Source organism: Aphidius gifuensis, linkage group LG6, assembly GCF_014905175.1.
Source record: "Aphidius gifuensis isolate YNYX2018 linkage group LG6, ASM1490517v1, whole genome shotgun sequence".
Classification (NCBI taxonomy): domain Eukaryota; kingdom Metazoa; phylum Arthropoda; class Insecta; order Hymenoptera; family Braconidae; genus Aphidius; species Aphidius gifuensis.
The window spans coordinates 1,106,550-1,250,728 of record NC_057793.1 but is presented as its reverse complement, the minus strand read 5'-3'; the positions used below and the strand labels follow the sequence as shown (position 1 = coordinate 1,250,728).

At 25.7% G+C, this 144,179-nt stretch overlaps 10 protein-coding genes and 1 pseudogene across 17 annotated transcripts; 2 read left to right on the top strand and 9 right to left on the bottom strand.

Annotated features, from left to right (window-relative positions):
* The first annotated feature begins 13,979 nt into the window (after nt 1–13,979).
* Nucleotides 13,980–15,913, top strand: LOC122859651. The gene is made up of 4 exons (XM_044163334.1): nt 13,980–14,120; nt 14,200–14,542; nt 14,620–14,734; nt 14,911–15,913. Exons 1-4 carry the CDS (start codon nt 13,980–13,982, stop codon nt 15,911–15,913), a joined length of 1,602 nt encoding a protein of 533 aa, XP_044019269.1.
* Nucleotides 15,914–17,274: 1,361 nt separating this feature from the next.
* On the top strand, nt 17,275–19,462 carry LOC122859650 (speckle-type POZ protein-like). Its single transcript, XM_044163333.1, has 3 exons — nt 17,275–17,532; nt 17,639–18,266; nt 18,472–19,462. The coding sequence occupies exons 1-3, from the start codon at nt 17,505–17,507 to the stop codon at nt 19,460–19,462; spliced, it is 1,647 nt and encodes a 548-aa protein (XP_044019268.1). The 5' UTR covers nt 17,275–17,504.
* Nucleotides 19,463–20,859: 1,397 nt separating this feature from the next.
* Nucleotides 20,860–21,693, bottom strand: LOC122859649 (putative ubiquitin carboxyl-terminal hydrolase 50). Its single transcript, XM_044163331.1, has 5 exons — nt 21,595–21,693; nt 21,402–21,515; nt 21,160–21,327; nt 20,952–21,065; nt 20,860–20,877 (listed from the first exon to the last, which is right to left on the bottom strand). Exons 1-5 carry the CDS (start codon nt 21,691–21,693, stop codon nt 20,860–20,862), a joined length of 513 nt encoding a protein of 170 aa, XP_044019266.1.
* Nucleotides 21,694–24,294: 2,601 nt separating this feature from the next.
* Nucleotides 24,295–26,739, bottom strand: LOC122859648 (insulin-like growth factor-binding protein complex acid labile subunit). Its single transcript, XM_044163330.1, has one exon. The coding sequence runs from the start codon at nt 26,737–26,739 to the stop codon at nt 24,295–24,297; it is 2,445 nt and encodes an 814-aa protein (XP_044019265.1).
* Nucleotides 26,740–31,478: 4,739 nt separating this feature from the next.
* On the bottom strand, nt 31,479–35,245 carry LOC122859647 (slit homolog 1 protein-like). The gene is made up of 3 exons (XM_044163329.1): nt 35,108–35,245; nt 33,899–34,933; nt 31,479–33,784 (listed from the first exon to the last, which is right to left on the bottom strand). Exons 2-3 carry the CDS (start codon nt 34,929–34,931, stop codon nt 31,479–31,481), a joined length of 3,339 nt encoding a protein of 1,112 aa, XP_044019264.1. The 5' UTR covers nt 34,932–34,933; nt 35,108–35,245.
* Nucleotides 35,246–38,483: 3,238 nt separating this feature from the next.
* On the bottom strand, nt 38,484–48,082 carry LOC122859646. Its single transcript, XM_044163328.1, has 8 exons — nt 47,626–48,082; nt 47,122–47,511; nt 43,957–46,938; nt 41,789–41,869; nt 41,507–41,710; nt 40,964–41,191; nt 40,267–40,721; nt 38,484–40,205 (listed from the first exon to the last, which is right to left on the bottom strand). Exons 1-8 carry the CDS (start codon nt 48,080–48,082, stop codon nt 38,544–38,546), a joined length of 6,459 nt encoding a protein of 2,152 aa, XP_044019263.1. The 3' UTR covers nt 38,484–38,543.
* An 11,348-nt stretch (nt 48,083–59,430) lies between these two features.
* Nucleotides 59,431–66,609, bottom strand: LOC122859645 (annotated as a pseudogene).
* A 7,785-nt stretch (nt 66,610–74,394) lies between these two features.
* Nucleotides 74,395–82,275, bottom strand: LOC122858662. 4 transcript variants are annotated; one of them, XM_044161713.1, is made up of 7 exons: nt 82,112–82,275; nt 77,958–78,204; nt 77,691–77,890; nt 77,409–77,612; nt 76,864–77,091; nt 76,168–76,622; nt 74,395–76,107 (listed from the first exon to the last, which is right to left on the bottom strand). In XM_044161713.1, exons 2-7 carry the CDS (start codon nt 78,107–78,109, stop codon nt 74,452–74,454), a joined length of 2,895 nt encoding a protein of 964 aa, XP_044017648.1. In that variant the 5' UTR covers nt 78,110–78,204; nt 82,112–82,275; the 3' UTR covers nt 74,395–74,451. The 4 variants fall into 4 exon arrangements, with proteins under 4 accessions (XP_044017648.1, XP_044017646.1, XP_044017647.1 ...); XM_044161711.1 differs by lacking the exon at nt 82,112–82,275 and adding an exon at nt 81,500–81,661; XM_044161712.1 differs by lacking the exon at nt 82,112–82,275 and adding an exon at nt 81,500–81,661 and having other exon boundaries at nt 76,168–76,532.
* Nucleotides 82,276–83,174: 899 nt separating this feature from the next.
* Nucleotides 83,175–83,513, bottom strand: LOC122859644 (39S ribosomal protein L55, mitochondrial). The gene has a single exon (XM_044163326.1). It carries the CDS (start codon nt 83,511–83,513, stop codon nt 83,175–83,177), a length of 339 nt encoding a protein of 112 aa, XP_044019261.1.
* A 1,463-nt stretch (nt 83,514–84,976) lies between these two features.
* Nucleotides 84,977–92,005, bottom strand: LOC122858699 (cystinosin homolog). Of its 5 annotated transcripts, none has more exons than XM_044161792.1 (9): nt 91,590–92,005; nt 88,386–88,440; nt 88,191–88,284; nt 87,781–87,957; nt 86,979–87,219; nt 86,794–86,913; nt 86,425–86,713; nt 86,249–86,351; nt 84,977–85,696 (listed from the first exon to the last, which is right to left on the bottom strand). In XM_044161792.1, exons 2-9 carry the CDS (start codon nt 88,420–88,422, stop codon nt 85,660–85,662), a joined length of 1,098 nt encoding a protein of 365 aa, XP_044017727.1. In that variant the 5' UTR covers nt 88,423–88,440; nt 91,590–92,005; the 3' UTR covers nt 84,977–85,659. The 5 variants fall into 5 exon arrangements, with proteins under 5 accessions (XP_044017727.1, XP_044017724.1, XP_044017726.1 ...); XM_044161789.1 differs by having other exon boundaries at nt 84,977–85,096; nt 91,590–91,849; XM_044161791.1 differs by lacking the exon at nt 91,590–92,005 and adding an exon at nt 88,916–88,934 and having other exon boundaries at nt 84,977–85,096.
* A 4,968-nt stretch (nt 92,006–96,973) lies between these two features.
* On the bottom strand, nt 96,974–131,998 carry LOC122858670. The gene is made up of 10 exons (XM_044161727.1): nt 131,849–131,998; nt 114,258–114,396; nt 113,068–113,132; nt 110,971–111,222; nt 109,840–110,157; nt 108,936–109,227; nt 108,467–108,612; nt 98,366–99,043; nt 97,632–97,877; nt 96,974–97,170 (listed from the first exon to the last, which is right to left on the bottom strand). The coding sequence occupies exons 1-10, from the start codon at nt 131,961–131,963 to the stop codon at nt 97,076–97,078; spliced, it is 2,346 nt and encodes a 781-aa protein (XP_044017662.1). The 5' UTR covers nt 131,964–131,998; the 3' UTR covers nt 96,974–97,075.
* Between the last annotated feature and the right edge of the window lie 12,181 nt (nt 131,999–144,179).

Genomic DNA, 144,179 nt, shown 5'->3' with positions numbered 1-144,179 from the left:
TATAATTTTTTTTTCTTTTATTCGATTTTCTATTAAAGAGATATATACTAAAACTAAAATTACTAGAGTATAAATCAGTATAACAAATAAATGGGATCAATTATTGTAGAGTTTGTTTTGTAAAGTCATCTCACGAATCATCGAAGTCCTGCTTGTTTTAATTATTTATTTACGTTATGTATATGACTTTTTTTTCTGCGGAGTGCAATCTCGTACCTCACACAAATATATTTATTACTAAAATGTGCACACAAATATGAATATTTATTTTACTGAAAGCATCACAAAGATATTTGTGCCCACAGTCTTATATAATACTTTTTTTTTTGCTTTTCTATTATTATTGACTAAGTGTTTTTTTTTTATTTTTGTCTAATTGTAAAACTTCAGTTTCGTGACAAAAACCACAAACAAACTATAATTGTCATTTCAAGAACGAAAAAGTTTAATTTATTTGTTTGATTATTTAAGCTTGCGCGTCGCGGGAGAGTGGGGGGGGGGGCGGTGCATGGTCCGCTTATCTGTATTATTGAGTATGAATCACTAAATGTTTACATGGTTTATGTTAGTATGTTTACATGTTGTTATATAGTTGTTATAATATTTTCAATATTATCGTTTTTAAACTTTATCATAAGAGGAAATCAGCTTTTTTTTTTTTTAATTGATTTGATTTCATTTTTTGCATGCAATAGACTTATTCAAATCAGTAGAAAAAACGACTAAAAAAAAGAAACTTCAACAGAAATAAAAAAAAAACATTTAAAAATAATTATTATACACCTCAATGTAAAGAGGGATGGATTAAAACGATGTATCAAAATGATAGAAAAAATATGTATAACTGCATTGAAAAAAATAAAAAACAAATACAGTGGGACGGAAATTGTTGTAAATAATAATAATAATGATAATAATAATAATAATAATAATAATCACTACAAGTAAATTTTTGACATTTTTCTTTTAATTCCTTATCCTTGTAAGTCATTTTTTTTAATTTTTATATTTTTAAACGTGTAATACATTATTTTATTCAATAAAATAGCGAAAAATAAAAATTTCATGTAAAAAAAATTTAAGCAGGTAATAATAATTGTATAGAAAAATTGTTTTAAACTTTAAAGTGTTCATAATTTTATATTTTCAAAAATTAAACAATTCTCTGGATATTTTTACTAGTAATTTATATTTTTTTGTGTCAGTAAGTTGAAAAAAAACTATTATTTATCTATTTATTGGAAATTTTCTAAACACATATTTTTTTTTCGTTTGTTGATGAACTATGCGACTAAATTTCTGACCACTTTTTTTATTATCTTTTTCTTTCAAGACCTTTTTTATTTTTTTTTTATTTCGAAAGATGTACCGCTATTTTCTTGCTACTTTCTTTTTCTTGCAAGTTATTATTTTTTTTTTTTTTTTCATTTTAAAATGTGCTGCATTTATATTTATTGAACAGAAAATAATTTAAACAAAACTTTAAACACCATGTAGGTGCAAAAAAATTATAGGACAAAAATTAAGTTTGATTCAGTAGCAAAAAATAAAAATTGAATGTAAAAAAAATTAATCAATGACAACGAAGAGAATTTATACTATGGAGAAGACAAAATATTGTAATAACCAGATATAAAAAAAATTTTTGTGTATTTAGAAAAAAATCTTAGGTATGTAATACATAGATAAAATATTGTTAAAGAATGACAAAATTTTTATGATAAATTATTTCAAAGTTTGAAGTATAGTATTATAAAAAGTTATATTATATGATAAAAGATTGTACGTACATTTTCTAATGTTTTATTCGACATGCTATTTTTTGCAGTATTTGCAGCAGATAATTATTATAATTATAATCTTGATTGTTTATTTTATTCAACTTGTTATTTCAAATTTCTTACTTGAAAGAGAAAAATTTATAAAAATATAAATAAAGCTTATTATTCAATTTTTTTTTAAACAAATGTAAAATTTTTTTAAAATAAACTGACAATAATATGTCTTTTCACCAATTCACCACCTTGTCAAGGGTGTATACCTTAAGTCCGCATGCCTTTCTTGGAAGGGGGTTTTTTGGCTTTTTTTATTTACTTTTTTTCACTTTTTAATTCTTTTTATTGCTTGGAATCTTTTTCATTATTTTTTCGTCATTTTAAAATGTAATTCCATATATTCACAACTAAGTTTTAAAATGCCTCATTACCAAGAAGCTGTAAAATTAATTTAATTTTCATACAATTTTGTATTATTAAAAAGATATATATTTAATGGAAAGTGTTATTCGGAATCTATTTATCGTAAATACAAAAAAGTAATAACAAAGAAAAATTCGACGTGTTCTATTTTGTTCAATGTCAAACGTTATTTTTTTGAATTTTTATTTTATTTCTATCAAATTAAACAACTATCACTTGACTTTAAAATATATTGTAAATTTTCTGTGTAACCTAGATTTTTCTACTGACTAATTAATATTTTTGCGTTACCTTTTTTATTTTTTTATTCTGCCTGTGTTTTTCACGATCATCCAATTTTTTAAAAAAATTTTTTTTAGTTAAAATAATGCTATTTATTAACAAACACAATGTAATAATTATTAATTACTTATTTTTTTTTGAAACTACAAAAATTGTTTAATAATATGATGGATTGACGACAAAATGTCTATTCACCAAACCGCCATCGTGTGAACTGTGAATGATAGAGATCACATACCGCATCTAAGGGTCTCAGTCTACCGTCTTCATGGTGGGGAGATTTTTCTTCAAAGGGGCGGAAATTCATTTTCTTTTATTTATTTTTTACGTGGCAATGAAATAAAAAAATATTCATATTTATTTACTTATTTCATTACGTAATTTGTTTATTAGTTATTTTATTTTTTAATCTCGTTGGATTCGAATTTGGGAAAAAATAAAAATAAAAATATAAAAAAATTCCTCTCCTTTGAAGAAAAATCTCCCCACTACGAAGACAGTAGACTGAGACGAGTGAAACCCTAAGTGAAGATGGTAAGTAATCTCCATCGACCATCATTCACCATTCACACGATTCACACTTTAGACGGTGGTGGTTTGGTGAATAGACATCTTGTCGTCAGTTCATCATATTAAAACAATTCGTGTAGTTTCAAAAAAAATTAAGTAATTAATTATCATTACATTGTGTTTGTTAATAAATAGCATTATTTTAATTGAATAAAATTTAAAAAAAAAGCAGTTTTATGATTGTGAAAAACACAGGCTAAATAAAAAAATTAAAAAGGTAACGCAAAAATATTAATTAATCAATAGAATAATATAAAGTCAAGTGGTATAGTTTGTTGAATTTGATAAAAATAAAATTAACAATAAAAAAAAAAAACATTAGACATTAAACAGAATAGAAAACGTTAAATTTTGTTGTTTTTTTTGTTTTTTTATTGACGATTAATGGATTTTAAATATAACTTTAAATTAAATATATTTTTTTATCAATACAGAATTGTATACAAAGCAAAATAAATTTTACAGCTTCTTAGCAATGAAGCATTTTACAATTTATTTGTGAAAAAGGTAATTTACATTTAAAAACGACGAAAAAAATTTAAAAAAAAGATACAAGGAAAAAAAATTAATTGCAGAAAAAGAATAGAGAAATAGACATATTGTATTATTTCAAGTAAAAAAATTCGAAGCATAAAGAATGAAACCAAAAATATAGAAATAATAATTATCAGCTGTAAATAATTAAAAAAAAATTTATTCAAGGTACTTGCAAATCTTTGGAATTGAGGATCGAAATTCGAGAAAAAAAGAAAACAACTACGAGACAACGGAATAAAAAAAAAAATAACTCATCCACTGAACCATCAATGAGTTGATAGGCTGAATAACGATTTGGTAAGTTTTATTGATTGTATTATAACATTTCCGTCATATTCTAAATTAAAAAATAATTTCCAATACTTTATTTATCATCAAATTCGTAATTTGTGTAATAATTATCATTTTTATCGGTATACAATTATTTGATTGGGCAAAAAATAATATTTATAATCATGGCAGGTTTTTTTTTTTACATTTTTGTCAATTTTATTTTTCTTTTTTATTTTTAAACTATACTCAGACTAGCATTTAGATTGAGACGTGTCATCAACTTTTTTTCCATAACCGTATAATGATGATAACAACCTTTGACTTTCATATAATCAATAATAAGAATTTTGATTGTTGTCAACAATATTTTATCTATCTCATAACCAAGATTTTTTTTTGAATACACAAAAATTCTTTTTATCTAGTTATATTAAATTTTTTTTTTCTGAACCATCAATTTTCTTTGTTGTCAAACTTACTAATAAAAATATTTGATTAATTAATAAATTTTTAACTTTATGAACATTCAAGTTTATACATTTTTACATTTATTATTAGCTGATTAATTTTTTTGTTACATTCAATTTTAATTTTTTGCTATATAGCATAAATAAATATATTTATTCGTATATGATATTTAAATGCTTTTTTAGAATTATTTTCTGTTCAATTTTTTACCGGCACTGAAATTATTCTCTTTTAAATTGTATTCAAAATATATAAATATTGCACATTTTGAAAAGAAAATAAAAAAAAATAACCTTCGAGAAAAAGAGAATAGTAAGAAAATTGCGGTACATCTTTCAAAATAAAAAAATTAAAAAAAAAATTTTGAAAGAAAAAGATAATAAAAAAAAAAAAAAAAATGGTTAGAAATTTTAGTCGTAGTTCATCAACAAATGGAAAAAAAACATGTGTTTTGAAAATTTCTAATAAAGAAATAAATAAATATATTTTTACATTTTATTGCCATGAAAAATATGAGGATATATAGAATAAAAAAAGGGACAGAGGGTCTCTGGTATACATGCTTGACACAGTGGTAACTCAGTGAACAGACATGTTATCAGTTAATTTTAATGCGATTTTCATATTTGTTTAAAAAAAAAATTTAATAAATAATAATAAGGTTTTTTTATATTTTTATAAATGAATTTATTTTAAATGAAAAATTCGAAAAAACAAGTAACATAAAATGAAAATTTAAGAATACAAATATAATAATTATCAGTTGTATAAAAAGTAAAAAAAAAGCACGAGACATAAAACTATATACAATGCGTACAATCTACAATGTAAAAAAATAATTGTATTGAGTAGATTTTTTTTCATTCAAGGTAGCTGCAGCAAATTATTGGAATTCAGAATCCAGATTTCAGAAAAAAAGAAAGCCACAACAAGACAACGAAATCCTGGTCACTGCTACTGATAAAAAAAAAAATAAATAACTTATATTCACGGGATTATCAATAAGGTTGATAGAATGGATAACGATTCGGTAAGTTTAATTAATAGTATTATTATTTCCGTGATTCTGTAATAAAAAAATTTCCAAGAATTTATTGAATCATCATCAAATCCATGATGAAATTAATTTGTTTGACTCATGATTATCATTTTTTTCGGTATATACAATGCTTTAATTAGGTAAGAAATAATATTTACAATTTTTGTCAATGTTATTTTTTCTTTTCATTTTCAAATCACTCTGACAAATAATGAGATTAACGAGTTTTTTCCAAAACTGTATAATGATGACAACTACTTTCAACTTTCATATAATGTATGATAATAGAGTTTTGATTTTTGTCGACAATATTTTATCTATATCGTAGCCAAGATTTTTTTATAAATACAAAAAAATTCTTGTTTTTTAGTTATTACAATATTTATTTATTACAATAATTTTGAAGTAAAGTTAAAAATAGGAAATGTTGGAGTTTGCTTAATTTTCTTTCATTAATCAATTTTTTAATATACAAATTATAATAATAGCTCAACTGCCCTGGTAGAAATCCTGTCTCATACATACGTAGGTTTTTAAGTTATATGGTACTTTCGTTTTTTTTTCCACTATTATTTTATAATTTTTTATTCTTTTTTAAATAATGAATATTAACATTTAGTTACCCATACTCAATAATACACATATGAACGGACCATGCACTGCCCCCCCCCTCTCCCTCAACGCGCAAGCTCAAATAATCGAACAAATAATTTAAACACTTTCGTTCTTGAAATAACTATTATAGTTCGTTTGTGGCTTTTGTCACGAAACTGAAGTGTTACATTAAAAAAAAAAAAAAAAAACACTTAGTCAATAATACTAGAACAGCAAAAAAAAATATAAATATATATATATAAAACTGTATGGGCACAAATATGTGATGCTATTAGTAAAATAAATATTCATATTCTTGTGCACATTCTAGTAATATATATATAGTATTATGACATACATGACAAATTAAATTCATTGATTTAATTTTTTTTATTATTTTTCAACTAACAATTACTAAAAATTTGTTACTTATGAAAAATTATTTAGATATTAATTTTTTTGATACACAGTTATCCATTATTTTGATGGAAAAATTTAATAGAAGTATATCGATTCATTTTTTTCTAAATAAGCAATGTTTTTTAGGGGAAGACAAATTATATATTTTTTAGAAATCTTTTATAAATTGAAGATTAAAAAAAGTCTTATAAATTTAAACTTTTTAACTTGAACTATAATGAATAAGCAATATTTTAAATTCATAATTATTCTAATTTTATGAATCTTTTTTATATTATTTTTTACAATAAGATTTTACATTTTCATAATTGAGATACTAAAATTTATATTTAATTCAAGTGGAAAAAAAAAAAAAATTTATTATTTTTTTAAATTTTATCAAGTGATGCAAGCATTCAAAATAAAAAAAAAGCCTGTAACTATAAATAAAAAAGCTTCAAACAAGAAATAAAATTTTATTCTTCCTGGTAAAATTTCAAAAAATAATTTCAATTAATTTCAAAAACATTCATCTCTTGAATAGCTGTTAATATATATACATATTTTCAATTGATACCCTCTTTATTATATTTTATCTTACATTCTTCTTAAACAAGAAGAAAGCGTGTTACATGTATATATATATATACCGATCTTCGGTTTTTTGTAAATAATTTTAATTATTAAAATATTATGAATGTATGGTGTACACACATGTGCATTGTAATGAAAATTTTATAATTTTATAAAATCTGTTTACATTTGAATAGTTTGTTGTTTAACGTCATATCTTTCCATACGATACACATGAAATAACATATGTATAATTCAGTCCCATTTTATGTTGAAAAACTATAAAATTTAGACCACAGACCCTAAAACTATAAATTTTCTCGAGAGATATATTAGTTTATTTTGTAATAAATAAATAAAATACGAAACAAGATATTATTATTATGAAAATTTAAAACGAAAAGTTGTAAATTAAATCCGAGTAGATAAAATATATATTTAAAAAAAAAACATTATATTCTCCAGCCAGGATCTAAAAAAAAAAAATTAACATTTAAACTTCATTTACAAAAAAAAATAAATAATAATAACTCTTTAAATGAAGATTAAGACTAAAGGTAACGTACTTGCGAATATACCTCTTCAAGGTCTGGATAGCACATAAATTGTAGAAAAATTTTTTTTTAAAGTTAAATTAGTTACGGTGACCAACGGTCACTATAACCACATCACAAAATTCGTAACAAACATTATATACTTTCTCGGCAAAAAGGTCTTTATTGAACATGCTTTTTATTTGAAAGAAAAGTCTTTTTCAAGTATTTGGAAAAAAAATAAATTTTTTCAGTTTTCATTCAAGTATATTATATTATTTGCACATCAAGTTTATTTCAATTATCTTACGACTATATCACGTAATAATGTAATCTTTACCTGATAACTTCATTTGAAAATTATTTTTTTTTCCTAAATTGCAAATATTAAATTATAAGATTGAATTATATGGGCGGTTCTTATAGAGGGAAAAATTTTTATGTGTAATTTTTATTTTTTTAATAACAATCCTAAATATTGCATTTAATAATAATACGACAAAAAAAAATTGAAAACGTAATTATTTCTTATGAAATATATTTTGTAAATTCTTTCGAAGTCTTATTTTATTTTTTGTCTCGGTAGATTAAAGTGAAAGAAAGTATTTACAAAAATAAACAAAGAAAATAGTAACCGTTGTGTTGCATCTATGAGAGTCTTTGAAAACCTATTGTCAATATTGTGAGAAAAATCTTTTGTATAAAATTAAAAAAAAAGAAGGAAAAATTAGATATCACCAACAGACAGTATACCCATATTTTTTATTTTTCATTTACAGCCGCAAGACACTTGCAAATAGCAATAAAAATGAAATAAATAAAAGCTTAGAGTTTCACTAACAAACAATTTATTTTAAAATCATAAACATGAAATAAATTTTTTTTCAAGTTGATTATTATTTATGAAAAAGTCTGAACTATATTTTTTACTCATATTAATTTATATGACTATAAATTAAAATATAAAATAAAAATATATTTGATAAATATATAAACATATAAATATAAATATATTATGAATGCATGCGTTATTAATTAGATTTATCGGTATTGCATCGTCAGATGGAGATTAATGAATAAATATTTTAAGTTGTGTATTGCGATAATATGATAAATTATATTATCATTAAGTGAAATAAATTGAAAATTCTAATAATTTAATAATATTAAACTTGAAAAAATAAAATTTCATTTATATTTATTTAAAAAAAAATAAGTCATCAATCAAACTGTGAACGTTTTTTTTTTTTTTTAATTTTTATTGCTTTTTACGGCTGTTTTACGGCCGTACATAAGGAAAATAAAATTCTACGAAAATGGCAGTTGGTAATGTCTACTTTTTTTTTTAATTTTCTTATTTTTTTTTTTTTTTTCATACAAAAGATTATTTCTCAAAATTTCGATAGTATAGAGCCTTCTGTATTTACCTAAATTTTTATCTATGCCGCAAAAAAAGTTTTCAGGGACTTGTAGCTGTATAGTATAACCGTTACTAATTTCTTCGTTTCCTTTTTTTTTTTCAAAAAAATAAAAATTTACAATTGAAAAAAAAAAAAATTTCAAGTAAATAATTTGATAATACAAGGACAAAAGTGGACTTGCAGGTTTTCATGTATTCATGAAACCATCCATTAAAATCTATGAATTTATTCTGCACTTAAATTTAGTTATTATTTTAAAAACACAAAAAAAAAATATCAGTTTACGCCAGGGGTGGCCATCGACCTTCAAAAATGATGAAAACATGTTTTCAGCCACTACTAAAAAAAAAATAAATCAAATAGTCTTAGCAGGGGTGAACTAATCGTGTGCTTAAATATCTGTTCGTTTATCTAATATTCATCAATTAATCATTTGATAAAAGTTTTAGTGTTTTTTTAATTTTAAATAATTTAGATGAGAAAAACAGACACAATTTTGGTATAATAGTAACTTATTGTGAACTTATACAAGTGTGATTGAAAAAATAAAAATTACAACGCTGTTGCATCGAATGTATAACGAGTTTTAAAATATGAAAATAATTAAATTAATTAAGTACATATTTAAAATTAAAAAAAAAAAATTTACAACCATGAGTCATGGTCCATGACACCAATATAAAAATAAAACCATGATAAAAATATAATTTTAGATGATCGAATAATTGAAACTAATTCCCCAATCAATTATTTTTCTATTATAAAAAGAGCGCTTGACCACTTTTTATTCGTGATGTGATTGGTCGACATTTTTCAGCATTTGTTTATAACTAATATTTTATTATTATCTCTCTCATATGAACACATTGCTACGTGTTGTTCTATGGTTGCTACGTTCGTTTAATTTTGGCAATTAATTTATTTGAGTCGTGTCATTCCTCGATCAAAAGCCATATTACAGCTTTTTATTAAGTTCTATATATTCATAAATTTTATATTGATTAATACAAAGTATAATATGTATTAATAAATTAATATTCAAATAAAAAAAAATTTAGTTACTACGTTTATCAAAAACGTCATCATATTTATTAATACTACTTAATTAAAATAATATATAGATATAAATATTGTATAAAATATGAATATTTATATAAATAAGTAAACATAAATAGAAAAAGTTAGTGTGTGGTTGCTACGTGTGATTGCTAATTATATTTTTTCATCAAATATAATAATACAATTTACTTTATAAAAAGCTGTAATCTTCTAATCTATAAATCTCTCATTAATTAAAAATTAAAAATAAATATAGGGGAAAGCGGGGCAAAATGGAACACTCAAAAAAATATTTTGACTTACATTTTTTTTCATTTTTTCGTCACTCTTTGATTAAAAAAGCCGGAAAAAAATAGATGCGATAAAAAAAAAAATTTTTAGAAAATTTTTTGAGCATTTTTTTTAAGAACAAAGAAAATTATTTTTTATATGTTTTTTTTTGTTCATCGAGAAAAATGGTGATAAATTAATTTAAAAGCAATTGTTCGTAATTATAAATGAAGAGAAATAAAAAAAAGTTAATTTTTGTGATTAATATCACATGTTATTAAACAATGATAAATAAATTTATAATAATAATTTTTTTTTTTAATTTTTAAAAATTATTTATGTTTTTGTTATTAATGAGAAAAACTAATCGGAAAATACTATTGTCACACATCAATTTATATTTTTTCCTTAAGTGTTCCATTTTGCCCCGCTTTCCCCTATATATATTTTTTTTTTTTATTATTTGGTGTTGTGTAGGTATACCGTTTTATTATTTTTATCATCACGGCTTAAATAGCTGTACAACTGTCAAGTGCCAAATAAATAATATTTTCACTATATGTTATTATTTTGAAGTAGATTTATTGTTAATTAATAATTTTTTTTTTTAATTAAACTTACAAAATTATTGGATTTTTTTTGTTTAGTAATTATTGAATTTAAATATAGAATTAAATAAATTAAAAATATTAGATATAATGTTTTGTAATTTCGATGAAAATATGTAATTTATTAGCAAATTAGTTGAAATTTTTTTATGTGTTATAGAAATTCAAGGGTATTGAATGTCCGTCGATTCTTCTTTTCATATCATTGATCAGTTTTTTTTAATCACAAAAACAATTATTGAGATTCCTTGTACATTTTTTTTTCTTTTCTACAGCAACAATACCTAGTTGAAAATACCGGATTGCATATACATAAATTTCATTTCTCTATAAATATCGCTGAGAAAAAAGATGATGTTTTTTTTATTCAATTCTTTTTTAACTTTAATGCACTTTTATTCTTGTGTTTTTTTTCTTAATTTTTAAACTCAATCAATAAAAGAAAGCTGGAAAAATGTAAATAAAGAAAACGAGACACATACGAATAGAATTTTCATGTAAACACGGAAAAAGTTAAAAAAAAAAAAAAGTAAGTTATACATTTAAATATTGCTTACTTTTTTAAAATATAAAAATAATTCATTAATATTTATAATCTCAACTTCATGTTCTATAGAAAACTATATGATTTATTATATTTCAAATAATATAACAATACCCAAATGTGTCTGAAATATTTGTCTAATTAATTGTATCATATATATTTCGCCATAATACCATTTAGATGGAAATATATATTTTTCTTTTGGAAATTTATTTTTTTACTCATATTAATACTCTTTAACATAACTGAAACATTGGCAAACGGCATATTTAATTGGGACTTAATTAATTAGCATCTTAAATGATTTTTTTTTTTCAATTCACCAATCACCAGTATTGTAAAAAAACATCGAAATAATCAATTATATTTCTTTTACCGATAAATTAAGAATTTACTAATCCAATAAATTTTTTTTTTTAATTTAAATCAAATAGTGAATTATTTTGATAGTTTTATGAAGCTATTATTTTATAAATCATAATACGGTGATATAAATTAATACACAAAGAGAATCTCATGGACGAAATTGAAGCCACTCTTATTTATATAAGCTTTTACACTTGAGTTATTGACAGAAGATAACGATATTGACAATAATAAATGGTGCAGCAAAGTTATTGATATGTGTATATAAAAAATGAAAAACAAGAATTACTTTAAGTTTATTATTAAATCAGTATTTAGTTATTCTACCAATATTTTATTTTTTTTTTCATTTTTTTATTTTTCATCATCTCACCTGCGACAATTTTTTAGTTGCATCTGGATACTCATTTTTTTTTTTATTTTCACTATTATGGTTACCGTTATCTTCAGCATTGTCTTTAATATTAATTGTCTTCTTATATTTAAATTTGCAATCCATTTTTTTTCTATACAGCAAAATTTTGTTCTTTATACCAATTGTTGTTTTTCATATATAAAACATATATTCATTGTTATTAAGAATAACTTATATTAAGAAATGTCTCTAAATATTTTATTAAATATAAAAAACAATATATTATCAATTTGAGTTGCTAGCATAACAATCTTCTCGATTAGTAAGTGGTACATTTCAATTATGTAATAAAAATGTTTGTCCGGTTTTATAATTTCTATGACGTGATTTCGTATCTTGACCACAAGTTACACCACATGGTCCGTACTCACCCCAATGAGTTTTTGTACAAGCTTCTATTTATCACAGAAATAAAATTTAATAACCAAAATTACTTCAATAATATATGATACATATCCACAAATTAACTGTTAAATATTAATATGCAACTACAAACGAACAGATAAATAAACAAGAAAAAAATAATTTTTTAAATTTGTTGCTTGTAAACCACTAACTATATATATATCTTATAATCTTATTATTTTGTTGCTATACAATGATATAAATTTATTTTAATTTAATTTTTAATTAAACTTTTAAAGTTCATCAAAGAAATATTAAACTTAAACTACCGATAATATATAATAACTTTTTAATTTATTTGTATTTTACAGTAATATAAAAATTCTAACTTTTAATTCTTAAAGTATTAAATGTTGTTTATAATCAGCGTTAATTGTAGTTCATTATACATTTATTAAACACAAACATAATTTAAAAAAAGCAAATTAATATGTGTTATGCAAGCAAACACTTTTTAGATTTTTTTAAATTTTATTATAGTTTTTTTTACCTGCGAATTGTTCTTGTGGCCTGCTGTCAACTCCGTCATTATAAGTTTTTAAATTTATTTCTTTTTTTAAAATTCCTTGTAATGAATAATTTATATCTTTAATTTAAAGGAAGACGTTGTAACACTGAAAGGAGAAAGATCTGGCTCCTGGGTATACTATTATCATGGACACCTTTATTTTTATCATCAAAAAAAAGCGAAGGAGCGAAAACCCACTGCTGAATATGAGCCTGGTCCTAATGGTACCTATCGTTTTGCCTTCTTGTAGGTGCAAAACTACTTTAACTAAAAATAAAAAAGGAATTGTCGTAAAAACTAACAATTTAAACAATAAATTACATTTACATAAGCCCTCAACTTATTACATTCAAAAATATGAGCTATACAAGAGATTGCGTAAGGAAGCGCTTGAAAGAGATGACTGCTCTCAAAAAGTTGTAGCTCTTGTCAAAGGAATGCCTGAGTAAGTTTTTTTTATTGATCTTTGTTTAACTGTAATATTTTTGTTGTTATATTTTGAAAAAAGTGTGCGATTTATTTGCGTATATTATTATTTTAGATTTAGAAATGTTTCCATAATGAGCTCTACGCTTAATTCTGTAGTTGATACAGAAAGAAAAAAATTAGATCGTGAATTGCAGTTCGACAATTGGGATAACTTTGAAATATCTTTAAGGAACTGTAGATTTACAAAAAATATTTTACTTGGTAAAGATGAAGTAGAAAATGAAAACAACAAGGCCTTTTTTTTTGGTACCGTAGATGGTCACAATCACTTGCAAGCTGCAAAAAATTTGCATTTTCAATTTCTACAAAATATTGGATCCGAGTTACATTTAAATATGTGCATTGTTTATGCAGTCAATGATGTAAATGTTATTCCTGCAATATTTGTTTTATTTAAAAGAAAGTCATATGAAATTTTCAAAAGAATCATGTATTATTTATTAAATTATTCACCTTGTCTATCAGCGATTGAAACAATAACAACCGAACTGGACGAGAATATTATAAAAGCAATAAGACGTTGTTTTCAGAGTGCAAAAATTCGGAGCACTCTTTTTTATTTTCAAAAAGTAAGTTCTCCACGATATAATTTTTTTTTAATTATTCTAAGCTCCTTGCATATTATTTAATTTTTTTAATTTACTTCAGGAAACAACAAGTAACTGGAAAAATTTAGGACTTCAATTTGATGAAGAGCATGTCCATGAAAATAAAATTCTGAAATATTGTTGGGCAGCACCATTAGCTGCTGAACACGATAACAAAGCAAATACTTTTAAAAATGTCATCGAAATTTTGTTGAGCCAAGCACAAGAATCCTTAGACTTGAATACAACAAAATTTGTAAATGATCTCGAATGCAAATGGTCCTCAAGGTTAAAATACGTGCTACCTTATTCAACTTACGAAATTCAGAATGACATTGAGGCTATTGAACGACAACTGGAATTGGATTTTTGTGATGAAACAATAAAAACATTAAAGATTTTAGGTAATTAATATAAAAATAATGACTTAAAATTTTTGTATAAAATAATTTCTATAGTAATAATAAATTTTTTTTTTCAGAAAAAATGATGAAAACAATCACAGGGTTTAAAATAAACAACAATATATATAAATTATTTAAAGCTAAAGACAAAAGAAATATCACTGATGCTGGGAAAAGACTGCGAGATGAAAGGTAATTTATTAAGAATACTATTATTTTTTCTAATAAATTTAAATTTATTTAAGAAACTAATTATAATTTGCTATTTTATTGTAAAAAATATATTAGAAATAATATATTTATAATTATGGTCAAATGAAAAACAATAACTTCCAAATAAATATATTTAATTTAATTTTTATTCGTAGGTGGTCTTTGGAGCAGTTTTTAGCCAATTGCTTGACAGGAGACTCCATCACCAGTCTTTATTATAAAATGGACATCGAGCCATCCATGTACAATGTCACTGCCGATATTAGGGATCTCGAAGACCCAAAGAATTCAAGTCCAGACATTCGGATGTCGGATCGTTACATGGATCTAAGCACCTGTAGTAATCCATCTCAAGGTCGAGAACATAAACGACAACGAAAAGAAAAACTGGATAATATCATTGATAACGTAGCAGCTGGAACATCAGACACAGATTCTACATTTTTCAAAAACATTTCACAAGCATCATCATCATCATCATCTATAACAACACCAACACTATCAACTACAATAACAACACCAAAAACAGCAGCACCAAATTCTATTAATCATATTGAACATAAAGTAACTGTCGAGTCTTCTTTAGATGAGTCTGCTGCTGATGATTTTGATGATACAATCTTTGAAAATAGTTTACCAGAATTTCCTACATCAAGATGTACATTAAAATCACCAACTACACTACCATCACCACCACAACAAATTATAACAGCAACAACAACAACAACACTACTACCACCACCAATAATAACACCAGCAGCAACAACAACAGCCAAAAAAATAGTACGAACAACTGGTTTCCCAATAAAATCTTTAAAAGTTAAATTTATCAAAACTAATGACCAGCAATGTAAAGTAAATAATAATGGTTTATTAGAGCCACAAGTATCTTCATTATCATCAACATCAAAGTTGCCATTAACACTTAATTTCAATAAAATTAATTCCTATAAAATAATACCCAACTTATCTACTAATTTAACAAACAAACATTTATTATTAACTCTTCCTAAAACTAATATTAAACAAACACAACCATCATCTGTTGCTCATAAATATATCAAAGAGATTGAAACACCTATAAACAAAAGACAAAGAAAACAAATTATCGTTTGCAGAAAAGAAGCTGCGGATAAAATGTTAGGTTTTGATAATTAACATCGTATGAATAATTTCATTTCATGTAAGCCTCTATGTATTTATGTTTGATATTAATTTTTTTTTTCATCATATTTTTTCACTCAATATTATATTAATAATGTTTAAATTAAATAATACTTTGATATTGTCTGCGTGTTATTTTTATTACATGGTGAAAAAAAAAAAATTTATAGTTATATTGATTTTTTTTTATCATTTTGTATTTTGTTTGTTACAAATTTTTCTTTTCATCATATTTTTTCACTCAATATTATATTAATAAAGCTCATATTTTATAATAAATCTTGATATTGTTTGTATTATTTTTATTTAATATTAAAAAAAAAAAAATTATATCAAAATGTTATGGCACAGCTTGACATGTACTTGTTTTTTGGGGTTGTTTTAAATATCGATTCGATATAATTCATATAATTTTTTTTTTAATTCATGCATTATTTGTTTCGCAAGTATTTTCATCATTATCATCTTCCGTTATTGAAAAAAAAAATATATAATAAAAAGTAATGAGTAATAAAAATATGATATTAGAAAAAAAAAAAAAATGAAAATAATATTGATTCTTTGTTTATCATTTTGTATTTTTTTTTATTAATAATTATTTTTTTACATCATATTTTTACTCTTAATATTAATAATGAAATTCGAATTAAATAATTTCTCTGGATATTGTTTGTGCTATTTTTATTTCATGAAAAAAAAAAATTACGATTATATTGATATTAAATCATCAAGTTTCATCATTAATTTTTTGTGCATACAGTTTGAGAAAATTTTAAGGTGCATAACATGTGTTAGAGTTTATTTTTTCAAGAGGCTCACGATTTGATAATAATAATTCTAATAATAATTTAATAATATCAAATAAAATTATTAAAAATAAAGAAAATGGATACGTAATAGACATCTATGTAATATTATATTAACTAAATACATACCTTCTTTACCGACCTAATACATGAAATATAAGCAATCGGTCATTATCGGAATACACTGGGTAAAGTTTTTTTAAATACAGTTTAAATAAGCATAATTTTTTATGTGTACAGTTTAGGTGAGTACAATTTTTTTTGTGTAGAGTTCACTAGAGGAGAATTCCACAGTGTATGGTATATTATGTGTAGAATTTTTTTCGTCCAAAAAAGAACACCCCAAGAAACAGCTTTTTCCTATAAAATTTTAGTCGGTATTACAGGGCGAAATCGCAAAAAAAAAAAAAATTTTTTATTAAAGGAATGCACCCCCGTACTTCCGTCTCACTTAAGGCGCTTCAATTGTACGGTCAATTGGAGAACTAAAAGTAATGCACCAATCGGTTTTTTTTCCATTACACGTAGTTCTCTAATTGACCGTGCGACAAAAGCGCCGAAAGTGAGACGGAACTGAGCCGAGACGAGTAGACGACCCATCGAACACAGCTACTCAACGACCAACGTGTTCATTGTGTTCACTTTTATTTTTGTGCTTATCAACGTTATTTTCCAATTTCTAGTTGACTCATACTGAGTCATCCAGTCCACAGCTTGCATCAGCTCCAACGTACTAAAAGTTGTTCATTTTGATTCCTGTGTTTTACTGATTAACAACGATGTCGACTGGCAAAAATAATAATTCTGGTAAGTGAATAAAATTATTACAACACGTGTATATTAATTTATAATTATTTAACATTGTAGAAAAAATAATATTAATATTACAATTAATTTGGTTAATTTATTTTAGATGAGTTTGATAAGACAGCTCAAAGTCTGTCTGCTACAAATGGTTTTAAATTTACATCAGGTCTTTTTTCTGGTGATTCAGCAAATGAAAAATCACGTTCTCAATGTATACCAAGTACGAAAGAATTCAATGAGAATTTATTTAATAGATCAAATGAATCGTTGGGTTTTATTGATCCAAATAAGCCAACAACAAGTACATTATTTAGTCAACCAGCATCGAGCACATCTGGTGAAAATAATAAAACATCACTGGGTAATCCAACACCAACACCAAGTATAACAGCTGGATTTGGTTCAGGAACAGCACAATCATTTAGCGAAACAGCAACAAGTCAAACATCATTTGGTAGTAATAATTTACAACCAGCAAGTACACCTTCATTTGGATCGGAAAAAAATGCAAATGGAAGTGTAACACCAATAATGCAACCGGCTAGTTTTGGTTGCGGTGTAAGTTTTAACTCATTTAATTGGAAGGCACCAACAGAACAACATCAACAACAACAACAACCAACGCAATTTGGACCAAGAAATAATGATAATTCAATTTCTAAGTTTTCGTATAATCCTTTATCCATTCCACAAACTAAAGCAGCTTTTGGAATAACATCTTTCAGTGATTCAAAGTAATAATTTATTTAATATATATCTATTTTATTTTTAAGTTTTTATCATTAATTTTTTTTAATTAATATTTATAAAATAATTTTTATTTTTTTATGTGTGTATAAATTAATTTATTGTTTTTATTAGTTTTTTTAGAAAAACCTTGAATGAAAAAGAAAATTTAACATCATGGTGTGTCACTGATACATTTGTTAAAAAAGATAGCTTCAAATGGACAATTAAAAATTTTGGATACCGAACAGAAACTCATGGTGAGTCAATTAAATCATCAATATTTACATCTGGACAAGGAAGTGAATGCGAGCATAAATGGCGTTTTGATATTTATCCAAATGGATATTATGATAGTAGTATGGATTTTGTTGGCCTGAAAATTAATTTGCTGGATGACAAACATCCAGATAACATTCAAGTCACCATAAAGATTTCAATTTTAAATTCTTTTGATTATCCAGTCCATACTGTTGGCGAAAACTCAATGACAAAAACAATTCCAGAAACAGGAATTATTTATTGTCCTAATTTTTTAAATAAACGAGAAATTACTAATAATTCTTCTTGTTTATTGTCAAATGACAACTTGAAAATACTTTTTGAAATTGGTACAATGATTGGAACTTCAACAAAATTAAAGAAAATAAGACAAGTATATTCACCAAAAGATCAACTACGTGATCAAATATTTGAATATTTTAATTCTGAAAAATTAAGTGATGTTGTTATTGAAGTTGATGGAACAGAAATTAAAGCCCACAAGTTAATGTTATCAACTCAAAGTCCAATATTTGCTGCAATGTTTGATGAAGAAATCAATAATAATCGTATTAAAATTGACGACATGAAGCTTGATGGTGCAAAACAATTGCTGGAATTTATTTATACAAATAAAAAACCAACAAGAATCAATGAATTTACAACTGAGCTGATAATTGCTGCACAAAAATATCAAATTGCTGGATTAAGAATTATGTGTGAAGAAATTTTGTTTGATTCATTATCAATTGACAATGCCATAAAAACTTTGCTTCTTGCACGCAAGCATGACATCAACGGGTTGAAAGATTTTGTTATTAAGTTTATCCAGACTAATGGAAGCATACTGAGATCAAATGAATTTAAGGATTTGGAAAAAGAACGTCCTGCTTTGGCTATTGAAGTATTTCGTGCAATTGCCATGGAAAAAACAGATGAATAATTATTCAACAATATCAAATTAAATGCCAATGTTTATTATTTAAAAAAATACAAAACAACTACCTCATTTTCAAGTCAAATTTAATGAAAAATAATGAATATGTAATTTAAATTTGAACGAGTCATCAATACTCAATAATAAATAATAAATATATTAAATTTTCAAATTGTTTAAGACAAAAAATATACTTGTTATTATTTTTTTTTATAAAAAAACATGTAGGCTGTTTTTCTATCATCTTTTTTTTGTAACAATTGTTTCATCAATTTTCTTGACAATACTGTCATTAAATTCATACCAGCTAAAATAAAAAAAAAAAAAAACATTTAAGGTACATTCTCAGCTACCTTCCGAATATAAGAATTTCTTGAAATTTATACAGTATGTAATTGAAATATTGATAAATCATTTCGTGAAATAATATATTATGTTACAGACTTATTTTTTTTATAATAATTAATTAAAGTTGGCTACTTTTAGAGAGGTTAAACATGGGCTCTTATGGGAGGGGATGTTTGAAATTTTTTTGATCATAACTAAATTACATTTCTAAATATAAGATTTTATTGAAAAACTGATAGATAATAGTAAAAATAATAAGGAATTTTTTAATACCTGGTTTATATGGGGTTAGAGAACTGATTTCGTTATTTTAATTAAAAATATGTGGTAAAAAGTTGTTTTTTTACTGATTTTCTAATGAAGAGCCATAATATTGAAAAAGCGGGAAAATTTAAACTTGCATAAAAGAAATGTGATTACAAAATAATGGAGCATCATAAATGCAAACATTAATGAAAATATTATTAAAAATGTTTTTATTAACTATATAAAATTGAGATTGATAATAAATATTAATATTAATTGGATATAAATAAAAAACTTTATACTGATACAAATCAGTGATGCATACTAACAAAAAAAAATTTTTGTGTGCAATATTGAAATGAATAAATATTATAGAATAATTGTTTTTATCAACATATAATTGGTTTTTATTGGAATATATTGCATAAGATTAATTAATAATGGAAAAAATAAATTGTTAACACAAAAAAAATGATCACGACAAGTTCAAACTTTTGGTTTTTTGGGGTTGGTAGGACAAAATCTCCAATGTAAAAAGCATAGGATTTTATTTAGGACACGCCCACAAAATCTAGCTGAAAATGTACCTTAAAATCATTCCATTTGAAATAAAAATTAGTTAATAATTAGTTTATAATAATAAAATTTACCTGTTGGTATCAGAATGAAATATATAGGAAAAATAATGACCAACTTTGAGTAATTGTTGTCCACTAGTATCTTCATGAACAATAACACCAACCAAGTCAAACTCTTCTTGCTGTTCCATTGAATCTTGTTGATGATCTTCATCATCATCATCCAAAAATTTATTCATCTTTAATCCTCTTGTTGGAAAATTAACATGACAATTATTTTTTGTTCCATCATTACAGAATCGCATCAGTTGAATAATCATCACTGGTGGAAGTTCAAGTGGTTCCAATATTATTGTACGACTTTGACTACCACAACCATCAACTGCACAATTTGTATTATCCAATGGTTGTTCCTCGAAATATTTCTTAAGACAATTCTAATATTTAAAAACAAAAACAACAGATATTTATTTAAATCAAAAAAAGTAAACATTCAATTTAATGATAAAAAAAAATGTCTGGACAACTAACAGCAAGTGAAATATCGTCTTCAGCTGGTAGAGGAGCCAATAAAATATATTCTGTTTTTCTAGAATCATTCTCATTGAGACAAGATCGACATAGAATTTTTTGTCTCACTGTCATTTCAAAAGTATCTTTGATAATCGAACGCTCTTCTGATAAAATTCCATCATTTTCCTTTAACAAAAAAACCAATAAAAATATTAATGTATACACAACATCATTTACAGATAATAAAATTATATATTTACCATTTTTAAATCATTATGAAGTTCATTGAATAATACTGTCAAAAATTCTTGTGAATCTTGTTGATCATCAACATTAAAATTTTTTTGAATTCCAACATGTTTTTTGAAAGCATCCTTAAAAACAAAACAAACAAAATTAATTGTTAATAATTAAAATATTAAATTTATAATTAATTTAACAAATTAAATATACCTTGAATGAACTAGGTGTAAATGCTGGTTGATTAATTTCATTTAATTTTTTCAACATTTTGATAAATTCACCAGCAACTGATTCTTTTTCGTATTTCATTTTTATTAAATGCTTTTTGAACTCATCAATCTTATCAAGACATTGAATTGCACAATTCATGTAGCATGTTTTACCACCAATATTAGCAAGACCTCTTAGCCCAGGTTCTTGTTGAATAGCTTCATCATTTTCATATGTTGATAAAATTAAATCTTCTGTTGGTAATATCAACTTTATTCAACTTTATTCAACTTTGTTTTTCTCTTTGGTTTTATTTTTGATCTAGTTCCTGGTTTAATGTTGTTGTTCTTTTTTTTAGTTGATATATTTATTCTATCAACATCTGGTAGTATTTGAGAATCAGTTAGCTCATCATGAAGATTATTACGAATTTGATTGAAGTTTGTATTGGTCAATGGAAATTGTAATGATGTTTCACCTGGAGTTGTTGTTTGTTGACCTTGGTTATTTAATTGTAATTGACTTGCATCTATGTTATTTTCACCACCCTCTTCTTCTTCATGTTCTTCTTCATCATTATCATCGAACTCTGAATGAAGCTGCATTATTTTTTCCTCCCAAATACCATGCTTTTGTTGTAAATTATCCAAACATTTTACAAGTGACTGATAAGAAGATCGTAAAATTTGGATCATCTTTTCATGCTTGTTCAATTTCATCATACCATTGTAATTTATATTTTCAATTTTATTCTCAATGAATTCTTTGTTCTTTGTAATATTATCGAGTTTATTGAATTCTCTTGCTAATTTATATTTAAATAATTTACGATCACTGCTTGTACTTGATGAAGAATAATTATTCGAATAATTTTTAGTCAAATTAATATAATTATTTTCCCATTTAATTTCATTTTTTCTTATGTCAATGAGTTTTTCGTATAATTGTATTACAGTATTATATACTCTACATAATTTTTCCATTTTTAGTATTAATTGGATTCTTTGTAGCTCACTGGAGACGTAATCAACTGGTAAAATGTCATTTTTATTAAATTTAAAATACCAATGTGGATATTCAATGTCACCAATTGGTTCATCACGATGTTGGAATGCATGTAATGGTATTAATTTATCATGAGGATTTGTTAATATGTTTGGACAATTTGTAATTAATGCTGAGTAACCACCTTCAACAATTGATACATTTTTACAACGATCAAAATCCCATTTTGTTAGAATTATTCTCATTAATTCAGCTTTACAATTTTCTGTGATGTTGTCTTTTGTTGTTGACCAGTCTAAAATAAATACTTTACCAGCGTAATAACGTTCATGAAATAATTTTTGATGTGTAACATCATTGTACTGACGTGTGTCCTTGTTGTAGACTGAATTGCTAAGTTTTGTTTCTTGAAGATATGCTTCATATACAGATGCTCTTTCTCTATCAATAAAAAAATAAATAAATTAATTAAATATTCATGATTCATAGTTGAAATAAATTCTTACCCAAGCTTGATGGCGTCTTCTTGTATGAAAACAATACGATCACTCTTAACATGATTATTTAAAAAATCATTTTTTGGTCTAACATCAATATGATTAGATTCAACTTTTCATTATTAATGTTTTGACGAAACGTTGACCAACTGACAAAGTTGTCGGATGAGTTCCATCCAGTAGAAGACTCTGGTATATCTGATGTATTCATTGATTCATCAACCTGGTGATTATCGTTCCTGTCACTCATATCAGAGCCAAACAAACTGCTTTCCCGTGATGACATCATCTCGAGAGGCATTGCCATGCTCCAGTTAATATTATAACACAAGATGAACGACTATTTTTTTAGCAACAACAAGCTTGACAATACTAACAATGAACAATTAATTATTGTTCATTGTTTGTTACAATTATTGATAGAATTTTAAGACAACAAATTTGATGAATTTATTGGAATAAAAAAACAAATTGGAGCAATATGGATTACAATTAACCATAAAAAAAATTCAACAAAGCTTTTTAGGACGCTCTCGTTTTTCTCTCTCTCTCTCTCTTCATAAAAAACACTTTTTTATTTTATTTTTTATTTATTACCAATGACAGAGCTTATATCCCCACTTAGTGTGAGTCCTTTTTTTTATTCTCGTGGACAATATTTCGAAAATTGTTTCGAAATATAACGTGGCTATATAGTTAATTTTTTTAAATGACATTATTTTTTATAAATAATCAGTAAGATAATATATATAAAAATAAAAATATTTCTTGTGTATTATTTAGAGTTTTTTTTATGGAAAAAATATTATTTTATATTTTTTTAATGATCAGTCAATTTGTTGTACAAACATTAAAATTTTTAAGTATATTTGTTTGCCCAGATATCTAAATGAAAAGAGACATTGAATAGTTTACATTGAAAATAATAGTTGTTTCAATAAATATACATCTATTCATTTTTTTTTTTAACATAAATATAAATTATTTAAACAATTATTTAAACAAGATCAACAATTATTTTATCATTCAATTTAAAAAGAAAAAAAAAAAAAACAAATTTATTTGAAGGTTTTTGAGTTATATTTTATGACTCATAATTTATTTATTTTTTGTAAACATGATTTTTCAAATATAAAATATATATGTGAAACATTATAAACACTTGAAATGTGAAATTATCAAAAGTGACAATATATTATTATTCTAGTTCATCAGAGCTTTGTAAAATTCTGAAACCTGCACCTTTGGGTAATGATGTCAGACTGTTGTTTATGATACTAAGCAACTTAAATTGTGTTAAACCATCAAAACAACCTGACTCGAGATTTTGTAGCTTGCTAGAGTCCAAATATAGTTTCTCAAGGATTTCAAGACCATCGAACACACCTTTGGATAATGTTGTCAGACTGTTGTAGCTGATATTAAGTCGTTCAAGTCGTGATAAACCATTAAAGCACCCTGACTCGAGATATTGTAGTTCGTTTGAATCCAACCTTATTTCTGTAAGATTTTGAAGACCATCAAACACACCTTTGGATAATGTTGTCAGACTGTTGCGACTGATAATAAGTAACTTGAGTTTTGTTAAACCATCGAAACAACCTGACTCAAGATTTTGTAGCTTGTTTGAATCCAAATATAGTTTCTCAAGATTTTGAAGACCATCAAACACACCTTTGGATAATGTTGTCAGACTGTTGTTTGGGATACTAAGCTTCTTGAGTTTTGTCAAACCAACGAAACAACCTGACTCGAGATTTTGTAGTTTGTTTGAACCCAAATATATTTCTTCAAGATTATGAAGACCATCAAACACACCCTTGGATAATGTTGTCAGACTGTTGTTTGGGATACTAAGCCACTTAAGTTTAGATAAACCATCGAAAAAACCTGACTCGAGATTCTGCAGATTGTTTGAATCCAACGTTAGTCCCGTAAGATTTTGAAGACCATCAAACACACCTTTGGATAATGTTGTCAGACTGTTGTTTAGGATACTAAGCCTCTTGAGTTTTGTTAAACCATCGAAACAACCTGACTCAAGATTCTGCAGATTGTTTGAATCCAACGTTAGTCCCGTAAGATTTTGAAGACCATCAAACACACCTTTGGATAATGTTGTCAGACTGTTGTACCTGATATAAAGCCACTCAAGTTTCGATAAACCATCGAACGAACCTGACTCGAGATTCTGCAGTTTGTTTGAATCCAAATTTAGTATAACAAGATATTCAAGACCATTGAACACACCTTTGGATAATGTTGTTAGACTGTTGTTTGTGATACTCAGCGCTTCAAGTTCCGATAAACCATTGAAGCACCCTGGCTCGAGATATTGTAGATTGTTTGAATCCAAATATAGTGTTTCAAGATTTTGAAGACCATCAAACACACTTTTGGATAATGTTGTCAGACTGTTGTAGCTGATATTAAGTCGTTCAAGTCGTGATAAACCATTAAAGCACCCTGACTCGAGATTTTGTAGTTTGTTTGAATCCAACCTTAGTTCCGTAAGATTTTGAAGACCATCAAACACACCTTCTGATAATGTTGTCAGACTGTTCTCGCTGATATTAAGATTTCTAAGTCGTGATAAACCATTAAAGCACCCTGAGCTGAGATTCTGCAGATTGTTTGTATCCAAATCTAGTTTCTCAAGGTTTTCAAGACCATCAAACACACCTTTGGATAATGTTGTCAGACTGTTGTCGCTGATAATAAGTGTCTTGAGTAGCCTTAAACCATTGAAGCACCCTGCCTCGAGATACTGTAGATTGTTTGAATCCAAATATAGTTTCTCAAGGTTTTCAAGACCATCAAACACACCTTTGGATAATGTTGTCAGACTGTTGACGCTGGTAATAAGTGTCTTGAGTAGCCTTAAACCATTGAAGCACCGTGGCTCGAGATATTGTAGATTGTTACAATCCAAATATATTTCGTCAAGATTTTGCAGACCATCAAACACACTTTTGGATAATGTTGTCAGACTGTTGTCGCTGATAATAAGTGTCTTGAGTAGCCTTAAACCATTGAAGCACCCTGGCTCGAGATCTTGTAGTTTATTGGAGCTTAAATCAAGATAACCAAGCTTTTGCAAGCTACTAAATATATCTTTCAATAAAAATGTGAGATTGTTTTTGTTGATATTAAGAGCATGTAGGCTTAATAAATCATCAAAAATACCTAGCTCAAGATAACTCAGTTTGTTTGAATCTAACCATAGTTTTTGTAGATTTTGTAGACCATTAAATATATCTTTTGATAATGCTTTCAGTTTGTTGTCGCTGAGATCAAGTTTTGTGAGTTGTAATAAATCATAGAAAATACTCGGCTCTAGATATCTTAGTTCGTTGGACTCTATTCGTAACTCACGAAGATCATCAAGAGGTTTGAAGATGTCTTTTGGTAGTTCTCTTAGCTTGTTACCACTTATATCTAATTTTTTAAGCTGAAGATTCTCGAGGCCATGAAATAAATCTCTCGGAAGAAGAGTTAATGCTTTCCGAGAAATGTTTAGTTCACATTTTTCAGCATTATTACACAGCAACTCATAAATTCCTGGATCATAATGAGGTGACTCTTGGTTACAAAAGTATTTATTATGGCCTTCAATAGTTGGAGTTGAAATATTTGTATCCATAACTAAAACATGAATAAATATAATGTGAAAACTTTATATATTTGAGTTTTAATAACAGAAAATTATTATACTGATCAATAAGTAGATGCTGATTGTCGAAGTCATATACGTATGATGTCAGTACTAATTAGTGGTTTTAATGTTATTTCGAAGAAATAATTAATACATCTACTCACTTGAAATTATGTCAACGTGTCAATATAGATATCAATGTCTTAATGATGATCAGCTTGTTTAGCTCTGATAGTGAAAAAGCTCTTTGATATTCAATATAGAAACTTATTGTTGATTGAGATGACGTGGTGATCACCTGATATGACAGTGGTATTTGAAAACTTGAAAAATAAAAGAAAAATGAATTATTATTATTTTTGTAAGTTGACATACACTGCGAGAAATTTTAATTAAGAATTATAAAACAAATAGTTAAAACTGTGATTTTAAAAGTTTTTGGCGTATTATTCTTGTATTGATAAAAAATTTTTACTCTAGAATTTATTCTATAAGATTATAAAAAAAAAAAGTCATTCTTTATAAATTGTTTAAAATTAGATTTACAATAATAAACCTTGCTTGACCTCATGTCATTTATCATAGTATATTACTAAAGTATATTCCCAAGAAACGAGTGAAACTCATCATCACTCATTAACAGCTAATCGTTTTTTTTTTTTGTTATCTGTAGAATATTCAAAATAGCTCTGGGAATGAAAATGAATATATATATTTATTATTTAAATAATGTTTGAGTTTTAATAGATGTTTTATTTTCATTCCCAGAGCTATATTTTCAATATTCTACAGATAAAAAAAAAAAAAAAAAACCGATTAGCTGTTAATGAGTCATGATGAGTTTTACTTGTTTCTTGAGAATATACTTTAAAAAGCATTAGTATTAAGGCCAGGCCCTTAACATCTAGTGACAAAATTATGACAGGTTTGCACTTCGAATTACACACAGTTTTAATTTCAATTTACAATTAAACTATTGATGTAATTTAAAATTAAAAGTGTAGAATGATTTATCACTTACCCCAGTAATAAAAATTGCTAAAAAAATGTAGCCAGCTATTTACGTGATTTCTTTATCGTGAAAGTGATGGATGAGTCCAGTCAAGACCTCGTTAATAAAAGGCACTTCTTGAATTTATATCAAAATAATTTTTTTGGATTACACAAGGTGATGAAACTTTTTTTTAAAATGACGTGTGCTCTATTAATTGATGATTCTTAGTGAGGACCAGGGAGGCCAAGCCTTGGGTTATTTCTCAGCTACTGACATGCATGCTAGCGCCTCTGGGTGATTTTAGAACCGAAGCTTCAAGTGTCGACGAGGGGCCGAATTCGAGGCGGGGGACCATAAACTAGAGAGGGTCGGTATTACAGGCACTAATTTACTTTGAAATGTAGATATTTTTAATGTTGGTAAATAATGTTAAAATATTTTATTATTTTTATTTTTTTTTATTTAAAAACGTAATGATTTACAAGTTATTGATAATAATATTATTCATTGACATGTTACAACAAATTTTCAACTATAAAATAAAAATACAAATTGAACAATAGTCGAAGATTTACATTTTTTTTTTCCCATTTGACATTTCTCGTTTCGATGATAATAACATAAAAATATTAAAACATAAAAGCAAACAAATTATTTTTGCACTATTATTATATAAATTTTCTTATTTTTATAATCATTAAAATTTATAAATTCTTTTTTTATAGAATATAATAACCGACGGAATATAAATATATATATTAAATAAAAAATCTTCATAAGAAAAATTTATAAACTAATTTATCTGTTTAGTTGAGAATATAAAAAAAATTAATAATTGGATGAAACAAGTTCATAATTAATGAAATTGTAAATTTCAAAATTTTAACAAATTCCGACAACTTTTTAATTTAATTCGAAAATTAAAAAAAAAATATATGTTCAGCTATTTATTTTTGCAATTGATTGATATTGCTTATTCTTTTTCTTTTATGTTTTAATTTTTTTATGTTAACTAATGTTTAGCTATAACATTCAAAAAAAATATTGATTCAATATTTAAAAATCTATGTTTACCCTATACTAATTGCCAAAATAAATTAGCAAATACAAATTAGATTGAGGCCGAAATCGAAATCACTATTGATTGTTCAGGGAACCAAGTTCAACCCTCATTGTAATAATTTTTTTGTGTTACTTTCCACTTACATGGTTGACTTGCATGAACCTTGAATACCTACAAATATAAAAAATAGTTATTAATACATAGTTTTGACAATTAATACATTTGGATAATAATGAATAAAAAAAATACTGTACATTTAGTGTCTTCATCTGACAAATCATCGTCCGTTGAATAAAAAAAAAACACTTTACGGTGAGGTGGTAATTTCACACGTTCTGTAAAAACAACGAAGAAAATATTATTCAACTATTAAAGTTGGCAGTTTTGATGAATGAATTAAAAATTGAAAAATATATATTTTAAGACTTACTGAAATCAAAATCATACGATGGGTGGAGTGCTTTTCTTACACGGACAGCTGTTGAACAAAAAAAAATAATTAAACATGATTTATATTATAATTAATTAATATTAATATTAACATTATTTCTATTATATAATTAATTAATTTTATTGGGACTTACATGAATTATTTTTACATAAAACTAGATTAAATGGGTGGACTGCTTTTCGTAGGAATTGTACTATAATATTATTTAAATGAGACATGTATTTTTTACGTTAAAATCATGATTAAAAAAAGCCGTGAAAATTTTTAAAATATAGCCGCGATATTTATATAAAACGAAAATAAAAAAATCGAAAAAAAATGATTTTTTTCCATTTTTAAATGACAAATGGAATTAAAAAAATGATAATTCATAGCTATGTACCAAAATCAATTAGCTCACGTCGAAAAAATATAAATGAACCAAATTTTTTATCTTTTTCTTCTTCTTCTTTATGAAAAATGAATAATCAAATTAATTAAAAAATTTAGTTTATAAAATTTAACGTTAATTTGTAAGACTGCAAATTTAATATATAAAAATAATGATAAACAATTGAAATAAATAAATTAATAAATTATAAATTATAAAAAAATGATAAATTAATTGTTATTAATGGGACAATTGATATATTTCATTAATTAAATTCAATGCAATTGTAATTAGATTTTTTTTTTCGATTGACGTGGGTGATAAATGATATCAAGATGCCAAGTTAACGATCAGCCAATGAATTAATGGTTAAGATCGGTACCTGATGAATAATAAATTGTTAAATATAAAGTGAAATGAAGTTTGTTTTTTTTTTTTTGAATATACAGTGGAGTGTGGAATGCAGTGCATAAATCGAATGAACATATCACAATCGAGTATGGCATATCGTGGCATTCGTTGACTGAAAGAAAAAATAATTAAAAAATGAGAATATGAGACCGAAGATTAGAAAATAAAATCCATTATCTATGATACAAAAAGAAAAACGCATTTTATAAATTTAAAAAAATTATATAAATATATATTAATATAAACGAGTAAAATATAATGAAAATTAACATGTATTTTAAGAAAAAGAAAAAGATAAAAATTAATAATAATTATTATAATTTATAAATAGTTTAGTAATCTGTCGAATTTACATGAATCATTTCTTCCATACACCTTTGATTATTCTAGATCTATACTAATACATAAATGTATATAATATTTACATGTAATAACAATTAATTAATATACTAAAAAACAAAAAAAAAAATAATGAACGAATATATGAAACAATAAAACTTTACAAATATAAATTTAATTTTTACTGATAAATATAAATTAATGTAGTGATTATTTTAGCTGTTATCATATTTCCCTATTTAAAAAAATCACTTTATTTCAGCTAACTTCATACTGAAAGGTTTTAATTTTGTTATTACAAGCTTCTGATAAACGTAGCAACCACCCTAACTTTTTTTTATGTAAATATTAATTTAGTAATGTATATTAGTTGTATTCATAAATATAAATAAATATAACAATACTTTTCTTTATTAAATATGAATATATATGGAACTTATTGAAAAGCTGTAATATAACTTTTGATCAACAAAGATAGGATAGAAACGACACAACTCAAATATTTATTCTAATGATTATTGTAGCAACGTGTTAGTATGAGAAAGAAAATGATAAAATATTACTTATAAACAAATGCTAAAAAAATTCGACCCATCACATCACGAATAAAAATAGTGGTCAAGTGTCCTTTTTTATAATAGGACGGAAGGAGTATTCCAAATCGTCAACAATTGTGAGTATACTAATTTCGCAGCTATATAAATACATCATTGTCATAATTGTTTATCAATTAATTATCTAATTCTTTTATCAACCAAGATACAGATCATTATATAATCTGATATATAATCCACCAAAAATATTCGTTATCGATATGATTAAAATTTATTATAGTAATAAAAAAAAAAAGTAATTTATTATTTTTATTTTATTGCAAATATTTAATACATTTTTTGAATACAAATTTATGACAATATTTTATTGTGTCATTCAATTCAAAAATAAAAAAAAACAAATCTACTTGAAGGTTTTTGAGTTATATTTAATGACTCATAATTTATTTCTTTTTTATAAACATGATTTTTCGAATATAAAATACATATATGTAAAACATTATAAACACTTGAAATGTGAAATTGTCAAAAGTGACAATATATTATTATTCTAGTTCATCATAGCTTTGTAAAATTCTGAAACCTGCACCTTTGAATAATGTTGTCAGACTGTTGTTTTTGATACTAAGCAACTTAAATTGTGTTGAACCATTAAAACAACCTGACTCGAGATTTTGTAGCTTGTTTGAATCCGAATATAGTTTCTCAAGATTTTGAAGATCATAAAACACATCTTTGGATAATGTTGTCAGTTCGTTGTATTTGATACTAAGCTCCATAAGTTGTGATAAACCATCAAAACAATCTAACTCGAGATTCTGCAGATTGTTTGAATCCAAATATAGTGTTTCAAGATTTTGAAGACCATCAAACACACCTTTGGATAATGTTGTCAGACTGTTGTTTTTGATACTAAGCAGCAAAAGTCGTGATAAACCATCGAAACAACCTGACTCGAGATTCTGCAGATTGTTAGAATCCAAATATAGTTTCTCAAGGTTGTCAAGACCATCAAACACACCTTTGGATAATGTTGTCAGACTGTTGTTTTCGATACTAAGCTTCTTGAGTTTTGTTAAACCATCGAAACAACCTGACTCGAGATTCTGCAGATTGTTGGAATCCAAATATAGTGTTTCAAGATTTTGAAGACCATCAAACACACCTTTGGATAATGTTGTCAGACGGTTGATTCTGATATCAAGCAGCTTAAGTTGTGATAAACCATCGAACGAACCTGACTCGAGATATTGTAGATTGTTAGAATCCAAATATAGTTTTTCAAGGTTTTCAAGACCATCAAACACACCTTTGGATAATGTTGTCAGACTGTTGTTTTTGATACTAAGCTGCTTGAGTTTTGTTAAACCATCGAAACAACCTGACTCGAGATTTTGTAGTTCGTTTGAATCCAACCTTAGTTCCGTAAGATTTTGAAGACCATCAAACACATCTTTGGATAATGTTGTCAGTTCGTTGTATTTGATACTAAGCTCCATAAGTTGTGATAAACCATCGAAACAACTTAACTCGAGATTATGCAGATTGTTTGAATCCAAATATAGTGTTTCAACATTTTCAAGACCATCAAACACACCTTTGGATAATGTTGTCAGACTGTTGTTTTCGATACTAAGCAGCATAAGTTGTGATAAACCATCGAAACAACCTGACTCGAGATTCTGCAGATTGTTTGAATCCAAATATAGTTTCTCAAGGTTTTCAAGACCATCAAACACACCGTTGGATAATGTTGTCAGACTGTTGTTTTTGATACTAAGCTCCTTGAGTTTTGTAAAACCATCGAAACAACCTGACTCGAGATTTTGTAGTTTGTTTGAATCCAAATATAGTGTTTCAAGATTTTGAAGACCATCAAACACACCTTTGGATAATGTTGTCAGACGGTTGATTCTAATATTAAGCAGCTTAAGTTGTGATAAACCATCGAACGAACCTGACTCGGGATATTGTAGATTGTTAGAATCCAAATATAGTTTCTCAAGGTTTTCAAGACCATCAAACACACCTTTGGATAATGTTGTCAGACTGTTGTTTGTGATACTAAGCTGCTTGAGTTTTGTTAAACCATCGAAACAACCTGACTCGAGATTTTGTAGTTTGTTTGAATCCAAATATATTTCGTCAAGATTTTTAAGACCATCCAACACACTTTTGGATAATGTTGTCAGACTGTTGTTTGTGATACTAAGCTGCTTGAGTTTTGTTAAACCATCGAAACAACCTGACTCGAGATTTTGTAGTTTGTTTGAATACAAATATAGGTTCTCAAGATTTTGAAGACCATCAAACACACCTTTGGATAATGTTGCCAGTTCGTTGTTTTTGATACTAAGCTCCATAAGTTGTGATAAACCATCGAAACAACCTAACTCGAGATTGTGCAGATTGTTTGAATCCAAATTTAGTGCTTCAACATTTTCAAGACCATCAAACACACCTTTGGATAATGTTGTCAGACTGTTGTTTTCGATACTAAGCAGCATAAGTTGTGATAAACCATCGAAACAACCTAACTCGAGATTCTGCAGATTGTTTATAGTCAAATATAGTGTTTCAATATTTTGAAGACCATCAAACACACCTTTGGATAATGTTGTCAGACTGTTGTCGCTGATAATAAGTGTCTTGAGTAGCCTTAAACCATTGAAGCACCCTGGCTCGAGATATTGTAGATTGTTTGAATCCAAATATAGTGTTTCAAGATTTTGAAGACCATCAAACACACTTTTGGATAATGTTGTCAGACTGTTGTAGCTGATATTAAGTCGTTCAAGTCGTGATAAACCATTAAAGCACCCTGACTCGAGATTTTGTAGTTCATTCGAACCTAAATTAAGAAGTCGAAGCTTTTTCAAACTACTAAATATATTTTTCGATAAAAATGTGAGATTGTTTTTGTAGATATTAAGAGTATGTAGGCTTAATAAATCATCAAAAATACCTAGCTCAAGATAATTCAGTTTGTTTGAATCTAACCATAGTTCCGTAAGATTTTGAAGACCATCAAACACACCTTCGGATAATGTTGTCAGACTGTTCTTGCTGATATCAAGATTTCTAAGTCGTGATAAATCATTAAAGCACCCTGACCTGAGATTCTGCAGATTGTTTGTATCCAAATATAGTTTCTCAAGGTTTTCAAGACCATCAAACACACCTGTGGATAATGTTGTCAGACTGTTGTCGCTGATAATAAGTGTCTTGAGTAGCCTTAAACCATTGAAGCACCCTGGCTCGAGATATTGTAGATTGTTTGAATCCAAATATAGTGTTTCAAGACTTTGAAGACCATCAAACACACTTTTGGATAATGTTGTCAGACTGTTGTAGCTGATATTAAGTCGTTCAAGTCGTGATAAACCATTAAAGCACCCTGACTCGAGATTTTGTAGTTCATTCGAACCTAAATTAAGAAGTCGAAGCTTTTTCAAACTACTAAATATATTTTTCGATAAAAATGTGAGATTGTTTTTGTTGATATTAAGAGTATGTAGGCTTAATAAATCATCAAAAATACCTAGCTCAAGATAACTCAGTTTGTTTGAATCTAACCATAGTTTTTGTAGATTTTGTAGACCATTAAATGTATCTTTCGATAATGCTATCAGTTTGTTGTCGCTGAGATCAAGTTCTGTGAGTTGTAATAAATCATAGAAAATACTCGGCTCTAGATATCTTAGTTCGTTAGATGCTATTCGTAACTCACGAAGATCATCAAGAGGTTCGAAGATATCTTTTGGTAGTTCCGTTAGCTTGTTACCACTTATATCTAATTTTTTAAGCTGAAGATTCTCGAGGCCATGAAATAAATCTCTCGGAAGAAGAGTTAATGCTTTCCAAGAAATGGTTAGTTCATATTTTTCAGCATTATTACACAGCAACTCATAAATTTCTGGATTATAATAAGGTGACTCTTGGTTACAAAAGTATTTATTATGGCTTTTAATAGTTGAAGTTGATATATTTGTATCCATAACTAAAACATGAATAAATATAATGTGAAAACTTTATAGATTTGAGTTGTAATAACAGAAAATTATTATACTGATAAATAAGTAGATGCTGATTGTCAAAGTCATATACGTATGATGTCAGTACTAATTAGTGGTTTTAATGTTATTTCGAAGAAATAATGAATACATCTACTCACTTGAAATTATGTCAATGTGTCAATATAGATATCAATGTCTTAATGATGATCAGCTTGTTTAGCTCTGATAGTGAAAAAGCTCTTTGATATTCAATAGAAACTTATTGTTGATAGAGATGATGTGGTGATCACCTGATATAACGGTGGTATTTGAAAACTTGAAAAATAAAAGAAAAATGAATTATTATTATTTTTGTAAGTTGACATACACTGCGAGAAATTTTAATTAAGAATTATAAAACCAATAATTAAAACTGTGATTTTAAAAGTTTTTAGCGTATTATTCTTGTATTGATAAAAAATTTTTACCCTTAAATCAAGCGTACAATTTTATAGTACATTAAAAAATTTGAATTAGACATGGAATTGAAAAAAAAAGAAAATTGGTACAAACTGTCTCCTAATTGTCGAATTATTCATTTTATTTTTAATGAATAATAATTTTTACTTATAATAATATTATTTTTATATTATTATTGCTTAAGAATTCCATTAATTTTTGGACCAGGGGAACTTTTGCCACAAAACAGTTGTGCCTATTTTTTTTTTCTGTATATATAAATATTTTTATTATTATAAGTCATATACCATTGTGCATCCAATATTGAGATATTAAAAAAAAAATCTTACCCACAATTGAAATGTAACAGTCAATTTTTGAAATTTGTATATAATATATGTTAATTACTATTACTATCACTCGCATTGTCTAGTTTTTATTATCATGTTTATTACTACGATAATATTTTTTATTAAATTATTTATATTTGAATTTATTGATTTTTGCATCTATTGTTTTTTTTTTCCAATAATAACCCCAAATATTTTCATGACTATTGCATAAAATTATTTCTCTTGTCGATACTGATAATGGATGAATCACTTGTTTTCATCATTATAGTCAATGATTATAACATTTTTTACTATATATGTTAATATTCAAACAAACAAAAACATCAAAATTAATTTTTTTCTCTTCTTGAATATTTAAAAATAAATAAATACTCAATTGAGTTTCCAATTATTTTGATTATATGTAATTTAATGTATATTACTCATAAAAATATTATTAATAAATGAAAAGCATTGTAAAATTACTAAGATAAGCTATCAATAATGAGTCATTATTAAGAGCTCATACTGTTATTATTAATGACTCATTGTGACAATAATTATGACTCAATAATGACAAAAACTATATATATTGTAAAAAAAAAAAAAAAAAAAAAAAACCGTCATAATAATTTTGTTTGTATTAAAATATTGTGAACATGAAAAATATATTTTTTGAAGATTCATTTAAATATAGAATACTTTATGAGTATTCAGTAAGTAATATTTATTTTTAATGACTCATATATTTTAAGTTTTTTATCTTTTTAATTTATCGATAAGAAACGTATTTTGGAAGTATCGACTGATAAGAATAAAGGTGATTACTTGAGTCATCAATGCCACGAGAAAAAATAATTACTTATTGATCAAGCTATGAATGTCACATGGTCATTAAAATGAGATTGATATTGAAAAATACATTTTCAATTTTTATTTGAATTAAGGCATTACCAGTGCATATCTAGAGACCTCTTTTGGATGGCGTTTAGAAACATAATATTTCTATGAGTGCAAAAGAGATAAAAAAGAAGGAGAAAATCTTGTTTCTCACTTCCACTCAAGTATTTAAACAAAGACAAAAATTTATTTTTATTTATTGTAACATAAAAAGGTCTCGAAGCTCTATTAATTTTTATACCGAAAATTTCCTTTTTCTTCTTATAAACCTCTAGTTTTTGGTAAATCTGCGTATTTTTTTCTTGAAATGGCTAACCAGGTATTGGAAGACTAAACTTGGCTCTCCATAAGACCCTATGTTTAACCTCTAAAAAAGTAGTTGACTTTAACAATTAATTAAAAAATCATTAGTTAAGACAAAATTAACAAAAAATTCAAGAAAGTGTATTGTTATTTCAAGAAGTTACTGAAATTTAACAATACTTGTTCATTTTCTACCAGCACTGGTAATGCCTTAACGAATATTCTATTATCATAATAGAATGATTTATCACTTACCCCAGTAATAAAAATTGCTAAAAAAATGTAGCCAGCTATTTACGTGATTTCTTTATCGTGAAAGTGATGGATGAGTCCAATCAAGACCTCGTTAATAACAGGCACTTTTTGAATTTACATTAAAATAATTTTCTTGGATTGCACCAGGTGATGAAACTTTTTTTTAAAACGACGTGTGCTCTATTAATTGATGATTCTTAGTGAGGACAGAGCTAAGTATATTAGTATATTAGATTAGTATATCTAGCATTAGACGCACACTTGTATAACGCATGCGTAGTTTTAAAAATTGTTTCGTCACCTGTCGCAATCCAATGAAATTATTATCATAACAAAAGTTCTGGTTATAGATTGAGCACAGTTGGTAGTCCATATTGGATGTCACCAGAATGTTTAAAAGGACAATGGTATGATCAAAGATCAGATGTATTTTCATTTGGTATTGATGTTTGTGAACTTATTGGACGTGTACCAGCTGATCCAGATGTATTATCACGTTCTGATTATCTTGCTGTTGCTGAATTATGTGCATCAGCTGATCCACCACCAGCATTTTTACAACTTGCGAAGCGAATTTTATTTATTTATTGAACAATTCAATTTTACTATAGGTTCGAGTTGATTTTTCGTAGACAAAAATTTATATTTATATATGGCGGAAAAAAATATTTGTTAATAAAATTTTCATGAAATTATGCTTCTATAATTTAAACAATATTTGAATATAATTATCCTGAAAATTTGGGAATTTAATTACAGTTATTTTTATTTTTTTTTCGCAATTTCCGTTGACTTGCAAACAAATTTCTACAGAAATTTTTCGAGATTTGATTTTTATAAAAAATCTCCTGGATAAACGCATCGGTAGATATCATTAAAATTTGTCGAAATACATAGAGAAGGGTTTCAACTATTCCCAAAAAAAATTTCAAGAACCAAGCATCATTTCTCTAACTAATCGTTTTTTTTTTTTTTTTCATTTTTCTGTTGCAGGTTAAAAAAAACAGCATAAACCAATTATAAAATTTTTTTTAAAAGTATAATATTATTATATAAGTGTGTATAAATAAAAAACAATAATATAAGTCAGAATAATAATAATAACAATTATTTATAATTAATTAATGATAAAAAAAAATAATAATATTTTATCAAGCAATGTAGAGAAAAATTTGGATGAAGAAAAAAAATTAAAAAAAAAAAAAGAACTGTCATGTTGTGAATATCTATTTACAATAATTTTATATAAATTATATTTTAATTTACCTACACTAAAAAAAAAAAGTTACTTATATCAATTATCTTCCTTGTAAAAAAAAAATATAATTTTTTTTGTCATGGATTTTATGTTTTTTTGTGTTGAATTTTAACGTTCTCGTTCTTGAAAATAATTTCGACGTCCTATTTCTTCTTCAGGAAGTAGAGGAATATATTTCGTTCGTGGATCATTTTTTCCAGAATAATGAAATGGAAATATCATTGATCTCAGTGTTCCTCTTTCAATATCATTAATTTTTTTATCTCCAACATAATCCGTTGATTTTTTATCATTATTTTCATTAACTCTACCAACTGGAATGAATTTCTTATCAATGATTTTACTACTAACAACTGTTGTTGTACTTGGTAAATTATTATCAATTGATATACTTTCAACACTTGAATTTTCAATAACAACACTCCCATTATTATCAATTTTATCATTCAATTTATTCGCTTCAATTTTATCAACAATTGGCATCCAATCATTATCCTTCTCCTCAACTTTTTTATTATCATCATTCAATTTCGTGATCCATTTACCCTCAGTATTATCAGTCAACATGTATGAACTTGTTGAATTTTCAATACTCGAGTACTTCAACATCGTACCATTAATTGGTATCCAATTATTTTTTTCCAATACTGTATTTTTATTTCCTTCAACATGTTTAGCCAATGAACTTTTATTATTCTGATTAAATTTGCTCATATCATAGTTATCATTAGCATCACTCAATGATGGAAAATACCTTTGCCTATCCTGTCTTGAATTACTAATAAAACTCGGTGTATATTGTGATATAAGTGGCAATAATTTTTGCCTTGCATATTTTTCAGCTTGTGCCAATATACCAGCTAATCTTTCTGGCAAAAATTGCACAGTAAAACCTTGCAAAACTGTGTCATTATTTTGTTGTAACATTGTCTTTTCAATAGTATCATTAATTATAATTTTTACATCATCAATTGATCCTTCATTTGTATTTTGTCTTATTGAACGTGGACGTAGCAATGGCTCTGTTATTTCACCAAGTTTCATTGATCTTGATGTTTCTTTTTTATTATTAAATTGTAATACAGGTTCTTGTATTTCACTTGTTAATAATACAGTTGTTGTATCAATTAATTTTATTGGATTTATTGATGTTGTATGTACATAACTACCACCAGAAAAACCACGTCCACTTTCAATTTCTAAATTTTCCAATAAATTTTTATCATTATCATTTTTATTATTATTTATATCAACAAATGACCATATTATTGAACTATCTTTTTTATCATTTTCATTTTTATTATTATCATTATTATTATTACCATCAGCATTATTATTATCATTAATTTTTTCATCATTAAAAAATCTAATATTTTGTTCTTTTGTATATGGACCAAAATTTTTAATTGGACGTTTATGTTCATTTTGTATTGTATCAATAAATCCATTGTTATTATCATAATTTTGACTTTTAACAAATGGTCCAATACCAGTCAATTTAAATTCATCATTTTTATTATTAATATTATTATTTGCTACAAATGAATTTGTTAAATTTGTATTTGTTGATAATGTTTGATTGTCAATTTCAATTGGTATTGTACATTCACTTGGATAAAGTGGTAAATATACTGGATGACCAGATTCAAGAATTAATCCACGACGACATACTGATAAACTTTTACCATAGCTATCAAGAATTGATACTTTATCAATGCTCCAACTAACTAAACCTGACGAAATCCATCCACTGTATGCTGTATATTTTACCTGTAAATTTAGGTAAATTAATTTTTGATTATAAAGTTAATTATTATAAATAATTGCTTACTTCAATTGCTTCTAAATCAACAACAACTGGATGTGGTACAACCATTTTATGTAGAATTGCACCAACAAGTAGCTCTTCATCATCTTTTTTAGTCATCGTAAATGTTTCATTAAAACCACCATTACCAACAAGTGTTACTTGTAATTTACCATAACTTCTTGCTGGTCTTTCACCACGATTATTAAATAATTTAATTTGATATTGATGAGCACAAAATGGTTCTTCTTCTCTAGTAACAAGATACAATTGTCCTCTTGCTGTTGATACATCAGAATAATAACCCATATCACCACATGGTCTATCAATACCACATGGAAAACAATCACCTTGTAATAAACCATCATATCCTTTTTCACATGGAAATGCTGGAAAACGACATTTTGGACTAACTGAATCAGTAAATAATTTATATGCACGTCTATGATTGCAAAGTGAACGTCCCTCAATTGATCCAGCTATTTAAAAAAATATTAATTAATATAAATAAACAACAACAACAACAACAACAACACATTGAGGTGGTGGATAAAACATGATAGTGAAAATTTGTGTCGTATTGAAATGACCTACTTTCGGATCGATCAAACAGATTGGTTTTCCATTTGTTCACGTAGGTGGTTTGCTTTCTAATCAACTGATTTTTTTTTTTTTTTCTTTATATTTATTTTAATAATAAATATAAATATTAAATACTTACACCATATAAAATCAGATACAGCACCGACAAATAAATTTGAACATCCAGTTTGCATACGACCACCATTTGGATAAAAATCAACATCACCCATTGGTTGCCATGAACCAAGACCACCAAGTATTAATTGTTCACCATTACTATGTATAACATCAACAAATTGTGCATCTGTTTCATCAAGACGTGCACGTGGATCTTGTGATTCAAATAATGGACCAGCTGGATCAAGACCTACATCAAATTAAATTTATATAAAACACTTGTCAACTTGAATTTTTTATTTTATTAATAGCTTTTTTTATATATATGTTTTAGTTTTTTATGTGTGGCTTTGATAGAAAGTTTTGAAAGCAAACATTTTATTTTTTCATATCAAAAGGGATTCACCGGCTGATCAATTAAGAAATTTTTTTTTTATATTTATGTCTATCAAAGTAAATAAAAATAAATATAAAAATACTATATTAATATTAAATAAAAATATATAATTTACTAGTTTTTTATTTGATAGATAAATATGATATTTATGAAACTTTTTTTTTCTACCTGTTATACGTGAAACATTTCCAAGTTCAGCACCAGCAAAACCAGCAACATGTGCACCAAGACTAAAACCAATTAAATGAACTCTTTCAAGTGGTACATTTAATCCTCTAATTAATTTTGCCAATTGACGTCCAACAAGTCTTGTGTTTGCTGCTGCTCTAACATAATTTGGTATTGCACTTCCTAAGCTCCAATCAACACAAACTAAATCAAAATAAAAAGAATCAAATAATTAATCAATTAGTTAATTGCCTTTAAGGATTTGTTGATTAATTTTTTTACCAATGTTACAATCATGTGCTGACATTAGTGCAGATCTCATTTCATAAACCCATACATGATCACCAAATTGATTTTTTTTCGCTTTTAAATGATAAATGAAATTAAAAAAAAAAAAAAAACGATTCATAGCTATGTACCAAAATCAATTAGCTCACGTCGAAAAAATATAAATGAACCAAATTTTTTATCTTTTCCTTCTTCTTTATGAAAAATGAAAAATCAAATTAATTAAAAAATTTATTTTATAAAATTGAACGTAAATTTGTAAGACTGGAAATTTAATATATAGAAATAATGGTAAACAATTGGAATAAATAAATTATTAAATTATAAATTATAAAAAAATGATAAATTAATTGTTATTAATGGGACAAATGATAGGATTTCATGAATTAAATTAAATGCAATTGTAATTAGATTTTTTTTTTCGATTGACGTGGGTGATAAATGATATCAAGATGCCAAGTTAACGATCAGCCAATGAATTAATGGTTAAGATCGGTACCTGATGAATAATAAATTGTTAAATATAAAGTGAATTAAAGTTTGTTTTTTTTTTTTTTTTTGAATATACAGTAGAGTGTGGAATGCGGTGCATAAATCGAATGGACATATCACAATCGAGTATGGCATATCGAGGCATTCGTTGACTGATAGAAAAAATAATTAAAAAACAGAGAATATGAGACCGAAGATTAGAAAATAAAATCCATTATCTATGATACAAAAAGAAAAAAAACGCATTTTATAAATTTAAAAAAATTATATAAATATATATTAATATAAACGAGTAAAATATAATGAAAATTAACATGTATTTTAAGAAAAAGAAAAAGATAAAAATTAATAATAATTATTATAATTTATAAATAGTTTAGTAATCTGTCGAATTTAGATGTATCATTTCTTCCATACACCTTTGATTATTCTAGATCTATACTAAAAATACATAAATGGATATAATATTTACATGTAATAATTAATTGATTTACTAAAAAACAAAAAAAAAAAAAAGAATGAATATATGAAATAATAAAACTTTACAAATATAAATTTAATTTTTACTGATAAATATAAATTAATGTAGTTATTATTTTAACTGTTATCGTATTTACCTATTTAAAAAAATTACTTTATTTCAGCAGACTTCATACTGAAAGGTTTTGATTTTGTTATTACAAGCTTTTGATAAACGTAGCAACCACCCTAACTTTTTTTTTATGTAAATATTAATTTAGTAATATATATTAGTTGTATTCATAAATATAAATAAATATAACAATACTTTTTTTTATTAAATATGAATATATATAGAACTTATTAAAAAGCTGTAATATAACTTTTGATCTACAAAGATAGGATAGAAACGACACAACTCAAATATTTATTCTAATGATTATTGTAGCAACGTGTTAGTATGAGAAAGAAAATGATAAAATATTAGTTATAAACAAATGCTAAAAAAATTCGACCCATCACATCACGAATAAAAATAGTGGTCAAGTGTCCTTTTTTATAATAGGACGAAAGGAGTATTCCAAATCGTCAACAATTGTGAGTATACTAATTTCGCAGCTATATAAATATATCATTGTCATAATTGTTTATCAATTAATTATCTAATTTTTTTATCAATCAAGATACAGATCATTATATAATCTGATATAATCCACCAAAAATATTCGAGTTATCGATATCATTAAAATTTCTAGTAATAAAAAAAAAAGTAATTTATTATTTTTATTTTATTGCAAATATTTAACACATTTTATGAATACAAATTTATGACAATATTTTGTTGTGTCATTCAATTTAAAATTATTAAAAAAAAAAAAACAAATTTATTAGAAGGTTTTTGAGTTATATTTTATGACTCATAATTTATTTTTTTTTTTATAAACATGATTTTTCAAATATGAAATACATATGTAAAACATTATAAACACTTGAAATGTGAAATTATCAAAAGTGACAATATATTATTATTCTATTTCTTCATCGCATTCTACAATTCTGAAACCTGCAAATTTGTAATGATGTCAGACTGTTGTCTATGATACTAAGCAACTTAAATCGTGTTAAACCATCAAAACAACCTGACTCGAGATTTTGTAGCTCGTTAAAATCCAAATATAGTTTCTTAAGGTTTTCAAGACCATCAAACACACCTTTAGATAATGTTGTCAGACTGTTGTTTGTGATACTAAGCTGCTTGAGTTTTGTTAAACCATCGAAACAACCTGACTCGAGATTTTGTAGTTTGTTTGAATCCAAACATATTTCGTCAAGATTTTGAAGACCATCAAACACACCTTTGGATAATGTTGTCAGACTGTTCTTTTTGATACTAAGCTGCTTGAGTTTTGTTAAACCATCGAAACAACCTGACTCGAGATTCTGCAGATTGTTTGAATGCAAACATAGTTTCTCAAGGTTGTCAAGACCATCAAACACACCTTTGGATAATGTTGTCAGACTGTAGTTTGTGATAATAAGCCACTTAAGTTCCGATAAACCATCGAAACAACCTGACTCGAGATTCTGCAGATTGTTTGAATGCAAATATAGTTTCTCAAGGTTGTCAAGACCATCAAACACACCTTTGGACGATGTTGTCAGATTGTTGTTTGTGATATTGAGCAGATTAAGTTGTGATAAACCATTGAAGCACCCTGGCTCGAGATATTGTAGATTGTTTGAATCCAAATATAGTGATTCAAGATTTTGAAGACCATCAAACACACTTTTGGATAATGTTGTCAGACTGTTGTTATCGATATTGAGCGACTTAAGTTTCGATAAACCATCGAACGAACCTGACTCGAGATTCTGTAGTCTGTTTGAATCCAAATGTAGTAACTCAAGATTTTGAAGACCATCAAAGACACCTTTGGATAAAGTTGCCAGACTGTTGTTTGTGATAAAAAGCGACTTGAGTTTAGATAAACCATCGAAACGACCTGACTCGAGATTCTGCAGATTGTTTGAATCCAAATATAGTTTCTCAAGGTTGTCAAGACCATCAAACACACCTTTGGATAATGTTGTCAGACTGTTGTTTGTGATACTAAGCTGCTTGAGTTTTGTTAAACCATCGAAACAACCTGACTCGAGACTTTGTAGTTCGTTTGAATCAAAATATATTTCGTCAAGATTTTGAAGACCATCAAACACACCTTTGGATAATGTTGTCAGACTGTTCTTTTTGATACTAAATCGCTTGAGTTTTGTTAAACCATCGAAACAACCTGACTCGAGATTTTGTAGTTTGTTTGCATCCAAATATATTTCGTTAAGATTTTTAAGACCATCCAACACACATGTGGATAATGTTGTCAGACTGTTCTTTTTGATACTAAATCGCTTGAGTTTTGTTAAACCATCGAAACAACCTGACTCGAGATATTGTAGATTGTTAAAACCCAAATATAGTATCTCAAGGTTTTCAAGACCATCAAACACACCTTTGGATAATGTTGTCAGACTGTTGTTTGTGATATTAAGCTGCTTGAGTTTTGTTAAACCATCGAAACAACCTGACTCGAGATTTTGTACTTTGTTTGAATCCAAATTTAGTGTAACAAGATATTCAAGACCATCAAACACACCTTTGGATAATGTTGTCAGACCGCTGTTTCTGATACTAAGCGACTCGAGTTTAGATAAACCATCGAACCAACCTGACTCGAGATTTTGTAGTTGGTTTGCATCCAAATATATTTCGTTAAGATTTTTAAGACCATCCAACACACATTTGGATAATATTGTCAGATGGTTGTGTTTGATACTAAGCGACTTAAGTTTCGATAAACCATCGAACGAACCTGACTCGAGATTCTGCAGATTGTTTGAATCCAAATATAGTTTCTCAAGGTTGTCAAGACCATCAAACACACCTTTGGATAATGTTGTCAGACTGTTGTTTCTGATACCAAGCGACTCGAGTTTAGATAAACCATCGAACCAACCTGACTCGAGATTTTGTAGTTGGTTTGCATCCAAATATATTTCGTTAAGATTTTTAAGACCATCCAACACACATTTGGATAATGTTGTCAGATGGTTGTGTTTGATACTAAGCGACTTAAGTTTCGATAAACCATCGAACGAACCTGACTCGAGATTCTGTAGTCTGTTTGAATCCAAATGTAGTAACTCAAGATTTTGAAGACCATCAAAGACACCTTTGGATAAAGTTGCCAGACTGTTGTTTGTGATAAAAAGCGACTTGAGTTTAGATAAATCATCGAAACGACCTGACTCGAGATTCTGCAGATTGTTTGAATCCAAATATAGTTTCTCAAGGTTTTCAAGACCATCAAACACACCTTTGGATAATGTTGTCAGACTGTTGTTTGTGATACTAAGCTGCTTGAGTTTTGTTAAACCATCGAAACAACCTGACTCGAGATTTTGTAGTTTGTTTGAATCCAAATATATTTCGTCAAGATTTTTAAGACCATCCAACACACTTTTGGATAATGTTGTCAGACTGTTGTTTGTGATACTAAGCTGCTTGAGTTTTGTTAAACCATCGAAACAACCTGACTCGAGATTTTGTAGTTTGTTTGAATACAAATATAGGTTCTCAAGATTTTGAAGACCATCAAACACACCTTTGGATAATGTTGCCAGTTCGTTGTTTTTGATACTAAGCTCCATAAGTTGTGATAAACCATCGAAACAACCTAACTCGAGATTGTGCAGATTGTTTGAATCCAAATTTAGTGCTTCAACATTTTCAAGACCATCAAACACACCTTTGGATAATGTTGTCAGACTGTTGTTTTCGATACTAAGCAGCATAAGTTGTGATAAACCATCGAAACAACCTAACTCGAGATTCTGCAGATTGTTTATAGTCAAATATAGTGTTTCAATATTTTGAAGACCATCAAACACACCTTTGGATAATGTTGTCAGACTGTTGTCGCTGATAATAAGTGTCTTGAGTAGCCTTAAACCATTGAAGCACCCTGGCTCGAGATATTGTAGATTGTTTGAATCCAAATATATTTCGTCAAGATTTTGAAGACCATCAAACACACCTTTGGATAATGTTGTCAGACGGTTGTTATTGATATTAAGTCGTTCAAGTCGTGATAAACCATCGAAGAAACCTGACTCGAGATTTTGTAGTTCATTCGAACCTAAATTAAGAAGTCGAAGCTTTTCAAACTACTAAATATATTTTTCGATAAAATGTGAGATTGTTTTTGTAGATATTAAGATATGTAGGCTTAATAAATCATCAAAATACCTAGCTCAAAGATAATTCAGTTTGTTTGAATCCAACCTTAGTTCCGTAAGATTTCGAAGACCATCAAACACACCTTCGGATAATGTTGTCAGAGAGTTCTTGCTGATATCAAGATTTCTAAGTCGTGATAAACCATTAAAGCACCCTGACCTGAGATTCTGCAGATTGTTTGTATCCAAATATAGTTTCTCAAGGTTTTCAAGACCATCAAACACACCTTTGGATAATGTTGTCAGACTGTTGTCGCTGATAATAAGTGTCTTGAGTAGCCTTAAACCATTGAAGCACCCTGGCTCGAGATATTGTAGATTGTTTGATTCCAAATTTAGTGTCTCAAGATTTTGAAGACCATCAAACACACCTTTGGATAATGTTGTCAGTTCGTTGTTTTTGATATTAAGTCCTTCAAGTCGTGATAAAGCATTAAAGCACCCTGATTCGAGATTTTGTAGTTCATTTGAACCTAAATTTAGAAGTCGAAGCTTTTTCAAATTACTAAATATATTTTTCGATAAAAATGTGAGATTGTTTTTGTTGATATTAAGAGTATGTAGGCTTAATAAATCATCAAAAATACCTAGCTCAAGATAACTCAGTTTGTTTGAATCTAACCATAGTTTTTGTAGATTTTGTAGACCATTAAATATATCTTTTGATAATGCTATCAGTTTGTTGTTGCTGAGATCAAGTTCTTTGAGTTGTAATAAATCATAGAAAATACTTGGCTCTAGATATCTTAGTTCGTTAGATGCTATTCCTAACTCACGAAGATCATCAAGAGGATTGAAGATATCTTTTGGTAGTTCCGTTAGCTTGTTACCACTTATATCTAATTTTTTAAGCTGAAGATTCTCGAGGCCATGAAATAAATCTCTCGGAAGAAGAGTTAATGCTTTCTGAGAAATGTTTAGTTCACATTTTTCAGCATTGTTACACAGCAACTCATAAATTTCTGGATCATAATAAGGTGACTTTTTGTTACAAAAGTATTTATTATGGCTTTTAATAGTTGAAGTTGACATATTTGTACCCATATCTAAAACATGAATAAATATAATGTGAAAACTTTATATATTTGAGTTTTAATAACAGAAAATTATTATACTGATAAATAAGTAGATGCTGATTGTCAAAGTCATAAACGTATGATGTCAGTACTAATTAGTGGTTTTAATGTTATTTCGAAGAAATAATAAATACATCTACTCACTTGAAATAATGTCAATGTGTCAATATAGATATCAATGTCTTAATGATGATCAGCTTGTTTAGCTCTGATAGTGAAAAAGCTCTTTGATATTCAATAGAAACTTATTGTTGATAGAGATGATGTGGTGATCACCTGATATAACGGTGGTATTTGAAAACTTGAAAAATAAAAGAAAAATGAATTATTATTATTTTTGTAAGTTGACATACACTGCGAGAAATTTTAATTAAGAATTATAAAACCAATAATTAAAACTGTGATTTTAAAAGTTTTTAGCGTATTATTCTTGTATTGATAAAAAATTTTTACCCTTAAATCAAGCGTACAATTTTGAGGTACATTAAAGAATTTCAATTAGACATGGAATTGAAAAAAAAAAGAAAATTGGTACAAACTGTCTCCTAATTGTCGAATTATTCATTTTATTTTTAATGAACAATAATTTTTACTTATAATAATATTATTTTCATATTAATATTGCTTAATAATTCCATTAATTTTTGGACCAGGGGAACTTTTGCCACAAAACAGTTATGCCTATTTTTTTTTTCTGTATATATAAATATATTTTTATTATTTTAAGTCATATACCATTGTGCATCCAATATTGAGATATTAAAAAAAAAATCTTACCCACAATTGAAATGTAACAGTCAATTTTTGAAATTTGTATATAATATATGTTAATTACTATTACTATCACTCGCATTGTCTAGTTTTTATTATCATGTTTATTACTACGATAATATTTTTTATTAAATTATTTATATTTGAATTTATTGATTTTTGCATCTATTGTTTTTTTTTTCCAATAATAACCCCAAATATTTTCATGACTATTGCTTAAAATTATTTCTCTTGCAAGACATGTCGATACTGATAATGGATGATTCACTTGTTTTTATCATTATACTCAATGATTATAATATTTTTTTCTATATATGTTAATATTCAAACAAACAAAAACATCAAAATTAATTTTTTTCTCTTCTTGAATATTTAAAAATAAATAAATACTCAATTGAGTTTCCAATTATTTTGATTATAAGTAATTTAATGTATATTACTTATAAAAATATTATTAATAAATGAAAAGCATTGTAAAATTAACAATATAAGCTATCAATAATGAGTCATTATTAAGAGCTCATATTGTTATTATTAATGACTCATTGTGACAATAATTATGACTCAATAATGACAAAAACTATAAATATATATTGTAAAAAAAAAAAAAAAAAAAACCGTCATCATAATTTTGTTTGTATTAAAATATTTTGAACATGAAAAATATATTTTTTGAAGATCCATTTAAATATAAAATACTCTATGAGTATTCAGTAAGTAATATTTATTTTTAATGACTCATATATTTTAAGTTTTTATCTTTTATATTTATCGATAAGAAACCTACAAAGTTTGGAAGTATCGACTGATAAGAATAAAGGTGATTACTTGAGTCATCAATGCCACGAGAAAAAATAATTACTTATATTGATCAAGCTATGAATGTCACACGGTCATTAAAATTAGATTGATATTGAAAAAGACATTTTCAATTTTTATTTGAATTAAGGCATTACCAGTGCATATCTAGAGACCTCTTTTGGATGGCGTTTAGAAACATAATATTTCTATGAGTGCAAAAGAGATAAAAAAGAAGGAGAAAATCTTGTTTCTCACTTCCACTCAAGTATTTAAACAAAGACAAAAATTTATTTTTATTTATTGTAACATAAAAAGGTCTCGAAGCTCTATTAATTTTTATACCGAAAATTTCCTTTTTTTTTCTTTTATAAACCTCTAGTTTTTGGTAAATCTGCGTATTTTTTTCTTGAAATGGCTAACCAGGTATTGGAAGACTAAACTTGGCTCTCCATATAAGACCCTATGTTTAACCTCTAAAAAAGTAGTTGACTTTAACAATTAATTAAAAAATCATTAGTTAAGACAAAATTAACAAAAAATTCAAGAAAGTGTATTGTTATTTCAAGAAGTTACTGCAAAAATTCCAACAATACTTGTTCATTTTCTACCAGCACTGGTAATGCCTTAACGAATATTCTATTATCATAATAGAATGATTTATCACTTACCCCAGTTATGAAAATTGCTAAAAAAATGTAGCCGGCTCTTCACGTGATTTCTTTATCGTGGAAGTGATGGATGAGTCTAGTCAAGACCTCGTTAATAACAGGCACTTTTTGAATTTATATTAAAATAATTTTTTTGGATTGCACAAGGTGATGAAACTTTTTTTTAAAATGACGTGTGCTCTATTAATTGATGATTCTTAGTGAGGACAGAGCTACTGAGAGTTTGGAACTGAGTTTTTTCCCTTGAAGCCTATTTTTCCCCTTCCATGCGTCCCTTAAGCCACCGTACACTATGATACATGAAAAAAAAAAAGCCGAGCAAAGCCGAGTTCAGTTTGAGATAGCCGAGATAAAAAACCAACATGTCTGCCTTAGATAAAATAAAAAAATAAGAGGCATCCCGAAAAAACAATTATTTAATTTAAAAAAATAAATAAATAATTTTTATAAATAACTAATATAATAATAATAATTATAATTATTATTAATTTTTGTTTTTGATGTGTAAACATCTTTAGGCGCGGGTTGGGTTAGAGTAAAAGGAAAAAACATAGAGTTTAGACGTCAGATCCGGTAACGGATCTGGGCAGGAATCCATTTTCTGTTTGAAAATTACATGGCTGCCATAATTCTAAACATGGCTGCCGTAATTTTAAACATGGCGCCTCCATGATCCAAGCTTTGAACACTAGATACACTACACACACATTACACACAACTACATTTTTCAGTGGTATTTTGGCAATATATAGTAATTTCGAGTGATTTAAACGCGCGCGTGAATTAAACATTGTCGAGCGGGTGGATTAAATCACGGAGGCGCCATGTTTAGAATTATGGCAGCCATGTAAAAACGCAAACTTTTGCGTGTCGTGAGTTCGCACCCTCAGTCTACATTGCACCTTGCAGCGTCATGGTAATCGGTCGGTAACCGTTACCATCAGCCGTTCTGTAGTATAGATGAATTTAAATGCGCGTATTTATATATTTAATTTATTTATTATTATATATATATATGCGCCGTTGTATATTAATATACAAGTATTTTATTTGTATTTTTTAGTTATACTTGCATTTGTTAGGCGAAGTAAAGTTCATATTGTAGATATATATACATGCATATGCAAGTATTTTTCATTTACAAGATTAATATACCTATTATTATTGTTTATATAAAATAATATTTCCTAAATACAAAAGATAATATTGAATTATTATACAATAATAATTTATTTATAATATTGACTAATTTTATGTTTTAAAAAAAGAGAAATAGACATTGATGGTTGATGTGTTAGTTTGAAAGAGAAAATTATTATTGTAATTTATTGTACAGAAGAATTTCAGAAGATATTATCATAACCGAGACAACATGTTTTTTTATTCGGTTTTTATAGAAAATTTTCTCACGATTACGGGAAAAATACGGAAAAAATTCCTACGAATGCGCAGTGGTTAAAAATGGAGTTGAAATATGGAAAAAACGGCTATTTATCGGTTATAAATCGTGTAGTTATTGAAATAACGATTAATTCTCGAATTTAATAATGGCCATCAATGAATCTCGTCAAGTAAAAGTCGTCAACATAAAAAAATTCGATATCGCGAATAGTTTTCGAGTTATAATAACTTATATATTTCGATATATTAATTTTTTGTTGTTTAATATTAATAAAGGCAATCGATAAAACTCGCCAAGCTAAAAAAAAAGCCCAATGAAAATTTTTATATCTCGAATAGTTATCAAATTATCGATATTTTTTTTAAAATGTATACAATTTTTTTTTCTCAAAAAAAAAAGTCGAAATTTTTGTTTTTTTTTTCAAAAAAACTGCTAATTATTGATTGTCGCGTATTGTTAAGCACGAATATATATTTTTTTTTCGAAAATAATGAATATATCCAAGTTTTTTTTACTTGGTCGCTAGGTTTTTTACTTAGCTATATTTTTTACTTAGCTATTTTTTTTACTTAGCTATATTTTTTACTTAGCTATATTTATAGCCAAACACACAATATCTACATAATTTTACTTAGCTATATTTTTCCTTAGCTATATTTTTTACTTAGCTAGATATTTTTACTTAGCTATATTTTTTGCTTAGCTATTTTTTTCACTTAGCTATTTTTTACTTAGCTATATTTATAGCCAAACACACAATACCTACATAATTTTACCAGCTATATCTTTTACTTAGCTATATTTTTTACTTAGCTATTTTTTTTACTTAGCTATATATTTATAGCCAAACACACAATATATCTACATAATTTTACCAGCTATATTTTCAACTTAGCTATATTTTTAACTTAGCTATATTTTTTACTTAGCTATATTTTTTACTTAGCTATATTTTTTACTTAGCTATATTTTTTACTTAGCTTTATTTTTTTACTTAACTCTATTATATTATCAATTATGAAAAAAATTATCATTAACATTAGAAAGATATCGATAATTCGAAAACTATTCGCGCGATCAAAAAATTGTATTCGATTTTTTTTTCTCCTTGATGAGTTTAATCGACTTCCATTATTAAATGAATAAATAAAAAAAAATCGATATATCGAAATTTTAAAAAATATTGTATAACTTGAAAACTATTCGAGATATTGAAATTTTTTTAAAAACATTTTCTTCTCCCCGACGATCTCTATTGATTGCCATTATTAAATTTGAGAATAATTCGTTATTTCAATAACTATACGACATATAACCGATAAATAGCCGTTTTTTTTATATATTTCAACTTCATTTTTAACCACTTTGCGCATTCGTAGGAATTTTTCGTAGAAACACGCCGAAGATGTTTACACATAATAAACCCGCGAGTCTAGATGGCTCACAAAATTTTTTTTTATTATTTTATTATTTACGTATTGTTTTAAATTTATCTAATAATTTAACTTGCTGTAGTGCAGTTGGTGCTATTTGTTTATAAACTTTAATAATTATTTATAAAATTTTAAAGTGTTGTTTATTATTTATAAGTACTTTTAATAATTTATAAATATTATTTAATCATAAAATAATAAATAATAACGGTTGACATTAATTTAAACAATTATTATTTTAATCGTTAAATAAATTTTTGGGGTTATATTCATTAAATTATTTTACCAACAAAAAATAATTAAACAAATAAATTGTTAGTAATCTTATCAACAATGTTTATAATAATTAAGTGTCATAATAATAATCTGTGAACCAACTTGTCAATTTATAATACCAATTGTTATTTAACTACTGATAAATAAACATTCAACCAAGTTGTCATAATTATTATATGAAGAGAGCTAGCTGACAACAATTATCAACAACAACAACAACAACAACAACAACAACAAAGGTTTAATTTTATAATTATTTAAAAAAAAGTATAATATTTTTTATTTATCATGTTTTCATTATTTTTTTTGCAGATTAATTATATAATGACTGTTTGATGGTGTACAAATGGTACACATTATTGATAACATAAAAAATACATAAAAAAAGTGTTGAAAGTTTAATTAAAGAAGTTCAAGTAGAAATTCTATTGTATTCTACTGTATATAAAGAATATTGCTTTTTTTTTTTTCAATATATTGTTGTTACATTTAACTACAGACTTGGTGTACTTGGTAATATGTTTTATTTGTTACTACCCAATTGTTTTTTGATTAATAATACTTTGTTTATTTGTTTGGTAGGTTTTTTAAGTACTGCTGATGAAAGTAGTATTTGTAATCAAGGTAAATTAGATCAAGCAATGCCATTTCAATGAATTTATAATAATATACAAAATTTTAATGGTTAACCAAAAGACATAACATTATTTGGTCCTGGAGCTGCTATTGCTGGTTCAGCTGATTACATTCAGCCCTGTAGTAGCTATAACAGCTGATATTTTAATATCAAAAAGCTGTCAGTAATGATAATATTTGTAATGTTTAGTTTTCATTCATGCCTTGATAGTAAAAAAATGCTTACACATTTAATTGTTGCAATGGGAATAAAATGTATGTGAGCTTACTATCACATGTGTTATTGATACCTGGACATTGTATTATATCACCAATACATCATGTATCGTGTCAAACATAGCTTCATGAAGATTTTTATGATGAATTAAAATTATCCAAAACATCATAAACGAAAATGTTTACTGATAATAACGAGTGTCCAATATTTTTTGAAGTTTCAATGTGATTGAAAATTTTTCACATATGCAAATGATCAGTTCATGATTACCAGAAGATGTTGGATCAATGGCAGATAAAAAAGTTGTTGATTTAAGTAAATAAGATATTAATCAATCATTAATTCCAAAAAACTTACCATATCTTATTGTTGATTTTGGTAATTATGGTGGTTTTGCTCATTTAATTAAAGATAAAATGTTATTTTTAATTAAATTTGCACAAGTAATTATTCCCACAAGAATTTAGCTGTTTTTTATCAAGATATTGTTGCTAAATTCAAGTGCAGATTTGGTATACTTGGTAATTATATTATATTTGCTACTACCAACTTTGTAATACTTTTATAAATAATACTTTGTTTATTTCTTTAGTAGGTTTTTTTGATACTGCTGATGAAAGTAATATTTGTAATGATTGTAAATAGGATCAAGCAATGTCATTTTAATGAATTGATAATAATATACAAAATTTTAATGGTCAACCAAGAGACATAACATTATTTGGACCTGGTGCTGCTACACACAGCTGGTTCAGCTGATTACAGCCCGAGCAGCTGTTACAGCTGATATTTTCATATGTTGCTGGGAGCTGTTAGTAATGGTAATATTTGTAATGTTGTTTCGTAAATAAATGAATGATTATTAATTTTTAATGTTTTTTTTAGTATGTTGTTGACAAGTGGGTGTGATACAGGTTCTCATTCACCACGAGAAAGAACAGAGCAATAATAAATGTTGATATTGCTGATACATATAAATTTTATGATGAATTAAAAATTTATGTTAGAAAATGTTTTTGTTATATTCTTAACTTATCAACATTTGGTAAATTATTAAACAATATAAATAATATTAATTAAAAAATCATTTTAATTTATAAGACATATTTTTCTTTTTATTTATTTTTTTTTTCTTTCAGATAAAAAGAATGTGAATCAAATAATTGTAAATAAATCAATGTATTTGTCGTTGATTTGAATAATAAAAAATTTTATCTTTAATGTATAAAAATGAACAGGTAACTATTGAATATGTATATTCAAATTATAAAATAATTATATTGATTTATAATTAGAATATTTATTTATTTTAGGATATTGGAGGTTGTGAAGAATGAATATTTCTAAAAATTTTCATAATATTTTAAAATTATATATTTAACGTTTCTCAATGGTTTAATGGTTTAATCTATAAAAATATGTAATCTTTTCATAAACTTTGTAATCATCTACTTTTTAAACTTTTTAAAATACTTACTATAAATATGTAATTTTTTTATAAACTTTGTAATCATCTACTTTTTAAACTTTTTAAAATACTTACTATGAGATTCAACCGTCATTAAGATTTATTAAAAAATGATCAACCTGTGATCAATTCATATGCATTGCACTCTATAAATTTGCCAAGGCATTCGAGTTTTTGCATGGCCTTTAAGAATCAATTTAACGAGAGCATCAGTTGAAAAACATTTAAACAGTCTAGCTTTGCCTTCTTTTCCATATGCTGTTGGTAGTTGATTAAATCTGTCAACATTATGAGAGTTGAATAAAATAAAACTAGAATCTGTTGATAACATTCTTCCAAATGATAAAGTTCTCCCATTTCCAATAAATAAAAATCCGAATTGTTTTGTATCTTGTTGGTACATATCAATTGAATTGTTAACAGCATTTAGTACATTCATTTCTAAATTTTCTGTATATTCTCCTTCACCACATTGGTCAATTTCTAATGTCATTTCACGACCATTAATATTGATAGGAATACACAGGAGATCTTCAGGTTGAAGTTGACTATATTTTACTTGATTTATATTTTTACACTTCATATAAAATTGATCACCTTGAATTAATATTTGATCTAATAATATTTCAGTGATTTTGATACCAGGTTGCATCAAATTAACAATAGCATATGCAGCAATTGCTGTACACTGTGTATTTCGTCTATCTGCTGGGAAACGTTTTTTATCTCCCTGATGGAAACTTGCTGATCTAAACACAATAAAATCTACACCAGTGATTTTTGATAAATTTGGCTCGCCATATTTTGAATGTAAAATTGATGATTCTTGAGATGTTGTATCAGGTGGTATTTTCAGCTGTTTGTCTGGACTGAAATTACAATTTATTCTGGTATTATTTTCAACTTTTTCTTTGTCTTTTAAATTACCACTTCTTCGTTTCACTGGTTGGACATTAGGTTGTTTAATTTCTCGCCTCAATATCAGTGGTCTTGGCTGTAATTTAGCTGATATGATTTCATCCATCATCATAAATCTAATTTGTAGAATATCTTCAGCAGTGAATGAACAGCTCACATCTCTTGCAATATGATCTCCATACATACATACAAATACACCACAATCATCAAAATTTTTTTGCAGTGGTATATTTTTTGTTACTTGAACACACTCCCATTCACTAAATTCTTCCCATTCTTTTTTTTTTTTATTTCTGTATTCACATCCAAGATATTCAAACATTTTATTTAGTACGTGATCTTTTTTTCTGCCTAAACTGTCCCAGTAAGATATTTGTTTTTCATGAAAATTGACTGCACATAAAGACCAATGAGCATCTCCCATATTAATTGGAATCAACAAATGTTTTTTAGAAAAAATATCGATATTTTTAGTCCAACTTTGTACCCTTGAATAAGAAAAATCATAAAGTAAATTGAAAAACTGGAAACTAAAAACCTGTATTAATGGATCTCTGTTTTGAATAAGTTCAAAGTAAGCATCAACAATTTTATCGTTTAACCAAATATTTGGATTCAACCTTTTTAAATCAGAAGATGTCACTTTGTTTTTCAATGAGTTTTTAATCTCTTTGTCACCTGAGTCATTTAAATAAGTTAATGCCATGAATGAGGGTTTTAGGTCTAACAGCTGAATGCTTTCATTTGATACTGTTTGGTCTACTGGTTGACCTGCAGATTTGTCATTACTGTTGAAAGAAATTCCTTCTTGTGACATAATTTCCATCAAACTTAAATCTAAATTTGTGTCTTGAGAAATACAAACTGGGTCACTCTCTACATCACTTATATCCTCTGAGAAAAAAATTGGCTGATCGAACCCTAAATCATTATCAACTTCTTGAGACTCACATGTTAGATAGCTTTGACTTTGAGATGCTGCAGTTGATATATTTAAGTCACATTGTTTTTCTTCTAATTCATTTTTGTTGGAGCTAGATGGTGATGAAGTAAACAGTTTTCTACGAACATTAAACATTGGGCTTTTCTTTGCCATAGTTTCAGTTGCTTCTGATAACATTTCTTTTGTCATAGAATCAACGTTTACATCTTCTTTATCATTCTTTTCTAATATTTCCTCATTATAATCTTTCAAAATTATTCTCTTGACTTTGTCAAAGATACGTCTTGACATATCTGGAGTAATAGCATTCAAACATTCCTCCCAAATATGTTTTGATGTATTTTTTGAAAAATCATAATTAGGGCCAACACGTTTTTCGTATAGTTGTTTTATTAATCCCCAATATAATTCAATTGGATTATAATGACAGTGATATGGTGGAAGACGTAAAATTTTGTGGGGAGTATTTGCAGATACCCAATCATCAACAACAAACCTAGTTTTTATTTTTCTTTTTTCTTTTTGAATTAATGAATATAAAATTTTTTTTGTTTTTTTGGGATCAAATTCTACTTTACGATTCATCAACCACTTTATCATTTTTTCTTTTCTTGCATATTAGTATATTAGATTAGTATATCTAGCATTAGACGCACACTTGTATAACGCATGCGTAGTTTTAAAAATTGTTTCGTCACCTGTCGGGCTGTCGCAAATCGCAATCCAATGAAATTATTATCATAACAAAAAAAAAAAAAACAAGTTCTGGTTATAGATTGAGCACAGTTGGTAGTCCATATTGAATGTCACCAGAATGTTTAAAAGGGCAATGGTATGATCAAAGATCAGATGTATTTTCATTTGGTATTGATGTTTGTGAACTTATTGGACGTGTACCAGCTGATCCAGATGTATTATCACGTTCTGATTATCTTGCTGTTGCTGAATTATGTGCATCAGCTGATCCACCACCAGCATTTTTACAACTTGCGAAGCGAATTTTATTTATTTATTGAACAATTTAATTTTACTAGGTTCGAGTTGATTTTTCGTATTTCTATATGGCTCAAAAAAAAATATTTGTAAATAAAATTTTCATGAAATTATGCTTTGATTATATAAACAATACTTGAATATATTTATCCTGAGAGTTTTGGAATTTAATTTCAATTATTTTTTTTTTTTTTTTCGCAATTTCCGTTAACTTGCAGATAAAATTCGACAGACATTTTTCAAGATTTGATTTTTATAAAAAATCTCCTGGATAAACGCATCAGTAGATATTATTAAAATTTGTCAGATACATAGAGAAGGGTTTTAACTATTCTCAAAAAAAATTGAATCGCCAGCTATAAGCATTAATTTTCTTTAAATAATAGTTATTTTTTTTTTTTTTCATTTTTCTGTTGGAGGTAAAACAAAAACAGTATAAACCAATTAGAAATTTTTTTTAAGTATAATATTATTATATAAATGTGTATAAATAAAAAAACAATAATATAAGTCAGAATAATAATAATAACAATTATTTATAATTAATTAATGATAAAAAAAAATAATAATATTTTATCAAGCAATGTAGAGAAAAATTTGGATGAAAAAAAAAAAGTTAAAAAAAAAAAAAGAACTGTCATGTTGTGAATATCTATTTACAATAATTTTATATAAATTATATTTTAATTTACACTAAAAAAAAAAAGTTACTTATATCAATTATCTTCCTTGTAAAAAAAAAATATAATTTTTTTTGTCATGGATTTTATGTTTTTTTTTGCGTTAAATTTTAACGTTCTCGTTCTTGAAAATAATTTCGACGTCCTACTTCTTCTTCAGGAAGTAGAGGAATATATTTAGTTCGTGGATCATTTTTTCCAGAATAATGAAATGGAAATATCATTGATCTCAGTGTTCCTCTTTCAATATCATTAATTTTTTTATCTCCAACATAATCCGTCGATTTTCTATCATTATTTTCATTAACTCTACCAACTGGAATAAATTTCTTATCATTAATTTTACTACTAACAATTGTTGTACTTGGTAAATTATTATCCATTGATATACTTTCAACACTTGAATTTTTAATTACAACACTCCCATTATTATCAATTTTAACATTCAATTTATTAGCTTCAATTTTATCAACAATCGGCATCCAATCATTATCCTTTTCTTCAACTTTTTTATTATTATCATCATTCAATTTCGTGATCCATTTACCCTCAGTATTATCAGTCAACATGTATGAACTTGTTGAATTTTCAATACTCGAGTACTTCAACATCGTACCATTAATTGGTATCCAATTATTTTTCTCCAATACTGTATTTTTATTTCCTTCAACATGTTTAGCCAATGAACTTTTATTATTCTGATTAAATTTGCTCATATCATAGTTATCATTAGCATCACTCAATGATGGAAAATACCTTTGCCTATCCTGTCTTGAATTACTAATAAAACTCGGTGTATATTGTGATATAAGTGGCAATAATTTTTGCCTTGCATATTTTTCAGCTTGTGCCAATATACCAGCTAATCTTTCTGGCAAAAATTGCACAGTAAAACCTTGCAAAACTGTGTCATTATTTTGTTGTAACATTGTCTTTTCAATAGTATCATTAATTATAATTTTTACATCATCAATTGATCCTTCATTTGTATTTTGTCTTATTGAACGTGGACGTAGCAATGGCTCTGTTATTTCACCAAGTTTCATTGATCTTGATGTTTCTTTTTTATTATTAAATTGTAATACAGGTTCTTGTATTTCACTTGTTAATAATACAGTTGTTGTATCAATTAATTTTATTGGATTTATTGATGTTGTATGTACATAACTACCACCAGAAAAACCACGTCCACTTTCAATTTCTAAATTTTCCAATAAATTTTTATCATTATCATTTTATTATTATTTATATCAACAAATGACCATATTATTGAACTATCTTTTTTATCATTTTCATTTTTATTATTATCATTATTATTATTACCATCAGCATTATTATTATCATTAATTTTTTCATCATTAAAAAATCTAATATTTTGTTCTTTTGTATATGGACCAAAATTTTTAATTGGACGTTTATGTTCATTTTGTATTGTATCAATAAATCCATTGTTATTATCATAATTTTGACTTTTAACAAATGGTCCAATACCAGTCAATTTAAATTCATCATTTTTATTATTAATATTATTATTTGCTACAAATGAATTTGTTAAATTTGTATTTGTTGATAATGTTTGATTGTCAATTTCAATTGGTATTGTACATTCACTTGGATAAAGTGGTAAATATACTGGATGACCAGATTCAAGAATTAATCCACGACGACATACTGATAAACTTTTACCATAGCTATCAAGAATTGATACTTTATCAATGCTCCAACTAACTAAACCTGACGAAATCCATCCACTGTATGCTGTATATTTTACCTGTAAATTTAGGTAAATTAATTTTTGATTATAAAGTTAATTATTATAAATAATTGCTTACTTCAATTGCTTCTAAATCAACAACAACTGGATGTGGTACAACCATTTTATGTAGAATTGCACCAACAAGTAGCTCTTCATCATCTTTTTTAGTCATCGTAAATGTTTCATTAAAACCACCATTACCAACAAGTGTTACTTGTAATTTACCATAACTTCTTGCTGGTCTTTCACCACGATTATTAAATAATTTAATTTGATATTGATGAGCACAAAATGGTTCTTCTTCTCTAGTAACAAGATACAATTGTCCTCTTGCTGTTGATACATCAGAATAATAACTATATCACCACATGGTCTATCAATACCACATGGAAAACAATCACCTTGTAATAAACCATCATATCCTTTTTCACATGGAAATGCTGGAAAACGACATTTTGGACTAACTGAATCAGTAAATAATTTATATGCACGTCTATGATTGCAAAGTGAACGTCCCTCAATTGATCCAGCTATTTAAAAAAATATTAATTATAAATAAAAACAACAACAACAACAACAACAACACATTGAGGTGGTGGATAAAACATGATAGTGAAAATTTGTGTCGTATTGAAATGACCTACTTTCGGATCGATCAAACAGATTGGTTTTCCATTTGTTCACGTAGGTGGTTTGCTTTCTAATCAACTGATTTTTTTTTTTATTTTCTTTATATTTATTTTAATAATAAATATAAATATTAAATACTTACACCATATAAAATCAGATACAGCACCGACAAATAAATTTGAACATCCAGTTTGCATACGACCACCATTTGGATAAAAATCAACATCACCCATTGGTTGCCATGAACCAAGACCACCAAGTATTAATTGTTCACCATTACTATGTATAACATCAACAAATTGTGCATCTGTTTCATCAAGACGTGCACGTGGATCTTGTGATTCAAATAATGGACCAGCTGGATCAAGACCTACATCAAATTAAATTTATATAAAACACTTGTCAACTTGAATTTTTTATTTTCTTAATAGCTTTTTTATATATATGTTTTAGTTTTTTATGTGTGGCTTTGATAGAAAGTTTTGAAAGCAAACATTTTATTTTTTCATATCAAAAGGGATTCACCGGCTGATCAATTAAGAAATTTTTTTTTTTATATTTATGTCTATCAAAGTAAATAAAAATAAATATAAAAATACTATATTAATATTAAATAAAAATATATAATTTACTAGTGTTTTTATTTGATAGATAAATATTATATTTATTTTTTTTTTATATATTTTTTTTTTTACCTGTTATACGTGAAACATTTCCAAGTTCAGCACCAGCAAAACCAGCAACATGTGCACCAAGACTAAAACCAATTAAATGAACTCTTTCAAGTGGTACATTTAATCCTCTAATTAATTTTGCCAATTGACGTCCAACAAGTCTTGTGTTTGCTGCTGCTCTAACATAATTTGGTATTGCACTTCCTAAGCTCCAATCAACACAAACTAAATCAGAATAAAAAGAATCAAATAATTAATCAATTAGTTAATTAATTTTAAGAATTTGTTGATTTATTTTTTTACCAATGTTACAATCATGTGCTGACATTAGTGCAGATCTCATTTCATAAACCCATACATGATCACCAAATTGATTTTTTTTCGCTTTTAAATGATAAATGAAATTAAAAAAAAAAAAAACAATTCATAGCTATGTACCAAAATCAATAAGCTCACGTCGAAAAAGTATAAATGAACCAAATTTTTTATCTTTTCCTTTTTCTTAAGGAAAAATGAAAAATCAAATTAATTAAAAAATTTAGTTTATAAAATTTAACGTAAATTTGTAAGACTGCAAATTTAATATATAGAAATAATGATAAACAATTAGAATAAATAAATTATTAAATTATAAATTATAAAAAAATGATAAATTAATTGTTATTAATGGGACAAATGATAGAATTTCATGAATTAAATTAAATGCAATTGTAATTAGATTTTTTTTTCGATTGACGTGGGTGATAAATGATATCAAGATGCCAAGTTAACGATCAGCCAATGAATTAATGGTTAAGATCGGTACCTGATGAATAATAAATTGTTAAATATAAAGTGAATTAAAGTTTTTTTTTTTTTGAATATACAGTGGAGTGTGGAATGCGGTGCAAAATCGAATGAACATATCACAATCGAGTATGGCATATCGTGGCATTCGTTGACTGAAAGAAAAAATAATTAAAAAACAGAGAATATGAGACCGAAGATTAGAAAATAAAATCCATTATCTATGATACAAAAAGAAAAAAACGCATTTTATAAATTTAAAAAAATTATATAAATATATATTAATATAAACGAGTAAAATAATAATGAAAATTAACATGTATTTTAAGAAGAAGAAAAAGATAAAAATTAATAATAATTATTATAATTTATAAATAGTTTAGTAATCTGTCGAATTTACATGAATCATTTCTTCCATACACCTTTGATTATTCTAGATCTATACTAATACATAAATGTATATAATATTTACATGTAATAATTAATTCATATACTAAAAAACAAAAAAAAAATAATGAACGAATATATGAAATAATAAAACTTTACAAATATAAATTTAATTTTTACTGATAAATATAAATTAATGTAGTTATTATTTTAACTGTTATTATTTTTTCCTATTTAAAAAAATTACTTTATTTCAGCAAACTTCATACTGAAAGGTTTTGATTTTGTTATTACAAGCTTTTGATAAACGTAGCAACCACCCTAACTTTTTTTTATGTAAATATTAATTTAGTAATATATATTAGTTGTATTCATAAATATAAATAAATATAACGATACTTTTCTTTATTAAATATGAATATATATAGAACTTATTGAAAAGCTGTAATATAACTTTTGATCTACAAAGATAGGATAGAAACGACACAACTCAAATATTCATTCTAATGATTATTGTAGCAACGTGTTAGTATGAGGAAGAAAATGATAAAATATTAGTTATAAACAAATGCTAAAAAAATTCGACCCATCACATCACGAATAAAAATAGTGGTCAAGTGTCCTTTTTTATAATAGGACGAAAGGAGTATTCCAAATCGTCAACAATTGTGAGTATACTAATTTCGCAGCTATATAAATATATCATTGTCATAATTGTTTATCAATTAATTATCTAATTCTTTTATCAACCAAGATACAGATCATTATATAATCTGATATATAATCCACCAAAAATATTCGAGTTATCGATATGATTAAAATTTATAGTAATAAAAAAAAAAGTAATTTATTATTTTTATTTTATTGCAAATATTTAATACATTTTTTGAATACAAATTTATGACAATATTTTATTGTGTCATTCAATTTGAAAATAAAAAAAAAAAAACAAATTTACTTGAAGGTTTTTGAGTTACATTTAATGACTCATAATTTATTTTTTTTTTATAAACATGATTTTTCAAATATAAAATACATATGTGAAACATTATAAACACTTGAAATGTGAAATTATCAAAAGTGACAATATATTATTATTCTATTTCTTCATCGCATTCTACAATTCTGAAACCTGCACCTTTGGGTAATGATGTCAGACTGTTGTCTATGATACTAAGCAACTTAAATCGTGTTAAACCATCAAAACAACCTGACTCGAGATTTTGTAGCTCGTTAAAATCCAAATATAGTTTCTTAAGGTTTTCAAGACCATCAAACACACCTTTGGATAATGTTGTCAGACTGTTGTTTGTGATACTAAGCTGCTTGAGTTTTGTTAAACCATCGAAACAACCTGACTCGAGATTTTGTAGTTTGTTTGAATCCAAATATATTTCGTCAAGATTTTGAAGACCATCAAACACACCTTTGGATAATGTTGTCAGACTGTTGTTTGTGATACTAAGCTCCCTAAGTTGTCTTAAATCACCGAAACAACCTGACTCGAGAGTCTGCAGTCTGTTTGAATCCAAATATAGTTTCTCAAGATTTTTAAGACCATCAAACACACCTTTGGATAATGTTGTCAGATTGTTGCATTCGATACTAAGCCACTTAAGTTCCGATAAATCATCGAAACAACCTGACTCGAGATTCTGCAGATTGTTGGAATCCAAATATAGCTTCTTAAGATTTACAAGACCATCAAACACACCTTTGGATAATGTTGTCAGACTGTTGTTTATGATACTAAGCAACTTAAATTGTGTTAAACCATCGAAACAACCTGACTCGAGATTTTGTAGTTTGTTTGAACCCAAATATATTTCTTCAAGATTATGAAGACCATCAAACACACCTTTGGATAATGTTGTCAGACTGTTGTTTACGATATTGAGCGACTTAAGTTTCGATAAACCATCGAACGAACCTGACTCGAGATTCTGCAGTCTGTTTGAATCCAAACGTAGTGACTTAAGATTTTGTAGACCATCAAAGACACCTTTGGATAACGTTGTCAGACTGTTGTTTGGGATACTAAGCCACTTAAGTTCCGATAAACCATCGAAACAACCTGACTCGAGATTTTGTAGTTTGTTTGAATTCAAATATAGTTTCTCAAGGTTGTCAAGACCATCAAACACACCTTTGGATAATGTTGTCAGACTGTTGTTTGTGATACTAAGCTGCTTGAGTTTTGTTAAACCATCGAAACAACCTGACTCGAGACTTTGTAGTTCGTTTGAATCAAAATATATTTCGTCAAGATTTTGAAGACCATCAAACACACCTTTGGATAATGTTGTCAGACTGTTCTTTTTGATACTAAATCGCTTGAGTTTTGTTAAACCATCGAAACAACCTGACTCGAGATTTTGTAGTTTGTTTGCATCCAAATATATTTCGTTAAGATTTTTAAGACCATCCAACACACATGTGGATAATGTTGTCAGACTGTTGTATTTGATACTAAGCAGCATAAGTTGTGATAAACCATCGAAACAACCTGACTCGAGATTCTGCAGATTGTTTGATTCCAAATATAGTGTTTCAAGATTTTGAAGACCATCAAACACACCTTTGGATAATGTTGTCAGACGGTTGATGTCGATACAAAGCAGCTTAAGTTGTGATAAACCATCGAACGAACCTGACTCGAGATATTGTAGATTGTTAAAACCCAAATATAGTATCTCAAGATTTTGAAGACCATCAAACACACCTTTGGATAATGTTGTCAGACTGTTATTTCGGATATCGAGCCCCTCGAGTAGTGTTAAACCATCAAAACAACCTGACTCGAGATTCTGCAGTTTGTTTGAATCCAAATCTAGTACTTTAAGCTTTTGAAGACCATCAAACACACCTTTGGATAATGTTGTCAGACTGTTGTTTCTGATACTAAGCGACTCGAGTTTAGATAAACCATCGAACCAACCTGACTCGAGATTTTGTAGTTGGTTTCCATCCAAATATATTTCGTTAAGATTTTTAAGACCATCCAACACACTTTTGGATAATGTTGTCAGCCTGTTGTATTTGATACTAAGCAGCATAAGTTGTGATAAACCATCGAAACAACCTGACTCGAGATTATGCAGTTTGTCTGAATCCAAATATAGTTTCTTAAGGTTTTCAAGACCATCAAACACACCTTTGGATAATGTTGTCAGACTGTTGTTTCTGATACCAAGCGTCTTGTTTTAGATAAACCATCGAAACAACCTGACTCGAGATTTTGTAGTTTGTTTAAACCTAAATATAGCCCCTCAAGATTTTGAAGACCATTAAATACACTTTTAGATAATGTTGTCAGACTGTTGTGTTTTGATACTAAGACTTAAGTTTCGTGATAAACCATCGAAAGACCCTGACTCGAGATTTTGTAGTCTGTTTGAATCCAAATGTAGTAAGTCAAGATTTTGAAGACCATCAAACACACCTTTGGATAAAGTTGCAGACTGTTGTTTGTGATAAAAGACTTGAGTTTAGATAAACCATCGAAACAACCTGACTCGAGATTCTGCAGATTGTTTGAATCCAAATATAGTTTCTCAAGGTTGTCAAGACCATCAAACACACCTTTGGATAATGTTGTCAGACTGTTTTTGCTGATATCAAGCTGCGTGAGTTTCGATAAACCATCGAACAAACCTGCCTTGAGATTCAGATTGTTTGAATACAAATTTAGTGTTTCAAGATTTTGAAGACCATCAAACACACCTTTGGATAATGTTGTCAGACTGTTGTCGCTGATAATAAGTGTCTTGAGTAGCCTTAAACCATTGAAGCACCCTGGCTCGAGATATTGTAGATTGTTTGAATCCAAATATAGTGTTTCAAGATTTTGAAGACCATCAAACACACTTTTGGATAATGTTGTCAGACTGTTGTAGCTGATATTAGGTCGTTCAAGTCGTGATAAACCATTAAAGCACCCTGACTCGAGATTTTGTAGTTCATTCGAACCTAAATCAAGAAGTCGAAGCTTTTTCAAACTACTAAATATATCTTTCGATAAAAATGTGAGATTGTTGTTGTTGATATCAAGAGTATGTAGGCTTAATAAATCATCAAAAATACCTAGCTCAAGGTAACTCAGTTCGTTTGAATTTAAGCATAGCTTATGTAGATCTTGTAGACCATTAAATATATCTTTTGATAATGCTATCAGTTTGTTTTCGCTGAGATCAAGTTCTGTGAGTTGTAATAAATCATAGAAAATACTCGGCTCTAGATATCTTAGTTCGTTGGACTCTATTCGTAACTTACGAAGATCATCAAGAGGTTTGAAGATATCTTTTGGTAGTTCTGTTAGCTTGTTACCACTTATATCTAATTTTTTAAGCTGAAGATTCTCGAGGCCATGAAATAAATCTCTTGGAAGAAGAGTTAATGCTTTCCGAGAAATGTTTACTTCACATTTTTCTGCATTGTTACACAGCAACTCATAAATTTCTGGATCATAATAAGGTGACTCTTGGTTACAAAAGTATTTATTATGGCCTTCAATAGTTGGAGTTGAAATATTTGTATCCATAACTAAAACATGAAGAAATATGTGAAAACTTTATATATTTGAGTTTTAATAACAGATGGATAACATACGATGGATAAGTCAAAGTCATACGTATGATGTCAGTACTAATTAGTGGCTTTAATGTTATTTCGAAGAAATAATAAATACATCTACTCACTTGAAATAATGTCAATGTGTCAATATAGATATCAATGTCTTAATGATGATCAGCTTGTTTAGCTCTGATAGTGAAAAAGCTCCTTAATATTCAATAGAGACTTATTGTTGATAGAGATGATGTGGTGATCACCTGATATAACGGCGGTATTTGAAAACTTGAAAAATAAAAGAAAAATGAATTATTATTATTTTTGTAAGTTGACATACACTGCGAGAAATTTTAATTAAGAATTATAAAACAAATAGTTAAAACTGTGATTTTAAAAGTTTTTTGGCGTATTATTCTTGTATTGATAAAAAATTTTGACTCTAAAATTTCGTAAAAATTTGACCATTGATTATATACTATACTGAGCCAAAAAACTAATTACTAAATTTTATTGTAATTATTCTAAAAAATAAGACTGAGAATATACCAACCACTGATACTGAAATTTACTAAATTTTATTTAAAAGTTTGATCTTTTTTACTGCCAAGTTCGGTAGTTTGTGCTAAATTCACGGAAAATAGTAATCAATTCCCCTAAAAACTCGAAAACTAATTGACAAATCGAAAAAAGACATTCCTGATAAATATAGTTTAGAATTAAATCCTCAATAACAGTCCTCGCTTAACTTTTTGTGTCATCGCGTCCCACAATCAAAATTTTTACTTAACTAAATAGTAAAACCTACTGAAGTTTGTAGTAACTTTTATATACGTATGTTTTTTATTATATAATATGTTTAATCATTTATTAAATTGTGTAGTATTTTTTAGTGAAATATATACTGACTTTTTTTTCACAAAACATGCATGTTCTTTATTTCAATTAACTCATAGCTCGTAATCTATAAGATTATAACGAAAAAAAATAATTCTTTATAAATTGTTTAAAATTAGATTTATACAATAATGAACGTTGCTTGACCTCATGTCATTTAATAACATGCTGCCAATAAATTGATAACCAATAGAGAAGAGATTAATTCTAGAGCTTTGTCTTACTATTTTTCCAGTCATATTTAGATTATCCACGATAAATATGCTTTTTTATATACTGATTCTTTTTGATTGTTCTTATTTTATCGATCAAGTTATTCATAACCACAAAAATTACAATGCTTACACTTGCAGTTTTATACTAAACACTAATCCGATAATTAACCATATGTTTTGCGTTACAAATTTACCTAACTTACATTTGATTAAGTGTAAATTACTTAAGGCATTACCCGCGCATACCTAGAGACCTCTTCTGGATGGCGTTTAGAAACATAATATTTCTATGAGTGCAAAAAAGATAAAAAAGGAGAAAATCTTGTTTCTCATTTCCACTTAAGTATTTAGACAAAGACAAAAATTTATTTTCATTTATTGTAAAATAAAAAGGTCTCGAGGCTCTATTAATTTTTATACCAAAAATTTCCTTTTTTTTTCTTTTATAAACCTCTAGTTTTTGGTAAATCTGTGTATTTTTTTCTTGAAATGGCTAACCAGGTATTGAAAGACTAAACTTGGCTCTCCATAAGACCCTATGTTTAACCTCTAAAAAAGTAGTCGACTTTAACAATTAATTAAAAAATAATTAGTTAGGATAAAATTAACAAAAAATTCAAGAAGATGTATTGTTATTTCAAGAAGTTACTGCAAAAATTTCAACAATAGTTGTTCATTTTCTACCAGCACTGGTAATGCCTTAATTTTATAACCATTTATTAATTTTAACTTTTTATGGAATTATTTTTGACACAACAATAAAATAAACCAAAACATAGCAAAAATAGCATACCCAGCGCCACCAATTTAATTTCGAGTTCCCCCGGATAAAATATCATTGCTGGTAAAAAAAATTTTTTTTTTTGTAAAAATATAAAACAAATTTTTTTAGTATTTTGCAAATAAAATAGTGTCATGCACTAGAGAATAATTTTTTAATCAATCTCGTAAAATTTCATAAAATTTAATTAAGTTTGAGAATAAAAAAAGTTGTTTGGAAATTTATTTATTGTAAACTCCGTCGATAAACGAATCTTTAATTTTTTTCGTTAAATAAACAAATTCTGATACTGTCATGCACTGCATCATAATATTATAAGTGAATTTACCAAATTTTAGGTCTTTATATTGTTTTTTACTAATTAAAAAGTTGTTTGGAAAAAATGACAGATAAGGTTAGATCTTCAAAGGTTGTCATTCCTCTTAACTCATAGCTCTTAAAAAAATAATTCTTTATAAATTGTTTAAAATTAGATTTATACAATAATGAACGTTGCTTGACCTCATGTCATTTATCATAGTATATTACTAAAGTATATTCTCAAGAAACGAGTAAAACTCATCATGACTCATTAACAGCTAATCGGTTTTTTTTTTTTGTTATCTGTATAATATTGAAAATAGCTCTGAGAATGAGAATGAATCTTCTATTAAAACTAAAATATTATTTAAATAATAAATAGATACAATTGAATATTATTCAAAACTAATGCTTTTTTAAATTATTTATATTTGAATTGATTGAATTTTGCATCTATTGTTTTTTTTTTCCAATAATAACCCCAAATATTTTCATGACTATCGCATAAAATTATTTCTCTCGTCGATACTGATAATGGATGATTCACTTGTTTTTATCATTATACTCAATGATTATAATATTTTTTTCTATATATGTTAATATTCAAACAAACAAAAACATCAAAATTAATTTTTTTCTCTTCTTGAATATTTAAAAATAAATAAATACTCAATTGAGTTTCCAATTATTTTGATTATATGTAATTTAATGTATATTACTTATAAAAATATTATTAATAAATGGAAAGCATTGTAATTAATAATATAGTTTAATAATAAATGAGTCATTATTAAGAGCTCATATTGTTACTATTAATGACTAATTGTGACAAAAATTATGACTAAAAAATAAAAAAAACTATATATATTGTAAAAAAAAAAAAAAAAAAAAAAACCGTCATAATAATTTTGTTTGTATTAAAATATTGTGAACATGAAAAATATATTTTTTGAAGATTCATTTAAATATAGAATACTTTATGAGTATTCAGTAAGTAATATTTATTTTTAATGACTCATATATTTTAAGTTTTATCTTTTATATTTATCGATAAGAAAACCTACAAAGTTTCAAGTATCGACTGATAAGAATAAAGGTGATTACTTGAGTCATCAATGCCAATGAGAAAAAAATACTACTTATATTGATCAAGCTATGAATGTCACACGGTCATTAAAATTAGATTGATATTGAAAGACATTTTCAATTTTATTTGAATTAAGGCATTACCAGTGCATATCTAGAGACCTCTGATATGTTTAGAACATAATATTTCTATGAGTGCAAAGAAAAAAGAAGGAGAAAATCTTGTTTCACTTCCACTCAAGTATTTAAACAAAGACAAAATTTATTTTTATTTATTGTAACATAAAAAGGTCTCGAAGCTCTCATTAATTTTATACCCGAAAATTCTCTTTTTTCTTTTATAAAAACCTCTAGTTTTTGGTAAATCTGCGTATTTTTCAAAATGGCTAACCAGGTATTGAAGACTAAACTTGGCTCTCCATATAAGACCCTATGTTTAACCTCTAAAAAAGTAGTTGACTTTAACAATTAATTAAAAATCATTAGTTAAGATTAAAATTAACAAAAAATTCAAGAAAGTGTATTGTTATTTCAAGAAGTTACTGCAAAAATTCCAACAATAGTTGTTCATTTTCTACCAGAACTGGTAATGCCTTAACGAATATTCTATTATCATAATAGAATGATTTATCACTACCCTCCCAAAGGTGAAAATTGCAAAAATGTAGCCGGCTCTTCACGTGATTTCCTTTATCGTGGAAGTGATGGATGAGTCTGGAGTCAAGACCTCGTTAATAACAGGCACTTTTTGAATTTATATTAAAATAATTTTTTTGGATTGCACAAGGTGATGAAACTTTTTTTTAAAATGACGTGTGCTCTATTAATTGATGGTTCTTAGTGAGGACAGAGCTAATGCGTACGGATCAAAGAATAGTTCGTGAGTGAGTAGTGTGGCATTCAAGCAAAGGTTACAACTCTGAAACAGCATGGAAATGTAGTAGGGAAAATATGGTAAAATGGACAATTCATTATGGTATAGAAGGAAAATTTTTATAAATATTTTTATTGAAATAAATTAAATGAAACCATGCAGTTAATTTTTTATCATTATTTATTTATTTAGTCATATTGACTTATTTTTATTAATATATTTATTTATTATTAATGACATTTTTTCATATTAATTTTCTTTTTTTTAATTTTATCATATGAATTTTAGTAATTTTAATGTAAAATATATTTTAATAAAAACAATATATATTGTTTAATTTTTTTATTAAAATTTTTTGTTTGTATCAAACAAAAACTCCCATTAATCATCATCATCATCATCAATATAATTTTCTTTTCTTTAATATTTGGTTTATCATACAGAAATTTGTAGTCATAATGTGAAGCATTTCTTTGATAGCTTTAAATTTAATGTAATTTCCATTGAAAAGAAATATGTTGACTAGCTAATAATATTCCACGCATTGTTGGTACAGCTAATTTATTTCTTATTTTTGTTTTAGCCAAGTTAATTTTACTGAAAGTTCTCTCACTATCAGCATTTGAGTGTGGGAGTGCTAAAATATTTAACACACGCTCAGATAAATTTTTATACAAATATTCATCACCATCATTTTTTATGCTCATTCATGGAGGTGTATTCACCTCCATGGCTCATTACATATACCCAAAAAGCATCACACATTACAACATTTTTTATCAACTTCCTGTGTAAGTGTGTGCTAGTATTGGGGACCATTGGACCAACTTCGAGATTCTTAGTCTTCTTTGATGATAGCAAGGAGGAAGTATGTCTACCAATATGAAAAAAAAATGTTACTGTTTGTAATTAAAAAAAAAAAATTTCTGATTTTTTGGTGAAAAAACTAAATTATGGTATATGGTAAAGTCGTTATGGTATATGGTATGGAAGATCAAAATATGGTAAACATACCATAATTATGGTATGGTTGGCAACGCTGCATTCAAGAAGATTAGTATATCTAGCAATTAGCATTAGACGCACACTTGTATAACGCATGCGAAATTATTATCATAACAAAAAAAAAAAAAACGGTTTCTGGTTATAGATTGAGTACAGTTGGTAGTCCATATTGGATGTCACCAGAATGTTTAAAAGGACAATGGTATGATCAAAGATCAGATGTATTTTCATTTGGTATTGATGTTTGTGAACTTATTGGACGTGTACCAGCTGATCCAGATGTATTATCACGTTCTGATAATTGATTATCTTGCTGTTGCTGAATTATGTGCATCAGCTGATCCACCACCTGCATTTTCACAACTTGCGAAGCGAATTTTATTTATTTATTGAACAATTTAATTTTACTAGGTTCGAGTTGATTTTTCGTATTTCTATATGGCTCAAAAAAAAATATTTGTAAATAAAATTTTCATGAAATTATGCTTCGATTATATAAACAATACTTGAATATATTTATCCTGAGAGTTTTGGAATTTAATTTCAATTATTTTTATTTTTTTTTCGCAATTTCCGTTAACTTGCAGATAAAATTCGACAGACATTTTTCAAGATTTGATTTTTATAAAAAATCTCCTGGATAAACGCATCAGTAGATATTATTAAAATTTGTCAGATACATAGAGAAGATACCTTTCCTAAAAAAAATTTAATCGTCAGCTAAGCATTAATTTTCTTTAAATAATGGTTTTTTTTTTTTTTTATTTTTCTGTTGGAGGTAAAACAAAAACAGTATAAACCAATTAAAAAAATTTTTTTTAAGTATAATATTATTATATAAATGTGTATAAATAAAAAAACAATAATATAAGTCAGAATAATAATAATAACAATTATTTATAATTAATTAATGATAAAAAAAAAAATTAATCAGAAAAAAAAAATAATAAAATATTCTTATTTTCTCAAGCAATGCAGAGAAAAATTTTGATGAAGAAAAAAAATTAAAAAAAAAAAATAACTGTCATGTTGTGAATATCTATTTACAATAATTTTATATAAATTATATTTTAATTTACACTAAAAAAAAAAGTTACTTATATCAATTATCTTCCTTGTAAAAAAAAAATATAATTTTTTTTGTCATGGATGTTATTTTTTTTTGTGTTGAATTTCAACGTTCTCGTTCTTGAAAATAATTTCGACGTCCTACTTCTTCTTCAGGAAGTAGAGGAATATATTTAGTTCGTGGATCATTTTTTCCAGAATAATGAAATGGAAATATCATTGATCTCAGTGTTCCTCTTTCAATATCATTAATTTTTTTATCTCCAACATAATCCGTCAATTTTTTATCATTATTTTCATTAATTCTACCAACTGGAATAAATTTCTTATCATTAATTTTACTACTAACAACTGTTGTACTTGGTAAATTATTATCCATTGATATACTTTCAACACTTGAATTTTTAATCACAACACTCCCATTATTATCAATTTTATCATTCAATTTATTAGCTTCAATTTTATCAACAATTGGCATCCAATCATTATCCTTTTCTTCAACTTTTCTACTATCATCATTCAATTTCGTGATCCATTTACCCTCAGTATTATCAGTCAACATGTATGAACTTGTTGAATTTTCAATACTCGAATACTTCAACATCGTACCATTAATTGGTATCCAATTATTTTTTTCCAATACTGTATTTTTATTTCCTTCAACATGTTTAGCCAATAAACTTTTATTATTCTGATTAAATTTAGCCATATCATAGTTATCATTAGCATCACTCAATGATGGAAAATACCTTTGCCTATCTTGTCTTGAATTACTAATAAAACTCGGTGTATATTGTGATATAAGTGGCAATAATTTTTGCCTTGCATATTTTTCAGCTTGTGCTAATATACCAGCTAATCTTTCTGGTAAAAATTGCACAGTAAAACCATGCAAAACTGTGTCATTATTTTGTTGTAACATTGTCTTTTCAATAGTATCATTTATTATAATTTTTACATCATCAATTGATCCTTCATTTGTATTTTGTCTTATTGAACGTGGACGTAGCAATGGCTCTGTTATTTCACCAAGCTTCATTGATCTTGATGTTTCTTTTTTAAATTGTAATACAGGTTCTTGTATTTCACTTGTTAATAATACAGTTGTTGTATCAATTAATTTTATTGGATTTATTGATGTTGTATGTACATAACTACCACCAGAAAAACCACGTCCACTTTCAATTTCTAAATTTTCCAATAAATTTTTATCATTATCATTTTTATTATTATTTATATCAACAAATGACCATATTATTGAACTATCTTTTTTATCATTTTCATTTTTAATATTATCATTATTATTATTACCATCAGCATTATTATTATTATCATTAATTTTTTCATCATTAAAAAATCTAATATTTTGTTCTTTTGTATATGGACCAAAATTTTTCATTGGACGTTTATGTTCATTTTGTATTGTATCAATAAATCCATTGTTATTATCATAATTTTGACTTTTAACAAATGGTCCAATACCAGTCAATTTAAATTCATCATTTTTATTATTAATATTATTATTTGTTACAAATGAATTTGTTAAATTTATATTTGTTGATAATGTTTGATTGTCAATTTCAATTGGTATTGTACATTCACTTGGATAAAGTGGTAAATACACTGGATGACCAGATTCAAGAATTAATCCACGACGACATACTGATAAACTTTTACCATAACTATCAAGAATTGATACTTTATCAATGCTCCAACTAACTAAACCTGACGAAATCCATCCACTGTATGCTGTATATTTTACCTGTAAAGTTTAATTAATTAATTTTCGTTGTAAAATTAATTACTATGAATAATTTCTTACCTCAATTGCTTCTAGATCAACAACGACTGGATGTGGTACAACCATTTTATGTAGAATTGCACCAACAAGTAGCTCTTCATCATCTTTTTTAGTCATTGTAAATGTTTCATTAAAACCACCATTACCAACAAGTGTTACTTGTAATTTACCATAACTTCTTGCTGGTCTTTCACCACGATTATTAAATAATTTAATTTGATATTGATGAGCACAAAATGGTTCTTCTTCTCTAGTAACAAGATACAATTGTCCTCTTGCTGTTGATACATCAGAATAATAACCCATATCACCACATGGTCTATCAATACCACATGGAAAACAATCACCTTGTAATAAACCATCATATCCTTTTTCACATGGAAATGCTGGAAAACGACATTTTGGACTAACTGAATCAGTAAATAATTTATATGCACGTCTATGATTGCAAAGTGAACGTCCCTCAATTGATCCAGCTATTTAAAAAAATATTAATTAATATAAATAAACAACAACAACAACAACAACAACACATTGAGGTGGTGGATAAAACATGATAGTGAAAATTTGTGTCGTATTGAAATGACCTACTTTCGGATCGATCAAACAGATTGGTTTTCCATTTGTTCACGTAGGTGGTTTGCTTTCTAATCAACTGATTTTTTTTTTTCTTTATATTTATTTTAATAATAAAATAAATAAATATTAAATACTTACACCATATAAAATCAGATACAGCACCGACAAATAAATTTGAACATCCAGTTTGCATACGACCACCATTTGGATAAAAATCAACATCACCCATTGGTTGCCATGAACCAAGACCACCAAGTATTAATTGTTCACCATTACTATGTATAACATCAACAAATTGTGCATCTGTTTCATCAAGACGTGCACGTGGATCTTGTGATTCAAATAATGGACCAGCTGGATCAAGACCTACATCAAATTAAATTTATATAAAACACTTGTCAACTTGAATTTTTTATTTTATTAATAGCTTTTTTTATATATATGTTTTAGTTTTTTATGTGTGGCTTTGATAGAAAGTTTTGAAAGCAAACATTTTATTTTTTCATATCAAAAGGGATTCACCGGCTGATCAATTAAGAAATTTTTTTTTTTATATTTATGTCTATCAAAGTAAATAAAAATAAATATAAAAATACTATATTAATATTAAATAAAAATATATAATTTACTAGTTTTTTTATTTGATAGATAAATATGATATTTATGAAACTTTTTTTTTCTACCTGTTATACGTGAAACATTTCCAAGTTCAGCACCAGCAAAACCAGCAACATGTGCACCAAGACTAAAACCAATTAAATGAACTCTTTCAAGTGGTACATTTAATCCTCTAATTAATTTTGCCAATTGACGTCCAACAAGTCTTGTGTTTGCTGCTGCTCTAACATAATTTGGTATTGCACTTCCTAAGCTCCAATCAACACAAACTAAATCAAAATAAAAAGAATCAAATAATTAATCAATTAGTTAATTTCTTTTAAGGAATAGTTAATTAATTTTTTTACCAATGTTACAATCATGTGCTGACATTAGCGCAGATCTCATTTCATAAACCCATACATGATCACAACCAGATCCAAAACCATGAACAATAACTTTTGTTGGTAAATCAGAATCAATTGAATTATGAGTTTTATCATTAATATCATCTGGTAATACTTCCATTGGTATTGATCTAGCTTTTCTACTTCCATAAACAAAAAATCTATTGGAAAAAAAAGATCAATATTAATATTGAAAATTTATCATTTAAATAAAGCTAGATATTTGACCTTGTTCCAACATCTTTTGGTGGTGATGGCAACATTTCTAAATAACTAAATGGTCCAGTATCCTCAAAACATCCAACATCCTCATAACAAACACGTGATATTTCTCTTTTTATTCTACGTGAACTTCTTTTATGTAATTCCCATTTTTTCATTGAATCAACAACAGCGCGAAATATTTCAGCATCATTTTGCTCATCCAATGATTCATCTAGGCTATCTGGCCATTTGTCCACACCAGCTACATCATCTTGAAATAATACATTCAATAAATAATCATAATAATATGTTATTATTAAATTACTAAATAAAAAAAATGTCTGAGAAATTGTGTATTTTCTTGGAGAGAAAAAAAAACACTTGATGTGTCTGACTAGTGTCTGGAACGAAATTAGGTGAGACGAATAAATATAACGGTGTTGGAAACAATGAGATGTTGGTAACCAACGGTAATCGTATTTACTAAGTGCCTTCATTTTCTTAACTGTCTAAATTTACCGGAAGAAATAATGATGAATCGTTTTGTTGTTGAAAAAAAAGAACAATTAGATGAAAAAAAATCAAAAAAGGTTTAAAGAAAAGTGAATGTTTTTGAATGTCAGTGTTAATTTATTTATGTCAAAATAAATTTATCGTCTTTAACCTTGAATTAATATCAACGCAATAATGTGGTAATGGAATTTTAAATTTTTTAAATTTCGTTGATGTTATCTCTTTTTTTTTTTTTTCGATTGAAAGAGTGTTATTTTATTAGATAATTTTAAGTATCAATTTATATTTTTTTATTCAGTATTTTGTTATGAATATGACAGGTTTTTTTTAAAATTTGATAAAGGTAGAATTAATAGGCTAGACACACCTATTGTTGAGCATCAAGATGACACCAATTCTGGTTTGAATTTGATGTCATCTTGGGTCACCGAACTCGGAGAGTATCATAGACAAAAAAAATGAATAAAATATAAACTCAGTCTCTTTTTATAATAGAAAAATATACAGAAGAAAAAAATTTATATATTTTTCTATTGTCTGTGTCTAATTTGTCCCGTAATAAAATGCCATTTTAATTTTTTTTTTTTATTTACTTTTGTCCTGATTTGTTCAAATGGCAAGCTTCGAATAAACTCGTGGGAATAATTCAGTGTTGGTCAGTTCTACTTTTGTATATCTACACTAGCTATTTACAATTTACAACCGTTATTTATGTGTTTAAACTTATCACGATTAAATGATTAAAATATAACACAAATTATAAATAAATGTTGGATAAATTTTATCAGGTAAATCATAAAAGTTCTTGGACATGGGTCAACAGTCCCATCAACTTAAAAATTGTTGGTATTTTATTTTTATATATTAGATAAAATTTATTTTATTTATTTTATAATTTTATTTTCCTGGTTCTATTTATTTTTCACTTCGTTGAGGAAGATCACGTGTATGTTTCATTTAAAAAAAAATTACGTAGAGAAAGTTTTTTTTTTTTTTTTCTTTGCTCATACACTTGATGTCAATTTGTTGTTTATTTTTTTTTGTTAATTTAATTTTAAATTTGTTTAAAGTATTTTTGAAGGAATCAGGAAATAATAATTTCCACTCTGAGGATTCAAGAAAAAATATAATAAAAAATTTTTGATTTGCCTGAAATAATAGCGTAAAATCCTTTCTTTTTTTTGTTGTAACTTTTTTTTTTTTTTTTTAAATTTATAAAGATGTTTTGTTTTATTTTGTCATGATTTTTATGTCAGCAATAAAAATGTTAAAATTACACAACACGACAATGACCATTGTTAGAGAAAATATATTATTTAAAATGATAAAAAAATTTAAAAAAAAAAAAGGATTTATTTAAGTGTGGATTGAGAAAATAATATTTTATCAAAGTGAATTTCTCATGTCATAAAAGTGTAACACACAATATGACATTGAGAAAATGAAAATATATATGTCATGAATTTTTTTTTTTCAACTTTTAGACATGGTTTATTTAAAATGTTTTTTAAATTTAAAAATTCTATTGTGTGTTATACCTAGGTTGATGAAAAGACGTTGGGGAAAGAAGAAAAATGAGGATAAAAAATTTAAAAACTGGAATTTAAAATTTAAAAAATACCTGACCCTCTTTGCCACAACGATAGTGGTAGGATTTTTATTCTGGACCGGATACTTGAGCTCATGAATATTTATTATCTCAAGAAAATAATAAATATTAAAAAAATAATTTATTAATCAAAATAAAATTAAAAAAATTTTCTAAATTTAAATATTTAATTAAAAATTAATAAAAAATTGATGGTCAAAGTCAAGCATACATTCAATCAAAAAATAAAAAAACCAGTTATTTAAATAAATTTATATATAACAAAATTAATAATATTAAAACAAATATTATTATTTAAAAATTTTGGTGGAGAAAGTTTTTTTTTTGTTACTGAAAATTTCACATTGAGTCATCAAAGCTTAAAAAAAAAATCAGTTTAAATACAAATCCTTGAATAATCATAAAATCTGGATGGTATTGTGTAACTTAATATTTTTTTAAATAAAATTTTAAAGATGATTCGAAAAAAAAACTATATTTTCATTATTAACTTGTCAATTTTTTTTTTTAATTTTAAATTGTAAATTAAAATAAATTAAAATATTATTTAAATTAGCAAATATTGAATTGTTTAATTTAAAACTGTTAATTATTGTTTAAAAAAATAATTAATTTTATTGTTTAATAAACAAAATATTTATCATTAAAAATTAACGAAATTAATTCATGAAAATTCGAAATAAATAGTTGAATATTTCGTTGAAGTAAATTTGCATTAAAAGCTAAATTTATTTATTTAATTTTTTATTATTTTATATTTATTTGTTAATTAATAAAATTATTAATTAACAAAATTTATAAAAAATTAAATACCTCAATACTTCAAGAGAATTTTAAACTCAAACGAGAAATTATAAAATAATAATTAATGAAATTTTCTGTGACAAATTAAAAATATTATTTAATGTTATTTAAAAAAAAAGCTATTATCATCATTAACACACGTGATTTAATATACAAAAATAATATTAATATACGTGAATATAATATATAAATGAAGTATCGCTTTCACTGCTCGCAATAAATCCTTGGAGCTTGATCAGAGACTGACCATTCAGTTCTCTGATGTGCAAATTGTCACCATGTTCTCATTAATTTCACACACTCATGCCTCTAATTTAAAATTATTTAAAACTTTTTTTTTCATTTAATTCATAAAATCATCTCTTTTTCTATCTTATTCATTGTCTGGTTTTTTATTTTTTTCCAAGACATATTACAATAATAAACAAAGTCATAAATCAGGTGACCTCAGTGTCTGCAAAAAGCAATCAAATATTTATCATCAATGATTAAGCAATTGCCAATAAAAAACCATTGATCTTAACATATTTCAACCAGACAATAATTATAATCATTATTTACATGTAAAAAATAATATACAATTATTTATTTATACTACATAATATTCATTTTATTTGTAAATAAAAATAAAACAACTTACCAACTTGATTTATCCAAGTTAATGAAAATATAATAATAATTAATTTAACAATCATCGCCAAGCATAAACTTTAGCGATATTATATCAATAATCCATTATTGTTAAATAATAACAATATTAACATTATAATATTAAATTTTTATAATTCATTATTATCACAGTTTAAATAATAAAAAAAATATTTGAAAACTTTCACTGTAAAAATGTTCAATTGTTGATTTTTTTTTTTGATTAATTTTTCTTCACTTTAAACAATTACTCATAATTATTAATATTTACAATGTGATTTTTTTTTTTAAATTGAATTAATCATAACAAAATTGTCAATAATATATTTTTAAATGTGCCAAATGAAAATTGATTTAATAAATTGTAAAATAATTTAAAATATTTATAGAAAATTATTTTTGAAAAATTAAATTGTGGCAGTAGTATCAGATACAAATGTGAACAGTTGAACAGTGTGTCTTTTTAATCTTGTCCTCTGAAGAGAGAGTTGACGAGTAATGGAAAAAAAAAAAAAATAAAAAATACAACCAGGAACGTGAGTGTTGCCCCGTGGCCTACTATAACCGAACTGACTCCCACCCAGTTTGTTATTTGAGTATTTACCTGTATGTTTACTTGTTGAACATTTAACGATGCCATCAGTACTATTTCCATTACCATCTTGGATATCAACAATTAATCAAGCCAATGAATCAATTATCATAAAAAATTAAAATAAATTAACTATCAATAATTTTGATTAATCATTTGCTCCAACTTGTCCATCAATAATCTAAAAAAAATAAATAATAAATACTTCCTGAATTATTTAGAATTTAACACTTGTTTAATTTCAAGTACTAACCAGGTGAAATTATTTTTTCTATGCTTCCTTATTGTGTTAATAATTTTGTAATTTTTTTTTGTATATCTACTTTCATTTTTTTTTTGTGTTTAAATAGTAGCAAATTTTTAATTCGTATTTATTTATATGTATATTTTTTTTTCGTTGACATGTTTTGTCAAATAATTGCTCAAGTCGTTTTGAGTGGTCAAGTATATTTCGTTATATGATATTTCGAAATGTTGAAAGTGTTGCTTATAAATTATAATAAATCAATGTCACAATTACCATTAATAAATGTAGATTTTTTTTCAATTCAAGTTTATCAGAGTACCCTCAGGTAAATGGGTTTTTTGATTGATAATCATTTTTTTTCTAGTAATTGTATTTTTAATAGCAGGAAGAAAATTTATAATTATTTTAAAAAATAGTAAAAGTGAATTTAAAGAAATTGATAATTGATAATTGTTGCACGTATTAAATAGACTGACAATTTATGATTATGGGGGTTGATGGGAATGACCAGTGGTCAATTTACTTTCTCGTTTTTGTCTTAGAAAACTTGAATAATTTATTACCTCAGATCTCAGTGTGGTTTTTGCCTGGAGGCTTATTTCTATCATTTCATTATTTACGATTTGAAAAAAACTAATTTAAATTGCAAAATCATATAAAATATTATTTTTTTAATTTATAAAACTTTAACTACAATCGTTTTTTTTATTTCATTATTTTATTAAATTACAATTTTAATATTAACAATGAAATTGTCAAAAAAAAAAAGAAAAGAAATAATCTATATTAAAAATAATTTAAAATTTGCTTTAAATTAAAATTTTGTATTTAATATTTTCTCATATTTACATATCTATTTTCGTCAAAATCATCTTCTAATTCTTCCTCAATTTTAACAACTGTTTTTGGCTTTCGCCTTTCAATTCTTGCTCTTCTTTCAGCTTCAGTTAATGTTGATAAATCCAATGGTAGAACAACTATTTTTCTTGGTTCGAAATATTGTACATTAATACTACTACCATCTGGATGAACAAGCAATGCTGGATATGTTCTTTCATATATTTTTCTGTGTTTTTTAGTTATTGCTGCTGTCCAACAATTTAATTGTCTTGTTTGTACATTATTTGATCTCACTGATCTCAATAAAATAGACAATGATGTGTTCATTCTGCGAAAGATAAAAGAAAAATATGATTAATTCAATTAATAATTAAATTATTTATAATTTTACATTTTATTATTTTCATTATTATGACAATTAAAAACTTTAAAACAATATTTGTTGTTGTGATAATAAAAAAATTTGAGGTTATATTTATGTAATCAATGATAAATTGACATAAAAAAATATTTATCGTCAAGTAAATCTATTAAATTGTCATTTAAAATTATTCTAAAACATGTAAAAATAATAAACATTGTTATTAAATTAGTTGACTATTAATTTTTTATAATGAATCATTAATGTTTACCTGGCAAAAATACTGGAGCAATTTTACATGCGCAAATTGTTGAAAGACTAAAAAATTTCACGCAACCGGTTAAAAAAAATAAATAAATAATATAAATTATTATTATTATTATGTCAATTATTTACACTTTTTTAACAATTAAAAACTTTATTTATTTATAAACTTTGTGTTATTAATTTTTGTAATATAAAAATCTTATTAAATAATAAATAATTTTAAAAAATTAGCGGCATCTGTTTTACCGACAGGGCAAAAAGTTCTTATTTTCACCAGTAGTTGTAAATTTTTTTTCAAGGACATTGAAGCCATGTTGGTTTTTTTATAATTTGAAAATGAAAAATAGGATAATTCCTAGAGTTGAAAGCTATGAAGTGGGAGACTAAACTTCATTTGTTTTTTATCAAACGAAAAGTCGTGTGTTTTTTCTGTGATAAAATTTTAATTATGTAGTGAGTGATGACACCAATGATTAAAATGAGTAAAAAAACAGTTGAAAGTAATTAGAATAATCGTTTGTGAATAATTGTATTTATTGTTTGCCAATTTTTATCAATTGGAAAGGCATTTGTTTCAACTTGAAAAGCCAAGTATTATTTTTTTGTGTAAATATCAATTTGTATTTTTGATTCATCAACATTATCAACATCAACAACATCATCATCATTATCATAATCATCGTCATGTCTTGCAGCATCTCACAAGTAATTTGATTAATTATTTAACAATTATTAAAATGTTTTTATATATACTTTCTTTTTCCATTTACAAATCACAATTTTATATTTTTTTCTTCATTTTAATTAATCTTCAATGAAGCAAAGTAAATGAAAAATAATTATTGTTAATCTTCACTTATCATATATTACTCAATATCAACTTGTTTTTTTTTCCATTAATTATAAAAGATGCACGCTTAATTAGTCTCGTGAATTGATTAATTTATGATAAAAAATATTCCAAGTATTTGGTAATTATTTAGTGCAAAAAAAAAATAAAATTAAAAAACAAAATTAATTAAAATTACATAATTTAAACATTTACGTAACTTAAAAATTAAAATTTTTTTTATCACAATAGGTATTCACAAATTAATTATAAACAATTAATTGAAAAAAAGAAAAAGCTAATTTTAAATTTATCTAATTTTTAAAATGTCTATTTTTTTTGGGAATAATTATTTTAATCACTGGTTATGGATAAGTAGTTTTTTTGTTGTCCTCTTCTGTTTGACGTTGCTCTTGACAGACACCCTGAATGTCCAAGTACTCATTACGATCTCTGTGAAATTTTTCCATTTAAAATTTTCATAATTAAAATTCAATTATTTAGTTATCATCAATGATAACAATATTAAATTTGAGCGAAATAATAACAAAATAATAATAATTCATGCAAATTGTATAATTAATATCATGCAACGTGCAAAAATAATTGACATGGAGTAAAATAATTGTCATTATAAAATCCAAATAATCAACTACCAAATTGTTTTTATTAAAAAAGAAAAAAAAAAATAAGAAAATTAATACTTTATTAATGTACAAAAAAATCATTGAGAAAAAAAATTTTCTATTTAATAAATAACATGATAATTTCGTAGACTATTATTATTTTTTTGTACAAATGAAATTATAAATTTACAATTAAATTTTAACCCAAATGTCATGCAATGTAATCGTGAAATTATTAACAAAAATGAACTTAAAATAAAGGGGAAAAAAAAAATGAATAAATAATGCAAAAAAATAAAGTTATAAAAAAATAAAAAATTAATTGCAAATGTTGATATCGAGTTGAACCACTAGTTGTTTATATTTATAAATTTTTTTTATTATTTATTTTTATCCTTTGATGTCGATCACTTTTTCTTCGTTATGCCTGTAAAATTGATTTTTTTTAATGACTATTTTTATTAAGGCCTTTCTGCAGTACATCACAATTTCATGAAATAACATATACAGGTGTAATCAATTTATTCAATAAATTATTAATAGGTTTTTATTTATAAATTTGTGTGTATGCATTGAGTATTATTTATTATATTTTTCATTATTAAATTAATCTAGTTTGTTTTGAAAAAAAATAAACAAAATAAACATAATTTAATTAACAGAAAGACCTCCAATGATTATTGAATATTAAAATTTAATAATGATTAATGTAATGCTTGTTTTTTTAGGCCAGCTTATCACAATTAAGTTGTTTTATAATTAAGTCATGCTTCTATGAAAAAATTATCAAGTTAACCTTCACATATAATAAACAAAAGCAAATTGCCATAATTAAAAAAAAAAAAAAAATAACCAGTTTCATTTAAAACAAAAGCAGAATACCAGTTTTGTGTTTGTGTTTTTTTGTTGAGGTAGAAGCTTGCATTAATTAACAATTAAAAGCTATTTGAAAAAATAAATTTATGGCACTTCAATGTACCTGTAAAGAGCGTAGTGTTGAATCAAGAAGAATATATCAAATGATACGGAAAAAAATCCAAGACCAAATTTCGTTGGATCACCAATGATACTCCACCAATCGTCTGTAAAATTTTTAAATAATTTTAAATTATTTTTCGCATTTAAATAACGTGTTATATTGTTTATTTAACTAACCGTAATTGTAGGCATTTAAAATCATTTGAAGCATTGACAACATTCCACCAGTAAAATCTAAAAATATATTTCCAATACTCCAGCCGACAGTTGATTTTCTTTGATAATTATAGTAAGCTTGTGGTACATATTTTATGAGGGTTATTGCTAGCTTAACATAACTACAATAGTACAAAAAATCAAGCCATGTTAGATAATTAATTATTGAAAGTATCACTGATACCAAAATAATTGTTGTAAAAATTCCATGAATTATTCGGGCTGTTGTCGAGACACGTTGGTCACCAGTCTACAAAAAAAATCAACAAAAAGACAATTATTAATATTTTAATTAGAAGATTATGGATTTTTTTTGTTAAAAAAATATACCTCGTAAATAAAACACTGGGCAATTGTAAATGCAGTTGCTGCAAATGCATGAAGAGAAAAAAATATGTCATTTAATTGAACTGGATTTAGTCCTTTTGGATTTCTATTAAAATATTCTTCCTAAAATTGATAAATAAATTTTATAATTATTAATAAATAGCAATGTTTTGCAATTTATTACTTACTTCAATTTCTGGTATCCAATATAGTCCACAATTAAATAATCCATACATGAGAAATCCAACGATATTTAATGACACAAAATCGAAATTTAAACCAACAACACTTTTACGTTTGTAATTGCTGTATATTTGGGGATAAAAACTTATACTCCATGCTAAAAAATATATCCATCCAACAATGTTACTGATATGATAAAGAGTATCAGATTTTTCAATGGTAACTCTAACAAATGCCTGGGTAAAACTGTAATCAAAAATTACCTTATTAATATTGATAAACTTGATAAATTTCTATTTTTTTTTTGGCATACTTGACATGCAATTTATCTAGCTCATCTTCAGTTATAATAATAACTTGATAATATCCCATTTTAAATAGAAATAATAAATAAAAAATTGATAAATATTATTTCAATACATTGTTTAAAAAAATTTAAATAAATTTAACAGAAACTTTTTGATAACGATATGACTGAGGTCATACTCAGCTCAAATCCAACTTAAGACTGTCAGATTGTGTTCAGATTTAAGAACATTTAAAAGGTCAAAATGTTATCTAACGAAGGATTTTTCTGTTTAATTTACCAAGACAATTAAATATCATCAAAAAAAATTATTTAAAGTTAATAACAATCCTTGATTCAAAGTGTTTATCTATTTGTTTATTTTTTTTTTGCTATGAATTTATACAAAGCTTGCAATGCTGTTATTAATGCTTGGAAAAATAGATAATGTTATCAAAATAAATTATTATTAATTTAAATTTATCTTAGATTTCAATGAAAATTATCATTTGAATACATACATTGTTTGATTTGCTGGTGTAACATTTGCACTGACTACTAATGATCCAGGATTGATACCAAAAACTTTGATCATCACTTGACTTTTCTTTTGATAAATCAAATATTTTGGTTCAATTTTTAATAAATCTGGATGAGGTATATCAAAGCTAACATTAACTGGTACTTTAATGTCTTCACTGTAAAAATTAATTATTGTTTTATTTTCATTAATATGGCAAAATTTAAATAAATATTTTTTTAAATAATTCACATATTTTATAAAATTAAAACTGTTTAATTATATTATCACACATTTGTGTAAATAAAAAAAATGTTTTTTCATTTTAAAAATTAAAAATATAATTTTTTTAAAATTATAAATTCAATTTTTGATGATAAAAATGAGTAGAATTATTTTTTCGAAACTTACTCGAGTGTCAAGTTGAATGTTGCCTGTTGATTTATTGTTATTCTAATGTCTTTTGGTTTGATTTTAAATTCAGCAGCATCAATTGGTGTAAAAGCTGTAAAAAACAATTGAATAAATAATTATTTATATTTAAATAAACAATGACAAGTTATTGAAATAATAATAGAATAAAATCCACGACCAATGAAAGCTTACCGATAAATGTGACAATCCACAACAGTAAATACGTCATTTTGGATTCAAGGATATTCTGAAATTAAAAAAAAAAATGAAACAATGTTTAAATACTCATTATCAATACATTCTAACTGTCCTTATTAAATATTAAATTGTTTTTACAATGTTTTTATTGAAATAAAAAAATATAAATTGTATGTTTACTAACCATAACCTCAATTTATATTTATAAATTTTGATAAATTTAAAGAAAAAAATTATAATCACGTTATTCTAAATATTACTACACTTCTTTTTTTGATAAATATTAATATTTTTAACATTTCTAATTATTTTTCAAGTATTAATGATAATTATTAACAAGTTAAAACAACAATACAAATATTTGATGTTTTCATTTTAACGATTTGTGTGGTAATGCTCATTCAACTACTCCAACTACTGTCCCACTGTCGGTTGTCAAATAACAGTGGTACTCATTTCTGATTATAAATTTGTATTTATTGCGTCATCCAGATATTAAAATTGATAATTATTTAATTTTTTACCTGGCGGAATAATTGTTACAAGTGTTACTCGAAATTATCAGTCGAAATTATTATCTGAGAATGAATTTATTGACAACTTTTAAAATGATTAAATTACAAATTAATAATTGAAATGAAATTAGAAAAAATAATAGTTGATAAATAAATAAATTTAAATTATAAAAATAATTATTCAATGTTGAGTTAATTTTTGTTATTATTTAAACGTGATTAATCGGTAACAATACAAATGATTTTATTTATTTTTATTCATTTTAATGTTTGCTCGTTGAGAGATATTAGATAACTGAGGTTTTTTTTTTTGATACAAGTCATTAGGGAAATGATTATTAAATGACAATTTTTTAGATCAACTTCAAAACAAAACTCGTAATTAAAAGTATTTAATTAATAATAATTGTTAATTTAGTGTTTAAATTTATTTTTAATAATTATTTAAAGATGGTTTATTTAGAGAAATTAAATGGGCTTTTCTAGGAAGAAATATTTCGAAATAAAATCAATTATATTCAAGCCGAAATTTTAAATGACAACACTCGGGTTTTAAATATTAAATTCAAATAAATTAAGGGCAATTAAGTATATTAATTTTTTTATTTCTTTCAAACACTGTGCACCAAAAAGAGACAACACTTTTTCTTGAAAAATCTTCTGGAAAAATTGTCTAATTTTTGTTAGAACCTACCTCAAATTCAATGCGATGTTTTGATAATAAAAATGTCGAAACGATTTCAATAAAACAATGATAAAAAAAATATTCAACAGATGTATTTCTTGACACGTAATAATTTGACTCAGAATCAACGAAACCACGTCAGCTTCAAATTTAACGGATGCACTAAATAACTATCTGTATTTTTTTTTGCATGCAAAAAACAACAGATAAGAACTTTGCTAACTAATCAAGAAAAATAATGGAAATACCCAGTGATTATAAATTCCCAACTCGGGTATTTTATTCTATCACTAAAATATCTTTCATAATATATTTTTTTTTATCAACAAATTAATATTAATCGACAAAGTTTGCATGACAAAAAATTGTTTCAATAATAAATCCTACTCAATCTACATTTTTTTCAGTAAAATAAGTAGCATTGAAAATAATAACAAGCTATCTAACAATACATGATTATATTTTCTATCAATTTTAGCAAAAAAAAAAAGGAAAATATTGAGTTACAATAAAAAAACTATACCCAATTGAGATATAAATATTTTTGAAAATAAATTGGATATCTGCATTGTTAAACTACCGATGGCTTGATCTACAATATCCTCAGTAAAAATTTTATATTTTCAAAAGGTGTCACTAAAAATTGGCTCAATAAAAATAAAAAAACTTATTGCAACGTTTTGCCAATTGAGCCAAAAAAACATGCTGACTTTGTCCATCACAAATAAATATAAAAAACTGACCTAAATCCTTGATTTTTTTTTTATTTTAAAGAAAAAAAACAATAGAAATAAATTTATCAAAAATATTTGTCTGGAAAAATTACGAAACAATTTTTTTTTCTATCGAAAAATAACGTAATTAATTAACTATATAAAAAAAAATTTTTTTTGTTTCATTGTCATGTGGTTTTAAAGAATTAAAATTAATTCTAGTTAATAAATTTCATAAATATAATCTAGATGAATTAGAAAAATTTCTATTTATTCAATTTTTTGGTGGTTTTAAAATTTTTTCCCCAAATATTTCGTGATTATTGGAATTTATTTGCATCGCTTTTGTATGAAAGATGCAATTAGAATTAATTTTTTATTGTGTATTCATAAATTCAGGGAGGCATGATGATGCTGATGATGATGATGATGATGATGATGATGATAATGATACATATACCCATACAAGCAAAAGCAATAATTATCTCAAAACCGGTTATCTCTATACAGCTCATCGAATTCCACAATTATCTGCAGTAATGCATTTACCAAAACTCAGTGGGGTTCATACAACACACAGAACATTCATTATTATTACAAAAAAATATAAACCACCAAAAAAAAAAAATATCCAAACATCTAACAACAATTAAACAAAGAACAAATTATTATCTCAAATCGAAACAAATAAAATAGATAAAAACACGTTGTATTTTGAATGTCAACACGTGAATGATTATCTCTACAGATATGTCATTAAAATGTTAATTCAAATAAATTTTCCTTTATTATTTAACGACAATAATAATTATTATTATTAACAAAAAAAAAAAAAATAAATATGTAAAAGAAAAAAAAAGGTAGTGACGATAGTTAATTTTGTATTTTTATTACGATGAGTATTTAAAATAAATAAAAAGAAGTTTTTATTCTAGCTAGTTAAAAATAAACAATAATATATTTTTTTTTTGAATTTTTTATCTCAAATGGTGTAATTTAATATATTAAATATCCATGTCAATGACACACTAGGTTAACGGTGGTGGTTCCACACAAGATGTTGATTTAAAATATTAAAAACTTTATACACCTTTGTTTTGTATTAAACTATAAATCGCAAAACTTTATATCGTTATAAATAAATTAAAAATTTCACTAGCACATAAAAACACATAAAAAAAAAAAATAAATAAATAAAATTTATTTGTTTAAAATACTTGTAATAATTAATTAATTAATTTCAAAAAAAAAAAAAAAAAAGCAAAATTGATTATTTAATTCTCACCTTGATTTTGTTGAATAAAATTAATTAATATAAACCAAAAGAAATAAAAATAAATAAAATACAATTGATTAAAATTTAAGAAATTTTTTTTCATTAATTATTTATTGATTTATTGATTAATATGTGAATAGGACACTCAACTGCTTCGAGTTATTGCAACTTGTGATGCGTGATAAACTCGATCCTCAAGATATATTTTGTATTTTTTTTTTTTTTTCATTTTTAAATTCACCGGTATTGCCATTTTCATAATGTATGTAATGTATATATGTATACATTACATTATATACAAACTCCCACCATAAAATATTAAAACAAACTGATTCCCCCTCAGTTTCTCCTTCCTCTTTTTAAATATAAATTTTTATTTATCGTCAACTCAATGCTCTCATTTACCTTCCTCCTCTTATCGATATAATTTTTTTTTTTGTATATACATGCTAAATCATCAACACACACACATACACAAATAAATAATCATTAATTAATTAAAATAATAATGACACAATCATTAAGCAAGGTTGTCATTCAACGTCATTTATTTCGTCATTGATTACAACCTCAACATGGAAACAAACTAAATTAATATTAAAAAATATATTTGCAATTTTTTTTTTTATATCAATATAAGTGGCACAATGACGTTGCATTAAATTTATTGATGCAATGTTATCCGTAATTCACCTGGTATATTAATTTCTATATTTTTTTATTATCAACATAACATCCTTATAATTTTTTAAAAAAATAAATTTAAATCATAAATTTTATTTGAATTTTATTTTTTTGTTATTTTGTTTTATTTTTTTAGATTTATTGTCTCAAGGTCATTTATTAATTAGTGTCATTAAATTCAATAGAATTTTATCTGAAAATAATCTCATCAATTTGATAAAAGTATTATTTTTTTTTTTCAATGAAAATGATAGCTTACCTTTTCTTTGATAAATTGAATGCTTGATATGAATCTGTTGATGAAAAAAAAAAAATAATAATGCATCGTCATTTTAGTTGTTATCTTATTTTTATTATCAGTTGAAGAAAAATTATATTTTCTTTGTTGGAAAGTTTGAAGAATATTTGAAAGACAAAATAAAAAAATAAAAATAGTTGGATGTATTTTTGAGAATGAAGGATTGAATGAAGAAATAAGGAGAAAATATATTTTCAATATAAGAATGAAAATCGGTTGACCGTGAGTGGGGTATGGATGCTGGATGGAAAATGATATTTGTTCGTTCGACGAGGCGATTCTGTTCAGATCGATCGATTTCGAAACGCAACGAGCGTTCATCCGCAAAGCAATCGTCCTGCTTTGAGATAACTACCCAACCTAACTAACTACACAATGTTGTGATTTTAGTTTTAGTCTTTAGGTTCAATGACCCTATATTCAACTTTGTTTCCGGTTCAAATATTTATTGAATTTTTTTCATACTAATTTTTTTTTTTTATTTTAATTATTATTTCATTTTTTTTTTTTGCGATTATTGATGTGTAAAACGAATGATATAATCACTTGCAAAAACACGTGTGATAATAAATTTAATCATGATTTATACTATATTTTATTTTTTATTTTTTTTTCTATAATATTGATTATTGATTCAATATAAAATCAGAAATTTATTACGACTTATTCATCAATAATTTTAATATTTATTTTTCATATTATCAAAAGGGTTTTTTTTTGTTTAAATATTGATTAATGATTTATTAGAAAATTGTCATATTGCTTATGGTAAATAATTTTTTTACATTGAGCTTTATTTTAATCAAGCCAGCATGATATGTTAAATTTACAAGTCACAATCATATTGAACTTGCATGTCACGCAATATTGTGATCCATTTGTTTACCAAATAAAAATAAATAAATAAATCAGGCCTGGTAGAAAAATATAATCACTATAGTTATAACGTTCACCAATTCGTAAAATTATTTTTTTTTTTTCTTTTGTTTATTAGCTCTCTGCTTTATTCAGTTGAGTCATGTCGCGACGAAATTTTTTTAATTGCTTCATCAATTGACAGTAACTTGGTTCAATTAATATTAATCATTTTAAATACATCGAAATGATTTTTCTTTTTAAATCAAGTGACCCTTTTGTCTGTAAAAAATAACAACTTTATTATTTTTTTAAAAAAAAAAAAAAACTATTTTGGGATATGGATAAAAAAATAACAAAAAATTCAAGACAAGTCGACTTTATGTATATCATCAAGGCACAGGTAGCTTTTTTTTTTTTTTTTTTGTTTTACCAATCTGTTTTTTAATTATTATTATTTTTTTTATTTTCACACTCGGCGTTCACTCAAGTATTGCTTTTGACCATTCATCCAAGATTACGAGATTTTCCTCCTCGCTTACTTCCATCTGCCTTATAATTTTTTATTTTTTTTTTTTTATAAATTAATATAGTTATTAATATTATTATTATATTTTTTTTTCATTATAAATCCACTGAGGGATTAACAATCTAGGATGAGCATAAAACTCGCTTTACATATATTTTTTTTTCATTTTTTTTTTACGTTCCACAATCGCTTTATTATTTTAATTATAATAATTATTATTAATATATTAAATCAATTAATTAATTAGTAAATGTACCTTTTACTTTTTAATTTTTATTACTATGTATGTTTTTTTTTTCTTTGTTTCTATTTGTTTTGTTTCACAATTTGAAGCTGTTATTAATGGTGAAATATTTTTATTAAGTTATACATAATAAATTACCATTTTATATATATCAATCATGTTTTCATTTGTCGTAACGAAATTGCTCAATTCGTTACAGATTAATTTGAATGAATAATCAATTAAAATGAATCAAGTATTCGAAAAATCATTGAATAAGATATGAAAATTTATTGGTATTTCATATTTTTTTTTTTATTTCAGTTCTGGTTTCTTTTTTTTTTTAAATTATTATTTTAATTATTTTAAAATATATTTACAGTTTATTTATTTTTATACAATGACCCGCGGTAAATTTAAATTAAATTATATATTTGTAAATTTGAATGCTAATAATTAAAATTGGAAATAATTTGCTTGTTTTTTTAAAAGAAAACTTTTGGATTGTTAGTAATAAATTTTGGAGGTTTGATTTATTGTTGAATAAACCTCAAAATCCATGGTAATTGGAGTAAATGTATTCAGTGATTGGATTATACTCATTAAATTGATGCATTATGTTTGCTAAAATCCCAAAGGGCAATTGATACCCCGTTTGTTATTTGTTCGTAACGATGTTTGATATATAAAGTTTTCGATTCATAATTAAATTGAATATCCATTCGATGAATTTTGTTTACTCCAGCAAGTTAAATAAAAAAAAAATAAAATAATTGAGTAATTATATATTACATGCATTTGATCATTAATTTCAAATTTTTTTTTTACCACGGGTGTTCACTGATTGCTGTCACAATGAGTTTAATAATTCAAAAAATTTTTTTTCTTATTTTTAAATTGTTCAGCTTATCGTAATATATTCTTGTCCAATATTCAAATTATTATATTCATTATACAAACTTGAACTATCTAGAATTATAATTCAAAAAAAAAAAATAATTTTTTCATTTAAATTAGCTAAATAACATAATTTAAAAAAAAAAAAAAATGAAAAACAGGATAATTAAAAAATGCTTTATTGTTTTTTGAATTTTATTTTTTGTATAAAGTTAAAATTTAATTTGTCAATATATTTTACATTTGATAGGTTAATTTATCTCTCGTTTAAAATAATTTTTAAATATTGATTATTAATTAATTAGTCTTTTAAACAAATGGCTAATAATAAACAAATAAAATTTTAAAAATAGTATATTTTCAGATTTTCTTTTTTCTTATCATTGTTTTATAATTTAACCTTGGTTAATTATTACAAATATCCTTGCACAATATACAATATAATATAGACTCTGTATAAGATACAATAATATCGCCACAATGTCATTTAATTTTCTCTTATGTTTATTATTAATTAATAAATTTTTATTTTTCCTTTTTTTGCTCTATTTTCATTCATCAATAATAATCGATATTTTTTCTCTTAACAATTAATTTACTGAATCAATACATGATTTTTTAGGTTTTTTTTTTGAAATTATTTATTGCTTTTATTGCTTGCAGTTATTATTTTTAAAATTTCGTTTATTATAGCTGAATATTTATCATTTTTTTTTTTTTTTTTGATAAAATCGAAATAATTGTTAGGTTAATTAAATTAACAAAAAAATAAATTAATGAAAATAAGGATTATCGTTACTTTCCTTATTATCTTACCAGGTTTTTTTTTTTTTTTTTAAATCTGCGCAATAAAATTGATCACAGTTACAGCAATTTACATTAGAACGTATTTTTATTAATTTTCATAAGAAATTATGTATTGCTATGGTCTACTCATTCATAATACTCTGTTCAATAATTTTTTTTCTTTTTTTGATACTTGAATATATTTTAAACAATAATAGTCGGATTGTTTTTTTTATTTTATTTATATAGAATTATCCTTCAAAAAGCCAAAAAAAAAAATTAAAAATTATGAAAATGTATTTAAATTATTTGAAGATGATTTACTATATCAAAAAATAAATTTAAATTTTTTTCTAAAACTTCTAATAATTCCAAAACCACCAGTAAAAAAAATTTAAAAAAAAAAAAATTATTTAATTTTCATTAATAATAAACATTGTTTATCAAAAGAAAAAAAATTAATTTAAATTTCTTTTAAAATAAATAGATTATTTATTTAAAAAAAAAAAATAAAAATGATTATTATTGTTTATCAATTAATTCGTTAAACAACATATTCAAATATCAATTTTTTAATTTCCGTTACCCCAAAATCAGAAAAAAACTGTTTACACAAAAATTGAATTATTTTGTAAATAATTTTATTGCAGTTATATATATATATATATTTAAAAAGAAAAAAAAATAATTTTAACGTGTAAATACTATGCACAATTATCAATAATAATTAATAACTATCAATTTTTTTTTTTTTGTTTTTTTATCTTTTATAAATGTTGATTATCTACAATTACATCTTAAAACATTAACAGCCGTGCGCATGACATTCTCATTTATTCATAAATTAATCATTCATCAATTTTCATTTGACAAGATGACGGATTTACAAATCATGCGCCTTGATATGAACTAATATTAAAAACTGTTTTATATATATAATATATTTTTATTTAAAATTTTATCTCATTTTAAAATTTCTTAATTAAAAATTTAACTGAAAATTATAAAGCTACATTTTGGTAGAAAATATCTACTTCGATTCTCTGAGCATTCATTTTGCTATTATTATTTTTATCATTATTATTAATATTATTTATTATTAGATTTATTATTACTATTAGTTTTTTTTTTTTTTATTCTTTTTCATTTTTTATTTTCACTTCTATTAAATACGTCTTTTGTATAACTTGTAAATTATTTCCATTTCCGGAAGACACTCAAAATCATCTGAGAACTTCGAGACACAGAATAACGATGGAAATTATGATAATGTAAGATGAATTTATGCTGGAGCTTCCATTGTCCTCCATACACTGTCCTACAATGATAAAAAAAAAAAAAAATGGAAAAAAAATAAAATTCAAATGTTTCTTTTTTTCATGTTAATATTCATGAAATTTATTTATTGATAAAAATTTTTTAAATTGAAGGATTTTATTAATGGAATTGTATAAAAATTTTAATATTATTATTATTTTTTTTTTGATAAATATTGATAGTAAAAAGCTTTAAAAATATAAAAAAAAAATTTATTTGTAAAGTCAAAGTTTTAGTGATTGAAATTAAATTTTTTTTTAATAACAAAAAATTAAATTAAACATTTAAATTTGAATTTTTAAATAGAATAATTTAAAAAATAAATAGAAAAATAAAATTATTATTTTCTATTTAATTATTAATAGGAGTTAGACAATTATCAATTAAATATGTCTGACGTAAATAACTTTTTACTACTTGATTTTAATATGAAAAAAAATGAAATAAAATTAATAAACTTACCAATGCTAGTTGCATTGAAGGCAAGTAAAGGTGGTTGTGTTTGAACACCACGTTGACATGCAGTTGTACTTGCAGTAAGACTAACAACACCTCCACTTTCACGATACATAAAACAAAGTCTTCGTGTATTACGAAAAGCTTGAGGTTCATTATTACCATTTGACCATGAGCTTTTACGTGCAATTGGTGTTGCAATGACATATTGATTTCCTTCTGTATCAAACCATCTTCCGTGACACGAATAAGCTACACAAAAAAACAAAAAAAAATTATATATTTATTTATAAAACAAAAACAAACTAAAACAAACAAACACTGTTTATACAGTTATAAAAAAAGACAATGTAAATAATAATTTTTTAACAATATTTTGCATGTTAAATTAGCATTTATTTTGAATATTGAACGAAAATTTTTAACGTTTATTTGTTTATTTATTTTTACGTTAAACAAAACGATAAAAAAATCGTTAAAAAATTGTTAATTTAATATTTTTTAAACATCAAAATACATCTATAATTATTTTCTTTTAATTTTAAATTTATTTTCAAATGTTAAAATAAATAATAATTTGATATTTTAAATTTTTTCCAATTTTAAAATTCAAATTTAATAATTAGCTGAATTATAAAAATAAATGTGCAAATGTTTAAATTAATTTTAATTCTTTTTCTTTGTTAAATTGATTTTTAAATTATTTTTTAATTTAATTAATTGTTTGTTTTATTTTTTACCTGTAACAGCATCATTGTCATCAATACAATCACTTTGAAATTCCATTTTATCAGCTGTTGAACAACCAACATTTAATGTTGTCACTTCAGCATTACATTTTGACTCTTCTTCTTCACGTTTTTCTCTTTTTTCACTGTAATTATCATCGTAATTATATGAATCATCATTCAAGCTTCTTTTAATTCTCAACAAATCATTATACGACAATAAATTTGATCTTTTTTCTGGCTTTTCATTAACCTCATAATCACCAAAATAATCATCATGACTAGTATCAGCTACTCTATCTTCAAAATCCCAAAATTCACCAATTTTACTAAATTCACTAATATTTATATGAAAATTTTCAATATTTTTTTTAATCACTTTTTTAGCTATTTCACTTTTTTTTATAATTTTTAAATTAATTTTTTTGCTAATATCATCATGTTCACTTGAACGTTTTGTTCTTGAACGTCTATTTAAATGTTCATGTATTTTGTAGTCATTATTAACACGTCTTTGATCAATATCAAAATCATATTTACGTGATTTACGATCATCTGAATGACGCAAATGTGTTTCATCTGGTGACTCATTTGATTTTTTATTATTATCATTTATTTTTTGATTACGATTTACTTCAGTTACTGCAAATTTACCAAGATAAGGACATTGTCTTGGCTCTGGTGAACTTGCTGAAATGAAAAATTCATAAATAAATATAAAACAGTTCAAATTTCGCTTGGTTATTTAAATTATTTCAAAGAAATTAAAGAGACAAAAATTCCAGCTCTCTTGTCACTGACACTGTTATAATTTTTAAAAAAATATTATCTCTTTTCATTAGTCCATAATGTACATAAATTAATTAACAAAAAAAAAAAAGAATATTCAATTTTAATTTTACATTGGACGTGAAAATTTTCATGTCATTCTTTTGTTAAAAATTTGAATCAATCGTTAAATTTATACTTGGTGGGGTTGAATATTTGACGAAGCGAGAAAACGTCGATTAGCCTTCAGATATAGTTTGATAGTATTGCAAAAAAAAAAAAAATATATAAAGGGGATAAAAATGAGAAATATCTATTGGAACAAGTATAAAAGAGGGAGATTGAAAGTCAGCGGGGTATGCAATCGCAAAGCGCGTGCCTAGAATCAAATGAAGCTAACAAAATAAAAAATAAAATAAAAATAGTAAAAATGCATTGTGGTTGGCAGTGGAGGCTCGTTACAGACAGCTTCAAAGAGGAGGATAGTAAAGTGTACACGAATGATGATGGCAAAAAATAATCTACAGACATAGAAAAAAAATGAAAAAAAAGAAGAAGAATATATAAATAAAACTAATGAAAAATTGAAATAAAAAATTGAATGAAAGAAACAGTTGAACAGGGGGTGAAATAAAATAAAGCAATGAAACTGGTTGATAATGAAAGACACCCCTGTTCCATAAGAATACACAATGACAACTCTAACGAGACAAATCCGACGACAGCACCAGCACCATCACCCCTGTCTTCATTTTCTCAATGTCAATTCTCCCGTCAACCGCACCCTGAAAAACTTTTCTCACATTTTTTTTATTTTCTCTTTATTTCTGTCATTTTTTTTTTTTTTTCTTTTTGAATATACATTTAGCCATATTAATGCATTTCTCTTCATTTATTCTATTCTCTCATTATTTATTTTAGTATTTTTATTTTTATTTTTTTTTTACTCTTATTATCTCAAAAGGCAATTGGCCATTGACACTGAGCTGTTCGGTCAAGAGATTTTTCCAACTGGTTAGTTGATGCCCAGACAGGAAACTGACAGTCCCTTTTTTTTTTTTCATTTTATTTTATATTATTTATTTATTTTTTTTCAACCCTCGGACAAGTCAACTCTATATAGTCTACACAGTCTGCTGATTAAGTTTTATTTTTATCACAATGCAGTATCAATAGCCAAAGTTTTGTTCACCCTCGAGGCTATTTTTATTTTTTTTTATTTTTTCTTGTTTCTTTATTTTTTAGTCTATTATATTGTCTTTTTGTCTTTCTCTTTTTGCGATTTGATCAACCGGAAATAAGCATCGATCCTGCTAAACTTATATAAATCCAAAAAGTACTCCCTCAGTTGAATTTTCAACCCCATCATAAAAAAAACATGATTATTTATTTTATTAACTTTATCTATTTCATCATATAATACAGTTACAATATCAGATATTAATTTGACATTTAAAATATATTGATTTTCTAATTGAAAATATAAAATAAAAATAAATAAATTTAATAAAGTAAATATTGAAAATATAAAAAAAGAGGGTTCAAATGACTAAAGATGAGAAAGGGGAGAATTTAAAGAGTCTTGGGTTACCTACAACTACTACGACGATAATGTGGTATAACGTGAAGATGTGATCAGGGTTCTCTTGATGCTTCAGACTGTAGGTGACCCGTGTCAAGTTCAAAGCCATAAAAAATATATATATTTAAAAAAAAAAAATAACCCAGACTTTTCATCGTTTTTTCTTTTACTTTTTTGGGGGTAGAAATATTTTTTATAATATCGCTTTTACGTTTTGGTATGTCTGGATGATAATCGAGGTCTACTGAATCCATTGAATCAATTTTGTGAACACAAGGATTATTGTTGTGACTCATCTTTTTGAATTATAATAATGACAAAAAATAACAACAGGAAAATTATCATAAAATTTGAATGGCCAGACTGTATTTTTTATTTTTAATTTTTGTATATAAGTTTATCATTTTTAGTATTTTATTTTTTATTCATTTTTTGACTTAATTTTAATTTTAACACTTATTCAGAAAAGCGACGGCTCGTAATGCAGCGTAGTTCGTTTTTAGCGTTAGACGAAGCGTCATAACTTCAGTCAGACATTTAGGGGGTGAGTGCTATGTTTTTTTTATTTTTTATTATTTTCACCTTTTTATTATTATATAAATTTTCTTTATTTTTTATTCTTTTAATTTTTTAATATATTAATATAGATGTGTGTGTGTGTGTGTAACGTATTCATCGTTGCGCGCTGATGAAAATTATTTTCCGGGTGCAAAGGTTTTTTAACGGTCGTTGCATTTTCACATTTACCCGCATGAAGAATGATATATAACTCACTTTCAGTACTCGATGGAATCTCAGGAAAGAATTTTATGTGGAACACGATCGTGACAATGCACGATCAACTTGATTGATCGAAAAATTTTCATTCTTTTTGTTTTTTTTGCTAATTTAATATGTTAATGGTTGAAATTATTTTACTTTATTTATAAATAATAATTATTTTTCTATAATATTTAATTTGAATTATTATTTTTTTCTTTGTTTTAAAATACCGAAAATTTTAATTTTAAAAATCAATTTATAACGAAAATATATTTTTTTTTTTTAATTGATAATTATTTATAATTAAAAAAAAAAATTTTTTAAATAATTGAAATATATTTTAATACATGCTTTGTTTTTTAGTTAATGCAATGACATAATATGAATAATTTAAATTCAAATTGAATTTTTTTTCAAATCAGGAATAAACTTTGATTATTTATCATAGTTAATTGAGTCAGCAAATGGTTAAGTCGTCAAGAGCCCTGCCTACAGTGCTTGTGGTCTCGGGTTCAATCCCAAGTTGTGTCGTTAACATATGTTGAACCGCGTGTTTTCTCAGGTTTTTGGGGCAAATATAATCTAGCATAGACAATGTGAACTACGCACTTTATCTACGCCAGAAAATATTTGCCTCAAATACTGGAAGCCTTTTTTTTATTTTTTTTCAAAGAAAGATAATGTAGCCACACTTACACATATTCTATCTATCTCTCTTTCACGATTATCGATGACAACTGTTCTATTTATAATAGAGAAAATAATTTTATATATTATTAATGCGACAATTACTTGACAATTTTGATAAATCCATTATTTATTTATTTTTCACTTGCCAGTAGATATTTTTATAAACACACATAAACACAAAAAAAAAAAAAAAGAAAAAAACAAAATGATAATAAATCAAAACGAGTCACTACAATACAATATCTAATTAATTTTTTTTTTCTATTTTCAATTGCTAATCTATTTATTTAAACAATTTTTTTTCCGCTCATTCAATCATCAAATGAATTTGATATAATCATAAATATTATTTTCCATCCCATTAGTATAAATATATTTAAAGAAAAAAAATAAAAAAGAATATAAACAATGTAATGCAATATATTTCAATATTAAATTTGATATCATAAATTAGATAATTGTTTGAAATTGTTTGATGAGTATATAAACCATGCGAACGTCACGATGCAACACGTTGCCCAGATGGATTTACAATGCTTGTTATATATAACATTGCTGAAGGTCTATCTTCTCATAAATTCAACTAAATTTAATATACACATATGAAACTTAAAAATCTATATCTCAATATACCCACGTGTGTATATATTCAATACTATTATATACACATAATATTAAGTTGGTTTCATAGTCCTTCACTTTTCCAATACACTCAAGTTCATCAAAATCCATATACATATAAATTCACGAAAGCTTCTTATTCTCTCCCTCCCTTTTTTTCTCTCTGTTATGATCGCGTGCTGTGCTTCGATTTTCCCATGGTTATATGCATACGATAGCTACCTCGAGTATATATATTATTGGCCATATACTGTGCTAAATCACTTTAGTACTTGGCCGGTAAGTATATCACGCGCGAGCCCTCACTTCTCTCTTACGTAATATATGACTTGCCACCCTCTCAGCTCGATTTGCCTATCGACTTCTCATTGCCCATAAATTTTTCATTTTTTTTTTTTCGTTTGAAATATCTATAAATAAAACCGTATAAATAATAAATAAACAAATAATAAAATATTAATAAAATAAATAATCAAAATACAAAAATAAATTTTTAAAATATATAAAATTTTGGCAGCCAATTGAACGTGACTCTTTGAAATTGCCAACAATTTTTACCCAAGATTTTTATCATCAAAATGAATATATACTTATACAATTTTATTATTTTTTTTTGTTTATTTTTATTATTGAGATAAATAGAAAAATAAAAATAAATGTAAAATGGAAAATTTTAGCGGTGGCGCAATAAACTCGGGGGATGTTTTTAGTCGAGTTAGTATATTCTGTTGGTTATATAATCAATATGAGGAGGTAAAAGAGGGTATAAGAAAGAGGAAAAATAAAATACTAAAAAGTTGGAAGCGAGAAATTTGCCCAACTTGGTGGTTCATAAAGAAACTAACAAGAAAAACGTCGAGTTGTCAATATCAGAACTTATATATATTTCTTTTTTTTTTTCTTTCAAAAATTATACTATTATTATTATTTTAATTTAAAGCTAGATAAGAGTTATGACTAGTTTTTTTTTTCAAAATTAAATTCCCATTTAATAAGGTCAAATTTTTGCTAAAAAAAGCTCATTTTTCCATTTTTTTAATTATTTTTTTTAGATAAATATTTTTGCAATGTTATTATTGTTATTATTATAATTATTATTGTTTTTTTTTTTTGTTGAAATGGGTAAATGGAAGATGAGAAATTGTAGAAATTGGAGAAATGTAGATGTGTATATAAATATCGATATAAAAATTGGCAATTTGCTTGCAAATTTTCAAAAGGTTTGGTCTATTTTTCCTCGTTTTGATTTGACCGTTTGTTTTTTTTTTTTACGTTTTTATAACACACAAACACGTTCAAATATTTTTAATAAATACGTGTATATATGTATGCGTTTGTAAATGTATTATTTTTTTTTTTTTTATGAATTTTTTAGTGTAAATTTTGTACATGAAATCAACGAGGCGATAACTTTTTTTTTTACAATTTCGCAATGTACTGGTGATTCCACTTGTGGTTCATTTGCGGTTGGAACCGGTATATGTATGGAAAAAAGTGGTCTTTAAATGACAGGTAAATTAAAAACCTGCGGTATTATTGGTGTCAATTTTTTTAAAATTTTTTTATTCTACTTTTTATTTCTATTTTTGCGCGCCAATTATTTTATTTTATATAGATTTTTTTTTTTTTTTATTTTGTCATATATTTTTGTGTGTTTATTTTATTTTTATTAAACAAGTTTTTTTGTTTTGTTTATTGGTATTTTTTTTTTATATTTTTGTATATTATTTTCCTTTTTTTTTTATATTTATTTCTGCGAATAGATTATCTCTGAGCGAGATCCATGGCACGTACAATTGGCAAGTGCACGAACCTCAATCCAAGTCGATTGTTTTTCTTTAATTTGCTTGAGAAAGGGTGGTAAAAATTTCCACCCTCTTTTTTTTTATTATCAAACTATCCAGTCTCATATTCACCACGGTCACGTATTCGCAAAATTTATTGCTATGATTTTTTTTCGGTGCTTAAAAAAAAAGCAGGGTAAAATAAAGTTGCGAGAAAAAAAATTATAAAAAATAAATTTAAGAAAATAAATACGTCAATTTTCATTAAACATAAATTATCAACTGAATTGTTAACCGAAAAATAAAAAAAAGTAAATTTTAAACAATATATAATTTTTATGAATTTTCATAAAAGAAATAAAAAAACTTGAATAAAATTTGAATTTAAAAAAAAAAGATAATAAAAGAAAAAATGAATCAAATTTCGTGGCATATGCTAGGCAGTCGACAGCCGCGATTATTTTCTTCCACTAACCAGAAATTTAAATTTACGTTCCGCAATTCTGTCGTATCCTTGCCACGATGTTTTTCGAACTTGTGAAAAATGAGTCTAGCTTGTTGCCCTCCCAGCTATACTCTAAAAACTTTTATTTTATTTTTTCATTATTACTCCAGAGTAAGTGTCAGACCTTTTCTTAATTTTCTCAATCATAATAATTTTCTCCTATAGAGTATACACATGTTAAAACCACCCAAATAAAAACACAAAAAATTAGATAATTTTATTTTTTTTATTTTAAATTATATTTTCTGTCTGTTGAAAATTTTAGAGTTAAAACCACAAAGGCAGTATATAATTTAACCAAATAAACACTTTAATCAAAATATAAAAAAAAATTTGTCACCACTCGTTTAGTTAACAAGCCACAATAAAAGTAAATTAAATAAAATAAAAAAATAAAAAAATAAACTCGTGACACCAAATTAGGACAATATTCTTTGTTTTTTTTTTTGTAAATTTTTGTTTTTTATGACTCGTTGAAACTAAAATAGCATACATATTTTTGTGTTGTTGGTTTATAAAAAATTCTTGACTTAATCATGAAAAAAAATAATAAAAAAAATCATAAAAAATAAATAAATAATGAAATAACAAAATAAAAAATATAAACTGACATTTTGAGTGATGTCTTTTTTTGTTTTTATAATTTTTTTTTTTTGTATTAATATGATGAAAGTTTCATTAGAGCTACAGCGGGTGTCAGTTTGTCTCGAATATCTTAAACACGCGACTTTGAAAATTTACGATGCTCGTTATTAAATAAAATTCACCACTGCGCATCGTATACATTCTAACATTAGATGGTTCTTCAGTACTTGCTTCAACCGTAATACATATAATGTGACTTCGTTAAAACTCCATAAAACTTTTTACGTTGATAAATTTTATACATAAAAAAAAATTATTTATTTATTTTTTTAGTAATCTCATGCTTCATAAAACTAAAGTATTAAATTTTTTTTTTTCAAATTTAATAATTATTCATCAAATATATACAGCGAAAAAAATAATAAAATATTAATGAAATTTTACAGTTTTTCAATGGCAAAAAAAATTTACATTCATTTTTTTTTTTTTTACTGTAAATTTGAAAGAAAAAATAATATGTAAAAATAAAATTCAACTTTTTTTAATTTCATTTTAAATTGGTAAAATTTAAAAAATTTTGATTCAAATTTCATTGAAAATTAACATTCAAATGTCTCAATTTAACATGTAAAAAAAATTTAATTTTTTTTTTCAATATTTAATATAAAACAAGTGTATTTTTTAAATTTTTTTTCAAAAAATTTTACGTTATTAAAAAATTATAAATATTTAAAAAATCGTTCGTTAAATTTTTATAAAAAATAATATTATAAAAAATTTTAAACAGTTTACAAATGAGTTATTAAAAAATATTTTTAAAATGAAATTTTCATATAAATTTTGTTTGGCTATCAATAGCGAATATTGTCAATTGATAATTAATTTCATCCGTGTTGGGAAATAATTTAAAAATTACCTACATTTAATTCAAAAGCCGGCGTGTTTTCATTTAAATGATCATGCTTGTTAACAATTAACAATCCTTTGTTGTAAAACCTCAAAACATATCTGTATTGGCTTAGCAATGCTCAAATATTACAAACTGATTTTCGTTATGATTATTTGTTGATTATAATTTTTGAATATTACAACGACAAAATAATAAATGAATAAAAAATTGGATTACGTATATGGTGGATGAATCGAAATTCGAATGAATGATGGAACAACGTTTGAAATCATTCATGCGTGCTTTGTACAACCTCCAATGCTTTCCATGTCAGCTTTAACAAACTGGACACGCTCTGGACCCGTTAAAAATAATATTTAAAAAAAATATATATACATTACGTAAATTTTATACTACGGGCTGAATATTTTTGACAATTGCATCAGTTAAATTTGTCTCGCATCAATGATTTTTTTTTTTTTCTCTACTATGCTTGAATATTTTTTTTCCAATTCGATAAACGTAAAATAAAAAAATAAATATTTTATACAAAAAAAAGTATGTTTATTTTAATTTTAAAAAATTATTTTAATTGGCTAAATTCATGGTAATTGATGTCGTTAATTTAAATATTTTAGTGTATTAAAATTGAGACAAAAAAAAAAATGTTGAAACGAGAGAAAGAAAAAAAAAAAAAAATTGAGATTGCGAAAAGTTGGTGGTTTTTCTGGTTGTAATGTTACCCACGGGTATAATTTGTATCATGGAACTTTTTTTTTTGACTCAATGTGCATACGAAAGTTTGCCTTTTGACATTAAAAAAAAAAAAATAAAACAATATACAAATAAAAGGTGAAAAAAATAGAACAGAAAAAATAAAATGAATAAATTAAATTGAGAGAAATAAGATTACTCCAATTTTCTTTGATAAAAATATGCCAGTTTACTGACATTTTGACATTTGACAGGTTTTCAAAGATTTGAAATTATACGTGGATTTTTTTGCTGACGCAAAAGGCTCAAAGTCTCCAAATTTAACTTCCCCCCATAATTTTTATCCCTCTCATTCAACTGAGTCCCTTCTCTAAATCTCCAACCCTCTTTAACGAAAATCCTATGTGTCTTGGATTCAGTTGGGGATTGCGTTCTATTTTATTTTTTTATTTTTATCATTTTATATATATTTTTTTTTCTTCACGAATTCAACGAGAATGCCATGAGCACGTCGCAAAATCTTTTCTCGTACGTTTGGTAAAAAGTTTTTTCAGTAGTGAGTTTGGCAGGCGGACAAGCTTCTCAAGACCCTCGCTTCGAATTATCCCACATGACGACTACGACGACGACTATGCTAAAGAAATAGACGGGAAAAAAATAAAAAAAATAAAAAAGCAATAGACGAATAACTGACGAGACCCTGGAGACTGTAGCAAATCGAGTGGAATGATATTTAGATAATTTTTTTTGGGAAAAAAATCCATCACGTATAACCACTCGTTTAAATTAATTACAAATATTATCAATAAAACAAATTCATATCAAATACATTTCTAATAAATTAATCATAATTGAAAAAAAAATTAATTTTCTTTTTAATTATTAATTGGAAACATCTAAAAATAATTAATATTTTTATCAAATTTTAATTTAAAAATATTTTTGACATTTAAATTTTAAAATAAAAATTAATAATTATTGATTAAATGCTTTATAAATAATTCATTTTTGTTATTTTAAAAAAATTAATAAATTATCAATTGGCATTTAAATAGAAAACTATTTTTAAAAAATTTTTTAAATTAAAAAAAAATTGATTAATTAATTAATCAAATTAATTTTTAAATAAATATTTTAAAAAATTATAAATAATTGAAATTTATAAAAATATATTTAAAAAAAAAAAATTTAGTAATTTTCTTGTAGTACTTACTGACAAGAGTGAGATAGGGAACATTTCGTGGTTGATGATGAGGTGAACTACATGCCTCTTCAGATCTTGATACTGGACTTCCGGTTTGCATTTCAATAACATGACCATCACGTCGATAAAAAGTCATGCATATAAATCCACTTTGGCTGTTGAATAAATAAATGATTAAAATTATTTTTAATTAAATTATTATTGACTTTTTAATTATCATTTTTATAAAATTTTAAAACTACTCAGTCAAATATATTTCAAATAAATTTTATATTTTTTTCATTATTTGATTAAACACAAAGGCTTAATTAAATAAAGTTCAACAACTAAAAGTTTGAACAATAATTTCATGATATTTTAAAAAGCGAGGATATCAAAGATGTAATTTTTTTTTTTTAATTTTATAAATTATATGAGGGAAGGAGGTTTATCTTGGCACGAATGTTTTTGAAATATTTATGTAAAATTTAATTCATACCATCCAACTGTGAAGTGTGCAACTAGCATTGTAATAGTTTGTGATGGATTTGTCTGCTTGATACTGTTACAAAGTATCATGATAGTTTGTTCATCTTGTCCATCAATAATATCTTGAAAATCAACACCAGAATTATCTAATCGAGTGCTGCTATTTGATCTTGTCACATGTAAACTTGCATTTCTCGGATAAAATGTATATGATCTTGTCAGATCCAGTGTGTGCCAAGTTAGTCCATTATTTGTGTGGCCACTTAACCAACTTGGAAATCGACATTTTCCTGGTGATAAAGCTGCAATGCAAAAAAATATAAATTAAACATTAAATCTAACACAAAAAAAACAACAAATAAATTCGTCACATTTATCTTTTTGATTTTTATCTCTCGAGAAAAATTGCAAGTTTACGAATGTAAACTTTTATTTTGTTTTTTATTTTTTATTTTCATGGAATTTTTCTTTTTCTTATCTTTCGATAAAGTCACACGTCGTATCTACAAAAAAAAAGAAATAAAAAAACTTGATAAAATCTTTGTAAGAATATCACAAGTGTTAAAATTTTCTTTTCAAGAAAAAAAAAAAATAAAACAACGTTCATGCACTTTGTCTTTTCAGCATGAAGAAAAATTATAACTAAAAAAAAAAAAACTGATAAATTACTGGAAAATAAAATATTTAAATTTCCAGAAAAATTTATTTCCATATATATTTATATAACGTGTAATTTTTACACATTAATTCATAAAAAAAATCATAAAAAAAAAAAAAAAGGGCTCTTCATGTATACAAGCACGTACTGAGAAAATAATTTAAAATAATTACATTGTCAGTCGTAAAATATTTCCAAATACCAGTAACGAATTATTGGAATTTTAGTGAGTTGTTTTAAAAATAAAAAAATTAACCTTTCGTCAGAGTCATTGTTCGTGAACCCTCCATTGGACTGAATAGACCATTGCAAGTTGCATCGCCACTTTGGGCAACCCTATAAACTTCTGGTGTGTCTTCGGTAAGTGGTATAGTAGATGGTAAACCAGACTCATGGTCAATGGTTGCCATTCCAAGAACCGCCCTACTCATTGCACCAACACTTTGACCAGCACGCTCGTAAACGAAGCATCGATAACGTTCTTCATTGCTTGACGCATGACCATGATGCAAACGACCAACAAGATAACGACTGCTACCTTCTTTCCATGTTGCCAAACACTCCAACTCTTCAACTGAAAAAATACACACACACATAATTTCATTAATTCATAATTATCTTCAAATTTAATTTAGTATTTTTAAATTATTTATTGGACTAAACATATAGCATTTTTTAATTTGAGAGCTTTTATTTGGTGCTTTGGTTATCAGACAAAATTGGGTGATAATTATCATCAAGATATGATGGAAAAAAATATTTTTAGCATTGAAATTTATAAATGAATAAAAAATTTCATTGGAGAAATAAAATATCTGTGAGAAAAATTTAATCTGGGCAATTATCATGTCAAAGGAGGAAATGATTTTTAGCCTTTTTTTTTGTCATTGACCAAAAAACTTTCAAGGCTTTTCTTATCTTAATCACATCTATTGCCTGTTTCACTCTTTGCTTTGATGGCAATTCGACTATCTATATCACCAAATGTCGTTTCTACAAATCGACTTTTTTATTTTGAATCTTTTACTCATTTATTTTTGTAGAGTTTTAAAAATACTAAAAGTGTTAAAGGGATAGTTTAGTTTTAGTGTGTATTTTTTATGTTAAAAGTTTGACATAATTTTACTTGATTTTTATAGAATTCAGTGCTTTACAAATAAAATTGATCCTTTGGAATTAACTGAAAACTTTATTTGTATAATAAAGCACACTAGTATATTCAAGTTGTAACAAAAGTTTCACACATTTTTGTACAAACATATAGGGGATGTATGAGATGCTTTGTTAAATTTAATATTTTTCTTGAAAGTTATATTTCTAGTACTAAAGTACATTTCATTGTGAAATATTTATCAAATGATTTGTTGAGTTGTATTATTTACTTTACCTGCACTTTCTGATGCTGGAACATCAGGACATGCTTGATACTTGAAGAGTAATCTACTGTCATCGGTACATGTATCAACATTACTGAGTGGACTTGAACAAGTACCATGACCACGGTTATACGTAAATGTCATTGGTCCACGAAATGGACAAGACACTGCTGTTGCCTCCTCTCGAAACATTGAATACAACAAAGCATCACCGGTTATATATGAACACAGTGATGGTAGTGAATTTCGATTGTGACAATATGCTGAAAAATAATTAAATAAACATTACAACTAGACTGTAAATAATTATCAAAATATATCAACGTTGCATTGTTTATTTATTAAACAAAAAAAATAATAATAGTATCACGAATAAATATTCTAAACACAATCTATCTGGTCAAATAATTTCGAAATAAAATAACGGGTAAAAAAAAAAAAACATTATGTAACATTGTTTTTCAAAATAAAAATTCATCATTTTAAAAATAATATAATAATAGTAATTTATTAAATAATTAAATGACAATTTAAATTATCTCTAAAATAATGATAAACAAATAAATATTTAATTTAAAAATTTATTTATTTTTTTTTAAATATACTTTTGTCATCGATCTTGGATCAATTTAAAATTTATCTATTTAAAAATGAATCAATTAGTCATTGTACTGTAATGACTGAATATTATAATTATTTCAAATATTATTTTGTCATTATTAACTTTTAAAATATTTAATAAAATGTTTATTTTTTTAATTTATAATTTTATATATTATTAATGCGACAATTACTTGACAATTTTGATAAATCCATTATTTATTTTTCACTTGCCGGTAGATATTTTTATAAACACAAAAAAAAAAAAAAAAAATGATAATAAATCAAAACGAGTCACTACAATACAATATCTAATTAATTTTTTTTTCTTTTTGCTTCAATTGCTAATCTATTTATTTAAATCATTTTTTTTTTTACTCATTCAATCATCAAATGAATTTGATATAATCATAAATATTTTTTTCCATCCCATTAGTATAAATATATATTTAAAAAAAAAAAAAATATTGTTATGACTGAGGCATGAAAAGGGCATTAAATTCTACAAAAAAAAAAAAAGACAAAATAAAATAGAAGAAAAAAAGTATGATTGAAAAATAAAATAACATGGAATATCAAAATGTATTTTTTTGTATTTGAGGGATAAAAAGAACATAGTCTCGATGGAAATCGAATGCTTGTAAAATAATAATAATATTAAAAAGAAATAAAATAAAAAGTGGACTCTGGACGACTTTGATAAATCGTTGAAAAATGCGTGGTCGGTGAAAAAGGCACGGGGGTGCATATATGGCTGACTAGTAGGTGGATTGCACTCGAGTCCCTCGAGTGTCAGACGGGAGCTTGCAGAATCGCGTCCACTCGTCTGATGGCTTTCCATCCATGTGGTATCCATACGTCCATTTTTTTATTTTCCTTTTTTCCACCCATCGTTCTAACCTATTTTTCATCGCAATTCCATGCATACCACTATAGATATATTCATCTCACACATTCACCACAAGAAATAAAATTAAATGATAAAAAAAAGCTCCAAAAAAAAAACGCGGTAAAATAAAAATAAAAAAAACAAATGCGTGGTTGAATTAAAAAAAAAAGACAATAAATAAAAAAAAAAAAAAATAATTAAACAAAGTTTGTAGGATTTTAGCAGTCGTTCAATTTGATCTCTTTATTTTTGCTTTTTGTATATATGATAAAACAAGTTGGTAGAAAAATTATTTTTCATTTTTTTTTTATCCTCTGATATTATGACTTTATTATTTTAATTTTTTTTTTTTTTTTGTTTATTAATTGGGGGTTTTAAGAGTGTCGCAATGCGACGCAATTAAGGTAAAACATCCAGTGGTTTTCATTTTCTTGTGGTTCATCTTCCTAACGACAAACATTTTCTTTATCTTTTGAAAATTTATTTTCATTTTTTTTTTTTATTGTCCAACAAGTAGGCCAATGAGAAAAACCACATTGTTAAATGTAGTCTTTCAATTTAACAATGTAGCTTTAAATTTATTTCATGGGTTTTAAATTTTTATAAATAATTTACTTACTTTCTTTGTATTGAAGTACATTTGAGTGCTTTTCGTGAATGACAACACATCGGTAGCATGATTTTCTATACAAAAAACAAACAAACAAAATATATGTTAAGAAAAAATAACAAATACTTTTTCAATTGGATAATTTTTTTCCGAAATATTTTAATTATTTTCATTGTGTCTTTAAAAATATGTAGAGTATATTTATTTTTATATATTTGCAAACGAGAAAATGTTGAATAAGAAAAAAAATGAAGCTAAAACGGAAAAAGGCGGAGTTTGAGATATAAAAATGTAAAAAAAAAAAGAGAGAAGAAGAGTTGGTCCAATGCTTGATTTCTGTTTTTAATCAGTCCGTCTGGTGGAATATGCTCGAGGGCTACCACACGAGACAAACTATTTGCATTCAACGGAACTTCTAATTCTACACTACTATATCTTCTATCTATATATATATTCTGTCTTTATCTAGTGCAACCAATCTCTGGTGCAAGATCGATGCGCTTGCTCGTTTCATGAATGACAAATCCGGATAGTATATAGTGCCAGAACAATGGTAAAGAATGACCTCACAAGAGATTTACTCTCATTATTTTATTTTTACATTTTTTATCATCCCTCGTCTTCTCTCCAACAAATATTGGGAGAACTAATGGAATATTTTCTTTTTTTTCTTTTTTTTTATAATCTCGAAATATATCAAGAATAAAAATATAACTTTAGTAGCGAAAAAAAATTAATATTCTAACGATAAATATCAGTGAAGATAAATCTGCATTTTATGAATATTGTATTAAAAGCTTTTTGATCAATTGGCATTGAGTATGATTAAAATAAATTTAATGAAAAATAAAAAAAAATATACAAGTGGAGGAGGGAAATAAGGTGCTTGAAAAAATAATACAAATGTCATTTTTTTTTGTAGTGAATTTTTACTTGAATGACTTGCAAATAAATAAGAAAAATATTTCAAAAAGCTCTGAATTTATAATGACATTGTTTTGATTTGTTATTGAAAAATTAAGGGTTGAAATTTTGGAATTTATTTACAGATTATTTCAAGGGTTTTGTGATTTTAATTTTTTTTTTGTTTTTATTTTGAATTTTTATGATGGTTTTTGATTATCCAAGAGAAAAATAAATATGAAAATGTTAATAATTTTTTTTTTGATTAATTTTTAATAGTTGTTTTGAATACTTACTCGTCGACAACGAGAAATTTGTCTCCTTCGTTTCTCAAACAGCGTCCTTTGCTTGATAAAATATTTTTCGATATGAGAATTGGCTGTCTCACACCACTTTGGAACCACGTGCCTTCCCATCTCACTGGAAATGCACATTCTGAAATGAAAAAAATTGAAAATCCAATAAATAAATAACAATAATTATATACTTGCAAAAAAGTTGAGTAAAAAATATATAGATATATTTAAAGCAAAAAGTAAATAAATATATATTTGAAAAAAAAAAAAAAAAAACTTTCGAAATAGATAAATCAGGTTGGGGAAACAGCACAAAGATAGGCCCTTGAATTGAACGAATTTATATGGGTGGTAATAAATTCACGATGAGAGCGATATCAATACTTCGAAGCATACATTTAAAAAAAAAATAAATAAAAAAACTTATTCATAAATATAATATATATATTTTTTTCATTTTTAAATTTCCATTGAGCATTAGATTTGAAAAAAAAAAAATATATATTAAAAATAAAATTCTTCAATCGAAGAGCTTTTCGGCTCGTAAAAGTCAGTGAACCCAACCTGACCCTAATCCTCAAGTGCCAAACTGAAAAATCTCATGTCCTTATGCCCTGTGTACACTGCTATATGGGTTATTTATTATCGTCATTTTTTTTTTTTTTTTTCTCTTCTCCCTGTATGTATTATTTTTTTTTGAGGGTTGTCCAGAATTTTTTGGTAAGAGCAACGAATGAGTGACGAGATTATTAGGGAAAAACTAGAAATCTTGAATTTTTTTTTCATATTTATTTTTATTATTTATTGTTTTTGTTTATTTTAATTTTTTTTTTTTTTATTTTCTATTTTTTATTGTCGCTTAAACATTCACCAATAATCAATCAGTTGATAAAAATTTTTTTAGAATTTTCTTAGAAAACAAAAAAAAATAAATTAACTTGTTATAATTGTCATTTAAATTTTCATTTGTATTATTATTTTAACTACATTGTTAAAGAAAATAATTATAAATATTTTTTTAATATTATAAATTTATATACTAATTAAAAGTTGATGGAAAGAAATTTAAATACTACTTTGTAAAAAAATTATTTTAACAAGACAATGATAAAAAAAAGGGTGGCAAAAAAAAAAAGGGGGTGAAAGAGGGGCGTATGCTTGAAATGGCAGCAATTACTCGATGCCAGAAGCGAAATCAATACGTGTGGTTCCGGTAATGTCGACGTATCTGGAAAATCATAGGTGTCGAATGTTTTTTCGATTTAAAAAGTATCGAAACCTCTTTTTCAATCTCATTCCTTTTGCAAGCTCATCTTCCATCTTGCATTCTTTTTTTTTTTTTTTTATTTTCTACCTCAACCCTCAAGACTACCACCAGTATACCACCTCAAGTATTATTTATTTATTTTATTTTTCTTTTTTTTTCTTCTTTAACTTCCGTTCTCTTCTCACCGAGTCGAGGCAACTCGATAAAACGACAAGAAGACCTTCTAGACTTCACCGATTCCAATCGTATAGTATTTATTTATTTTCATGTGGTATGTTCGTATGCCACACGTTGCCTCACAGTTCGATTTTCAAATTGAGGGTGAATACTCATGCACATATAAAAGATCAGAGAAGGGGGTAGTATAGATGAGATGGGAACAGTCGTAAAACCCACGAGAGTCGCAATTCGTAATCACAGTTTGCACCCTACTTTTTTATACTTTTTTTTTTTTTTTTCATTTATTTATTTATTTTTTTTTATGTACATAGTATTTTTATTCCCATTTCATTTATATATCCTTTCTAGTTTATTCTGTTCACACAAAAACATCAACAGAATCATTTAACATAATAAAAAAATCAAAAAGTTAAATTATAAATAAACTTTTTTGTATTGTTTGTATAAATTATTGCTATTGTTTATTTTTTTTTTTTATATACAGATATGTATGAATTTTATTATTATTATTATTGATTTATTATTTGGGGAATAAATAATGAATATTAAGTTGATAGACAATAGGGGAGCTAAAAAATTTGAAATGGTATATTTTTTTTTTTTTTTATTAATTATTTGTTTGTTGTTGAAAAAATATTTCTAAGCGAAAATTTCGTGGAGTTATTGTTTTAGTATGTGAACAACATCTAAATATAAATATTCTAAAAGTTTTAAAATTTAATTTCAATTATTTTTATTTTTTTTGCAATTTTATATGCTCCGTGACTTGTAGACAAAACTTGGGAATTTTTGCTGTAGGTCGTGTTTAGTAAAAAAATATATTCCTAATCAAAATATTCATGAAATTATACTTCTAATATTTAAACAACACGTGAATATTGTTATCCTGAAATTTTTAAGCTTTAATTTCACCTATTTTTATTTTTTTTTCAATTTTATATTTTTTAAAAATTTTTTACTTTTTGCCAAGAGTCATTGCTGTCAAAAAAAAATATTTCTAATCAAAATATTCATGAAATTATACTTTTAATATTTAAAGAATACCTGAATATTGTTATCCTGAAAATTTCAAACTTTTATGTCAGTTATTTTTATTTTTTTTGCAATTTTATAATTTTTTAAAATTTTGTATTTTTTGCCAAGAGTCATTATTGTCAAAAAAAAATATTTCTAATCAAAATATTCATAAAATTATACTTCTAATATTCAAACAATACCCAAACATTATTATCCTAAAAGTTTTAGAATTTAATTTCAATTATTTTTATTTATTTTTGAATTTTGAATTTCCAATTAATATATCACCCAAAAATTTGAGCTTTTATTAAACAATCATTGACAAAACTCTTTAAAAATTAAAAAAAAAAAAAAATTAATCCTACATAAAAAAAAAGTCAATTCACACCCGTCTATTTATTTTGTAAATCAAAAATAATATTTACACTCAATTATTCAGCATTTAAATTATGTAAATACCCAATCAAATAATATAAATAATTTTCATGTAAATAAAGAATAATAAAAACAATAAATTCACGAAAGAAAATAAACAAAACAATAACATAAAACAATTATAAAAATGGTTTGCTATGTATAAATATGTGTTGGTATTTAAAAAAAAGGTTTGGGCATTTAACCCACGACCCAAACCCTCTAACGCAGCAGTTGCAATTAGCGTTTTCTTGGTGCCTTGATAACGACTTTTTTCTCTTGTATAATTTATAATTTTCTCACACTCTAAAACTTTCTCAAAACAGCTAGAGCACAACAAAATAATTCTCCTTTTTTTTAAAGCCATATATAAACTATTGTATGGTGCAATGTTTATAACACCACAAACTATTTCTCAATGGTACATGGCATTTAATTTACGCTTGTATTCACCTTCCCTGCTCTTTTATATCAAACAATCTACACATCCACTTAACTTGTTCTTTAATACATGTACACCAACAAATATATATTCATACTGATTATATTTTGATGAAGTAAATTTCTCATATAATCAAAAAGCCCTTCTTAACATGCAATTTAAATTGGACATCAACTATTTCTCGATTACCAAAACAATTCAAAATGAAATATGTAACTTTTTCATTTTTTTTTTTTCCTCAACGCAGTTATATAATCTTGTGGTTTAGACAAAGACACATACACAGTGAATTGGAAGATTGTAAAATTTGCACAGGGAATTGTAGATGGGGCGAAAAAAGAGGTTTGCATTATAACCAGTAACAAGAGGGTCGTAATTCACCCTCCAAATGGCGCGCGTTTGCGTCACGTGACGCCAAAATTTCTTGATTAAGGCAACACGCGATCTCTATTTTATTTTATTTTGCTTTTTTTTTATTCTCTCTCTCTCTTGGCTTCTCTTGGGCATACATAAAATAATGTATATATATATTTGAATGAGAGCCGAATGAAAGCTTCACTCGCGCGAGAACGCGCTTCTTTACTTTCTTCTATGCTTAATTTTACGCCCCGTTAATATCAACCTCCCGTTACTCAAATTATATATATATTTTTTTTTATTTTCTATTCTTTACTCCAACAACTGTGGAAAATGTTTTTAAAAAAAATTTATCTACTCAAAATTATATTTAAAATAAAAAAAATATTTTTAATCTCTTTCGCTGAGATTTTATTATTTCAAGCTTTTTTTTTTATTCTAAAAATTCAAAAATAGATTTTTTTTTTTTGTTTTAAAAATATTTAATTTATATTATGTATTTTTAGAAATTTTAATTCTTTTTTTAAATGATGGGTTATTTTATTTTCAATCAATCAAATAACAAAAAATAAATGATAAAAATTTTTTGATTTTATTTTTAGAAAATTATCATCATCATTGTTTATATAATTTAATAATCGATTAAATATTTAAATTGACCACAAATTATAAAGGTTATTTTTAAAAACAAGCAATAATAATAATATTTTTTTTTTTTTTATTTACAATATAATAAAGATTCATGCTTACGACCTAGTTATAGCAAAGGGTATATTCATACGTCAATCGAGTGTCAAGTTGATTCAGCGTATAAGCGAATGCACGGAAATTGGTCGATCATTTTCCATGTACACCTATATATGTGTGTTGTAAAATTATATATATATATATTGTATACCAAAATAGTCGGTCTATATTCGACATCTGCCAGGAGTACATTGAATTTTGTACATAAAGCTAAATCATAGGATTCGACGAGTTGAATTCAACCAGTTAAAAATGTTGACGAATTTTGTCCAATCAGTGATATCAATGTCCATCTATGTCTACCAAAGTTTATCTTTCATCTATTGCATAAATGAACTCTATCGATCCATCTGTTACAACTCAACGTTAATTATTTCAAACTTTTTTTTTTTCAATTTAAATTATTTTAAATATTTCTCTCTTTTAATCAATTAATTTTTTTGGTTTTAAATTATTTCTATATAATTAATTGAATAAATTAAATAAATAAAAAATTAATGAAATTAATTAATGATGTTTAAATGGTTCATTTTTTGAGGATATAATTTTTAAATGTGAAAGAAAAATCAAATGATGATTTACAGAAGAACATCTGACAATTTGACAGTGACTTGGGTATACTATGATAAAAAATAATAATAATAATAATATTTGTGGAAAAATAAAAGAAGAAAAAAAATATATATATAAAATAGGAAAAACCTTGGAGAAATAAAACGGCAACGTTCAACAGCACTGACAGCTGTCAGCCGTCCAAATCCAAGTAAAAGTTTACGCTTGACTGTATAAAAGAGAACACACCCGAAAGTTGATATTTCGTATATATTTTTTTTTTATTCTTTATTTTTTATCAGATGCACCTGTGAATTCAATGGTCCGATATTCAAAGTAATATTCAAAATATATCTGCTACTGATTCATCTGCACAGTAAAAAGCAAAAAATAAATTTATTTCAATTTCATAAAAAATATTTTATAAAGTCAATTTATTTATTATTTTATAATGAAAAATATTTTAGAATTATTAATTTATTAATATATAAATATTATTTAATATTTTAATAATTATTTATAATTATTTTTATTTTATTTTATTCATACTGTATATAAAAGTTGAAAAACGTTTTACGGTATGAGATTTCATTTAAAATTGTATTGCATTATTCAGTGGGTTAAAAGATAGGGGGGTAGAAAGAGGGGGAGGGAATCAAATGGCACTTTTGTTGCTCACTTCAACTTCAGAGTCTTATTATAAAGTGGTTGTTTCTCTTCAGCAACTTTGTTATTCTCATAATGGCAAATGGTTGAGTCGAAAAAAAATGAAAAATAATATTAAATTTATTTTTTATATTATTCTATTTAAAACAATAAATCAAATATTCATTTTCACGATATTGCTACTCACTTTGATGTCATTTTTTTTATTTATTTTATTTTTTTTCACACTACAGTTCACTAAGTTATGAATACTTTTTTATTTATCGTGTACAATTTCAATTTTCCCACGGGCTAAAATAAAGAAAAAAATAGTAAATTTAAAGAAAAAATTATAGCTATATATAAAGCTGAGAAAATGTGCACTTGTGGTTTTGATTTTATTTTTTTTTTTTTTGAGAAAACTTCACTTTTCTACTTTCTTATTATTTTTATTAAATTTATTTATTTTTTTTTCTTCAACTTTGTATACTTTGTATACTTTGTGTGTACACATGGGTCATATACAATTTTATATTCATAAAAATACCAACGAAATTTTGAATAAATAAATAAATAAATAAATAAATTTGTTAAAAAAAAAAATGACAATTGTAATATTATGTAAAAAAAGGGTGATAGAATAGTAAATGTCGTTGAATTTATCTGACAACTCAAGAAACGTCCTTCAATTTAAGTTGCTCCTTCAGGCAATTTTCTTTGTTCCATTTTCAATCTAGCTTTACATTTATTTCAGTTTGACATTTGTCCCGCTGGATATTTATGTATCACACAAATTTTTATCCACAAAAGAATGAAAAAAAAAAAATAAAAATCAATAAACAAAACTGCCATAATAATCACAATAAAAATCAGTAAAATTATGATAAAAATAAAAAGCAAAAAAAAGCTGTAATACTATAATTCTATGAAGCGGATTTCTATCATTTTTTTTTTCTATTTTTTTTTTTTTCTTTTGTTAATTGTAATTAGCCGCATGCTTTGGTCCAATTAGCCATCAGGGCAACTGTCCTACCGAAGAAAGCGTCGAGCTTTCAAGCTTTGATTAATCAACTTTCAACAGTAGGGAAATAAAATTAAAAAAAAAAAATAGAAAACCATTGATAATAGAAATAAAAAATTCTATTTTTATTTTTTTTCTCTTTACTTTTATCATTATACAGTCAATGAGTTAAAATAGATAATCGATTTTTCATGTCTACATGTAAAAATTCAAAATGAAAAAAAATATAGCTCAACATAAAAAATATAAAAAAAAAAAATTTTTTTTTGAATGTTCTTTATATATTTCTTATCCAATATGCTCATCTTATATAATGCAAAAATTTTTTGACGGCACAGAGAGTCCTTTATTCGAGTGATATTTACTCACGACTCATTCCTTCGGTTTTATTTTTCATCCCCCTTGGCGAATTCAAGAAGAATAAAAATATATATAGAGAAAAAAGAAATTTTTATTTTTTTATTTTTTGAATATAGAAGGTTGTACGTGCACACTCGAGGATTCTTGGGAAGAAACTCTGGTGGCAAATGTTATATAGGCATCACTTCGTTGAGTTAGACCCGTTGGGGGTTCACAAAATCCCCGTGGCTTCTTCGCAGTTTCGATCATCTTATATATCTCCCTTTTTTTTTTCTTCTATTTCAACTTGAAATCTACTACTTTTATCACTATTTTTCTTTTAAATTTACTTTTTATTTTTTCGAGTTAACCACCAATCGAATTCACAAGAAATTCTTCGTATAAATCCGCATGATCCAACTGATGTAATTTCATTTCTATTTTTTTTTTTTTTTATTTTTTTTATATATACAGTTTTCATTGGTTTTTTTAAAAATAATTTTGTGGAAAATGAGAGATTTTTCTTGGCCTTTTTTTACATCAGTGTGACAAGTGTGTTGGGATTTTTTTTTTTACACTCCAACACGTTGAATAATGTAAAATTAAAAAAGTAAAAAATGGCTTGATAAACGAAGGAATTAATTGTGGTCATTAAGAACTCCTTGTCTCACAGTCTTAGTTCAAATCTCAGATATATTTTATCTACTTTTTTTTTTATATTCTTTATTATGTATTTATTTATTTTTCTTTTTTGAAATCTCTACTAAATTTCAACGAGCTTTACAATTTTTTAAATTTTATATTCCATTTATTTTTACACCCTTTGATTTATAATGTAATAAAAAATTTAAAATATTATTTTATTCTTGCGTTTTTTTTTTTTTCAAAAACAACAAAAGCTTAATCATTTAATAAAGATATTTTTAATAGGGGTTGAAGGAATATTATCGCAAATATTGAAGCAATAATTCATAAAAAATAAAAAAGCTCAAAATAATATAAAAAGTCATTTAAAAAATAAAAAAAAACATAACAAATTAAAAAATAGGTTAGGAGAAATTTGTAGTGGTTTTTTTAACAAAAAAAAATTTACTCTCCATAAGCTTGATTTACGTTGCAAATATAAAATACCCCGAGTATCAACAAATTAGTTGAATAACCTGGGCGGTTGCATCGAATCGCCCACCATCTGTTTGCCAACTTTAGTACCCTCCACATTTTGTCTGATAAAAAAATAAAAAAAAAACAATCTACATTAAAAGCTAAGATAAAATAAATACATAAATAAAATTAACTAATTTATTTTAAATATACAAAAAATAAATGAATAATAAAAAGAATACAGAAATAAAAATATTGTAATATTAAAAAAAGTATTTTAAAAAAATTCTCATGTAAAAAAAATTATTTGTAAATATTATTTTTAAGCTCTGCAAGTGATTTTTAAAATCTGCAAGTGATTTCTAAAATTTGCAAATGATTTTTAAAATCTGCCAGTGATTTTTAAAAATTGCCAGTGATTTCTAAAATTTGCAAGTAATTTTTAAAATCTGCAAGTGATTATTGAGACTGCAAGCTCCTTCGCAAGCTCAAAAATAACTTGCCCATTTAAAAATTATTAATAAAACAAAATATAAAATTTTTTTGCATATTGAAAAAAACATTTTATGATGTTTTTTTTTATAAATAAAATGATAATACTAATAAAAATAATAACAAGATAAAAATTTAGTTGGTATGTGAATTGTACGATATGTATATCCGACCCTTCTAGAATTTTCACTTATCTATGTATATATCTCGAGGGATAATAATAAAAAAATATCGGTTATGATTCGGTATCGGTGAGCCAACAGACGAAATACGTGTTTCAGCGTGAATTGAATTGATATATTGGCAAGGAATACGTACTCTTGGGCATATACCACAAATACATGCATTTCTTTTTCCTTTTTTTTTTTTGTTGTACATATAGTTTTATACAATGTCCCACGAGACATTCCCAATGGATTTATATATTTATTTATTTTTCTTGAAAAATTTCTTTTTCTCATTTTTTTTTTTTTTTTTACATCGTCAATTTCACTCGTCTTCGTTTCTATGTCTGACCAGTATTCAACTATATGACTATATTGTTATTCACTCTTCAATCACGTGTTCATACATTAGTTTTGTATACATCCAGCATATCCCACAAAAAATAAAGGATCAGAAAAGTATAAAGATATTGTTGGCCAAGTTAATTCCCTGAGGTGTTTATCCATTTTTTTTTTAGACTATATTTAAGTGATAGATTGCCCCAAGTCACACTGACATTTGATTATTATAATACGAAAAAAAAGGTGCTTTTTTTTTGTTTAAATACTATAGTATTTCAAACTTTTCAATTTTGTGCTTTTTTGTTTTGTAAATGTTCTTTTTTTGTTGAGTGATTTTTGATGTTAACAATTGTGCTTTTTTTTTTTTTTTAGAAAATTCAAGGTAAAAAGTTTTTGGGTGGTTTTAAAGAAGGGGTGTTAAATAAGGTATTAGAAGAAAAAAAAATAAAAAGGGAAAGAGGGTTTAATACAATTGTGTGTGTATAGCTGTCGCACGCAGACTTTTACGTAACGGATGGACTCGCGTGTAACTCGCTCATTTTAAAACATTCAAAGCTTTTTTGTTTTTCTTTTATTTTTTCTGCTTACGAATATGAACTGGCTCGATATACTGCTTCAATAATATACACCCTTTATTTTATAATACATATATCAGTGTAAAAGTCATGAATATCAAGCTAGTTTTCTCAAATCCACATCAACATAATATTTGTGGTAATAATTAATTAAAAATTTTCTAGTTGTATGGAATATATCTCGACAGATTTGAATAATAATGCAAGTTTTTTAAATATATATTTAATATTGTTCATATATAAATATTGTACAGTAAAATAATAAAAAAAAAGGGAAAATTCCATGGGGACCAAAAAGTTTTACAACGTTTCAAAACAGCAGGTGTACGTTATCCTCAAGTTTAGTATAATTGATGATAAATATAGCACCATTTTCATGGAAACTGTACATTAGTACTTTATGAAATTGGCAAGAAAAGTTTGAAAACTGAAAAGTTTGATAGTAGGATAAAGGAAGATGAAAAAGGGTGAGTTTAAAATAAAAAGAGACAAAGAAATCAAGAAATAAAATGAAAAATAAAGAAAGAGATAAAAAAAAAAAAAAATTGAGAGAGAAAATAGTAGATAGATACAGTCGAGTGGTAAAGTGAAGAAAAAGATTAAGGGAGTAAAATGTATAACAGAGAAAATAAAAAAAAAAACAAAGAGCTGTTATACAAGTTTTGAAATATATATCTAAAAAGGCTTTTAAAGCTTTCCCTTTTCACTGTACTTTCAACCCTTGATATTTGCTTCTACTCCCATTCTCAAAATATTTTTCAAAAGCTCAAATCATTAGATACCTTTTAATATTTTTTATAAAGAGAAAAAAATTCATGACGGTGAAGTTAGCGTCTGAGTTAGAGTCTCGAAATTAAAAGTATACAGGGAACATAGGGGTTTTCTTGGGCCCTTGACTCTTATAATCAATTATTATTCTTGTATTTTTTTTTATTGAATTGTCTAGGACTTAAGGTAGTTCAGAAAAAAAAATGGGAATTTTGGAAATGATTAAAAGGGGGTAGAAGGTGGATTTTAACGGTTTTTAATTTTTTTGACTATGATGGAGTTGAGCTATCCTCGTAATTTTTTTTTTATTAAATTATTAGTGATCTAAACTAATTAAGGAAAAAAAATGGGAATTTTTGAAATGGTCAAAAAGGAGTAGAGGGTGGATTTTAATTGTTTGTAATTTTTTTGATTATGATGGGATTGAGCTATCCTCGTAATTTTTTTTTTATTAAATTTTCTAGGACCAGAGCTAGTTTAGGAAAAAAAATAGAAATTTTTGAAATGGTCAAAGAGGGGTAGGGGGTGAATTTTAACGGTTTTCAATTTTTTTGACTATGATGGGGTTGAGCTATCCTCGTAATTTTTTTTTTATTAAATTTTCTAGGACCAGAGCTAGTTCAGAAAAAAAAATGGAAATTTTTGAAATGGTCAAAAGGGGGTAGAGGGTGGATTTTAATGGTTTTTAATTTTTTTGACTTTGATGGGGTTGAGTTTGACCATTTCAAAAATTTCCATTTTTATTCCTGAATTAGCTTAGGCCCTAGACAATTTAATAAAAAAAAAATTACGAGGATAGCTCAACTCCATCATAGTCAGAAAAAAAAATAACCAGTTGTCGTCGTAGAATCGTATAAATCCAACTCCTACCCCCTTTTGACTATTTCAAAAATTATAATTTTTTTTCTACAATCACCTTAAATCATAGAAAAATTAATAAATAAAAAATTATGTGGATAGCTCAACTCTATCATAGTTAAAAAAATTATTCAGCCAATAACCCCTGAATTATTTTCTTTTTAAATACGATGTTACTTATTCCAGAAGGTTGTTTTTTCATATCTATGTCTCTTTTAAGATTTATTAATACTCAATTAATAATTTGTAATAATTTTTATTAAATTTCATATCATTTTTAATTATTTATTCAACTCTGGATCTTGGAGCCTGAACCATCTCTGGATTAAGAGATTCAAGACGCTAACCCAGACGCCAGCTTCAGCGTCATAAAAAATTCAATTCTTTGATAAAAAAAAAAACAGAAAAATTCATGCAAAAACTTATTTGCTATTATTCAAAATATAATAAATATATTTTTCATTTTTTTTTTTTTTTCGGTCAAGCTATTATTTTTTTATGCGACAAAAGTAAAAAAAAAAAAATATTTAAATTGACTTTTTAATACTAAAACAGACTAGTGTATTAAAAAATATAAATATTTGTAATGATCTTTTATTTTTGTATTAAATAAAATGTCAATTTTTGATTTATATTTATTTTTTTTCTAAATTAAAGTTTTTGTTTTGTAAAAAAAAAATGTAGACACATGGGATATAATATTTATTTACGTATATAGTATATTGGAAAATAGGTGGAAAAGGTCTCGACACACACAGTGGGAAATATTTTTCATTAATCCGATTATTTATCGGCCGTCGAGATTGTTCCACCCTCTTATATTTATATATGCTTGTAATCCGTGTTTTTTGAGGGCAACGGGGTTTCTCGCGGCCAAGTGCGCGAAAGAAATAAAATGAAAAAAAAAATACATATATACTGATGAAAGTGATGTGGTATATAAAATATACAAGGGAGTAAAATAGTGTGGTGTTTATGTGTGTAGATGAGTGGGTATGTGTACAAAGTTGGTGGTGGAATTGGTAGCCATAATAAATTTAACGAAAGGAGGATGCAAATGGATGAAATACAGTAGTTGGATACGTAAATCACCAAACGATAATGCTGAATGTCGAGTAGCGGCACGTTTACGAGGTTCTGCATGTAACACAACTCTCACTGTTCAACTTAACCACTATACACGTACCAAGTTGTATCAGGATTTTCACATACTTGTTTTTCATATATAAATATAATTTATTTTGCCAAAATTTAATTTTATAATTATACAATTTTCACTAATTCATTTTAATATTTTCTATTATTTTATTTTTTAAATTAATTTTTGTCTGACCAGACGTATTATATTACTACTTGCAGATTATTTTTTATTTAATTTTTTTCCTCAATTTTATTATCCTGATTAAGCTCGTCTGACACATGGTTGACCATAACTCCTTTTTTTTTTGTTTTTTTTTTAATTTTAATAATAAAAAGTCAGAGATAAATGAGAAAATTAATTTAAAATTGATTAAAAAATAGATATTGTTTTTCGTCATTCAATTTGGTTGTTTTATTTTATTTATTTTTTAACCTTTTTTTTTGTGAACGAGATAAAGGGTAACTTGACGCGGTCACAAAGTTCATGCCCTCAAATTTAAAAATCGCATGAAAATAAAAAAGAAAAAATAATAAAAAAATTCAATATATAATTTACAGTTTAAGCACTAAAAATATAAAAAAAAAATTTGATTTTAATTATGCCCTGTGAGAGGCACTATCTGTACACTTGATTTATTTATTATTTTTTGTGATTTAAAAATATAATTTAAATATAATATTTAAAACCCATCAAAAAAGCTTTTAACCAATATATCCAATCGGAATACACACACATTAATTTTACTATTTTTTTAATACATAAAATCTCAACACCCTTCTCCATTGAATCGATGATAAATCATTATATTTGTACAAGTCCACCACAAATTTAATTCAGCTAAAAGAAAAAAGGATAATGAAAAAACAACAAATTAATCTTTCATTATTATTTTTTTTTTTCTTGACTTAATTTTTCCTTTATATCTGCAGACACGTGGACTCAGTTATATACATTTGATCTGTCATTCTGTGATGCATTTCACGATGCCACAGGCTTGACTGTTTTCTCCCCCTAATTTACCCCCCATGTCGCTGACGACTGTCTCGTCAACTGCGTTATCCAGCAATACTCGGCATATGGTCTATTAAAACTATTAATGAAACTCAAATGCCTTTTTTTTTTTTAATTTTATAAAATAATATTTAAATTAAAATATTATCGTGATAATTAGCTAGTTGAGTGACAGTTCATGAAGACACTGTAAACTTCATATGCATTTTATAAAATTTAAAAATCAAATTAATTAATTTTCCTGAAATAATTAATTAATTTAATTTTTTAAATAAAAAAAATATTAATTTTTAATTTTTTGAATTTTAAAATAAGCAATTAATTTATTTCAAATGTTATTTTTATAATTTTTTTTTGTTTAAATAATTTATCCAGCATTTAATTTTCATTTTTTAGTTGAAAATTTAAACCTATTTTGATGAAAAAAAAGCTCTAGGTATTTTTATTTGATTAATATAGAGAATAGGATTTTTTTTTTGGTTTTTTTTTAAATTTACTTTGGTGTATAAAAAATGAAATGTATTTAGGGTGTAAAAAAAAAAGCTGACTTGTATGACATTGTGAAAACATTGTAAGATGACTGGTTGGGTGTAGAATCTCTGACACTAATGACAAGCAAGATTACAGTGCGTGAGGAAGTCATTAGAAGCAGAAGCCTATTTTGTTGATTCTCCTTCTGGCTAATGGCCCACCAACACTGTTTTCCTAAACTATATATATACTCATATAATTTTCACGTAAAAACCATTATTCAACTGTTTAAAAAAAACCTAAATGAATAAATAAAATGTTGCTGATTCACTGAAAATTTATTAACACAGCAACGCATTATTATAAAAAGAAATATATATTTTCTAGCAAATGAAATTTAAAATTAATTCTTAATTACATTTATGAAAAAAAATATAAACACTGTAGTGGAAAACAAACACTGCAATATTTATTTTAAAAATATTTTTTTTTCACATGAATGTTTTGAGAGCACGTGAATGATTGATGTTTCAATTTATTAAATTAAATTATATACATCTTTTGAAAATATTTTTTTTAATTAATTAAATTAATTTTAAGTTGAAGTATTATTATTATTGAAAAATGATTGATTTTGTCGCCCCAAAAAATACACAAAAGCGTGTAAAAAACAAATAGAATCAAATGTTAAAATTTTTATATTATTTTTTTTTTTGTCGTTTTAGCTCTGATTAAAAATAGATTAAATTACAGTTTGTCACGCAAAGGGAATGCTTTTCTTACAAGCCAAAAATACGAAGCGTTGACAACAAAGACGAAAGTTCAAAAAAAAATATAATAAAATAAATAAAATAAAAAAAAAAGCTCGCCTATGGCGACAGTACGTCGCCGGGAGTTGACGTTCTTTTCTTCATCCGTTTTTTTAACATTATTTTTTTCTCGTTACTTCCTTTCTTCCTATATTTTATTTCCCCTGTCTTTTTTATTTTTTTTACTTTTCAGCTTTTTTTATATGAAATTTTTCTCTTTGGTTCTTTTTGAAATTTTTCCTTCAACTGGACAATGGTCACGGGTATTTCATCACAGTGATAAAAGATAACTTACCATGACCATTGATATTTGATAATATAAAAAATAATAATAATAAAAAAAAATGTAGTGTTATGTGAGTTTGAAAAATACTTGAAAAAATAACAGTTATTCATAGAATTCATATATGTAAAAAATTTTGCTTGACGAAGGTCAAAAAATAAATGAAAAAATAAAATAATATTGCATATTAAATGGACAAGTATTGTATGATTTAATTTAACACGTGACTTTTATTGAATCTTTAATATAAAATAAAATTTTTTATTGTTAAAAAATTCATATTTAAAAAAAAATCGAATCCAAATAGTTTTATGAATTTTAAAAAGGGACAAAGTAGAAATCAATATCATCAGGGTCATCTCCAATCCATCCATTAAAAACCTCTTTCATTTTATTTTTTAATTTAATTTTTTTTTGCAATTATACGATATTTTTTACTGGGATACTTTCAAGTTAAAAATTTGAAATGAAAATATAAAAAATAAGGAGAGTTCTCTACAGTTGGTATAAAATAAAAAAAAAAAATAATAAAAATGCAAGTTTAGAAAGAGATGATATTTTTTAGAATTATAAATATAACATGTTGTGTATTTGAGTCAGTATGGAGTTTGGATTTTCAGGAATGCAAATGTTTGAGTCAGGGTGGATTATTGCAAGAAAGGGTGACCCTGAGTTTAGGGTGTGAGTGTATACACAAATTATATATGTATATATAATATAGCAGTTTGTCACAGTCAACTTCTCACTAAGTATGTGAAACCATTTGTCTCATGACAAAGTCGCATACTACTTTCATCCTACAAAATTCAACATGTTAAACAGATAATAATAAAACTTTTTTTTTTTTATTTTTTCTTTTCTATAAACAAACTGGTCTATTTGTAAATAAAAAAAATAATCATAAGACCTTTAACAAGTACTAATAAATTATTTTAAAAAATATTATAAATAGACCTGAAAAGCTCCTATTTAAAAATCATTTAAAAAATATTTTCATCGGTTTTTATAAATAAAATAATATTAAATATTCATCAGAGAATATATCAAGATAATTAATTCGTAATTAGACCTAAAAATATGTTTAAAATTAAAAAAATAATCCAGTTTTTCAATAATTTTTCAAAAGAAAATTAATAAACAAATAAAGACCTCATTTTTTTTTGTTTGTAAATCTGATTTATACGAGACAATTTTTTTATTTTTCTATATATACATCCTCATTATTTTTTTTTGCTTCATCATCTTTATTCTCTGTCATTTTTCATATTTTTTTTTTTTTTATTCCAAGCAGATGAGTGTCACTATATCGTGTATAACGCCAGAGGGACTATCACTGGAAATAGCATTTTTATAATATAAAGAGCAATGGGGGAAAATAAAAAAAAAAAGTAAAAAAACCCTCGAATCATCTGAGATAACTGAGACAGCGTGTTTATACGTTGTAAATTTAGCATGTTGAGATTACAGTATTATATAACCGTACAATATATTTATAGTAATAATAAATTTTTTTTTTTTATAATAATATACATTTTTCATCTTCAAATTTAACCATCAAAATGATAGATTTTTGTTGGTGTGTTTTATGCCAACGTCTCATGTCACCTTAATTCATATTGTATGAAAAAATTTTATATTATCAAAAATAGGGTTGATTATGCTTTGTAGCAATAATCAAGCGACATATAACACGCAAAAATGTCATTAAAATTCGATCAGATAATAAATATATTTACTTGATACAACTTGCTTTGACTTTCACGGCAACAATATTGTAAAATTAACATTTAATTTATGATTAATCCAAAATACAAAAAATTAAATACAAAAATTCACTGAGTCTAAAAAATTAATTATCAGATATATATTATAAATTTAAAAATAAAAAAAATCATGTTGACATATGTTAATGAATTGTGTGTTTAATTTTTCTAACTATTTTTTTTTACTACATTTTTAACAAGCTTGTATATATTTTGATATGGTTTATTAAATAACGAGTTATCACTCAATTAAATTTATCAGATTCTCATATTTCATTGAGATAATTAAATAAAAAAAAAAAGAATAAAAATATTAAATAAAATATATTGAAAGTTTATTTGAAAAAAAAAAAAAATATATATTAAAGTTAATATTTGTACTGCGGTTGGTCCATGGTTGATATTTTAAAGTGGCAATTTTGATAGCACAGGGATAGGTCCACTCGTGCATCAACCGACAACTTGGTTGTATGCATTATTCATCACGATATATATAGGAGAACGACGTGCGCACAAATGCCCTCATACAATTCACTATGTGCATAAGTCTATGTGTGTATATAGACAACATGTCCAACTTGACTTGAACAGATTAGAATTCACCGCAAAATACAAAATTGAAATGTTATTCAATATCTATGTAATATCAATATTGTTTATCCGAAGAAAAAAAAAAATTACATCGATTTAAAAAAGAGAAAACATCATCACTATTAATATAGAATCAATTTGTAAATTTTTAATAATTTTTTTTTAACTGTTTTAAATAAATTATTCAAGCTGGATAATTTTATCGGTTGTGAATTATTTTTTTGTTTTTTTGATAACTTACCAGTTTGTCGTGGAGTCAGTGCCCAACAACAGTCAATGACAATTAATAACAACAATGCTCTTGTTAAAATAGTCAATAACATTTTCATGGTATTTGATAAAGCGCTATTGCGCATTTTACGTATTAACCGAAGCCCCTCATCACCCGTCTTCATTCTGAAACACAAAAAATATAAATCAAAATAAATCAATGACAAAGAAAAATATATTTACATAAAAAAAAAAAAAATTTCTAAAGCTATTGTTTCGAAAGCGTATATACAATTGTTGTTGAAAAAAAAAAAAAGATTATTTATTTTTAACTTTTATCTTTCAAATAATATTCAACAATTTATATTTTTTTTTTTTATCAAAATGTATCTTTTACGACATTCAGACACATTTTTTCATTTTTTATTTACGAAAATATATATATATATGTATTTTGCAGCTTATTTATTTTTATTCTATACTGAATACACACAAAAAGTGTCAGTCAGTTCATGACACAGTGTATCCGGTATATAGAGAAGAACGTGTTTTCTCATTCCATTTTGCTTTTATATCCCCGCATGTATCCTCGAATATAGTATGAGTAAATTTAACATCCAGTGTTGGTGCATCAGAGCGCAACGAGAGAGTGTACCCGGTTGGCCCTCAGGCTCACCACGTTGTTCTCTATTATGCTAAACCACAAATGGAGTCCTGCGATCGAGTGTCTTCTTCCCCAGTCTCAATTTTAGTCTCCATCTCTTGTGTTTTATATATACTTCTCCACCTGTCTAACCTCATACTCCAATTGCCTCCTGGGGCAATATATTTATAAACAAACCAGCAACAATACACCAAACTCAAGTGAATTCTCTTGGTTCCCAAGGTGTTGTGTTACCAAGAAATTTCATCATGGTAAAAATAATGTATACAAAAGTTTTGAAAAAAATTTACAAATAACAATACACTATATAAAATACAAAAGACTCATTGTTATACATATAATCAATAATGTCAAATATTGAAGGAAAAAAAATTACTCTTATTAAAATAATTTGAAATCATTATAATGTAATTTTAATAATGAGGTAAAATTATATTTTTGAAATATTATTTTTCATGTTTAATCAGAATATCTTTCAATTTTTAATTGAGCAGCTTTAATTAATGATAGTGATTAAAATTAAATATTCATTTACAATTGAATATTTGGATATACTATTTTTGTGGCTGACATATATTGACTTGTACTACTTGAATTAATTATTTTTTTACTTTAAATTGTTAAATAAATAATATCAAATTTCCAACATTCAATTTAATATGTCTGTTTTAGGAAAATATTCTCTCCAGACAATAAAATATAAAATTATCTTAAAATATCTCAAACTAATTATTTATTTCAATTTTCCATTTTTTTTTTTTTGAATTTTTTTCGAATTAATTTCTTAATTTTTCAAATAATAAATTATAATTAGTGTTTTTTATTTAAATTACAAAGCTAAATAAAATAACCTTATTATTTTCGTGTTATTTTTTTTTAAATATATGAAAAAAAAATCTAAAATTAAGCTCATTATTGACTTGCACAACAGAGAAATAAAATACCACGAAAATGCAAAAATTGTCTGTTGCAATTATCGTTAATTATTTAGAGTTATTATATACTTGAGTATTTTATAAAATTACAAAAGTTTATGATACTCATGTTAATGATTAGTATATATATGATACACGTATAGTTGTTTCATTTATCTCATTCAATTCAACTGTTACGTGGAACCGGATTTAAACATGAAAGCTCTCAAATTTATATATATAACTTGAGCTTCATTCTATGACATGCTGATACGTTTGAATTTAGAATATGCATGTGTGTGAATAGTCATGGAATTATATCCATGTGACCTATATAATGTATGAAGGTATGTGACAGACAATGTAACCTGGTGGACCAATTGTCCACAACCAGGCAACCAATTACAAACATCATCCGGCTACATCCACAACTAGCAAATCATCTATCCAACAAATCTTTTAAAAAAAAAAATATATAACACTTGTTTTTCAACAAAATAATTAAAAGATTGTGTCTGTAAAATTTATAACTAAATATTGTCAAGATTAATGAAATTAAAAACATTGAAAAGAGCATAAAGTACATAAAAAATAAAATAATTATCAAGATATAAGGATAAAGAAAAGATAAAAAAAATAAATAAATAAAAACTAAGTGCAGATGGAAATTGACAAGAGAATATACCTATATAAATTGATATTCATTTACAGTCAGATTCTTGTGATAGTAATTTATTCGTACGGAAGAATGAATGACATCAAAGGGATTGACGACAGTTGTGGAACGATGAAATACATAGATATTGCCAACGCGTATATATAAAAGCTGCTCGTGGGTAATGCTAAAAAGTTGATGGTCCATAATTGTTAAAGAACCAAAAAAGAAAATATATATAGTCAGTGAATTACAAGATTTAAAATAATACAAAAATATAAAATAAAAATAAATAAAATGAACAAAGATGAATAGGTTAAAGGGAGCCAATTAAATTTCAAGAAACACTTGCTAAATTTCTATCAAGTACTTGAATTTAAATATACTAGCTAAAAGAATAATATAGACTAAGACATCTTGGTGTATACTGTAGTTTGATAATAAAATAAATGACAATATATATTGTCTATAACTTTATATACGAGTTATATAACTTCAAGTCCGGAGGGACAAAATCTGCAACTGAATATTGTTGTACTTGGACTGTATAGAATTTAAAGAGAGAGGAACAATTTCACCTCGATAAACATTTTGTACATTTATGAATTATATATAGATAGACAGAGATATAGACAAGACCAAGAAACACACAATATTCAGTGTGTCCCATTATCTAGTTGCAAAATAGATAGAGCAAGAGAGGGAAAGAGGGAGTAAAGCTCATGAGAAGCCAGTGCTTTCTGTGCGCGCTAAGGGATTCTACAGATACAAATGCAACAAGATATAGAATATATATATATATTTGTATTATATAACAGTTGGTTTTGGTTGGTGGTCTTCTGTCCTGCTAAAGGTGACACAACCCTCTTCCCCCGTCAAAACCCCACCGCTATTGCCACAGAACTAAGCAACTTGGATTAGTTGAATTGACTCAGTTTGGTATAGAAGGGCCAAGCTCATTTGTTCTATCTATTTCTCTCTCTCTCTCTCTCTTAACAGTTCCAATAGTTTGGCATTGTGCCAGTTTAAATTGTCAAGTGAATTGGTCTTTTGTCTATCTCTTTCTCTTTTGTCACTTTTCATCTTCTTCTTCTTCTATATATGTGTATAATCCTTCAACATTCAACTCCTGATTTTCATTATTTTTTTTGTTACTTTTTTATCAACTTGCTTCTAATTCGAGCTTTTTTTTTTTTTTACTTTTATTTATTTAATTTCTTTGTTTTATTTTTTTTTCTCAACTGTTTAAATTTTGAAATAGCCAACAGATAAAATCTGGGACTTTTACTCTGTTTGTAGAGTATGTTATATATATACGGGTAAAAGTTTTGAGCCTTGAAAATTAAGAGACTTTTCTTAGTTTATATATATATATTCTCCTGAGATGAAATTGATCGAAAAAGTTTTTGAGCTCAAGTGGACGAGAGGCAGGCCACTTTGCACTATCTATTTGTTTTTTACCCAAGCGATCAATTTGCAATTTTGTAATCCATTTCAAGGTAAATTAGACGTTGGTAGAATCAGTAAATGAGTGAGTGAATGAATTATATTATATATATATAAAGATAAAGTAAAATAAAGTAATATAGCCTTAAGGGAATTAAATATGTTTCTTGATTAATTATCAAAAACTTATGATCCACATTGTGAGCTCATTAGTATATATAAACAAACTTGTTATCATATTTGACTCTTGTTAATTATATTTTAGTTTGAAATATAATTAATTGTAAGTACATGTTTTGACAGTGATTGGAAGTGATGGTAATAAAGACCAAGGGACAGTACACACAGTAGATTGATGGCTTGTGTAGATGATGTGAGGGTGGCTTTATCAGTTGGGCTGCTTTGAATTCCTTATCTTACAAACAGTTACATAGTCCAGGCGGCACATTATCTTCAATGTAGATGACAAAGGGAATTGGAAAAGCCAATGATAAGACAAATCTGTATATATAATTTATAAAAACCTCATGGAAAAATATCACAATTGTCACAATAATACAAGTCTTAGACACAGTGACGCCATCAACAATTCAAGTCGCCAATTTTTATATACTTTTTACAACGATAAATCTTGTCCTCCAAAACTCTTTCAACTACATATTCCCCATACCCATTTTTAAAATACTAGTTTCACGTTCTCAGCAGGCCGTCTATCCAATACCATCATATTTTTTTTATCCACTACCCCCCTTTTTATTTTTTTTTTTTGCTATTTTTTTTTTTTTTTTTACTTTTCTTTTGTAACTTTTTTATGCCACCAATGTGTCGTACACCAACACATACACGTATTTTTACACAAAACGTGCCACGGCTGCTACTAGATTTTTTTTTTTCATTTATTTTCTTTTATATTTTTTTCATTTTTCTTTATTATTATTTTTTTTATTTTCTTTTCTTACTTCCAGGTTTTGTTTTTTTTTTTTTTTTTTAACTTTATACAGAAACGGGTCTATATGGTCAGACTTTACACTCTTCATTCGTCTAGTTTTTATATATATTTTTTTTTTTTGTTTTTCTTATTATTTTTTTTTTTTTGCAAGTCGTGCTTTTCGATTTTTACTTGTTTTAGGTCTTTTGTATGTGGCCACAATACAAGACAGTATATATATATTATATTTAAGTGTGTATATGTATCAAGCCACTGGCTTGTAACCCAGTTTTATTCTTGACTTTTCTCTTGTACAGAAGAGTTACAGGCGAAAGACCGTAAGAGCTCGAGGTGCCATTGTGGGGTTTTATAAGACGTCTTGTTGTAGAAAATAAAAATAAAAAAAATAAAAAAAAAAGTGTATTATATTATATATAAAAGAAGTGAGTAAAACGGAAACTGGTGAAAGAGTCACCGACCAAGTTACCCACACGAGAAATCCAGTATTATTGGCTTCGTGTATACGATCGTTGCTATTGGTGTAAGCTGATTCTTGGGATCTTTGGAATTTACTTTTTTCATTTTTATTTTTCACCCCTTCCCATACACCCCAGTGACTCCCCCTTCGACAAATCATTCCCTGAAATTGATCAATGGATTTTATCAGTTTTTTCTTTTGCTTCCCGCATTTGTCCATCGCTCTTTTTGTTGGCGCTTTTTTTTTTTTGTTCCTTTATATTTCATTTTTTTTATTTCTGCTCTCTATTAATTTCTTTTTTTTATTATTTAACTGCTGAGTCAAGAAATTTTCGTTGACTTCGATGGGTTTCAATGCTTAACAAGGGATAACCTCGTTAGTCATAGTCAGCTTTGTGTATTTTACAAGTTAAGAATTACCTTGATTAGCCCAACAATCCAGAGCTATACCAATGCATTTTTATTTTTTTATTTTTCCTCGTCTCATGTGATAATTAATAACCTACCAATTAGAACAAAGGAAAAAAACAAATGATAACAAATTAATTTATCAGATAATAATAAATTAATTTTAGTATCAATAAATTATCAAGATATTTACAAATTTCAAGTCTACATTACCGACAGGAAATTGTACGTCCTTCCGAGTACGTCGACGCAGAGAGTTTCTGGGTAGTCGGTTCGATAATGCATCGCTGATATCCCTGTACATGCCCTTCATGTACAAAATACTATTAAAAATTTTCATGCAAACATATTGTCTATTTTTTCAACGTTGAATTAATTAAACATAAATATTATTTTGATAGTTTTTGATGGCATATGTGTGCAGCAGTTGTGTAGCAAAACAAAGCTGATATTTTCGACATCTAATTATGATTCGTTTATTGAAACTAGTATAGCCAAATGAAAAGCAATGGTACAGTGGTTTTGTGTAGAGTGTCGAGATGCTGGGAGAATACCAACAACGTTACATTTACAACCGCATCCAAACGACGTGGTCATGCTGGGTCTTGGTAGAATCTCTCATTGTTAAGAGGAGACAAGAAACAAGGATAAAATTATACATGGAGAACTCGTGGTGGTAAGCTCACTTCTATCCAAGACTCGACCAATCCACCACGATTTCAAGCTTTCTTGGTTGCTTATATGAATTTGAGAGAGACAGAATTCAAAAGCATGGGCTTAATTAAGCACCACTAAGTTTAGCATGCCAGTTCTAATTGGCAACGACTCTGCATCAGCTTGATATACTTTTAATTATTTATTTTTACCTTTTTTAACAAGTCAAATTTACTAGAATTTATTTATCTAGTTTATATATTTTTTTTTTACATTTATTTTAAATTGCAGTTTTTTTTAAATATAGCGTGTAAATTATTCATTAAATGTATGCTCGTGTAAATTTTTATGATTGTATATATTTGAATGAAAAAAAAAAAAAAAGTTTTTTTGTGGCTAAACAATTGTTGTTAACAAGTTTGTAATTGTTGGCAATTTTATGATGGTAGTAAACATTTCAAATGGTTTTACATGAACGATCGATGATGCTTACAGACAGTATTGTAAAGTGATGCTGCTTTTTGATATAAGCCAATCGATTCTATATACAAATGGACCACATTTACGGAAATGAAAATACAAGTTCCGGCCATTGCTGCAATATAGAAATTCAAACAAGCTATATAGATAAAATTTTGGCGCATTGCCCGTTTATATGCTGAGATCAATGTCCATGTTTTCAACAAATCCAATGTTTTACGATCAACATAATACAGCGCTGATTGAGCGGTTTAATTTTTTTTTTTTTTTTCATTTTCTATTTTTTTTCCTCGTCAATATGCATTTAATTTTTCCAATCGTATTTTTTAATGAGCTCTATTTACTGCAATTTGAATGCATCATTTATATAACTTTTAATGGCTACTTATTTATAATTGAAATTCAATTTTTTAGATATTTTTTTTTCAACTCAACTGGGGATTTTTTATAGAGCGTTGATTTTTGATTCTCCAATGCAGCTATTGATGACTCCCTTGAGATAGATACCCTGATCATTTTCAACTATCAAATCAAGTTTCCTTAAATCTATATATAAGTACGGTCAATTTTGAAATTTCTTGCACTAATGAGTTTGAGTTACTGGCTGAGTTTTTGCTCTGGTTAAAGATAGTTAAGAGTATGTATATAGATTGTATACATTCTCAAATGCTTCGTATATAAAATCCTAATGAGGTACATTCGTTTGAAATTCACTAGTGTCCACTTGTAAAAAAAAAAAAAAAATAAAACGCTCTTCTCTTTTAGAAATAGTTTTTTTGAACTTATAGCTTTAGATTTTCGACAGAAGTAAAAAAAGGTTAGGTGTTTTAACGAGTTTGCAGCAGTTTTTGCAGAGAGAGGGAGAGAGAGTTTTAGATCAAGGAAAATCCTGCAAGTATTTGGTAAAGTTAAGTTGAAGGTAGATGCTGGGGATAGTCAGATGTGGCCAGGCCGATTAAGACACGTCGATAAATAATATTAATTGCCAGGACCCGCACCAAAGACGCAAGAGCAAGAACGTTTGATAAAAAGGAGAGAGGGTGAGTTTTAATCAATACCTAACCCGCGTAATCGTCCAATGTGCGGCTGAACACAAAGTTAAGTTGCTAAGGTCGTTCATAGTGTAAGGTGTAACTAAAACTCTGCTCAGACGATAGTCCACAATCATGTTATATGTATACACACAACCTCGATTAATAAATATAACCCACTCACACGTACTCACATGTATAAACTATATATTTATGTGTCAAACTATTTTACACAACATGATTTTAATTAATAACTTTCAACGTCAAGATTTTAATCTTTTACAAACACAAAGTCTCTATATATTTTCATGAAAAAATTAGGTCACAAAATATTATATTTAAAAAAAATATTTTTAAATCTTTCAAGTAATTACATCAAAAATAAATTTGCATAAAAAAATTATAACCCAATTTTTTTAACAAGAAAAATAGATTGAAAAAAAATAGAAAAAAAAAAAAATCAAACTAAATCAAGAAATATATTAATGAGTTTGAAAGAAAAACAAACTGAATATTTAAAAATAAAATTTAATAGTTTATTATTTAAGATTTAAGTATTATTTTTTAAATTTAAATAAACAATTTAATGAAAAAATAAAAAAATAGTTAATGAGTTAAAGCAAGAGAAGCGTAAAATTTTGCTGATGAGTTAACAAACGATGAAGCAGTAAGCAATGGATGTACAGTTTGCAATACGAATTTCCTGGATAATTCTAAAACCCAACCAACTACTGGCTCGTATGTCACAGACTCAAACGAACCGTCGAGGTATTAATTAGAGTTTCACTGTGGGTACCGCGATCACTTATCACTGAATCTCCATAGCTGGCGCCCCATCTGTTTCAATGTTTCTCTTTATATAATAAAATACATATATATATAAAATACATGGTGGATCATGTACTGCAGCATGCATGTGAGTGTATAAATTGTGTGAAGGTATATATGACCCTGGTGACCAGACAACAACAAGAAGTCTACCTCTGGGATATTTGTCAAATGGGTCAAATTTTCTCGGCTTTTCAACTCACTTAAATATACCGCGAATGCAATTTATATACTTGTCGATAAATTTATCACTATATTTTCATTAAGTGATATCAAATTGTTAACCAGTCAAGCTTGTAAAGGTCAAAACTTTTTATCCATAAATTTATCCTATATGTATACTATATGAATTGTCAGTTGATTGAAATTTTAAATACAAATTTTTTTCATTTTAAACTTGGTTAACATTTATTAAATTAATTGAAGCTTTTATTATTTTTTTTTTTTATTAATTATTTAAAGCAATATTTAATTATAAATTTTTTAGTTGATTAATTTTTTACGCTAATTATTTAATATTAAAATTTATTCGAATAAAATTTAATTGAATAAATAAATACAATAAAAAGAATTTAAAATTAATTTTTTTTTTAATTATTATTCATATATTTTATGAAAAATAAAAATTATTATTAATAATATTTTCAGTAGTATAAGCATATTTCAAGTCCGACATGAAAAATGATATTTATATTTTCGTAAAAATATGATTTATTGATGAAAAAAAATTATTATCTACAATTATTTTAAAAATAGAATATTTTTGTGTGTTAATTTACATTTGAAATGATATATTTTATCGATTATAGAGTGTATATATGTATGATATAAATAAATCATGGCATGTGTGTCGTTCAACCCTCAATCATGTCTGTATATTTGTTCTTCATCACTCACAGTAATCACAACTTGCTAAAAATAAATCAAATCGATGAAACATTTATACTTGGTATATTTTAGTAAATATGCATTAACAAAATTCACACCATCATCATCATCATCTTCATCATCTTCAAGTGAATACATTTGTTTCTTATTTTCCAATGAAATTTAACACAAAATTAACACAAAAGCTTTTGTATATATCAACTCATATGACACATACATTTTTGCATATACACTGTGCAAAATTTAAAGGCGTTCATGACTTGAATAATTAGAACACTCTTGCATATAGATGATCTCATATAGTGTTAAAACAAATTGAAAATTCACATTGTTTTGTTTAATTGTACGATATTGTTATTGAGTTTATAAAAGAATATAAAAAAAGCAGATATATATAAAGCTTCTTTTGTTATTTATTTATATTTTTAAACATTTTTTAAAAAATTTACGTGAAATATATGATGGCAGTGTATTATACCCTTCAAATTCCCTCGTTGGTTTTGGAAAAGGTAGAAATAGGTGGGTGGTAGACAGACAGTGGTGACGATGCAAGGGGAAAATTTGTACATGAAACAGCACTTACAAAATCCCCGTGACTCTTTTCTCTTTCTCTCTCTCTCTTCCTCTCTCTTGTGTTATATGTTTTTTTTCTTTCTTTGTTTTCACTTTTACTTTTCTTGTTGCACGCTTACAAGTTCCGACCTGAACACGCTTTTACTTTGTTGCAAAAAATAAAAATACCTTCTTTTGTAACACTCTAACATTGATTTTTATTTATTTATTTTTTTTTATTTATTGTACTCTTCAGACACGCTTCATTCTCATTAAATTTTAATTTTTTTTAATACTTGAAATATTTGGATTTTTGCAATTTTTTAATTACACAGATTATTTAATTAGTAATTAATTTTTTTTATATGTTAAATTAAAAACAACATTAATATGTAGAATTATAAAATTTTTATATTTTTTTTTGTATTGATTATCGAGAAAATATATAATATCGTTGGGGAAAATTTGTGGTTCACCAAAGGTGTAAAATGTCAATTTAATTTACCACGATAAAACTATTCGATTAAATTCATTTCAATTTTTAATTTTTATTTCCCACAAGTCACGATATAAAAAATGCCAGTAAAAAAGTAAATTGATTCTAAAAAATAAGGAATAAAATTAATAAGAAAATGAAAATGAAAAAAAAAAAATATTAAAATGTAGAGTCGAATGAACGGTAGTGTGGTCAAATCAATTAAAAAAATTTTACCAAGCCGATTTAAATTTGTGCCTCAAGGTGAAGGGTGGAAAAAGGGGGATTAAAAATTAACAAGTCAGATCGCGGCTTCTGTCTGTGACTCACACCACAAAATTTCGTGTCAGTCGTTTTTATTTTACATTTTTTACCTCCCAGTTAGCCTCTCGAAAAATTTTCACCACAAAGATAATCATCAACAATTCCCTTGTCGCAATATTCTTCCAACAATTTTATCTGCATTAACAACTTTATTTTTTTCTCCCATGGGAACAAAGTAGACATATCCATAATGTCCATAAGTTTATTATTAAATTAACGAAAAAAAAAAAAATACTAAAATTGCTGTATTGCCTCTGGTTTCTTCCAACCAGAACAAATCAAATTATTTTTTTCCAGATATTATCAGTTATTATTTATTTTTTTTATTTCATGTTATTTTTCTTTTATCTTGTCAATGATGAATTACAGAGGGGTGAAAAAATGAAAATAATAAAAACACATATGAAAAGAAAAATATAAACGAAAATAAAGGTGAATCGATTGGATGCTGTGGAAAGTATGATGGGACATGGTTATACACACATCCCAACATACTTGAAGACTCCAAAAAAAAAACAAAAAAAAGAGAGACAGAAAAAGGGAAAGAAGATAATATAAGGGTGAATATTGAAGGAGTTGTAAGGGATGAAAAGATAAAACACGAGCAAGAAGAGAAGAGGAGAGAAATATAAAAAGAAAAAAAAAAAAGTAATGCTCGTGGCGATGGGGTTTCTACTCTCGACGGTATGCGAGGACGACTTGAAGGTGGGAAGAACGCTTCTGTGTATTTTGGATTGGGTAGAAATTGAAGCACGAGCCAAAAGCATGAAGACTTGGAAGTCTGATAATATATACATATATGATAAAGAAAAAAAAAAAAAAAAAAAAAGCTCCATGTTTTGCTAGAGGTTATGAGAGTCAGAAAGAGCCGGGAGAGAGAAACAAGAGAGACAGAGATAAATTTCGTACAGAATGAAATGGTAAAGTGGTAAAGGTGGTGGAATTGGCAAGAGAGAAGAAAATATATAAACTTGCCGCGTTTCGAAAGCTTGTATACCGTCGCATCGCTACCCTAACTTGGCGAACCATTGAAATTGCAAATGCGCATTATGGATATTTCCCTATAGAGGCAACTGAATTTTTGTATGTGTATGTGTGTGTATTTACATATATATATATTAGAAATTCAACGACTCTATGTACGATGATTTGGATCGTTCAAAAATCTTGGGTTACTCACCAGGAAAAATAGATGCTTGGCGTTGACTTGACTTTGTGTGGTGAGAAATTTTTTTTTTTTTTTTTTTCGTTTTTTTTTTCTTCTTCATTTTTAACCCAAGGGGATTGGATTCTACAACTTGACAATTCTAGAAGACACACGTATTGCTTATGCACATATATAAACACTGAAATTTTTTTATTTTATTTTTTTTTTTTCGACATTTTATTTAAGCTTTTTTTTATTTGATATATTTATCGTTGATTGTTCAATGCGTGTTTTTATATGTTAAGATGTTGAATTGCATTAGTAACAAGAATTGAATGAATAAATTTTTGGATTTTTTTATTTATTATTTGTTGGGTTTGGGTAAAATTGATTTGGAGAAAAAAAAAAGGGAATTGTGTACTTTTGTTTTGTGCTTTTTTTTTTGTTGTAAATAATGTGATTGTTAGAGTGATTGTTATTGTTTTGTTGAT

Bases quoted from the DNA above. Each gene is read 5' to 3' on its own strand.
- LOC122859651 (XM_044163334.1), top strand. From the start codon at position 13,980: ATGTATTATTTATTAAATTATTCACCTTGTCTATCAGCGATTGAAACA. The intron at 14,543-14,619 runs GTAATTAATATA...TTTTTTTTTCAG, and splicing joins AAAAACATTAAAGATTTTAG to AAAAAATGATGAAAACAATC. The intron at 14,735-14,910 runs GTAATTTATTAA...TTTTATTCGTAG, and splicing joins AAAAGACTGCGAGATGAAAG to GTGGTCTTTGGAGCAGTTTT.
- LOC122859650 (XM_044163333.1), top strand. From the start codon at position 17,505: ATGTCGACTGGCAAAAATAATAATTCTG. The intron at 17,533-17,638 runs GTAAGTGAATAA...AATTTATTTTAG, and splicing joins TGGCAAAAATAATAATTCTG to ATGAGTTTGATAAGACAGCT. The intron at 18,267-18,471 runs GTAATAATTTAT...TAAAAAAGATAG, and splicing joins ACATCTTTCAGTGATTCAAA to CTTCAAATGGACAATTAAAA.
- LOC122859649 (XM_044163331.1), bottom strand. From the start codon at position 21,693: ATGAAATACGAAAAAGAATCAGTTGCTGGTGAATTTATCAAAATGTTG. The intron at 21,516-21,594 runs GTATATTTAATT...TTTGTTTTTAAG, and splicing joins TTACACCTAGTTCATTCAAG to GATGCTTTCAAAAAACATGT. The intron at 21,328-21,401 runs GTAAATATATAA...TTTTTGTTAAAG, and splicing joins TTCATAATGATTTAAAAATG to GAAAATGATGGAATTTTATC.
- LOC122859648 (XM_044163330.1), bottom strand. From the start codon at position 26,739: ATGGATACAAATATTTCAACTCCAACTATTGAAGGCCATAATAAATAC.
- LOC122859647 (XM_044163329.1), bottom strand. From the start codon at position 34,931: ATGGATACAAATATATCAACTTCAACTATTAAAAGCCATAATAAATAC. The intron at 33,785-33,898 runs GTATTTTTGATG...TTCTTAATTTAG, and splicing joins ACTGAATTATCTTGAGCTAG to GTTCGAATGAACTACAAAAT.
- LOC122859646 (XM_044163328.1), bottom strand. From the start codon at position 48,082: ATGGGTACAAATATGTCAACTTCAACTATTAAAAGCCATAATAAATAC. The intron at 46,939-47,121 runs GTGTGTTTGATG...TTCTTAATTTAG, and splicing joins TCTGACAACATTATCCGAAG to GTTCGAATGAACTACAAAAT. The intron at 40,206-40,266 runs GTAAGCAATTAT...CTAAATTTACAG, and splicing joins TTGATTTAGAAGCAATTGAA to GTAAAATATACAGCATACAG.
- LOC122858662 (XM_044161711.1), bottom strand. From the start codon at position 81,554: ATGATTGTTAAATTAATTATTATTATATTTTCATTAACTTGGATAAAT. The intron at 77,092-77,408 runs GTAGAAAAAAAA...AATTTGATGTAG, and splicing joins AAATGTTTCACGTATAACAG to GTCTTGATCCAGCTGGTCCA. The intron at 76,623-76,863 runs GTAAGTATTTAA...TTTTTTAAATAG, and splicing joins TGTATCTGATTTTATATGGT to CTGGATCAATTGAGGGACGT.
- LOC122859644 (XM_044163326.1), bottom strand. From the start codon at position 83,513: ATGAACACATCATTGTCTATTTTATTGAGATCAGTGAGATCAAATAAT.
- LOC122858699 (XM_044161790.1), bottom strand. The intron at 86,714-86,793 runs GTATATTTTTTT...TTTTTTTTGTAG, and splicing joins CCCAGTGTTTTATTTACGAG to ACTGGTGACCAACGTGTCTC. The intron at 86,352-86,424 runs GTTAGTTAAATA...AAAATTTTACAG, and splicing joins TTTAAATGCCTACAATTACG to ACGATTGGTGGAGTATCATT.
- LOC122858670 (XM_044161727.1), bottom strand. From the start codon at position 131,963: ATGCGCAATAGCGCTTTATCAAATACCATGAAAATGTTATTGACTATT. The intron at 114,397-131,848 runs GTAAGTTATCAA...TTTTCATTTCAG, and splicing joins ACTGACTCCACGACAAACTG to AATGTGCATTTCCAGTGAGA. The intron at 97,171-97,631 runs GTAAGTTTATTA...TTATCATTGTAG, and splicing joins CTTCAATGCAACTAGCATTG to GACAGTGTATGGAGGACAAT.